The sequence below is a fragment of the Crassostrea angulata genome, chromosome 2, assembly GCF_025612915.1.
Source record: "Crassostrea angulata isolate pt1a10 chromosome 2, ASM2561291v2, whole genome shotgun sequence".
Taxonomy (NCBI): domain Eukaryota; kingdom Metazoa; phylum Mollusca; class Bivalvia; order Ostreida; family Ostreidae; genus Magallana; species Magallana angulata.
In genome coordinates, this window is record NC_069112.1 from 53,228,335 (window position 1) to 53,363,210 (window position 134,876).

Consider the following 134,876-nt stretch of genomic DNA (forward strand, 5'->3'; position numbering starts at 1 on the left):
CTAAATCCCCTACAATTCTACGTCCGTGTATAATATATATATATATATATTCTTTCAGTTATCTCAGTTATCTTTAAGCAGGCACGTAGCATCGGGGGGGGGGGGGGGGGGGCAGGGGGGCCTGGCCCCCCCACTTTTTCTCGCAGCAACAAATTTTTTAAAATTTACATATAAAAAATGAAATTATTATGGAGTTGGCCCCCCCACTTTTTTGGAGTATGTAAAAAATTGATATGAGAATAAGGAAATGAGGAGTGAAATTGAAGTTATATAGTACGCCCCCCCCCCCCCCCCCCCCCCCCCCGGGTTAGGATTTTGAAGATTTTAAAGAACTTAAAATTTCCCTTTTTTTTTTTTTTTTTTGCTTGTCAAGATTTTTTGGATGAGTCTGCCCCCCCCCCCACTTTTAAAAACAATGCTACGTGCCTGTTAAGAGACGTTGTGTTCATATAGTTCACATACATTGCACGCGTACCATAATCATCGGCATTGAACTCTTCAAATAACGGTAGCTTACACACTTTTAAAGCGATTCAGGAACACTTAATTACATGTATATGATTCATAAATAAGCACAACTACAAAAACCAAAGCTATTAGTAATACAAAATATATTATAATGAATTCGGAAATGATGGCGTTCATAAACATATGATTATTTAGATCATTTGAAACAAGAGAGAACAAATAACACTGTGCGGGATAATTATGCCAGTGCCAAGGTGGCATTTTTGCACCCGCTTAATATAAGCTGCATATATCGAAAAATTCAAATATGTCATATGATAGACCATTGCTTAAAGAGTTAACCATCTCCTTTGTTATCATTGCATCGCACCTGTCAGGTGAGATATTTACCTTTCAAAAATAAATTCCTATAGGAAAATAATTTTTCCCAGAGGAAAAACAATATTCCTATAGATATTTTGGAATTTCCTATCGGAGTACAAAACCTTCATATAAAAATTTCAATTCCGATAGGATTTGATTAAATCCGATAGGAAAACTTAATATCCTATAGAAAAACTACATGTCTGAATCAAATTCCTACAGGAAATGCCATCCTCCTAGAGGAAATATAATTCCTTTAGGACTTTTTAAAAATCCTATAGGATTGTCAATATTTCCTGTAGGAGAATCAATTCTCCTATGGGAATTATCATTTTCCGATGGGATATTAATTTTTAAAGGTAAATATCTCACCTGGTGAAACACACTAAACACAAAAGTGGTTATATACTCTCTAGACAATGGTCCATCATTTGGTATACATGGATTTTTCTGAAACTGCATCTTAAGCGGGTGCAAAAATGCCACCTTGGCACTGGCATAATTATCCGGCCCAGTGTTAAATGTAAACATCCTGATTAGTATTGATATGTTTCATTTTTTTTTTATCAACTGTAACGATTGACAATGGACGCAATATTGAGGCTTTTGTACACATTGTGTCAGTAAATTATATTGTGGTTTGTGATGTTTTCCTTTCAGTTAATATATTTGAATAGAATTGACGGACCTAGGTACAATACACGATATATATAGGAATGAATTATGCCGACCAGACAATACCTGTTTATATATCACGTGACATTATTTATCGCCAAATCTTAATCAATGTATAAAACTACATCTTACATATAAAGCATTCTAAAAACAATGCAGTTAAATGGCATATAGTGTCACGTCGAACACGTGAACTAAGCCTTATTTTGATATTAACTATATTAGAAATGCTTGTCCACGACGAGAAATATTAGCGACAATGAAGCAATCGTAGGCCCCGCGAAAATTTCTCGTACGCGAAAAAATGTTTGCTAACAGTATGTTTGGCGGAGACGAGTTTCAATATGAAAGGTTAAAAAGTTTGCACTAGTAAACAACAGCATTATACAATACAAAACACCGATTCGTCTTTGCATTTTTTTTCCAGAAGTTATACGTGAGCATTAAATCACAGTTTTATCATTTTACATAACGATTTATTTTGACAAAAAAATGTAACTAAAAGCACTCGTGAATTTTAAAGGCTTTCAAGTATGCGGCGGGGCTAAATACGTAGAAATTAAATGTAAACAGTGAACTGCGGGCAGAAGGTATATGCTTAATCAAGAGAAAATTCGAAAATTATTTCTCCTGCCAAAATACTCGGGGACATATTTAACATCACCTTTTGGGTGAATAAGAAATATACAAACTTTAAGAGTTAAAAGATATTTTCATTTAGCTAGTATATGAGTGAGATTAAGATTATATTACATTTCAATTAAATTTGCTTTAGGGTGAAAATCATGGAATGAAATTACCGCCATATGTCTACGTTTTGCTTTAATTATTATTCTGCTTACTTCTTTATTCTTCAGTACATTTAGACATGTTTGCCAATTAATTGTTTTTTATATTTATGTTTATTAAATTAAACTTTGATTATGTTTTATTTTTTTTATGTTGTGCATTTTTCTATGATGTATTAATATCTTTGTAGCCGTGTAAATTCTGATCTGAGCATGTACAGGTAGATTAAAAAGAAATACAACTTTGAATAAAAGATAAAGGGTCATGGTATTGTTTCAGTGTAGTTCGTATAAACAGTACATTACGGCATACATCACTATATTAGTGTTTGACAGTCATAAGGATTAAATTGTGTATATTTTTCATTCAACGTCAGAAATTTAATTTCACATTAAATCACGTGATATTTTGCAAGTTTTAAAATCTTTCTTATTTTTCTAAAAGTTTTCAAAATAAAACTAAAGTTCAGTGCTTGTAATTTATATTCTTGCTTTCTGATACAAAACGGCGGAATATAATAATTAAATATAAACGTTGCTAAAATTTAAGAATTTAAAAGATTCTGCAACGTTGCAGATTGAGTTTCACATTACAAAATGGTTAAGATAAATCAGGCTTACAGGATTAAAATACGTTTTTATATCCTTGAGCAAATTAGTTGTAAATCTCAGCTAAACTAAATATTAATAACTAAATGAAAATATTAGTTTTCACTTAGACAGTATATTTTTTCTTCGCACATAGAATTTATTTAATCCAGCCCCAATTGAGTTGGCAAAAAATATATATTGTTGAATGGTTCTATTTAAAATGCATGTACTTTATCTTTCATGTAGCCCCCGCTCTATTATTGTGTCAGTTGTTTAACCAAGGAAAATCAACAACACGAAAGATATAAATCATGACCTGTTTATTTTAGGGATACACTGTGTACAATACTTATCCGTAGAATTTTTTTCTTGGCTCCGCCGGCACATTTGTACGCCATGTGAATACATGAGCGTATTTAGGGACATAAATTTACATAAACTGGTCAATGAATTTTATAAAAATATATTTATATACGAACTGAGGAAAATGAGCCTCATATTTTTTTAAAATATCATTTTCTTTAAAATGGTCAAAAGCATGATAGATTTTCAATACTTCCTTGAAGAAAAGATTTTTTTTTATATTCAGTGATATCATTTTTTTTTCAAATTTATTGAAAGGTATTTAATATCACTTATTACCTGGCTTTTTGTATATTTTACTAAAGCATTTACCAGTTATATAAAAAAATGTTCCTGTTTAGCTTTGAATGTGTTTACGCTAATGTTATTTGCAGACTGTAATATTATGTAATCGGATACGGAAATGAACTACTAGAACTGTGAGAGCACAGCGTTTCTTAAATATAACTGAGGGTTATTTTTTTTTATGCGCAGATCTGAAAGGCCCAAGGGTACATACATCCTAGATCCACCAAGGACAATCAAACTTTTTCAAATACTAATAGTAGATTTCGGATACCGTTCTCAATTGCAAACAAATTTATACAAATAAACTCTCTTATATCCTCCCTTCTCCCCTTGAAAAATGTTCCTTATCTGTGCGTTTACATTTTAAAGCAAAACGTCTCAGTGTTGTGATACTAATAACACCCCCCCCCCCCCCCCAAAAAAAAATTCAATATGTTTGCATAAATATTGAAGTACTGAATCGTTAGTTTAAATACATATTGTTTCATTATTGCAGCGATGTGACCACACAAAGAGTATAAATAGGACGGGCAAATTAGATCGGGCGTGGTTTGATACGTAATTTCTTTAAGAAATTCTTCTTACGTCGGGATATAAATAATTCTGGACAATATTTTTTACCCTAATAGATAAAAAAATGTTCCTGTTTAGCTTTGAATGTGTTTACGCTAATGTTATTTGCAGACTGTAATGGTAAGTGTATTATGTAATCGGATACAGAAAATGAACTACTAGAACTGTGAGAGCACAACGTTTCTTAAATATAACTGAGGGTTACTTTTTTTTATGCGCAGATCTAAAAGGCCCAAGGGTACATACATCCTAGATCCACCAAGGACAATCAAACTTTTTCAAATACTAATAGTAGATTTCGGATACCATTCTCAATTGCAAACAAAATTATACAAATAAACTCTCTTATATCCTCCCTTCTCCCCTTGAAAAATGTTCTTTATCTGTGCATTTACATTTTAGAGCAAAACGTCTCAGTGTTGTGATACTAATAACACCCCCCCCCCCAAAAAAAAAATCAATATGTTTGCATAAATATTGAAGTACTGAATCGTTAGTTTAAATACATATTGTTTCATTATTGCAGTGATGTGACCACACACAGAGTATAAATAGGACGGGCAAATTAGATCGGGCGTGGTTTGATACGTAATTTCTTTAAGAAATTCTTCTTACTTCGGGATATAAATAATTCTGGACAATATTTTTGACCCTAATGAAGTTGTTAACAGTTTTCTTGGCCGGTACCTACTCCTGGACAGTTTCCTTGACCTGCATGCAGTATTGGACAACTGTGGACATGTAGTTCTGTTCTCCTTGAGATATTGTCCATTAAACGACGATGTCTGTTTCAGTTTTCAAAAGCGGTTTTATTCGTGATATCGTATCGTAATTTATTAACTTTGTTTCATTAAAAAGAATTTGATTTTTATCGAAATCTAAAGTCTCTACATCCACATCTTGCATGAGTGTTATGCATTTTTTATATGACACACTGTTTTGAATAGCTCTGTTTCTATGTGATGATCATACGAGATCAAATAATGCTTCTTTCTTAAAGCGGGATTTTATTTCGAAATACAGAAACAGATCTATTGTCAAAACTGTCCATTATAAAGCAGCCGGCGATACAGGTTTTGAGCCTTTTGTCTGGTAATGAGACATGGTTACGTTCCATTTTGGTCAAAGAGAGACATTCATGAGTCTACATGATTTTGAAGGTTATAGAGAGAGATGCAGTATACGTTTTGTGTATGATACCAGAGCTATCGAATTCGGACACTTCATTAAAACTTGTCAACTTAATTCCTTTCTCCTTACTCCATCACCTGGATGTTTAATGTTTAAAACAATTATAATCATCATGCATTAAAATTCGGATGCACAAAATAAAGTAATAGTAGCGTCGTCAGATAGACAAGGGATTTTTTTTTGCCGAGACAATGTCGACAACAGTGTTTTAATAAGGTAAGATTTGCGTGCACAATCTTTTCTTGTCTTTACTCAGTAGCGGGATTCATGTCGACGACTAGGTATTTAACGATACATAGGTGCTCTTATCGTAATCCTCTTGATTCTTTTTGTCATAACTTTAGAGGATAGACTTGAGATACAAAAGTTAATACCAAGAGTTGCATATACTAATAAAGAAACTTATTATATTTTTTATTATTATTTCCCCCAGTTCTCTTTTTTTTCTTGTGTTATACTTCCTTCCAATGCTATTTAAAATATTAACCTATCATAAAATTTAAATGTTCGACAATGAAAATACATTCTGCCTAAAACTATATATCAATAATATACATTGACTATAGAGGAGAACATATATACACATTGCGTCTGCTGTTCAATCCTATATACTTGAAACAAATACTTATTAAATTAAATCAAAGAAAATGACACCATTATTCAATGAAATAGCTATGGCAAACTCTCCAGGCAAGTAATAACATCTTACGTAAGAAACCTCCCAAAGATTCCTTGCTCTGAGCAGCTAAAAACATCATTTAGCGCCAAACTATTTGTTGTACACATTCACTGCAGAGGATCATGTATTGTATTGAACAATAGCTCAATAGTTCGGACGGCTTTTGAATTTTATCAGTATTTTTTTAATGTTTGTAAACAAAAGAGTTATCTGTATAGCCGTAATGAAAGAATGAACGAGTAAGAGTGATCTTTCTTTCACCAGCATTTTCAGTCCTCACTCAAACGAGACGGGTTTTCTTGTGACATTCTACTACATATATAGAAGTAAAATATACGTGTACATGATGTCATTTTTATTTACAAAAATATTATATACCAGTGTTTTGTCATGGTAATTATGAAATTCAACCCATTTCATTTGCTAAGATATATTTCGATACACAAAAACACCAGAATCAGTCAGCATTTTAAACATATACAGTGTCAAACGATGTCTATCTCGGACATTTCATCGACAAGTATATTGAAACTTAATGTATCCATACGTAGCTATACTTTTCAATGGTGTTTTTATTATAACTTTTTTCCGAATTATAAACTGCATTTACAATGTGACTTGGACTGAAATATGATTTGCTGATTGTCCGTGTAAGGGGTTTCGACTCGCGGGCAGGGCCGAACTGGTCATTTAATGTTTGTGTATAAAATACATTACAATAAAAATATCAGGATATCACTTTGAGATTGAATAAAAACAGGCTGTATTTAAAAAAGAATAATGTCCCATATGATGTTTTAAAATGTTTATCTTTACTTCAGCAAATCGTATATAAATGACAATAACATTTGCATTTCTTACCTGAACTCAAATATTGCAGATGTCTACGGCATGAATTAATCCAAAAATAGTCCATGTATCGGATATTTTTCATGTATGTCAACAACGCAAGTTGAATTTGTCCGCCATGTTTACCGACCTTGACCGGTTTTATTTTGGGACAGCCAATGAGAATTCAGGAGCGGATCTTGAACTGAATATTGGAATTCCCCTATTTTAAACATAATTTACGCGGTAAATATGAATTTTCCATTACATGCCACTTCTTTAAATGATGTTTTAGTGATGAAACGAGGTAAGATTGATTATTTACATTGACATTCACGTTATAAAGCTCATCAAAACTCCAAGCGTAAATCCCATAAAATCACACGAGAACTGTAATTGCTGCTGAAAAAGACGACTGGTAAACATGCTGATGTTTTTTTTATGTGGTTTTGATTTATATACGTTGGTTTGTTCAACCTGAATTAAAAAATGATTTTATCTAAAGGAAGTCAAATATAAAATCGATCTTTCAGACCGAAGTCAGCCGCATTAAAAAAATAATTTTGCACCATTACAGAGATTATGTGGAATTGTAGCCCTCTCCAGTAAACATCAGATATAAAAAATCGAAGAGGGCTACTTTATTGAGAGAGAGAGAGAGAGATTGCAGTAACTCTCTAATATATACAGTCTTGTAAATATACCTGCCCATACTGAAGTATTTAGATATATAAAGCACATTGAAATTCACTATATTAGATTATCATTAACAAATGTACCTATTGTCGTCTTATTATCTAAGAAATTCGACTACGTCCATATCGCTTCTATGTCAAATTACATGGGCTTTTACATGGCATGTGTTGATAACGAACAGTGGTCGAAATCAAAAGTTCAAAGGAAAAAACACAAAATAGGGGCAGAGCAAACATGGACCTATAAAAAAGTATAGCTGGGGCCAGGTTGGAGGGGGCAGACACCAGTTCGGGCTGGAAAAAATTAACGTAAGAAAGAGTGAGCATCCTCTGCTGACCGGTCACATCACACCCGCCGTGTGCTCTTTGTCGTAATCGGGATAAAACACGGTCTAGCAATGAAAATACATATTTACAGGCTTTGGGGACATTAGCAGTAAAACAAACGCTAATTATACAAAACCGACAGATAAATATCATTAAACATTGCAATTGCATCGCCTAATCCTATAAATATATACATTAACAGTTGACATCTCCATCAGCCAACGATATTTTGCCGCTGAACGATGAATTGTACCATTAGGCGTGGTAATGCACAGTAGACCTAACGCATTATGAAACAACCAAGTAACTTCAATCTCAACAGATAACGATGTAAACCTTTTTATCATTAAGTGTGTGGGTCACGCACATTGAAAGCAGTGCTTTTTTATGAAATACCGTATATCAGGTTTTTTCTGCGTCATGTTTTTTTCCGCGAATCAGAGCCTAGACGGTACATACAATTTACGCGAAGAAAATTTTCACTATTTCAGAGTCACAGTGAAAATATAATTCGAGTTTAACCCTGTGAAGAGGGAAAAAGTATCTAAAAATGTCACTCTTAATTTATAAAAAATTCGGACAATGAAACCTTTGACACGAATTTCTTAATGTAAAATAATTACAGATAAATATGTTCAGAGACGCAAACAGTCATTTATTAATAGATCATGTACCGAAAAATGTGTAATTTCAAATACCTTTGAATAAAATTGAGATTTTTTGATTTAAACGAAAACGTTTTCACAGAACTACTTATCTGATGTAATATATTTCATGATACGAAAATTTCATGTTACAGCGGGTGAACACATCTGCCATTTAATCATTGAAAATATTTGCTTAAATCAGATAGAAAATTTAAAAAAAAAATGCCAATGGATAGAAAATAAAATCAGAGCCTATAAAACACAACGCCCCGCTTTGTTGATGTTGTTATATAGGGTGCGAGCATGGTACTGGTATTTTGTGTGCACATATTGCTGCCTTAACTGCGTGTGTCTTTATTTCTAACATTCAACGGGAAGGGATTGTTTTTTTTTTTGTAAACTTTATGTAGATTTTACTCTTACATACATCTATTTATGATTTGTAAACCCAATACTTTTAAAACTTAAAGTGAGAAAGAGGAAATATTTTGAGGTTGAATTACGAGGGTTGCTCCAAAAGTAATGTCACAGATGCAATAAAATCGTGATAAATTCCCGTGAAGTGACACAAACTTGTAATTTGAGATAGCGACCTAATTCAATTCAGATATGAAAATTTTAATGCATAATAATAAATATTGTTAAAAGTAACATTTTGTAGAGCGTGAAGGAAGGATAGTCGCCGCACGCTACCTATGTCATTTCTAGATCTTTGGTGTTCTGGTAGAATTTCGTAATTTATTATTCTATAAAAATTAGCCACGATGCTCCTTTTTACTTTTTTTTTCATAAAGTAACTTTTTGTAGTTAATGGGGTAGTATCTTGGACATTATTTAGTGTGCGATCGGTTTGTCGAGATCATTTCAAGAAGTTATGAACGTAGCGTTATGATATAGCTCATGACGTAGGAACCTAGTTTTAACTTTCCTTAAGAGCGTATATCTTCTGTCTATTTAATTTATTTATTAACATGATGTATGCTTCTATCAGACATTGGAACCACGTTAAGGGTACCCTGTTCACTCGCTCTCACTTTAAGATTGGTATGTTGATTCCAGTACATTTTCTAGTGGTTTCTGGAAAGATTCATTCACTGGACTCCTATATACACTTTCATATTTAGATTTCAACATGTTTAGAAACCCTGACGTGCACATGGGCACACGACACACCTGTTGTGTATATCTTGTATATTCTGTGTTAGTTCCACGGGTTTTCTCAAGTTGAAAAAACAATAGACTGTAATTATATATACACAAAGAAATAAAACCATGTCTAGACAAACAAAGCAGCAATATCCCGCCCGGTATAACAGTGGTAGTTGGGAGTCTTTTTATCATTAACATATATCTCGCAGATCAAGAATTTGACTTAGAAATAATTAAAATTGAAAAAATACATATCTTAAACTTATTATTAAATAAAACCATGTATTATTTGCTCATTTTTTGTTTTGTTAGGTCACCTGAGTCTTCTCAAAAACTACAAGGCGAATTGTTGCTATTTTTGGTGTGAGGCATCTCTAAGGTAATAGGAATCAAAATTGTAGTCCTCTACTGAAATTTTAAATTTCATGTCTCCTGGAGTAGGGCAGGACCAAATTGGATGTATAGGTGTTTATGTATATAATGTTTAAAAACTATCTTCTTTACTCCCCCACATCTGAAAGGAAAACTGAATTCATGATTTTGTAGACAAGATCTTTAGGTTTTTCGCCAAAATTATAGGTTTTATTGTTTTTTATAAATATTTCAGGCAGAGAGGTGGTCGTCGTTACAAATTGATATTTCTTCTACTTTAGAATGAAACCCAATTAAATGAATATATCACAGGTGCTTGAGGACAGGATCGATCGCCCCCCCCCCCCCCCCGAAAAATATAGACCTCCGGGACTTTACTTTTTTAAAAATCAAATTATCCTTTTATGACATATTTCTAATCTAATTTATTCATTCATTGCCAAAAATTACCTAAAACAAACATTTAAAAAAAATATTCTGGACCTAAAATTAGAGATAAAGTAATGCTACTGTCAGGATAACTCTTCGTACAGTTTGCAAGATGATATTTTTTTTCTTTTGCAGATTACTTAAACATATTTAGGAAATGTGCATAATCAAGGATTTTGATTTCAAATAGTTAATGCGAAAAAACACCCAGCTTATGAACAAAGTAATTTCATTGCTTAAAATTGTAGAGAGGGTACCCCATTTGTCCAGATTACTATTCCTACAGTTTTCAAAATCTTGGTTTCTTTTTATTTTACAGACCAGTTTTTGCACATATAGACCTTTTCACATAACACATTGTTTCATTCCTCTATGATGATTTTCTGAGCAATGTAATTGTCAATTGAGTTTAAAAGTACTGTCTTTTTAAAAATAAAAAGTTTAAGAGAGATATAACGCTGTCAGTCAATCGAAGATATCGACTGCGACTGAAGCCCAACTCCATAGGCGGGCTATAGGGGGCAATTACTTTGTTATATTTACATCTACCATGTATAATTTCCTCTTTTTCTTACGGAAAAAATATAGTCAATTCACAGCTCTATAGAAACAGCCAGACTGAAATTTACACGCCCCATTTACTGATTTGACGAAATCTACAGCGGCTGAAAGCGACAGGACTGAAATTGATACGCCATGGTTTTCGACTGGTCTGAATCTATAGCGACCTAAGTAAAATCACGGACTGCACGAAATAATGATGAAGCCAGACTCAAAGTCTCACAAGAGACGATTTGGCTGTTTCTTTTAGCTAACGTACTTATGTACATCAACAGTAATTTAGTGAATTTTGCTAACTTTTCATAATCAATTTTATTAAATAGTTAAAGAAAGATGTTAATATAAACAATAAAATGCTTTCTTTGATGATTCATGCGGGTTATGAAGGTAGCGATCATTGCAGGAAAAATTAACATAACCCGCTAACGCGGGAGTTGTATTTTTCCTTTAATGTCGCTACCTTCATATCCCGAATGAATCACCAAAGAAAGCATTTTATTGTTTAAATATTAACAGGTTTGTTAAATGACTACTAATTACGGACCTGTTTATATAGTAAGGAGTAGAGACCAGCCACCGGCGAAAATTTAATTTAGATTTTTCATACATATGCCATTAATCATTTTTTAATTTATAGAAATAAAAAAAAAACAGTTACAGTAATATGTCACTAATGTTTAGCGAAGTAGCAAAAAAGAAAAGGCATTTTTTTAAATAAAAGTTTTACAATTTCGTATTATTAAAAGGTGCAACTACAACGCTTAATAGCTAATAAAAATATGTATCATTAGCAGTTCAGAGTGACGATATTTGCTTGTTTCATTTCGTGTGTGGACTAATGTGCATTTGTGACTCTTAATAATACTATTCTATTATAAAGCAGCGTTATATGTTTTGTGGTTTGCGATGTCAACTGTTAATGATTTAGAGAATAAGGTGCAATTGCAACGCTTACAGATATATCAATAACGATTGTTTTATAGCAAGTTTATTGTCCCCTTCATCAGCAACTTTTCTCAAGGGTAATAAGCGCTGTCTTGCTACTGTCAGTAAATATGTATATTATTATATCACAAAAAAAAAATCATTTGTCCGCAATGCAGATTTTCTGGTTGTGAAGCAAATAAGAGTAAATTGATTTTGAATTCAACGTAACGACTCGGAATACAGCAGAGGCGTTCCGAGTTCAAAAACGAGGGAAAAGGAATCCCACTAATGAATAGTTTACGATGACTATTCACCACGGGCAAATTGCACGGAGACTATTACATGGTTTAATAGAATAGCTTGTTTACTCGTTGTAATTTTTACATTGGAAAAACAGGTTTAATAAATTCAACTGTATATTTAACATCGCTGATTACATTGAAAAATGTGTAATTTCAAATACCTTTGAATACAGTTGAGATGTTTTTAATTTAAACGAAAAAGTTTTCCCAGAACTACTTATCTGATGCAATATATTTCATGATACGAAAAATGTATGTTACAGCGGGTGAACACAACTGCCATTAAATCAATTGAAAATATTTGCTTAAATCTGATAGAAAATTTAAAAAAATGCCCATGGATAGAAAATAAAATCAGAGCCTATAAAACACAACGCCCCGCTTCGCTGATTTAGCTTCTAAGTTATATGAACTAAGAGATGAAAATAACTCTTTACAAAATTGTGTGTTTTCTTTCCTTCTATTTTGGATAAAGCACAATCAATTTTAACATCAAAATTACTATTTGGTGTTAAATGTTGTTATGAAGGGAGCAAGCATAAAACTGGTATTTTGTCTGCACAGATTGCTGCCTAAACTGTCTGTGTCTTTATTTCTAACATTCAACGGGAAGGGGATTTTTAGCCAGCGCGTTGTACTTAATAGTAAATATCCAGGTAATTCTCGTCAGCAACTGCCGATTGATATTAAATTATTTTGATATTAAGAAAGACATCATCAGCTTATATTTCATTGTTTACACTTTGTCACATGAACCAATACTGACCACACTTTGAAAAGTTTTTTTCTCGCGAATTGACTTTTCATCGTAATTTAATAAATCTTTTATTTTCAGAAAATTAAACTCATTATTTTCAGTTTAGAAACTAATCCAAACTTGGTAGTTATTCAGTATTGCTACAATCATCGTGGAAGACTTTTTCTAATACGGTGAACTGTGTCAATAATGTAAAGTACTTCTTTTAACAAAGATGCGTGTCTTAAGTTTTTTTTTTTAACTTTCAGGTCATTAATAAACATACCTTTGACGTTATTGTAGATAACATCTTACACAACAGTGCATTTTAACAAGAAATAAAAAATAAAATATAGGTATCAATGCTCAATTATTGCCTTCAATCAGATAATTGTATAATAAGTACATATTGAACAATAATTTATTTTTGTCGTATTTAAAATGTTGCGGATATTGCGGGGGGAAAATGACAATCGATGAAAATCAGGTAAACATTTCTTGGTAAATGAGATTTTAAAGCAAGAAAACTGATTTCCCTGTACCTATAGATAATTATAAACATATCGAGACAGAACTAAGGAATGTGAATTTTAATGCCTTTTTGGAATGCTTAGATCTACAAGTACTGCGTAAATGACTTGTACACTGTGCAATTTGTCTGTTCTTGTGTGCAACATGTATGCATTCACTATTTGGTAGCTTCTGTGGTCTTAAGCTCCAGTTATGAAAAGTAGGGTTGATGATCCGGCATTTACAGTTCCTTTCGTCAATAAAGTTGAATAAAAGGTGCATAAAAAACCTGTTCAATTTCTTAGTTAAGTGACCCTTACTTTTTTTTTAAGTGACCCTTACTGATTTCTTTACATAAGTTTATTGGAAATAATGAAATGCATTTAGTATGTAGACAATTAAATACCGTCGCTTTCCAAGCTTATGATTTTATCCTAATTACCACAATGACCTCGAAAATGAGATTTTCTAAGGTTTATACTTATATTTTAGTAATAGTAATATTTTCATTGGGAAGTGAGTAATTAAAACTTTTAATATTAATGTGGATTAAAAACATAATTCCAAGACCAACTAATTTACTATTTATTTGAAATTCACTATGTGAGTCTGTGTTATTTATTAAGCGTACGTTTTGATCTATCAAGAAGTATGTACGTAAAACATCACCAAAAGAATAAAGGAGACATAAATGAACTATGTTAAAATATTGGAACATTCATATTTTATTTTTTTTAATCTCCTTCATTGGTAACTTCCGTTAGATGTCGGTAAAGGGGGCGTATCCATTTTCCTGGTTTTCAATTAGCAGTGAATCTGTCTAATCATGGACTACAGAAAATCAAAAGAATGTTTTGAAATGTACAAAGCAATCCTTGCAAAGACCCCGGATAGAGCATGAAATCAGCCGCAGATTTAATAAAACAATAACGTTAAACAGTTTTATTTAGACATTTATTGATTTTACCGAAACCCCACATTGTTTGGTTTTAATTTTTATGCAATTAAACAACAGTTAAAAAACGTACATCCAATACAACTGTTTAATATACAAATAGTTTTAACTATTACATAAAGTCGATTTCCCCCTGTTCAATTCCCAATTTTTCTTTATGAATTACGGAAATTATTTGTGGCATTACGATTCATTATCACTCCTGCAGAGTGTGAAAAAAATGTGTCCATCATAAACGAAAATGTATAGTACACGTATGTGACTTTCTCAATTATCATGCACCTTATAGTGGAGTTTTATGATTGTCATAAATATATTATTTATGGGTACCAAAATTTGACAGCTAAATACCTTAAAGGTACATTGATGAAAATAAAATACGGTATGTCATAGGATAGACCCGCCTTCAGTTGATCAAAGCGTATTTGTTGTCGTCATTTAATTGGTCAAAATTCAAAATATCTGATCATAGAACACAAAAAAGCAGATGACTCCGCTATAAAAAGACAAAATGAAAGAGTGAAAATCAGTTGACTCAAATTCATCAAGAAGATCAACAATGCAGAAGGTGTTATTCTGGCTGACGGTAGTATATTTTTATTTACATTCCTAGGTTTGTTTCCATGTTTACGAGATCAAATGATTTAACGACAGAATATGTTTAAAATCATTTAAGTTCGAGTTAATGTTTATTAGATCAAATAGTTCAAAAGATCATTAATCAATTGGCGCAAAAATAGTTTAAACATATATTTAAAAAACTGCATGAATGGCATCTATATCCTTTAACTCTTTGATAACTTTTATCAATTGAAGAACCTATCGCAAGCATATAATGATAAACAAAAATTAAAAAACTCAGCTTTTTCATATTAGAAAGTGAAAAGAATTTTCCTCACACAAGCCATTACTATAGTGGTTCACATTTATTTATATAAAGATGCTAAATTTTTTAAATTCTAAATTTTAAATTAATATAACATTGAAAGTGTGCCATAAGTTATGCCCAAATAAGTCGTTCTTTGTTTGTTTTTAATTAACTAAATAAAATTAAATTGTTTAAAAAATAGACTTTGTTCCAATATATCCTCACATCAAATTGATTGATTTTTTGATGATTATAAATATTTCGAGCTTTAAACAATGTTCATTAAATACTTTAAAGAAAAAACACCCACATATGCCATCTGAAATACCCTCTGTTTTTTCCCTGTTTCAAATAACAGCTAAAACTAAAATTTCTATGCAGAAAACTTAATGTTATTGCCCAAATGGAAATGTTAGGTGCCTCTGCATTCTTTCAAATAAAGAACTAATTTCAACATTTTCTATAATCAATCTCGTAAAAATGTTCTTGCTCTTGTTAACTTCCATGGGAATTATTGCAATTTTAAAATCTCGAATTTCACAGAAACAGTTACCTTAGTTAGATTTACTTTTGCCCTCCTGTCCTTCATCTTTCAAAACACAGCTGAAACTAAAATTTCTATGGGGAATTTGCAATGCATATACCATGAAAGTACCCGTATGTAAACGTTAAAACTTGTGCAAGGTTCGCCGTTTTGTCAACATTTTCCAACATAAATCTCGGATGAGAATTGTTTTTTTTTATAAGCTTTCCTGAATAAAAATAGACAAAGTGTTAATAAACAAACTTTGGATTTAAAAGAAACAGTAACCTTCGAGAGACTACAAAAAATTATATTTCTCCTCTAGATATCCTGCACATTCGATAATTAAATTACTGGCAATTTTTTGTGGCGTGGTAGTTCACTACGTTATTTTTGAATATAAATAACAGTAAACGTATCTTGAAATCACTGAAAAGTAACATTTAAACTTTCAAATCGATTGTGTAATGTCAAACATTCATGCAACGTTGGTTTTGTTTACAGTTATATACCGCAGTACAATTTACTATCACATTATGCAGTGATCTCTTAAATTCTACATTCAGGTTGCTTTGTTCATATCATTTGCAAGTGCATGGTGGCCGCATAAAGATCGTAAGATCAAACGAAAAGGTAAGATACCTAAGGAACCTAGTTTTAACTTTCCTTAAGAGTTACATCTTATGTCTTTTTAATCTATTTATTAACATGATATGCTTCTATTAAATATTGGAACCACGTTAATAGTACCCTTTTCACTCGCTCTCAATTTTAGATAGGTATGTCAATTCCAATACATTTTCTAGTGATTTCTAGAAACTTTAATTTACTGGACTATTCGTATAAACGTACTTATTAAGTTTTCAACACGTTTAAAAACGCTGACGCGCACCTGGGCACACGACTCACCTGTTGTGTATATCTTGTATATTCTGTTTAAGTTCCAGATGTTTTCTCAAGTTGAAAAAAAACAACTTTATAGACTGTAATTAGATATACACAAAGAAATAAAACCATACAACTCGAAGATCAAGATTTAGACAAAGAAACAAATAAAATTAAAAAAAAATGCATATCTTAAACTGATTATTAATTAAAATCATGTATTATTTGTTCGTTTTTTATTTTGATTAATAACCGACATTTATTTAACCGAATAGTTTATAGTAGGAAACAAACATACTTTACAATAATTTCATGCGCAGATTTAAAGACAGGGATTGCGCTCACCTCTACAAAAATTTTCGAACAAACAAAATTAAATTTTATAACGGCAGCCTGTGTTCATTTGAGCGATGTTGATAGTAGCGATAAGTGTCCAATGGAGCGACTATGTGTTTACCCATGCAACACTTAGGTGTAGATACCAGTTTCTGCAGATGTGTGTTGGCAATTAAAACCGCATGGAAACAACCCCCAACCCCCCCGCCCCCTTGGAAAGTATATTGTCACTCGGATCACCTTTCAACCCCCAACAAAAGAGCTTTTGCATTGTTTAATTTATGAAATTAAGATGAATCTGTTCCGTTTAATCGAAGTTGACTTAAAGGGAACTTAAAGATGGTGTAAAGACGACTTACAGAGAGCGTAAATGACACTTAAAGATGCTTAAAGATGGCTTAAAGGTGACCTGAAGAGGTTTGGGCATTAAAGACCTGAAAGCTCTAGCTTTAAGGTGACTTAATGGTAGCTTAATGATCGTATATCCTTTAAGCCATTGCTTAAAAATAGTTTTTCGCTCTGTTCAAATTTTTAACATTTTTTATTATATTCAATTAAAAAAATTATGTTATTACTGACTTTTTTGACAAAAGCCAAAGCTGTTGTACTCGCAGCCAGCTGTCATCTATGTTTTCTCCGAAAAAAAAAATAAAAAAGCATTGTATTGTTATCCAACCAGTAAGTAATTTTATCTTGTAAGTTTAAGTTTCAATTTATTATAATAGATTAAAAATTTGATTTGATTTGAGAATTTTAGTCAAGAGGTTCAATTTAAAACTAAAATGAAAAGTAACTTTTTCTACAATAAAGAATTTACATTATTCAGATCTTTAGATATTTTTTTTCAAAACTTGATACCATGTAAAACTGAACAAAACAAAGTTGTGATAACGATTCTTTGAAGAAAAAAAAGATACCTCAAAAAAAGTTTGTTCAAATTGATAAATAAATAACGTTAATCTTATCATTTAGGAATATAAATAACTTAAGCAAAAACTATATTAGCGGTAATATTAGGAAATTTTGTTCGGTAAAGTTTGTAAGTATTGGTACGTAACATTTCGTTGTATAAATATGAAGTGTTAAAAAGTAGTCGATTGTTAAACAGATCAATAAGTTTTAAATTTTCGAATGGAAATTAAAAATAAACGTTTCTCCTCCGGTTTTACGTCACTTCGGCAGGATAAGGTTCAAGGAAATCAAAAGAACTTAGCCATTTTACTTTTGTTCCTGATAAATTTGATTCAAAGATAATGAATTTGGTCTTTTTTGAAAAAAAAAAAAACATTCTTAGAATTTTTGGCAAATAAAATGGTAATACATATGATGTTTTGTCACATGAAAACTTTGAAGTATGGTATAAGTGCTTCAATATTTAACAGAGAATACACGTATGCATGTTGTGAAGACGTTGGTTGTACATGTGATGCACTTTCCTTATGCGTGCACTTTCCTAGTTAAAGGTTTACATTCGCTCACAATAAAAGTATTTGAAACTGACACAATATTACAAATTGCGTCTAACATTGTGAGGAGGAAAGACTATGAATATATAAATAAAACATTTTCGATAATAAATAATGAAGTTTTTAGACATTGATTGTATACTCAGAAGTTTTTCATTTCAAAATCTTTCAAAATTTCAGGAAATATTTGTAAAAAATATAACCCGTGTCAGAATGGCGCTACGTGTGGTAACATCTGTAAGGGCTACATCTGTAAGTGTCTTGCTGGTTGGGAAGGTGACAAATGTGACAAAGGTAAGTGTGACTAGTACATAATCTGTGCGCTGTCTGTAAACCTATCAGCAATATTAGGTTTGAATTCTTAGATTAACTTCATTGCAAACAAAATTATACACAATAATAGAAAACGAATTAAGGTGGAATAACACATCATTACAAAATGACTGACAGCTGATCGAAACAATTCGTTTTGTTAGAAGGATTTCATCGACTGCAGCATGCAACTTACTCCATAGCCGAGGGGATAAAGTATCGGCTTGCGATCTGTACATCCAAAGTTCGAATCTCTCAGGGGCTTTTGTTGTTTCTGAAATTGTTTCTACATATTCTTCTTAATCCCCAAACTGCAAATTTTTCGCTAATTTGACATACTTACAGTTTTTTTTAATCATTTTATTATATTTATTATATTTCTTTTATTATAAAAAATGTCCGGTAAATTTAAGTGACTTTTTCCAGGTGTGTCATTCCACCTTAACACAAAAGAATATAGCCATATCTGTAATATAGTCAAATGTTGTCAACTAACTTTTTTTTCATAATGCTAAAATGTATAAATTTTATTTACATGTAATACGGTAAAAAAAAGTCAAGTGAAAAGCTGTCAATGTGACAGCAAACCGGGTTTTCTTTTATGTGAACTGTATCTATAATCCATGTCAACCCGTATCCAGTGAAATGGAGTACCCTATATGCAATATTTTGCCAAAAAAAGACTAAGTTCAAAAGCTGTTTTTTTTTTTTTTTTTTTTTTTTTTTTTTTTTTTTATAAATTATCAGAAATCAAACTCCTAGCAATATGCACACCTCCGATATATGTACAATTGATCTGCTAGAGAATAACTCCGTATCTTGAGAACTGTAGGAGGAGTAATCCGTAAAATGAGGGTACCCTATATGCAATATTTTGCCAAAAATTGACTCAGTTTAAAAGCTGGGTTTTTTTTTCATCAATTATTGGAAATCAAAATCCTAGCAATATCGTTCCTCTGATATATGTACAATTGATCTGCAAAAGAACAACTTCCTATGTTGAAAAAATTGTAGGAGGAGTTATCCGTACAATGAGGGTACCCTATAAATAATATTTTGCCAAAAAATGACTAAGTTCAAAAGCTGGTATTTTTGTCATAAGCTATTGGAAATCAAAATCGTAGCAATATGCACATCTCTTATATGTGTACAATTGATCTGCAAAAGAGCAACTTCCATAACGTATCTCTGTCCGTGAAGGTTGAAAATGTGGTGTGGTTTACCGTGAACAGTTAATGCTCGCATTTGTACTAGTATATTAAATAAATAAGACTCGAATTTTGGCCTTTAAGGTACCTCACTACACCCAGACTTATACTTTTTAAGACACTACGTCACAAGATGGCGATTTAAATGTTTTGTTAAACTGTTTATATCGTTCGATTGGGTTGTGTATCATCGTAGCTCAGTGGCGAAAGTAATGGGCTTATGAACCGCAGATCATGAGTTCGAATCCGCCTGGAGCTTTTGTTCATGCTGACTGAATTAAAACTTTTGAAAATGTAATTTTTCATCCAAAATTGCACATGTTTTGCCTATTTGACTTAAATACTTCTTATCCATTATGATATCTCTCATAATCAGGTAATTTTTTTTTGGCTGATTTGAGAAAATATTTCAAGGTGTAGTGAGCCACCTTATTACCGAGAAATCGGAAGAGTACTGTATTTTGTTATATATATTTTTAACATCAATATTACGTGGAGATAACCAATTCGTTTTTTTGTTTTTTTTTTCTCAATCAGGCTTCGCTAATTATTAATCAACGGAAAATCCTTTATAAAATTCGGCAATCGTCTATATTTTTCGGATTTTACAATCTTGGGCATGGGCATTACATTCACGCTAAACCACAGAATGCTCTTTACTTTATGTTTCCACAATATCACATTTGCATTATTCTGTTCATGAAAGAAATTACAGGAGATAACTAACTCAGTGCGTTTAATATGAAAAATTCCGGGAGTTTTGAATGTCAACATGGTGTGCAAATTTGATGTATCTATTTTGTAAATGTCCGACATAATGTGCAATGCCAACCCTCGCACGCACAGGTCAAAGTCTAGTGTTAATAAAAAAAATAGCATGACAATATTTATATACACTTTATATATTACACTTCAAGACTATTTATGTAATTTGTTTTCTTTCATGCAATTGATGAAAAACAACTGCTAGGTCCAGAATGATATGTATGTTGGGAAGAATACGCAACTGTATGTATGTCGAGAGGAACACGATTTTATTGATTGTATAGGATATCATTGTAGATATAGATGAGTGTGCTAAGTCGCCCTGTGGTCTAGGTACCTGCAAAAACATCGATGGGTCATTTACGTGCATATGTCCACGTGGATTATCGGGAACTTACTGCGAAATAGGTATATTTAGAATATTAAACATTATATAAAACTGAGTAGTGAATGTAAAGTAAATGCTGCAACTTCAAAAGTATTCTTTTCGAAGTACAAAATAATTATGGGTTCCACAGTCATAAAAAGCTTTATATATATTTTGTATTTTTGACTAATTTTTTGTTATCTTTTAATAGTTTATTGTGTAGGTAAACTTTAAAAATGCATACATGAAGTTCAGATCTTAAAATGAAAGAAATTATCATAAATAAACACTCTGAAATATCAATTATTTAAATAAAGATTGTTTTTATGTTTCCCATGATAATCTTTTATTGCATAACCGGCAAAGGATATGCAAACGATATGCTGAATTAAAAAAAAGATCGCAGTAGGTCCAAAATTAAAAACTTGCTTAAATTAATACCGTGTCTTTTTGCAGAGAGTTTGCCATCTACTCAATAGTGCACACTATCAATGAACTTGTCAATAACTACACTAATTTCGATAGAAAAATTAAAAATGATATAAAAATCTCTATACTTTTTAGATATCAACGAGTGCTCTGATAATCCATGTAAAAACGGAGCCGGATGCACGAACACACACGGTTCATTCAATTGTAGTTGCGTACCTGGATGGAAGGGGTCAGAATGTGATCAAGGTAAACTACTGCTACATGTAAATGTGTGATGACCTCATTGTTAACACTTCTTTATATCTTTTGTCGTAAGTTTTAACGACAGTTCAGCATGTTTATTTGTTAAATTCTTTTTTTTTTTAATTTTTAATCCATTTATATATATAAAGAAAAATATTATACTCTAGTTTAGATATGTTTTATAAGGGTATCCTATGGATAATCAATTGATTTATTATTATTGGTTTAGATATACGAACACTGTAAACTTTGAAACTCGTGAATCTACCACTTACGAGTTTGAAATAGTTTACAATAATAAATTCTTATTCTTTCTTAAAAGGTACTAGACAAAATATGCAGTCAATAAATCTATTTGCATACAATGAATATCATCAGGTTTTTGCTAAAAAGCATTCAATATTTATTTTTCAAATCGGAAATACAAATCGGGCGACATTTATTAATAATGTATATGTATGTTTTTAAATTAAACGCTCTTTTCTTTGCTTTGCATTCTTAAATGTTCAGATATCAACGAATGTGACGATAGTTCTGATCTGTGTCAGAACAGAGGGACATGCGTGAACAAACCCGGATCATTCACGTGTACGTGTGCAGAAGGATGGACAGGGAAACATTGTACAGAAGGTTATTAAATCTGTTATTCGTTTATCATCGCTCATTGTAGCATTATTATCTTTCAGATTCTTTCCCCTTTTACAGTAACACAATTAACATCTGATTGAAATACGATCATATGTACAATTTCATCTCTTCTTTTATCAATCATATCGGTCTGTGTAGTTTCTGGAAATCAAGTCTTTCAACAATCTGTTGGAATTCCCATGGGTACCAATTGTGCCCCATTGTATGCAGACCTTTTTTGTATTCTTATGAAGCAGACTTTATTTAAAAACTTATACGTGAAAAAAAATAATCACTCGCTGTGGCCTTCAAATCAATATTCAGATATATCGACCACGTATTATAAATTAACAATTGTTATTTCCATACTTTGTCGACTCAAAATATTTCCAAGTGAACTTGAAAGAAAAGATACCACAGAATGTGAATTATCTATTTCATATTTGGATATTTTACTGGAAATGGACACTGATGGTAACCTAACAACAAAACTTTATGATACATGCGATGACCTCAATTTTGTAAAAGATACCTTCATCACCTGTATATGGTGTTTTTGTCTTAGAATTAATTCGATACGCAAGGGCATGCTCTTCGTATGAACAGTTTCTAAGGCGAGACAAGCTACTGACATACCAGTTGATAATGAATATCAACAGTCTCGTTTGAAGTTACCTTTTCGTAAGTTCAATGGTCGATACAGACCGTGTAATCAAATACAATCTTCAACTGAGTCGCATGCTAATTGACGTTCTTCATACTAATTGTTAGACCATAATTAACACCTAATTTTCTATAAATTTTTCCGTTTTTTCCCCGATTCAAGGGGTGAATCTCTGCCATTCAGTGAACTGAAACGTGACTGATCAGTAACTGAAAGGTGACTGAATGGCATAGCTATGCCATTCAGTCACCTTTCCAGACCATTCAGTTAACATTCAGTTCACTGAATGCAAGAGGTTTATCCTGTGATTACGATAGAGAGCACACAGCGTGTTACAGGTCAACAGAGGACGCTCACTCCTCCTATGCACCCGATCCAAATTCTGAGGTTTTCCAGAGGTCCATGATTGCTGTTCTCTGGACTGTTGTTTGAATACCGAATTGTCCACGAATTTTTCTCAGTTTTCCCCAATCACGATATCTTCCCAAAACTACAACATTTTCCCCGATTAGGACATTATTTCTGATATGAGATTTGGAGCACGGCGAGTGTGACAGGTCAGCAGAGGATGCTTACTCTTCCTAGGCACCTCATCCTACCTCTTTCATTTTGAAGATTTGTTTTGCTCTGTTATGAATTTATATTTCGTTGTATGGATTTTTGTGATGGTTGACAGTTTGTTATTGTCATTTTTTCATTCCAAGATTTTCTTTTATAATACAATAAAAACTTGAGAAAAATAAAAATGCATGATAATGATTTTAATGATATTGTACAATTAGTGACCCTTTGGTAAAGGGTGCATGCCCTAAGGCGGATCCATTATTGGCAAATAGAAAAATGTATACATTTTTGTGATATTTTTTCGTATTTCTAGACGAAGGAAATTAGGTAAATACATTTGTTGTTGTGTCCATAATGCTGTCATCTAAAATTGTGAAATTAAAGTTGAAGGAACAGGGGTTGAGCCTTTTCTTTTATGGGGGTGGGTGGGTTGGGAGATGTAAGAGGGAAGGGGGCAAATAGGGCCACGTAGTAGACACCTATATTAGAATAATTCATGTCATTATAACAACGTATGTCATCGAATGAATCTTAAACTGTCATATTCAATATTTTTTTCTATCTTGATCTAAAATTTCTTAAAAAATAAATAAATATCTGTATTCTTGAAGATATCAACGAGTGTTCGGATTCTCCATGTAAAAACGATGCCACATGCTACAACACACCTGGTTCATTCGACTGTTGTTGTGCAGCTGGATGGACGGGGCCCCAATGTGATATAGGTAAACTACAGCCACATGTTAGTTTGTGACGTTTCACTTTGTATGCTTTAATGTTGACACTTCTTAAAATATTTTGTCGTCAGTTAAAAAGACTGTCAATTTTGATTTTTGGTACATTGTATAAATTGCCAAATCCAAGTCAAAGACAATTTTTGAAAATTTTGATGTTTTAAAGATTGATCAGTAAGTCTTTCTAGTGCTTTTTTTCATAATAATTTTTATAAAGTTATTATTAATGTCTAGTTTTTGTGAATATTTTTTAAATTAAATTATAAATCAAAAAAATCAAACAAATCGATTTTCGAAATTCATAGGCGTTTTCATTATTTGATGCACAGATGCTGGTTTTCAGAAAATGGGCTTTTTATGTAAATTTTTGTTTATGCCCAAAGACAAATATTTAAATGAAATGGGTAAATGAAACAAATTACACGTAAACAAAACTTTTTTTGTAAAAATATAATTTTTTTGAAATAAAAAAAAGTATGCATGTACTCATGTAACACGTATAGGTTTCCGTATTAAAAATTGTTTTATTTCTATTGTCTCAATATTTACATGTTTAGATATTGACGAATGTAAGGCAAATCCTGATCTGTGTCAGAACGGAGGAAAATGCCTGAACAAACAGGGGTCATTCGAATGTACGTGTGCAGAAGGATGGACAGGGTCACTTTGTAGTTAAATCAGTTTTTCGTTCATTGACGCTCACTGTAGCATTGTAATCATTCCGATTCTTACCTTTTTTACAGTAACACAATTACCATCTGTTTGAAATACAATAATATGTACGATTGCATATCTACTTAATCAATCATCTCGGTCTCTGTCGATCTCATTGACTATACATATATGATTACACATTTACTAGTTAACCAGTATTAATTCACTTTCCTGATTCATTCCAAATCATTTTTTACAGATTTATTTCACTAGACTACGTTGATTTAAATTGTTTATTTTTAAGATTAAAGCAACAATGAACTCCAGAAGTCAGATTATTTTGTCGATTGTTTATTAGTTCACCTGAGACACTCTGTTAACCTACGGGATCTGTTTTTTTCTGTCGTCGTTCGTTTATATTTGAGTATTTTCAGCTTCTTTCCAGACTTACTAGATCAAAATTGACTAATTTGGTGTTTAAAATCTAAATGTGGAAGGGAAAAGAAAAATAATTATTAAAATGTGTGACCACTATCCACGAAGGGCGATAGATTTTGAGTCAAGACTGTTAAAATTACCTTTTGTACAAATTATGAAGAAAACATTTTATTACTCCTGGACTTTCAGCAAAGAAACTAAGCACATGCTTACATTTGTATAATGAGCAGGGAGGTCTCTTCTAAAATTGTGATATTCACTGCCCCTTGATAAGCGGTTTAGACCGCGAGGCGAGGTCAATATAGCCATATGGTAACAGCGTATTAAATCTCAGGAAATCTTCTCTTCATCTCCCAAATAAAAATGAAATCAACATTATTTCTGATATGAGATTTGGCGCACGGCGAGTGTGACCGGTCAGCAGATGATGCTTACTCTTTCTAGGCACCTGATCCGACCTATATCATTTTGAAGGTCCGTTTTGCTGTGCTATGAATTTGTATTTCGTTTTATGGATTTTTGTGATGGTTGACAGTTTGTTATTGTCATTTTTTTATTTCAAGATTTTCTTTAATAATATCATAAACACTTTAGAAAAATCTAAATGCAATATAATGATTTTAATGATATTGTACAATCATTCGTCCCTTGGTAAAGGGTTCAGACCCTAAGGCGGGTCAATTATTGCCAAACAGAAAAATGTATACATCTTTGTGATATTTTTAGTATTTCATTGACGAAGGATATTAAGTTAATGCATTTGATGTTGTGTCCATAATGCTGTCATCTAAAATTGTTAAATTAAAGACGATGAAACAGGGGTTCAGGTTTTTTTTTTTAAATACGGGGGGGGGGGTGGGTGGGAGTTGTAAGGGGGGAGGGGCAAATAGGGCCACGTAGAAGACACCTATATTAGAATAATTCATGTCATATTAACAATGTATGTCATCTACTTAATCTTAAACTATCATATTCAGTATTTTTATCTATATTGATCTAAACTTTCTTTAAAAATAAATAAATATCTGTATTCTTGAAGATATCAACGAGTGCTCGGATTCTCCATGCAATTACGATGCCACATGCTACAACACACCTGGTTCATTCGACTGTTGTTGTGCAGCTGGATGGACGGGGCCCCAATGTGATATAGGTAAACTACAGCCACATGTTAGTTTGTGAAGTTTCACTTTGTATGCTTTAATGTTGACACTTCTTAAAATCTTTTGTCGTCAGTTAAAAAGACAGTCAATTTTGATTTTGGGTACATTCTATAAATTGCCTAATCCAAGTCAAAGACAATTTTTGAAAATTTTGATGTATTAAAGATTGATCAGATGCTGGTTTTCAGAAAATGGGCTTTTTATGTAAATTTTTGCTTATGCCCAAAGACAAACATTTAATTGAAATGGGTAAATGAAACAAATTAAACGTAAAAAAAACCTTTTTTTCGTAAAAATATAATTTTTTTGAAATAAAAAAAAGTATGCATGTACTCATGTAACACGTATGTAGGTTTCCGTATTAAAAATTGTTTTATTTCTATTGTCTCAATATTTACATGTTTAGATATCGACGAATGTACGGCAAATCCTTATCTGTGTCAGAACGGAGGAAGTTGCCTGAACAAACAGGGGTCATTCGAGTGTACGTGTGCAGAAGGATGGACAGGGTCACTTTGTACTGAAGGTAGTTAAATCAGTTTTTCTTTCATTGACGCTCACTGTAGCATTGTAATCATTCCGATTCTTACCTTTTTTACAGTAACACAATTACCATCTGTTTGAAATACGATAATATGTACGATTGCATCTCTACTTAATCAATCATCTCGGTCTCTGTCGATCTCATTGACTATACATATATGATTACACATTTACTAGTTAACCAGTATTAATTCACTTTCCTGATTCATTCAAAATAATTTTTTTACAGATTTATTTAATTAGACTACATTGATTTAAATTGTTTATTTTTAAGATTAAAACAACAATGAACTCTAGAAGTCAGCCTATTTTGTCGATTGTTTATTAGGTCCCCCGAGTCACTCTGTTTACCTTCGGGATCTGTTTTTTCTGCCATCGTTCGTTTATATTTGTGTATTTTCAGCTTCTTTCCAGAAACTATTAGATCCAAATTGACTAATTTGGTGTTTAAAATCTAAATGTGGAAGGGAAAAGAAAAATAATTATTAAAATGTGTGACCACTATCCATGAAGGGCGATAGATTTTGAGTCAAGACTGTTAAAATTACCTTTTGTACAAATTATGAAGAAAACATTTTATTACTCCTGGACTTTCAGCAAAGAAACTAAGCACATGCATACATTTGTATAATGAGCAGGGAAGTCTCTTCTAAAATTGTGATATTCACTGCCCCTTGATAAGCGGTTAGACCGCGAGGCGAGGTCAATATAGCCATATGGTAACAGCGTATTAAATCTCAGGAAATCTTCTCTTCATCTCCCAAATAAAAATGAAATCAACATTATTTCTGATATGAGATTTGGCGCACGGCGAGTGTGACCGGTCAGCAGAGGATGCTTACTCTTTCTAGGCACCTGATCCGACCTATATCATTTTGAAGGTCCGTTTTGCTGTGCTATGAATTTGTATTTCGTTGTATGGATTTTTGTGATGGTTGACAGTTTGTTAATGTCATTTTTTCATTTCAAGATTTTCTTTCATAATATCATAAACACTTTAGAAAAATCTAAATGCAATTTAATGATTTTAATGATATTGTTCAATCATTGGTCCCTTGGTAAAGGTTTCAGGCCCTAAGGCGGGTCAATTATTGCCAAACAGAAAAATGTATACATCTTTGTGAGATTTTTTGAGCATTTCAAAGACAAAAGAAATTAAGTAATGCATTTGATGTTGTGTCCATAAAAGCTGTCATCTAAAATTGTTAAATTAAAGACGATGAAACAGGGGTTCAGGTTATTTTTTTAATACGGGGGGGGGGGGGGTGGGAGTTGTAAGGGGGGAGGGGCAAATAGGGCCACGTAGAAGACACCTATATTAGAATAATTCATGTCATAATAACAATATAGGTCATCTACTTAATCTTAAACTATCATATTCAGTATTTTTATCTATATTGATCTAAACTTTCTTTAAAAATAAATAAATATCTGTATTCTTGAAGATATCAACGAGTGCTCGGATTCTCCATGCAATTACGATGCCACATGCTACAACACACCTGGTTCATTCGACTGTTGTTGTGCAGCTGGATGGACGGGGCCACAATGTGATATAGGTAAACTACAGCCACATGTTAGTTTGTGAAGTTTCACTTTGTATGCTTTAATGTTGACACTTCTTAAAATATTTTGTCGTCAGTTAAAAAGACAGTCAATTTTGATTTTGGGTACATTCTATAAATTGCCTAATCCAAGTCAAAGACAATTTTTGAAAATTTTGATGTTTTAAAGATTGATCAGATGCTGGTTTTCAGAAAATGGGCTTTTTATGTAAATTTTTGCTTATGCCCAAAGACAAACATTTAATTGAAATGGGTAAATGAAACAAATTACACGTTAAAAAACCTTTTTTTCGTAAAAATATAATTTTTTTGAAATAAAAAAAAGTATGCATGTACTCATGTAACACGTATGTAGGTTTCCGTATTAAAAATTGTTTTATTTCTATTGTCTCAATATTTACATGTTTAGATATCGACGAATGTACAGCAAATCCTTATCTGTGTCAGAACGGAGGAAGTTGCCTGAACAAACAGGGGTCATTCGAGTGTACGTGTGCAGAAGGATGGACAGGGTCACTTTGTACTGAAGGTAGTTAAATCAGTTTTTCGTTCATTGACGCTCACTGTAGCATTGTAATCATTCCGATTCTTACCTTTTTTACAGTAACACAATTACCATCTGTTTGAAATACGATAATATGTACGATTGCATCTCTACTTAATCAATCATTTCGGTCTCTGTCGATCTCATTGACTATACATATAAGTTTAAACATGAACTATTTAACCAGTATTAATTCACTTTCCTGATTTATTCAAAATGTTTTTTTACAGATTTATTTAACTAGACTACATTGATTTAAATTGTTTTTTTTTTAAGATTAAAACAATGAACTCCAGAACTCGGCCTATTTTGTCGATTGTTTATTAGGTCACCTGAGGCACTCTGTTAAACCACGGGATCTGTTTTTTTTCTGTCGTCGTTCGTCTATATTTGAGTATATTCAGCTTCTTTCCAGACACTACTAGATCAAAATTGACTAATTTGGTGTATAGAATCTAAATGTATAAGGGAAAGGAAAAATAATTAATAAAATGTGTGACCACTATCCACGAAGGGCGATAGATTTTGAGTCAAGACTGTTAAAATTACCTTTTGTACAAATTATGAAGAAAACATTTTATTACTCCTGGACTTTCAGCAAAGAAACTAAGCACATGCATACATTTGTATAATGAGCAGGGAAGTCTCTTCTAAAATTGTGATATTCACGGCCCCTTGATAAGCGGTTTAGACCGCGAGGCGAGGTCAATATAGTCATATGGTAACAGCGTATTAAATCTCAGGAAATCTTCTCTTCATCTTCCAAATAAAAATGACATGAACATTATTTCTGATATGAGATTTGGCGCACTGCGAGTGTGACCGGTCAGCAGAGGAGGCAGTACTTTTATCTATATTGATCTAAACTTTCTTTAAAAATAAATAAATATCTGTATTCTTGAAGATATCAACGAGTGCTCGAATTCTCCATGCAAAAACGATGCCACATGCTACAACACACCTGGTTCATTCGACTGTTGTTGTGCAGCTGGATGGACGGGGCCACAATGTGATATAGGTAAACTGCAGCCACATGTTAGTTTGTGAAGTTTCACTTTGTATGCTTTAATGTTGACACTTCTTAAACTATTTTGTCGTCAGTTAAAAAGACAGTCAATTTTGGTTTTTGGTACATTCTATAAATTGCCTAATCCAAGTCAAAGACAATTTTTGAAAATTTTGATGTTTTAAAGATTGATCAGTAAGTCTTTCTAGTGCTTTTTTTAATAATAATTTTTATAAAGTTATTCATAATGTCTAGTTTTTGTGAATATTTTTTAAATCAAATTATAAATTAAAAAAATCTAACAAATCGATTTTTGAAATTCATAGGCGTTTTATTACTTGATGCACAGATGCTGGTTTTCAGAAAATGGGCTTTTTATGTAAATTTTCGTTTATGCCCAAAGACAAACATTTAAATGAAATGGGTAAATGAAACAAATTACACGTAAACAAAACTTTTTTTGTAAAAATATAATTTTTTTTGAAATAGAAAAAAGTATGCATGTACTCATGTAACACGTATAGGTTTCCGTATTAAAAATTGTTTTATTTCTATTGTCTCAATATTTACATGTTTAGATATTGACGAATGTACGGCAAATCCTTATCTGTGTCAGAACGGAGGAAAATGCCTGAACAAACTGGGGTCATTCGAGTGTACGTGTGCAGAAGGATGGACAGGGTCACTTTGTACTGAAGGTAGTTAAATCAGTTTTTCGTTACAGTAACACAATTACCATCTGTTTGAAATACGATAATGTGTACGATTGCATCTCTACTTTATCAATCATCTCGGTCTCTGTCGATCTCATTGACTATACATATATGATTACACATTTACTTGTTAACCAGTATTAATTCACTTTCCTGATTCATTCAAAATGATTTTTTTACAGATTTTTTTAGCTACACTGAATTGATTTAAAGTGTTTAGTTTAAAGATTTAAACAACAATCAACTCCAAAACTCAGCCTGTTTTGTCGATTGTTTATTAGGTCACCTGAGACACTCTGTTAACCTACGGGATTTGGAGGTTTTGTCCCTCGCCGCTCTCATGCCTACAAATTTTGACGGATTTTCATTAAATTTATACCAAATGTTTATACCACTATTTCCTTGGTCAAGTTCGAAAATCAGCATTGGTCGATACTTTTTGTTGGAGTTATGGGCTTTGACCACATTAATGTCTCCCTTTTATCCAAAAATTGACCTTGTAAGCGCTCTTATGCCTACAAATTTTGACGGATTTACATTAAATTTATACCAAGTTCCTAAATCAGCCTTGGTCGATACAAGTATACTGCTTGACCGGCGGGAGACCCAGGAATTCTATTCTTGTTTTTCTGTCGTCGTTTGTTTTTTAAGGTCTTCCGTTTCCAACGGAAGACCTTATTGTTTTCGTACTGTTTCTAATTATTATTAAGGTCTTCCGTTTCCAGCGGAAGACCTTATTGTTTTCGTACTGTTTTTCATTATAAAGGTCTTCCGTTTCCAACGGAAGACCTTATTGCTTTTCTTAGGTTTCTTTTTCCCTATTATTATTATTATTTTTTTTTTTCTTACCGATTTTGTGCACGCGATTTCTCGGAAACGGCTCAACTGATTTACGTCAAATTTTCAATTCTGATAGGTATTGGTCTGAACCTTGTTGGAAAATTTTTTTGTTGATGACGTCACTTCCTGTCTTGAGATATCGTGGATTTATCAGTTTTTATAGGGGTATTTTGTGCGGAGAACTCCTCTTTTACTATTAAAGATATGATGTTGAACTTTTCAGGGCTGATAGACGAAAGACTGAAATAGTGTCTAATGGTCATTAAACATCTTTATCTCAAAGAGCGCCGAAGCTCGCCCGAGCTTGAAAATTAAGATTAAAAAGGCGTCATGATTTTTCTTGGTTTTCTTTAAATATCTCTTTTCTTGAAAGCATTTTGTTAAATCATGTAGAACAAAAAAACTTAATTAAATCAAGAGCTTTCATTTCAGATCATGAAAAAGGTGCTGGCCCTTAAAATTAGGGGCTGAGGGGGCTCTAAAGTCTTTTAATGATAACTTTTTACCGTGAAATATTTTGTGATGCGTTATAGAAGCAATTATGTTCATTCTAAGGTTATTTACCTATACATGGCAATCATTTACTCCTATGTTACGTAATTAGGGATTTTAAGGGGCCAGAAGTCCAAAACTTTAATGCTTAATATCTCAAAATGAAGAAACATTTGGATAAGCAATATTGAACAAAAGATGCTCAAAATATTGAGCTTAACAATCTGAAACCATAATTTCCTTGTTATGCGGTCCCTAAAAGGAGTTACAGGGTCGGCCCCTACGACGACCCTCTCCAGATATCTCGAGAACGGTACAAAATTTGTAAACACTTTTTGAACAAAATGTGTTTGAATTGACAAGAGCTTTCATTTGAAATCATAAAAAGGGGGCTGTCCCTTAAAATTAGGGACTGAGGGGGCTCTAAAATCTTTTAATGATAACCTTTTACCGTGAAATATTTTTTGATGCGTTATAGAAGCAATTATGTTCATTCTAAGGTTATTTACCTATACATGGCAATCATTTACTCCTATGTTACGTAATTAGGGATTTTAAGGGGCCAGACGTCCAAAACTTTAATGCTTAATATCTCAAAATGAAGAAACATTTGGATAAGCAATATTGAACAAAAGATGCTTAAAATATTGAACTTAACAATAATCAACTATAATTTCTTTGTTATGCGGTCCCTAAAAGGAGTTACAGGGTCGGCCCCTAACATGACCCTCTCAAAATATCTCAAGAACGTACAAAATTTGTAATTACTTGTTGAACAAAAAGTGTTTGAATTGACAAGAGCTTTCATTTGAAATCATGAAAAAGGTGCTGGCCCTTCCAATAAGGGGCTGAGGGGGCTCTAAAGTATTTTAATGATAACGTTTTACTGTTAAATATTTTGTGATACGTTATAGAAGCGATTATGTTCATTCTAATGTAATGTACCTGTACATGGCAATCATTTACTCTTATAATACGTAATTAGGGATTTTAAGGGGCCAGAAGTCTAAGGCTTTAATGCTCAATATCTCAAAATGGAGGAAAACTTTGGAAAGCAATATTTAACAAAAGATGATAAAAATATTGAGCTTAACAATGTACAACAATATATTGTTTTTATCTGGACCCTAAAAGGAGTATAAGGACCGGATATCAAAACAATTTTTCCCAGATATCTCAAAAACGGTAACCAATTTCTAAATACTTATTAGTGGTACACAAAAATACCTTTTGATTAAAATGAATGAATAGGAGCTGATCCCTCAAATAAGGGACACCAAAGGGATAGATAGTCTTTCACCCATTACTCATAGATCCCGCCTCCTTTTCCGGATACGTTTCGCTGATGAAGGTCAAGAGTAAGGTCATTCCATATTCTAAAAATCGGACGGAAGACCTCCTCGTTGCTCGCAACGAGATCGTGTCTAGTTATTATTATTATTTATTATTATTATTATTTTTTCCAAATTTTGTGCACGAGATTTCTCGGAATCTATTCGACCGATCTCAACCATTTTTTCACAGATGTTAGGGCGTGATCTAAACTTCATACATTTTTCGGCCATTTTGTATTTTTTGACGACCCATTTTGTGCAGCTATAAACTCGGAAACCATAAGAGATATGAATATAAAATTTTCAGGATAGGTAGACGATAGTTTGAAGTTGTGCAGCATGTAGTTGTTTAATGCCTGTTGCGCCATTTCTTGGAGCTCGCCTGGGCACGAAAATTGGGTACGAATTTTCATTCAAAATTTTCACACTTTTTGATTTATATCTTTCTATCAGTTGATATTTTGTTAAGATATATATAACAAAAGTGGTAGAGAATCAAAAGTTCTTTCCAACAAAATTAAGAAAAAGGGGCTGGCCCCTTTATTTAGGGGCCAAGGCACTCTTAAACTCTATTACAAATAACTTAAAAACGATAAAGATTTTGTAATGCATTATAGAAGCAAAGTTGTTGATTGTAACAATATCTATCAGGAAAAATTATTGCCACGCCCATTGGTTACGTAATTAGGGATTTTTAGGGGCCAGAGTACTTAAACTTTGACGCAATATATCTAGAGAAGGAGACATATTTTGCTAAGCATCGTAGAAGCGAAAATGCTTGCATTGATAATTCTCATCGATTCCATCAATCAAAATACCAATGTCTGTCCCCATTAAGGATCTAGAGGGCTGGCCCCTTAAATATACAAATATTTGTATCTCAAAAATGATAAACAATTTTAAATAGGTGCAAGAACAAAAAATGTTAAAATTTGTAAGACCTTTCGATTGAATTCAAGAAAAAGGGGCTGGCCCCTTAAATTAGGGGCCAAGAGACTCGTAAACTCTATTACAGATAACTTAAAAATGATAAAGATTTTGTAATGCATTATAGAAGCAAAGTTGTTGATCGTAACAATATCTCTCAGGAAAAATCATTGCCACGCCCATTTGTTACGCAATTAAGGATTTTTAGGGGCCAGAGTACTTAAACTTTGACGCAATATATCTAGAGAAGAAGACATATTTTGTTAAGCATCATAGAAGAGAAAATTCTTGCATTGATGATTCTCATCGATTCCATCATTCAAAATAACAATGTATGTCCCCATTAAGGATCTAGAGGGCTGCCCCTAAAATATTCAAACATTTGTATGTCAAAAATGATAAACAATTTTAAATAGGTGTAAGAACAAAATATGTTAGACTTTGTGAGAACTTTCGATTGAATTCAAGAAAAAGGGGCTGGCCCCTTAAATTAGGGGCCAAGAGACTCGTAAACTCTATCACTGATAACTTAAAAATGATAAAGATTTTGTAATGCATTATAGAAGCAAAGTTGTTGATCGTTACAATATTTATCAGGAAAAATCATTGCCACGCCAATTTGTTACGTAATTAAGGATTTTTAGGGGCCAGAGTACTTAAACTTTGACGCAATATATCTAGAGAAAAAGACATATTTTGTTAAGCATCATAGAAGAGAAAATTCTTGCATTGATGATTCTCATCGATTCCATCATTCAAAATAACAATGTATGTCCCCATTAAGGATCTAGAGGGCTGCCCCTAAAATATTCAAACATTTGTATGTCAAAAATGATAAACAATTTTAAATAGGTGTAAGAACAAAATATGTTAGACTTTGTGAGAACTTTCGATTGAATTCAAGAAAAAGGGGCTGGCCCCTTAAATTAGGGGCCAAGAGACTCGTAAACTCTATCACTGATAACTTAAAAATGATAAAGATTTTGGAATGCATTATAGAAACAAAGTTGTTGGTCGTAATAATATCAGTTTGTAAAACTCATTTCCAAACCAATTGATGACATAATTAGAGATATTAGGGGACTAAAATCTTAAACCTTAAATATGCTGTATGTGAAAAAGCAAAACTCTTTGTTTAGCATTTCAAGGGATATTGACAATGTTATGCATTTTCTGAGAGGGAGTGGTTAAGAGGGGAATTCTAAATTTTCATTGATATTTTAATCTTATCGTTTAAAAATTGAACGGAAGACCTACTCGTTACTCGTAACGAGATCGTATCTAGTTATTATTATTTTTTTCCACAAAATTTGTGCACGCGATATCTCTAAAACTATTCGGCCGATTTCGACCATTTTTTCACAGATGATTGCCAGTGGTCATAATTCTAGAAGTTTTTTGAAATTTTGAAATCGTCACTTCCGGTTCCGATTTACGGCCGATTTTGTAAGTTTTTACGACCCATTTTGTGCAGACATAAACTCAGAGACTATAAGAGATATAAATATGAAATTTTCAGGATAGGTAGACCATAGTTTGAAGATGTGCAGAACGTATTTTTTTTGCGCCAGTGGCGCCATTCCTTTGAGCTCGCCTAGGCTCGAAAATTGGATACGAATTTTGCATCAAAAACTTCATACATTTTGATCTGTATCTTTTCATCAGTTAATATTTTGTTAAGACATATATAACAAAAGTGGTAGATAATCAAAAGTTCTTTCCAACAAATTTAAGAAAAAGGGGCTGGCCCCTTTATTTAGGGGCCAAAACACTTATAAACTCTAATACAAATAACTTAAAAACGATAAAGATTTTGTAATGCATTATAGAAGCAAAGTTGTTGATCGTACCAATATCTATTAGAAAAAATCATTGCCACGCCCATTTAATACGTAATTAGGGATTTTTAGGGGCCAGAGTATTTAAACTTTGACGCAATATAACTAGAAAAGTAAAAATATTTTGTTAGACATCGTAGAAGAGAAAATGTTTGAATTTATTATTTAAATCGATTCCACTTATCACAACACGAATTTCCGTCCCCATTAGGGATCTAGAGGGCTGGCCCCTTAAATATTCAAACATTTGTATCTCAAAAATGATAAACAATTTTTAATAGATGTAAGAACAAAAAATGTTAGAATTTGTAAGACCTTTCGATTGAATTCAAGAAAAAGGGGCTGGCCCCTTAAATTAGGGGCCAAGACACTCGTTAACTCTATTACAGATAACTTAAAAATGATAAAGATTTCGTAATGCATTATAGAAGCAAAGTTGTTGATCGTAACAATATCTATCAGGAAAAATCATTGCCACGCCTATTTATTACGTAATTAGGGATTTTTAGGGGCCAGAGTACTTAAACTTTGACGCAATATATCTAGAGAAGGAGACATATTTTGCTAAGCATCGTAAAAGATAAATGCTTGCGTTGATAATGCTACAGTACCCGCAACGTTATTTTTTACAATCCTATCCTATCGTATCGTGTATCAATCCTATCGTATCGTGCGTGTATACTGTTCTATCGTGCGTTAATCCTATCCTTTCGTGCGTGTATACTGTTCTATCGTGCGTTAATGCTATCCTATCGTGCGTGAATCCTATCAGGTTTATCGTTTAATTTCAACAATTCTTCCGTTTATCCTATCGTGTTAATCGTTTAGTGCCTTTTTATAAGCAAGTACATTTATTACAAAGTCGCAACTCGTTCGATGCGCCGTATACGACTATTTATCGAACAAGAATTGTAAAATCCTATCCAACATTCCGTCAGGATACTAATTTTTAAATTTTTTAGATCAAAATTAACCAATATTATATGTAAATCATATCTGTTAACATTGAAAATGAAAAAGGAAGTTCTTAGGAACAAGGTAACATATTTACCTGTATATCGTATATATTAAATCGTACGCAGAGTGTATACCTGCGTAAACATTAACTTTTATGCAATATAATTTTTATATTTTCATATTTTACAGAAACAAAACTATTTATGATATAATTTATATTTAATTAAAACCCGAGTTGTATTTTAAACCCGTTATTTATTTACCGTGTGATATTTGATTTCAGGCTGAAATTTTCTCGGCAATCAGCTAGGGTGTGTGGTAATGAAAACAATGTTAACAAATCGTACGCGGAATGTGTATCTGCGTAAATATTTATTTAAATTGCCTGTAATAATTCGTTTTTAATGCATCATTTTCTTATACAGAAAGAAATGTACTTACTGTATGATAGATTTTATATTTACTTTATACAAGAGTTGGATTAATATAATTAAACCCGCTATTTTCCGAGTGATTTAATCTCGGGCTGAAATATTCGCGGCGATCGGCTAGGGTGTTCGGTAATGAACACAATACAGAAAATTTATTGATCATTAAAGCTCAAAATTTTAATTCAAAAAAAAAATTAACTTGTCATTTTTATACATTCTATAAATGATGCAGCGATGATTAACAACTCGGCAAATGTTACTGAAAAGAAATTCTACATAAATCTTTATTTGTACGTGTTCTCTCTCAAATTCTGCCATTATCAGTTTGTTCGTAAATATCGTTTAAATCGATCATACGTTTATCATGAACATCGTTTATCCTTTCCTATCATGTATCAATCCTATCATATCGTGCGTGTATACTGTTCTATCGTGCGTTAATCCTATCCTTTCGTGCGTGTATACTGTTCTATCGTGCGTTAATGCTATCCTATCGTGCGTGAATCCTATCCTATCGTTTATCTTGTAAAAAATAACGTTGCGGGTACTGTAATCGATTCCATCAATCAAAACACCAATATCTGTCCCCATTAAGGATCTAGAGGGCTGGCCCCTTAAATATTCAATCATTTGTATCTCAAATATGATCAACAATTTTAGATACGTGTAATAACAAAAAATGTTAGAATTTGTGAGACATTTCGACCGAATTCAAGAAAAAGGGGCTGGACCCTTAAATTAGGGGCCAAGCCACTCGTAAAGTCTTTTTCATATACCTTTAAAACCATAAAGATTTTATTATGCATTACAGAAACAAAGTTGATCATAGCTATATCAGTTTGTAAAACGCATTGCCACACCCATTGATGACGTAATTATTGATTTTAGGGGACTAAACTCTTAAATCTTTAATATGCAAAATGTGAAAAAGCAAAACACTTTGTTATGCATTTTAAAGGATATTGACAATCGTATACATTATCTGAAAGGGAGTGTTTGAGGTGGAATTCAGAAATTTTATTGATATTTTAATCGTATCGTTTAAAAATTGAACGGAAGACCTACTCGTTACTCGTAAAGAGATCGTATCTAGTATTTATATTACATTTTCAGTTTCTTTCCTGGAACTGCTAGATTTTAGCATCTAAATGTGTAAGGAACAGGAAGATAAAATTATTAAATTTGTGATCACTTTGCATGAAGGACGATAGATTTTGAATAAAGACTGTTTAAATTACGATATGTTAAAATTGAGAAGAATTTTTTTTTGTACTTCTGGACATTCAGCAGAGAACATACGCACATGGATATAATGAGCAGGGACGCCTCTTCTCAAATTGTGACATGCACGGCCCTTTGATAAAGGGTTTAAACCGCGAGGCGAGGTCAATATAACTATATTTTAAAAAAGTTTTAAATCTCAGAAAGTATAATTTTTAACTCCCAAATGAAAATGAAATAAACTGAATGCAGGATGTCCTTGAAGACCAGTGCGCAGATTACGCAATTCATGGCTCATAAGTCAGAGGTTTAAGCCCTAGGCAGGGGAAGGGGTGGTCACTATTGTATATATCGGAAAAATATTGATCTTATAAAATATTTTTCTCTACTTCCACAAAAGTGGAAACATATACGATAAATTTGTTATGACGCCTATGAAGATTCCGTTTTTAGTTTTGAAATTCAAAGCTTCTTGGTCAGAGGGTTCAGGCGTTAGGGCGGGTCCTATATGCCCATAAAGTGAAAAAATATTGAATTTTATACTCTGTTGAGGATTACCCCAAGTGATGGGCAAATCTGAAAAAAAAGACCGTGGTACTATGTCAGAGTTTTTTAAAAGCATTCCATGTAAAAATCTTGTATTTAGGATTACTCATTGCAATCAAACTTTTTGTTTCATAATGGTACTCACAGGTTTGGAAAAATCAAAATCCCCTCTCCCCCCCCCCCCCCCATTTTTTTTTTGAGAAGTAAAAAGCGAACTAGAAAGATTGCACAATCAGTATGCACTGGTCCGAGCTGAGAAGGCAAGTAACAACAAAGCAGCCTTTTTGAGCAGGAAATACTTAAAAATCGTAAATCGGTTATAGATATCTTCAATATCCCCAATAAAAAAAATAAATACCTTATTTGTACTGGATTCCTAAGCTTCACAAAAGTCCTTACAAACAGAGATATATAGCAGGTTCCAGTTAATGTTCTACCAAACCTCTCATTTTACTCCTTGCTGACTCCTCACTAAAATTCTCGCAGTAGTGAAAGAGAAACTCTTAGAGTATTGTACAACAATATACTCCAGAAGTGGTGTGAATGAGATGTGGATAATAAAAAATCTAAAGAATTATTAGAAACTTTGAGGTCACAAAATCTTACCAAAATCAAAAGCATCAAAACTTAGACTTTTCAAGGCTTTATACAAACATTCCCCAAATTCAAATCTTAAGCTTTTTGATATTCTCGACAGTTGTTTCTTCAATAAAATTGGAAGTCGTAAAAATGCTTACCTGGTTATTATAAATCTAAAAATAATATTTTGTTAAAAAACCATTCTAATTGCACACACAAGTACTCAGAAGTTACTATTAAAAGATGTTGGAGTTTCTGATAGACAACAGTTAATTCGATAAGCAAGGGCATGCTCTTCGTATGAACAGTTTCTAAGGCGAGACAAGTTACTGACATAGAACTTGATAAAACAGGAAGATCAACTGTCTCGTTTAAAGTCATCTTTTCGTAAGTTCAATGGTCGATACAAAGACCTTGTAATCAAATACTATCTTCAACTGAGTCGCATGCTAATTGACGTTCTTCATCATAATTGTTAACCACAGTTTACACCCAATTTTCTATAGACTTCCGTTTTTTCCCCGAGTACGACAGAGAGCACACAGAGTGTGACCGGTCAACAGAGGACACTCACTCCTCCTATGGACCTGAACCTACCTCTGAAGTTTTCCAGAGGTCCGTGATTGCTGTGCTCTGGACTGTTGTTTGAATACCGAATTGTCCAAGCATTTTTCTCCGTTTTTCCAATCATGATATATTCCCCAAATTACAACATTTTCCCCGATATTGACATTATTTCTGATATGAGATTTGGCGCACGGCGAGTGTGACCGGTCAGTAGAGAATGCTTACTCTGTCTAGGCACCTGTTCCTACCTCATTCATTTTAGAGGACCGTTTTCCTCTGCTATGAATTTGTATTTCGTTTTATGGATTTTTGTGATGGTTGACAGTTTGTTATTGTCATTTTTTAATTTCAAGATTTTCAAGAGATATTTGCTCTGTGTGTATTTTGTTAAAATATGCTAAAGCAAACGTAAATATGATTCTAAAACCTCTCTCTCTCTCTCTCTCTCTCTCTCTTTCTCTCTCTTTCTCGTAATTATGTTCTTGTCTCTATATATTTTATAAAAGACGTCAATATACCTTTGACCTCTCTATTTGTATGAACTGCAAATATGTATAATACAACACTTATAAACGATCATATTCTGAAAGTATTTCAAGAAACATTGATTTATGTAATTGTTATATAATTTACTTTATAAATAACGTTTGAGTAATAAATTATGAAAAATCAATGTCTTTTTTTTTCATAAAGATGAATTATAATTTCAAAGAACGTACAAATCGATACACTATTTCAGATATTGATGAATGTTCGAATGATCCGTGCGATGAACCTTCAAATTGTGTTAACACTCCAGGAAGTTTTGAATGTATATGCTATGGACAACTGATGGAACCTTTCTGTGGAGCAGGTATGGTCAACCAACTTTTATTTATGTGCCTGTTTCGCCTTCCGTTCCATAGGAGAATACATGTCGAGGGATCAATAACTGAAGTTAATTATATCGTATTTTTCTCAAGCCTATGATTTGTCGATTGTTGTCAGGTGACCGTGCTTTAAATTCCGTTATTGACCTTACTATACTAAATCTAGAGATTCATAAAACCTACTATGCTAAAATAGATTTTCATGGCTACATACAGATATTGGCATGTGCGCCTGTATGACGTCACAATAGTGAAATCAACGCCTATACATAATGAACAAAATATTTCACAATTATGGCATTGATTAGTATTATTCTTTTATTTATAGTATCAAAACAATTAAATCCTTTTGATATCGGTCAATTCATGGATTTATAGACTTGCCCGGTATTATAATTTTTCTGCACGACTTGGTGTTTTGTAGGACTGACAATATCCTAAAATAAACATTCAGCGCTAACATTTATATTAATTTTGATGCCTATTAAATTATTTATATGAACGATTTTTGTACCATCGCTTTAAAACCACAATACATGTACATATAAACGTTTTTAAAAAGTAATAGAATATATCGATGGAACAGCCATTAAACATTTCATTAAATTAGTGCATTTCCAGGGCTGAAAAAGTAGTGCCTTGAACTTTTCATAGAAAACTCTCTTTTGAGATCAAACATATTTGATTTCATGATATTTGTTTAAATTTCATATGAAAATGTTTTTGTATTTTTTTCGATCATACAATAATTATTCTATTCAAAACGCGTAGGGACGTTCACTCGAGCTCATACGCCGTGTGTTATTAAAAATTGCCAGTGAATCAGAGCTTGGCAAATTGGTGATGCACACGTGTATTTCTCGCAATGGTAAATTTTTATAACTTCTATTTGTCGACTAGGGTATCTAAATGAATTATGACCAATTTTTATACCACCTATATTTCTATTGACTTTTCATTTTTTGCCCTATACATGTACATATATCGACCTTTTAATAGTCTAAAAACTTTTTAAAAAAATATTTCACTTTTGATTAAATAATGGGAATATTCCGATTTAAAGTGGTGCAAAATGTAATGCAATTACGAATGTATTCAGAAAAGGTATACGTCTCATTCGAAGCTCAGCACTGTCAAGGTTTACTTTGTGGTTGCGCCGACCAGAAAGAACGGGAAATGTTAACTATGACATCATACATAACAACAAGTCGTCAAAATTGCTAATAAAGTAATTTCTAAATGTTATGGTTAAAAAAAAACATTCAAGTACATTGAAAATTACCTATGTGTGCAACGTTGTAGTCAAAAAGTCCAACAACGATAGATATAAATGACTGACTGATCGCGGTGCACTTGTCGATGTGACGTCAAACTGTAAATTTTGACGCATTTTTTTGTATAAAAGGGATCAATCAATTTTTTTTACATGGAAAATGCATTTTATAAATGAACAGAACATGGTCTAAAACAATTGATTTATCATAAAAACCTATTTAGTATGCTTGTTTTGACTCGACATGTGATTTTTTTTAGAGTGTTTGTTATTTCTATTCTAGTGTGTTTAATGTACAGGTCCGATGTGTTTGACATTGGGAAGCCATCTTAATCCGCTTTTTTAAAAGGGCATACACTTAACAGACCATTACGATCTTTTCGATATAAATTAAAGAACATGTTTAATTTATGGAAAATGCTACTGCCTCGATAAAATCTATGGTGTGACGGGGGTCCTCCCTGTTACCAGCACTGATTGATAACTATTGTTTATATTTACAAGTTTATTTACATATTTACAACGAACACAATATATAAGAAACACAGGTTGTATCACAAATGCGTCCTCACTCTTTAACATCAAAACTCATTCTCTCTTGTCTCCCACATGTTCCCTGGGTATGGCCATACCAATTATCTCTCACTCCTCAGACACCCATAACTCAATCGACTGTTCACTTTCATCTGTCAGAACTTAATCATGCACAAAAAAACAAATGACAACTACAGATATTAACTCAGAAATTATAGACTCATGTTTGCTCTCTCTCACTTGCCTAACAAGCTGAAATGATACTGTTGGGAAACAGGGCTACACCGCCTGCGTCGCGCACCTGCAACCTTATCAAACCTTGTATACCACATTTTTTCATCCGAAACTTATTAAAGATAATTTACCCAAGGGGATGGCCCTGTAACAATGGAATGAATTCATAAATACGTAAAATATTAAGCGTAGGTCATATAAGTTTAAACAAGAGCTATTTCTTCGATATTTATTCTAATAAAAGATTAACTCTATGCAAAGCAGCAGCACTTTGTAGAATCTACCAGAAGAGAAGAATTTAATAATTATTTAAATTTTAAATTCAAATAAGGGTATGCCCTTGGAATACTATTTAAATTTGTTTATGACCCTTATTCGGGAGAGTTATCAACACATAACACGTGACTGTCGATTCTGGGGACCACACAAAGTGGTCATACAAAGTAGAATTTTCTATACTATTTCGTTAAAAATCACATTTATATCATGATAATATAATTTTACGTAAATAAGTTGTAATAATAGATGCATCGTTTTATGAACGCTTAAATCCGCTGATATTTTCAAAAGGCAGCCTTAACAGTGCTGCGAGGAAGAAAATACAGATTTTCATAAGGCAGTTCCTTCCAAAAACATTTTTCTATTTATACATGTAGTGCATGTATAAGTTTAATGAATTATGGTAGACTAGAGAAATATCAGGAGTGCTAATGAATGTGGGTCTTTTGTAAAATTAAGTTATGAATTACATTGTTTTCTTTAAAGTGAAAAAGACAGTTATCGTGTGTGAAGGTGGAAAATTGGAATTGCGTTGTCCAGATGGCAAAATAAGCATCCATGAAGCAGTCTTCGGAAGAACAGAAGGTGGAAACGTTTGCCCTCATCCTCAAATCAAGTCAACTGATTGTCAATCTGCTTCATCACTTACAGTAGTAAGAAATAAATGTGAAGGACAAAAAAGCTGTAGTATCACTGTTTCAAACGGTGTTCTCGGTGGAGACCCTTGCCCAGGCACATATAAGTACCTGGAAGTGACGTTTACCTGTGTTGTACAATGAATGTACACGTGACACACGGAATCGTGCATTTGTTCAATATAATTACTAGTAATACAATATACATGTAAGGTATAAAACTTTACATTGTCATTATATTTGAATAAATGCATAAGTGTTTATTGTTATCTTTTATTTTCATTCTAAAACGATACACAATACAACCGTCATTCTTTGTCACTATGTATAGAGCAAACTGTCTTAAACTTTTTGATTTTCATAAAAAAGGTTCTTTAAAATCTCTAGGAAAAGTTTTGTACTAAAATACGAAACCAAAAACATTATATTTCTTACAGATATGGTATGCGTTTGAACTGAAACCCCCCCCCCCAAAAAAAATAACGTTTGGGTTGAAGGGGAAAATAAACTTTAAAAAAACCTCATCACTTGTCACAGTAAGAGCATAATGGGCAACATTCCTCACCTGAACAAAGGTATTTTCTTTTGGGGGGAATTATAAAAATGAAGCTTTAAAACTCTTAGTTATGATTAAACCTACACAAAAATATAAAAAAAAAACGATAGAAAGTAACTGTTCCCTTGATATTAAGAAATGATTATACTTTATATTAATCTCGTAAATTGTGGCTACGTAATTTTTAAGAAAACAAATTTAATTTTTTTTTTATGTTTTTATAATTTAATCCTGGTTGTAACGCAGCAACTGATTGGATAAAAAAGTTTTGTTAAATTTGTATAACCTGGTTTGCACGTCACAGGACACGTCACAACGTCAAAAACGTACTAATCCGCCTGACGTTACCTTTGAATTTTGAACAGGTAAATATCATTTTTAAAAGTAAAATGCACTAAATTTGTATGATAAATAACAAAAAAAATAAAGGAATGAACTCAATATCAACCCAAATTATACTCGTATAACCTGAGCTGGAGCAATTTACGTTTTTTTTAAATCCACTTCGCGGATTAGAAAGCGTTAACTGCCCCAACCTAGGTTATACGAGTATAACTTCTGTAGATATTGAGTTAATTTCTTAAATAATAAACTGTCAATCCCACTTTTGGTCCAAGTATTAGTCTAGGGGTCACAGTTTAGTCAATTTAGAAATTGCCCTATCTAAAAATTGCTTGAATATAAAGTTCACATGATATAGCATTGAAGTTCTTGAGAAGGTTTTTTGCATTTTTTGTATATATCTGAATTCCTATTCTGAACTTTACCACCCCCCCCCCCCCATCGGGCTCAAATACTGGTCCAGAGGATCAAGGTTTTGCCAATCATTATGCTTACAAAGTTATCTCAGAACTGACAAATATTTTGTACTTTAAACTTTGAAACCTTCTAGGGGATTCAGCCTTAGTCAGAGGGTCATAGTTTTAACAGTTTTGAATCTTCACTTTAATTACAAACTTTGTTGCTAACGTTGGCATTTCTTGTCCAGTGGTTATTGACAAGAAGATTATTAAGATCTACAGTCTATGATAACTGCTTTGTGATTATCTCCGGTGAAAAAATGTTTTAGGCCTTAATTCTAGCTACCAAGAATTCCTTTCTCGTAAAGATGATTCGTATCAAGGTTGGTCAAAATCGATCATTAGTTCTATATTGTAGAAAAGAAAACATAAGAAAAATCAGAAAGCGTAAAATATTAACGGACGAACTGACATACAGACAAAGCACTGATCAGAAAAGCTTACCTGAACCTTAGATTTAATAAAACTCAATACAAATCCTTGTTGTATTCAAACTTGGGAGAAACATGTAAGTAAACCGAGGCTATACCAACAAATCTCCACTGTCACATACGAAGATATAGACAATTTTACAATTCGTTATGTTACCTAGTTCCTTAGAACTTCGATAGTTTACATAATTTTTTTTTTTTTATTTTCAATGATTACGGATATGATTTACATGTAATATTGGTTAATTTTGATGTAAACAATTAAGAAATTAGCATCATGATATAATGCTGAATAGGATTTTACAATTCTTGTTCGATAAATTTTCGTAAACGGCGCACTGAACGACTTGCAACTTTGAAAAAAAATTACTTGCTTATGAAAAGGCACGAAACGATTAACACGATAGGATAAACGGAAAAACTGTTAAAATTGAACGATAAGCCTGATAGGATTAACGCACGATAGGATAGGATTGAAGCACGATAGAACAGTATACACGCACGATAGAATAGGATTAACGCACGATAGATCAGTATACACGCACAATACGATAGGATAGATACACGCAAACAAACCTCATAAATATTTATTTCTTGACCTTGAAAATGAAACCGATTCAAAGTTTCATGACAGTTCCTTGGCGAATCATCTTCGTCATTTGACACAAGGCTGATCGATCTTACTTGTACATACCATTCACTGTCGCTCGTTGACTCTGAGCACGACGACAAATTCATCCAAACACAATATGCATTATACACTATATTATAGAATTATGCCAAAACAATTATAGACTTTTAGCCAAACATAGGAAATTCGGACTAAATTTTGCAGATTTTGCTTTCCGCTAAAACATTTTTGGAAGTACTAAAATTTTAAAAGTTAACATTCTATATTTTAGTCTATATAATTTTGCATATTTTCTGTTAGTTTAACCTCATTTAATCATTATAATAACCGTATGGCACGATTTTTAAATATTTTAAAATATGCTTAAAAACGAGAGAAGACGCCATATCTCAAAATATTAATCATTGACCTCATATAAATTATATGCCAACATAATAAGATCAATATAAGTAGTTTTATACTTTGATGTTTTTGTATTATTATCATTCAATTTTTTGTAAAATTGGATCAAGAATTGGTAGGTATTTTAAAAGATATAGAGGAAATTGGGACTGGAATATTTATAAAAATTGTGAACGAAAACTTAATGCTCTGTATGTATTTAGTGTCACTACCATTCATAAATTGTATTTCATTTTCAAAAGTGTTAAGCAATTTGTATTATTTTAACAATGAAGAAAATCTCAATCATAGTGCAACATTTTAAGGGATTTTCCTTTAATTTTCCAAAAATATACAATAGCTATTATCTCAAAAAGTAGGTCATTGACTTACTTTTTTGAAAATGAAAAAATAACACTACAACAAAAGGTCTGTAACACCCAATAGTTGTTTTTTATTATCATCATTGGAATTTTTTTCGAGTAAACGTCTTCCTTAACAAAAAGTTAAAAAGCGTAACAGTACCCCGAAGTTCATTTGTATGTTTGCTACAATAATTCGATCGGCAATAATTTCATGTTTATTAGTATTACTACTAAAAAATCCAAAAATTTTCGCTTCCTTCTATTCGCATCGGCGTCAGCAAAAAGTTTTTCTAGATATTTGACGCAGTTTTTTTTTCTTAGATAACAAAGAATATACCTGTTGTTAGCGTTAATTATTTTTTCCTCGCCAGATAAAACATGCAGTAAAATTTTCAGTACTGAATAAATATTTGCATAGGTGCATTGTAAATCGAATTCATGTACGGACTTGAAGGCAGATGTCGACATAACAAGGACTAATTATTACCTTATTCAAGAAAACATTCATTATCTTAGATCTTGTACAAACCCCTAAAAGAAGAGCAATGTCACACAAATATTTATTCTACTTGTCTCAGCAGATTACTCTGTCTAATAAATGAGGGAACTAACTGCTAATTTGAAGCTGAGAGCGACCAATTATAAACTGGCATTAATCGCACCCCCAAGTGAATTACAATAAATGTATACATCTATATTAAACAATATATAGAACATCATTATATATCAATGCATTGCATTTGTGTTTTGAAAACAATTCGTCATGAATAAAATCTGACAACACGTTTAGTGACCAACTTAACAGATCTTCTTAAGCAACTCTTAAATTTGTGTAGTATGAAGTTATTTCCGCACGATATTCACATTTTGAAAAAAAAAGTTGTGTTTTAAAAAAAATTATCAACAGTTCATGCTATAACGATATCTCTTATGTTTGTTGCTGTCTCTAAACGGCCATTTAGAGTCGGGAAAATGTTGTTGGCCATTACCGTTGACAATTACCATCATGTCGGGTGCATCAACTTGATAAATATCACAGTATGATGAAAACATTGTAAAGACATGTGTATGGTAAAGATAAAAAGATGATAGCATGCGTCCTGAAATTACACAGGGAATGCGTTGTTTTATTCCATTTCCAGAAAGATGGATGTCAGAGATTGCGGAGCGCACTAGAAGCTAAATAAGTTCATTCTCTGGGTAATTGAAATAATGTAAAATTTTATTTCATTTCATCAAAGAGGTTTACAATACAGGGACAAAGAACTTCGCTTGATAAACACCAGTAGTCATCAATTCAATCTTATATATGAGATTAATCATTTCATTTTCTTTTAATTTGATAAGAACATTTAGATCTTTTGTGTTCCATATCACCTCATATCATTTCTATATGATACAAATTAAAAAACTAAAAAATGTTGTATCATTAAGAAGATTGAAAATTACAGCGTTCACAACAACCAAAAACAGCAATATTTTTTGTATTTTTTCACCTTATTTCAAGTTCATTAATTCAAGTAACGTTTCAATAAACGAACAAAATGTTCTAGAAATTGCAATGTTCCATTATACTTCCATATTAAAATAGCAAAAAATAACAAATATGAGTATGAAAACATTTGAATAAAAATATGAAGATCTTTTTATGCCAGGTCTTAAAAATAGTAAGCGCGAATGGTTGGATATCATATGACGCGATTCGCGACGAGACTCTAGATTGACGCATTAGAGGAGATTTTTTCGTTTCGGTTCCTTTTTATGCAACCTCGGGAAAAATCGATCAATTAGATTGTTGTAATTTAATATCATGTAAATTGATAACCTGTTTTTGCTGGACAAAAATAATTAAATGTTTGAGGATTTCAAACCTTTGATAAATTGAATTAACATATCACAAAATAATGAATATAGGCTATGTTTACAGATAATATTCAATACCTGATAGACAGAAGATCCCTGTCCAACCTGCGACACACCCAGAATCACACATACCATTGGCATTGTTACAACCAACACACGTTTCGCTGCATTTCTTGGAACACTCTTTACCAAATGACCCATGTGGGCAAGCTGAAAACAATGAATTCTGCTTTAAAACGAACACAAGTTGCTAGTTATTAAATTATCGCCCGTTAAATAATCACTCTTGGTATTACTTAATGCAGTGGTAATGCATAAGTTGGTTTCAAAGAAATGCTTGCAATATATAATGCCACAAATATATCATAACAATGGTAATGCTATGCATTATTTTATAAAAATCGGGCACTAAAAGGCACACTAAGCTGATCAATAAATACAAATATTTGAGATTTTAATGATATGAAGATAAACTTGTACTTGTACTTTGTTAAAATTATTTTTAAAAAGAACGAAATGATTTTGAGATAGAAATATTTAAATAGTATTATTAAAAGATACAAACAAAATTTCTTTTTTTAAACGATAACCATGTCCAACCCTAGAATCAGTTGCTGACCCTCCTTCTATATTGAAAACAAATAAACACTTAAAAGCTAGCGAAGATTGCCAAACAATGTATTCAGTCTCAGTATCCAATGATACTTTAGAGTATTGATCTAGTATTATAGCAGGATACAGTTAGGAATGAAACTTTTGAACATTTGATGAACATAAATAAAGTGCAATGTACCATCTCAATCTTGAACAGATAATTACATTTGAACTTGGTAGTGTGAACATGAATCAGTAAATATGTTAAAAAGTGTGTTTCATATATCAAAATTTGTAAAAAAAAAATCTATCTATCTATCTATCTATCTATCTATCTATCTATCTATCTATCTATCTATCTATCTATCTATCTATCTATCTGTCATTGTGTTGTTCATTAATCCTATTTTATCAGTTTATCGATGGATCTATTTCCAACGTAATATTCCATTTAGCCATCCAAAAATTGATAATGGTCAAGACCACATATTTACTCACGAGCTTTACACATCTCTCCATGGTATCCATCATTACATCCGGTTAAACATGTTCCATTCGTATGAGAGCATTGACTTCTGTCACGGCAATGTCCACATGCCTCGTTGCAGTCCCGACCGTAATATCCTTTGGGACATGCTGAAATGGTTTTATTAAAACACGTTCTTTTACTTTCTCATTGGGAGGGGGGGGGGGGGGGATTGTGTGGTAAACTTCGCTCTGTGTATTGTCACTTTTTAGAAATTTTTTTTTTTCAATGTGTGCACAACACAGAAAAAAAATTACACGGGTACACAGGTATATCATTATACAAAATTTTAAAAACAGTACTATGGCCATTTTTTGTTGCTTGGAAAATCTGTCTATTCGTTCAAACTAATATTTGTATTTCTTTCTGATAACATTAATCCTTAGTAAAAATATCATGAATAGTATACTTGTTCCCGGCGATGATCTAGTCTGTTTCCTATTTGATATAATGGTGTACTTACGTTCCTGGCAATGATCCAGCCTGTATCCTGGTAGACAACCACTCGCACACGTCCCGTTGACATGGTGACATTGAGTTGGATTATCACAATGTCCACAGTCACTCTGACAACCGTCCCCGTACTTCCCATCCATGCATTCTGTGAAAAGCATATTAACGTATGAATAAGAATGTAATACCCACATTACTCAACTCTGTATATAATTGATTCGCGGTATAGTTTTAAAGTGTTTATTGTCTAGATTTTGATATATGGAATGGTTTACGTACGTTCATTGCATTGTTCAAGTTCGTATCCTGGTAGACAACCACTCGCACACGTCCCGTTGCCATGGTGACACTGAGTCAGATTATCACAATGTCCACAGTCATACTGACACCCGTCACCATACTTTCCATCCATGCATTCTGTAATGAAAAAAAAAGTGTCGTTATTGTCATGCCAAAAATAAGATGGGTTATGTTTGTTGAATGCCATGCTTTATAAATACAACTTTATACGTTGCTGGAATAAATTGAATAAACAGAATATAGTATACTCGATTGACAGAGATCCCCCGTCCAACCAGCGATACATCCAGACTCACACAAACCATTGACATTGTTACATCCAACACACGTATCTTTACATCTCTTAGAACAGTCTTCTCCATAATATCCATGTGGGCAAGCTGATAAAAACAATAACACTTTTAAAAAATATATATTTTTATGACAAAACTAACTTTTGTGTAATTAGCAGTCAATTTTTAACTGTCGTGAAAACCCTATAGAGCTTTTGCATCTTTAATTGTGTTTTGATTTAAAAAGCTTAGGGTTAAATTGCAAGAAAACACTTCTCCGTATTTTTGAGTTTTGGTGGCATATGGAATTTTCTGTTTACACCTGATATTCGTTTTGTGTCAACCATATATACTGTTTTTCCTGAATTAGTTAAGTAGTACAAGTACCCGTCTTTATGTGTAATTAGAAATATATCAAAGTACTGAAGTACCGATGGGAGTTTATTTTATCGTTCATTATTTTAAAATCAACGATATGTTATTTTGCTATGCAAGTAGTTTATAATCTGTATTTGAATTACGCACACTTTTATAATATGAATTTTGGACTTTTCCGACGGAAGTTTCAAGAAACCCCTTATGAATCGTGTTATGCAATATTTAAAGATAGAATTTATTCCATCAAACTATGCATCAGTAATCAAAATATTTCAAAAAATGTATGGATCCAAGCAATAATGAACTCTAGTCTCGTTCAACCAGATGCTCGGCTGTGTCCGTTAATATCCGACAAGCAAGAGATACATGTACGCTCTGCCAATGTTTACACCAGGTCATGTGATAGCTTGATGAAGCGACCTCTAAATATAGACAAAGTCTTTGCTTGTCGGAGATTTACGGAGACAGACGATGGTTGAAAAAGACTTTATTTAACGCTGGCGTAGGAATACATGCGACTGCAAAAAATATCTAAATTGTTCGTACTTTTAAAATCTGACTATTTCAAGGTATTCATAGATAAGTTTCTTAAAATACAATGCTTCAGCATACATTACATCGTATTTATCGATTATCTTCAAGAACTTGTAAGCAGTGATTATTTGTTGTTAGGTCCAAACACAGTTTCAGTTTTGGTTTGACAGAGTAACTGCATAGGGAAGTTGATTAAAATGTACTCCCAAAAATGATTTTTATTTTCAAATATCTTTAGACTGGGTAAATGTTATAGAAAGTTTTTAAAATATTAACATCTTTAAAAGGGGAACTCCTACTTCTAAAAGATATATTGCATTTTAAAATTTAAAAGTTGTCGAGCAACCAACCAAGTGTGACTTGTCACAACATATACTATCAAAATGAGCCATCTTAAAAAAACATAGCGTAAACTGACTTTATAAAAAAAAAACCAAACTAATTGTCATACCTTTTGTAGTAAACGATCTTAATTTGTTAAGCCAAATATTGTTAAGCCTGTTATTTTCTAGATTTTTTGCTACGTATATAAAACTTATTAAATACTTACGTAATTTACATATTTCTCCTTGATAGCCAGCAGTGCAACCAAGTAAACATGCTCCATTGGTATTGACACACTGGTTTTCCTCGCGACAATGTCCACATTGCTCATTGCAGTCAGTGCCATACCAACCTCCATCGCAAGCTACAATATTGCGTTAGAATCTTCAAGAATAGTTTGAACCTCTTTTCGTTTTGTTAAAAGTTGCTTCGTAACATGTAGACGATAAAGTTACACAAAACTACACTTCACCGTTTATTAAAATGTTTATTGGTAAAAAAAAAAAGAGTGCACTATTACATTTAAGTTGTATGCCTAAAATTTTATATTGTAAGATTGATGGTATATTATAATGGTAACACATATCAAACATGTATTACATCCTTCGATTTTGAAGCTAAAACAGAGAATTTTTCATTGCATATTGATTTGAAAGATCGAGGTCAAGCAATGTAGTTTATCTGAGCCAAACGTTCATGTACCGTTTTCTGTATTAAAGAAGTTTGTATATTTTTGTCTCTGTTTTCGTAAAATTGTCACATTTAATATTATATCCACATCATCTTACGTTCCTGACTATGTTAAAGTGTGTATCCTGGTTGACATAGTGAATGGTATATTTACGTTACTGACAATGTTCAAGTCTGCATCCTAGTTGATGCAAGGGTTTACTTACGTTCCTTGCATTGCTCAAGTTTGTATCCTGGTAGACAACCACTCACACACGTCCCGTTGACATGGTGACAGTGAGTCAGATTATCACAATGTCCACAGTCACTCTGACAACCGTCCCCGTACTTCCCATCCATGCATTCTGTGAAAAGCAGAATAACGTATGAATAAGAACGTAATACCCACATTACTTAACTCTGTATATAATTGATTCGCGGTATAGTTTTAAAGTGTTTAAAGCGGCTATCTCTGTAACATCATTATAATTTTTCTTTCGTGTCATTCAGATTCAGTAATTTAAGTGAAAACAATAGTGTGTTTTAAAGAAAATGGTGCATTAATATAATGGTGTATCATTTTTTTAATTAGTTCTAAATTTTAATATATAGTTTTAAATTTCAAACGGGTATTCGATTTATCCTGAATCTTTAACAATACATTTGTTTTCAAGTGTTACAGAATTGTCTTATTCCGTTATTTCAATATGATTAAATATAGGTTAATGCATGCAATAATGATCATGCAAATTTTTTTCGAGTGGATATTTTATTAGTTAGTTATTTAATAAAAATGCATGTATAGTATTTTTTTTTAAATTTCTCAATTTTTGTATTTAATACTAGACGCACAAACTTCAGTCTCCACTGCCTTATCAAAATTTAAAAAGCCTCGTCAGGATTTGAATTTAAAAAATACAATACACCAATAATTGAAATGTAGATAGATAAAGAAACAGAGGTACCGACAAGTCTGACAAAACTGTTTAAATCAGATAATACTTTTTTTTTGAAAACATTCATTCAAATTACATGAAAGATTTGCACCATTATTCTGCATCATTAACATAGCTGGTCTAGGATAGGCAAGATTGGATAAAATGTGTTGCTGCTTCACACACCCTGGGATTTAAATAATCATGATGATAAACATTCATTTAAAAAATTCATTTAAAAAGGTTAACCTTAGGAAACATCTCATAGAGATACATATATTTTGATACACTAGCTGTCCCATTGTGATACGGGAGATTTCAGTAACTATCCTTTCTTGACCTGAGTTTTTTATACGACTATATGTAAAATATGAGTGATAAAAGATGTAAACTATATGATATATCACCTGACTCACAGCGATGACCTTGGTACCCAGGTTTACAACCCAGACAGGTGCCCGTCTCTACGTGACAGTATCGACATGTTACTGGACAAGGAATAGAACAGTTGGGTCCGTAATAACCAGTTGCTGGACAGCCTTGTGAAGGTTATGAAAGCATTTTTTATGCTGGATTCTTTAGTGATACTTGCTTCAAGCGCAATTTAACAAATCCATCTTATTTTAAATATATTTAAATGAGATGAATATAAACTCTAACCATATACTTCCACTTCACAGAGATCGCTCACGACAACCGAAAGATATTCATCAGGATAGACAACTCCTGGTAGTCTCTCATTGTAGTAGACCACATATTGTCCATGTATATGACAGGATATGTTGAAAATTGCAGGTAATGTCCTTTTTGTAAAGATGTCGTCTTTAAAGCATAATGTTCCTTGTAATCGGTTTGTTGTATTTGAGACGTACAGAGAAAAGCCCAAGAGTGCGGTTGATAAATCCCTAAAGGATCCTTAAGACATAAAACAGGTAAAATTAATGTTATTTTACATCTCGTTATAAGAAATATTTAAAAACAATTTTATATGGAGAAACGATTCGCTGATTTTTTCAAAAATAAATAGCGTTTGATTAATCACAATTAAAAAAGGACTTTTGTTCAAATAGTACTCAAATTTTCTTATAATCCTTTGACTAGCGTATTCTTTAAACTTGCTGAAGTATATCACTTATAATTACAAAATCACATGATTGCACCACCACACCTAATTACCCCCATTCCTATTAGCAAAAAAAAAGAGAAGAAAATGAGGAATGGGTAACAACAATTTCTATTAATGACGTAACGATTGATAGTAAGGATATAATTGAAGAAAACTTAACCCAAAAATAAGCTCTCCATCATGAAGTAGATGGTGATGTGATGGATGCTGTGGATGTTGGTCAGGTTTACCCACCATGTTGCAGTCTGTTTGTAGTAGTCTGATACAGCACATTGACCTCCGTCCCAGCTCAAATCTGATCTACGTCCGTCCACTGAGTTTCCGGCTTCAAATAGAGCGTCACCTGGCGAAAGCGGGTAATGTTGGTATGTAGGTTTGTTTAAGGCGATATTCACTGGCAATACAAAACAAAAAACTATGTAGAATCAAACTAAGATATATACAAATCCAAGGGAATATAATGAAAAATTGCAATATTAGAGTTTGAACAAATCCTAGCTCCCTCTTGCGCGGAAAGAAAGTAAGGGTTATTGTAGAATTTTAATGTTTTTTTGGTATACTTTTGTGTCTGCCATGGGTTTCAGAAAAAAGTGTATGGATGTTCTCAATAACTTAATAATAAAATGACACGGACTTACATTCATAATTAGCATTAATGTTGCACAGATGCCTTGAAAATATATAAACGGTCTTTACAAAAATGCACGTAAGCATTTAAAAACTATATTATATTTTTGTGTTGTTACATAGCATTTGTTTTATTTAAGTTTATAAAAACCGAAAAGTGACTACATTGCTGTAAATTATATGTTTTTATTTTTGTGATAATTATTTTACTTTGCATTACTTACCATAAGCACTTAAAATCGCCAGAAATATAGAATATAAACACAAAAAATAAATAGCCATGAGTTCCATATGTTATGAATTCATACAAATGTAACACACATAACTGCATGAAGTGATCGGAAGTGACAATTGCAGAGGAAGATAAATTAAAATATGATATTAAAGATAAATTGAAAATATTAGTACTCTGAGTTATACTTGTAATATTCCATAACTATTAAATACTAAACACATATTTCAATACACAGGGGAATGGAAATGTTCTAACATATATTTCAAAAAGTGCAACTATAGACATTTTTCTCACTAGCAGTCATGTTAAATAAGACTATATAACTGCAACAATGACTGATGTAGCCTAGTTGTGAAGCAATAATACTTTTTTGCATTTAGAAATTGAGATAAAATATAGTTACAATGAAAAAAAAACATAGGTTATTTCTTCCTCAACTCCGTAAAAAGTAACAAAACATGTACATGATGTGAAAACAAATTACAATAATCCATGTGTTCATTCATGTAATATTTATTCATTCGATAAATTCTTTTCCATTCATTTTATTCAAAATAAATGGTTTTACATGCAACAGAATTATCAAATACCACAAAAAAAGATTTATCTAAAGTTATAATTATAGCTATCATTTTTATTTAGCACACGCGACATCAAGAATACATCTAAGATGTTATCTCAGACCATTATAGGACATTCATTGTAATTTGATGATGCAATTGTCGACAAAACTTATGTAATAAGATTAACTTCCCTGTTTGTTACTGTACAAACCGTCAGTAGGTTGTGAGATAACATGAAATGGAGAGGAAGTTATCCAGATCTAAAGCTGAGTTAATTTATTATCGGAGGTAATTTTTTTTAACATTTGAAGTGCATGGTTTTTTTTAATTTTGTTTTTATTCACTGATTGTTTTAATGCCTTCTCTATAAAAGGCCCATATTTCATCCATAAGTTGATATGGATTAAGGCTTTAGAAGCCATTATCAAACACCACATTTTGTATTATTAATGAGAAATTGCTTCATTTACTGGGTCCTTTGATGATTTCTCGTTTGATACAACAAACTTAAATCGCAAATAATATCCAGATCATCATTTAAACAGCGTTACCACACACGAAAGCTTTAAAAATAAAAGCGCCAGCTTTAGAAGAGACACGATCTTATGACGACGGTATCACAGTAACGTCAGCATTACAGAGTCCGTGCTCAAAAAACGGTTATTATACAAAATATAACTTTCTGTTGACATGTAACTATATTTAATACAGCATTGCACACAAAACTAAATGATTTAAAATCCATCGAAATAATTTTTTTTTCATCTTTATTAAGCCCTAATCATTAAAAACAAACAATAACATATACAATTTAATTATCATCGAACACACCATCTTCTGCATTTTATTGTAAAAATACGTATATCATAAGTCTAGATCTCGGAAATTTTTAGACAAAGTTCTGACACACACTTTCTATGTTTACATATACAAACACACGCATGTTAGTTAATTCTACTTATCAACATAAGTTCCTTCAGCTAGGTATATCATTGTAGGATACATATTATAAAGTGAATAAACATTATATATTTACTCAGTAGCACTATTTCATTTTATTTCATAGTTGTATCAAACATCAGAAACTAATGAACAAGTACTGTGGAATCATTTAAATTCGTGGGGGCCAATTTTCGTGGATTGTTGGTTTTTTGCTTATTCATGGGGATGTAATTTCGTGGATGTGTCGGTTTTCAGTTTCAGTAACAAAGATAACTATTTCTAAATTTGCTTTCATTGAGGTTGTAAATTCGTGGGGGAGGGCTACCCACGAATACCACGATAATTGAGCCACCACGAATTTTAATGATTCCACAGTAACACAGCACCGTTTTGCTGTATATTTCTTATTAATTTGGTATTAATAAACAGAACCCCATGACTTGATTTCACTTTCGTAGTAGCATTGAAACATTACTTTAAAGTTTTGCTATTCATTATAAGCATTATATAGATGGTGCTTGTTTTGGAGGGTAACAAATGAAATTGACATCTCTGAGGTTTTTTAGGCGTGACAGTTTTAACTGTTGCCCTCCCAAACAGGTCCTTTCTTTACATTATACTGAATGTCTTAATTTTAAAGAAAACTTAACTGATTGCTGTAGAAATGCCTCGAATTTTTCGGCGAACTGTATTTACACACAGGTAACAGTTTGTAGTGTTACATGGTGCCAGGTGTGTTTCTCACGATGAGGGTAATAAAGCGGATAATGAACTACCAATCAGATTTTAGTATATTCAAGATGACAGTATAAGAACATTATTCATAATTCATCATAATTATAACTATAACTATTTATTATTCATACATAATTATTCATTATAAATCATGTTTAGCGTCTTATCTTCATATTTATGTTGACTACATGTTGTGTGATTTTCATATAGATTATGTTTTCGCAACTTTGCGTTACTATATATCCAATAGTTTTGCCAACCTGATTTTAGATTTGTAAAATCTCGGCGCTTGTTACATATAACAGATAATACCATCATTTTAAATGTTGAGGGGGAAAATAGGACTAAAATATCGCAAAATATACTGTACAAGCACATATATCCGTTTTGGTGAAATTGCATTGTTGTTAAAGCAAATACAATGTCGTTGGTATCTAATTTTGTAATTTCTTAGTCTCTTAACAACGTCACTAATAACTCCGCATCGATAAGTACATGGGTTAAAAATTTGTCATAAATTTCATTTCGTCGATAAATACTGGAAACAAAAATAACAAAACTAAATTTTAAATAAATATGTGTGTTTCTACAGTATTAGCATTCAGATCTAGTGCTCTAAGATAACATTTTCCATTTTTAAGCCTTGAAAATGCTTCACAGTAATGGACACTTTTATTTGATCTAAACATTATGTATTGTTTGACAAACTTCTATGCAGTTTTATTAAATTGATAAAAAAATATTATAAAGGCTGTATACAAGTACTATTTTTTTATTTTATTGTACTAAAAGTCACACTAACAACAGCTTCAAGATTTGATAATATTCATACAATATTAAAATGTTTTATGGTATGACGATTGGGGCGAGCACAAAAGGAACCCCGCATACACGTATCTCTCATCAATGTTAGCTAAACAATCTGCAGACTTGCCCCATCCTAAAACATTGCTCTCTTTTAAATACTTTTACCCCTACCATGAATCCGAAGCTAAAAAATGTATGCTACAAGTGTCCCGCTATTGTACATTAATCAACCTTCATTGGCTCAATTAATTAAATTTTAAAAAAAGATTGTTGAAATTATTTTCATAAATACCAAGTCGTTTGTTTTTGTATGTATCTGTTTGTATTATCATTCCTTTACTTTTTAAAAATATTTTATTTAATAATAATAATAAAAATTTGATATAAAAAATCTCTAAAAAATAAACTGCTTGTCAGTGGAATTTCTCTTTTGTTCCTTGGTGTTATATGAGTTTAAATCATTTTCTTCTGTTTCATTAATTTTGGCATTTAGTTTGGTTCTGTTTTTAAGCGATATATGCGTTGTCGGTGTTTTCCTTTCCCATTTACATTTTAATGTTTAAAGCAACTTTAAACTAGATATTAAAACTGTTGATTGTTCCCTCTTTTTATTCACTACAAACTAATGCTGCTTCATGTAGTTCTAAAGATAATATTTTTTCTTTAAATTGCCTCACCTACCAAACGTATGCAATGTACATTTGGATCAATATCACAGTAAATCAAGCATAGATCTTGCATGCATAGTATTCCCTTAACCAAGTCAATGAATGTCAAAAAAATAATCAGCCGAAGATTCAAGGTTAACTCTGAATTAGCGAGTACTTACTACACGTAATAGGCAGCACAGATGTTTGGACCATTTCTAAAATAGTGGAAAGCATAGTGTAATATCACTGTGACGTCAAACTTAATTTATTTTATGGACTTATATCATCGGTGGTTCTCCTAGGAGTGTGTCGTATAAATTCGGGAGAGGAAATGATGGTTCATCAGCAAAAAGTTCAGGTAGGTACAGTTGTTTTTTGTTGACGAAACGTGTTGCTTACTGTAGTGACTTTAAATCATTTTTTATTGTTACTCGAAGAAAGATTCATTCGATTTACAGGTTTTTAAATTACTTTAAAACTCGTCCTTTTCCACCATGTTGTTATTCAAAGCAAAAGAACACTGGCAATTTAGAACTTTTTTTATGTTAGCCAATACTTTTATGAACATTGTACAGATATCAGCTCAAATTTCCTCTGTTCGAACACGTTGTCGATTGAGATCGTTACGCATAGTTTCTACTGATTTATATGTTGTTTTTTTGTATAAAGATACTGAAAAAATTAAAATATGCTTGAATTGCTATGTAGATAAAGTAATCGTTATTAACACAATATGTGATAGTGTCATTCATTTAGTTGCCAGAATGATTCAGAAAATCAACCCTAAACAAGAGAGATAGACTGATTATTAACCTAAATATACACAACTTAAAAGAAATAGGAAACACTTATAGACTGCTACTCCTCCTCCATTCTTGTTAATAATGCATAAATAATGGATGAACTATTTATTATCAAATTATAAGTACGAACTCAAAGAAAAAAAATGGACAAACTTAATTACAAAAATGTCAATTTCCTTTGATAGTTACAACTCGGCTAAAACGCGACCCATCAGCAGACCTGTAAAATATGAAAAAATAAATACTAAACATAGATTCAAAAATATATGTAATAAAACTCATTTATCTCACCTGAAATTTTTGAGTGAACATCTATGAGCATTAACAGGGCCATAAATGTTTTTCTTTAGCGCTAGTAATCAACAATTTATCTTACCTCGTTCGAAAGTGTACGTCTTCTTTTCCCACAATAATCATGTCTGTCGTCACCACAGACCATGATTGTTCATTATCAAGGCTGAATTCTACATGCATCCTCGGAAACGCCGTATTCACTCTAACAGCTCCATTTATCAACCTAAGTATGCATTACAGTATATGAAATATTATTATACTTCTGTGATAATTTTCTATGTAAAATTACGACAACTAAACATGTATTTTTCTATCTAAAAGTGAAATAGTTCTCGTGCTATCTACCCATGGTGAAATGTCAACGAAACTATTTCCTAGCGGCATTCAATTTTTCTCGTTTTTAACCTTGGAATCCCTTTGACGTAATCCAAGTCGCTTCATTTAATTCAAAGTCAGATAACTCTTATTTCTTTATCATAAAAAATTTGCATCTCCGATAAACAAAGTTTACTTAAATATAGTAAAATACCTATTTACTGGCAAGGAAAATGATAGCAAGTTTATTGTCCCCCTCGACAGCAACTATTCACCTCATCTTTGCCTCGGGAAATAGTTGCTGTGTCAAGGGACAATAAACTTGCTATGGTTCTCATAACAGTTAAGTTAATAAATATGCATTTTAAATGCTTTTAAAGTTATCTACGAATTTAAAGAGTCATGCTTTTCATCTTTGCTTCACATGAATTATTGCAAGCTTTAAGGGAAAAAAGACATTCTTATAGATATTTATGAGCTTTTAATTACGATGCGATTGATAATTCTCAAACTGTACCAATAATGTTTATCATATACACTGTTGAATATACGTACTTGGTCCATTTGTTCTTACACATTTTACAAATACCTTTCAATAATGTATGTGTACGCTATTTGATACCACTATTACCTTGCCCCTGGAGGAGGTAATCTGTACATGACCCCCATTTTGTCCAATCTCATGAACTCTTTTGCCAAAGCCGCTGAAAACGAGGTCCATTCTTCATTAGTTTTGCGGATTCTCTCCACTTTATCTTCTGTTTTTTCCCACAATGCCTCATGCCACGCGCGTTCAGCTACGCCCAGCAGTCTTGGAAAAATCATTTCATGAAGTTCTTCAACGGTCCGCATTGCCTCTGTCCAAACTTGCACTTGCATACCTAAACAAAAACATGCATTTTGAGGGCCTTATTGGTTTTTTTTTTTTTAGATAAAAATACTGTTTAAATAAAACAAAAAATAAAACAAAACAAAGACTTAAATATCATAATGCAATATCAGTGAAATATAACCCGAAAACATGTATAGGTCTAACAAGATAGGAAAAAGTATAAACTGTTCACTTATACGTTAAATACAATTTGAAAATAATGTTTAATCATTTTATTGTTTGAGTTTTTGTTTTTGATTGATTTTTTCTCATATCCAAAATATTATCTCAAATCGATTTAACAAAAGGAAATTCTGAAAACTCGGTATTATGTCAAGCTTGTTCAATTATATTTTTTAAATATCTGTATTTAAATCTAACCGATGATATTTTCTGGTCTCTTTAATGTTGTACATATCCCATTTGATGGACAAATGTCAATTTGTGTGAAAGGTTTGTTATTGGAGTCTTGATCAGGATTGTGGTATATATTTGAAGGTACAAAGCCGAATATTTTCCGAGTGTCTATGTATCGCGATGCCCAGGAGGCACCGCGTTCTTTTGGGTCGGGCTCGTGTGTATGGTCCAGATATAGGTGAGTCGCGTGCCCGATTACGACCTGTAACATATGCTTGATTATGTAAAACAAGTATTAACAGGAAAACAATGGATAAAAAACTTAAAAATGAACTTTAAAAATCAAACTCCCATTGAAAGTATTGACGAAATTGAGTTTTATTGAATACTCTATTTTTATTTAGTGCATTTTGATCATCATAATAGTACGTTATATTAAGGGTTTCAAGAAAACGTAGTTGAAACGTACATTGTAACCTGCATTAGCCAGCTTATAAGCACTCTCTCCGTTGCCCCATTCACATATATTGTTCCAGTTCAGAACCATCACATCTCTTCAGATATTAAAAACAAGATTAAATGTAAGTTAATGAAGAAGAAAAAGGGTTTTGAAAGACAAAAAGTGTAATACTTGACTTTTAATCACTGATAACATTACTTTACATAATATCAAGTTAAAAAGGAGTGAGATACTCAAAACCTTACCTTTTAGGGGATATTTCGGTCACATTCAATAGGGTATTTTCATTACTCAGAACGTCTTCAAAGACAGCCATTCTTAAACCCTCGTCATCTAATATCTTTGAAACTTTAGAGACAAAGTATTGTCGTAAATGGTGGGTGTCATTTACACCATTGACTATCTTTTGGGTTTGACAATCAGATGAGTTGGACCAAACATCAGCCATTCCATCACCTAATATATTCAATCATTGGATAATTTTTATTACATCAGTGTATTTTTAGCTTTATCTTGAACATTCTAATAAGTCTCAGTTTTTTTATTATCTGTCTATGGTTAAAGGTGCATGTATCTATGTCAAAATACTACTTTTGCTTTTATATCTGAATTGAGTGGACTTTTTTTGTGCTATTGCTAACAAATATCTTAATTGAATAGCATTACCTCCTATATGTAGCGTCCGTAAGGGTTGAATGTCGACATGCATATCTTTGATAGATCTAACTACGTGGCGAATAAATTCATATGTTGAATTCATGCATATATTAATGGCGTTATCCTTAAACATCTGCATTGTCAAATACTCTGTTTTATCCTCGAAATCCGTCAAAAGGAACTGATGAGCAGCGGATTTATTCCCATAGTTCATGTACTTTCGGTATTGGAGTTCCATTGCCCTTTTCGCTGCATGTGTATGAATTGGTAGCGATATTTCCGGTATAACGCGAATATGACGATCGTTGGCATATCTGAGGATATCTTTATAATCGTTGATTGTATAATAACCGGAACCATACGCAGTTTTAGACGCCCCTGATCCAAGTTGAGGAACAACGCACTCCTCCTCTTGGGGATCGTGGCATCTTGTTGAACCCACCTAAAGAAAAATTTTCGTTAATGTTAACATTATTTACATTTTATCAGATGTGTTTAATGTGATGTTGTATCAGACAGAATTGACACAATAAGATTATTATTTTGTCTTATAAAAGGATTACATGTAACCTACAACAAAAATACCTCACACGTTAACACAGAACATGATTGAGGTGTGTGGTTCAAATAATCCCCTTTTCTTTAATTAAAAGTTCAAAAAACTCTTTCAAAAATTGTATTATCAATAAAAAAAAAGTGATCTTGAGTATAATTATACCCCTTTTTAAGTAAAATCTGTCTTTAACAGAATCGATACATTAACATATGTGATATGAATACGATGTGTATAACTTTTACCGCTGTCAACTCAGGAATCCCCGGGATCTCAAGGCGCCATCCTTCATCATCCGTCAGGTGAAAGTGAAGTGTGTTCAACTTGTACATAGAAATGACTTCCAAGAGCTTGTAAATTTCTTTTTTCGGTTGAAAATTTCTGCTGACATCGAGATGCAGTCCTCGGTATGGAAATCGAGGCTGGTCTCTTATTGTAAATACTTGAAGATGGTTTGATCCATTGCGGGTTTCTTTTAAAAATGCTAGCGTCTTGTAGGCGTAAAATGCTCCTTTACTTGTTTGGGCTGAAATTGTGATGGCGTGGGGCGATGCATTGATTTCATACGCTTCGTCTCTAGTGCGGTTGTTATCAAGAATATGCACATGCGATAACTTTTGAAGTTCAATATATTTTATCGATGTCTTTCTTAAGCTGGTGCTGATGTTTAATAAATCTGGAAAATGATTTAAATTTGTTATATGAAGCAGCTGAAAAAGTGACTGCAAATTATACTTGTTTAAAGTACTTCAACACCAAATAAAATTGATGTAATTTCAAAAGTAAATGATTTATTATCCATATTAAACTAAAGTATGTTTTGCTACAAACCTGCAATCAACATTGATTCGTTAGGGAAATCAGTCGATACATGCATCACCCACGTGTCATCAATTATTATACTCCTGTTGTTGAAATGTATGTGCACCGGGGTAGGAATGACATGTTTGGGCTCAGTGTCTTTCTTGTTTGTGGCGTCATTAATTTGAAATCTTTCTTCCGGTGTAAATGGAGAAAGGACGTCTCCTTGAAAACGTAGATACTGTTCTGGTTGATTTAAAGGCCCTACAAAAAGCAATGTCTCGTTCCTCGTGAACAAGATTTCTTTGGCTTGCATACCTTCGGCTGCAACGTACCAATTGGGCATGGAGTCACTCCTTGCCACCTGGTAACCCTGTGCTTTTAATGTACATGTTACACCATTTTTATTGGACAAGTGAAATTGCCTTTCTGGTTTTAATTTAAATAAAGATCCGGCTACATGAAACACTTTCATGTCGCAGTTTGGCAGAAGATATCCTTTCGGATAAGGGTAGCTATCAGGTTGAATAAGATGTGTTGAAAAGAAGTATATTTCCCAGTTTCCATAGAAAATGTCTTCCTTCCCTTTGTTTATTATCGTAACGTTCGCCGTAAAAGTTTGGTTTGTTTCTATGTTGCTTACAACGTTGTAACTAATCACAATGTTTTCAGCTAAGTAATCAACCTGATGCTGGACTGATAATGGCACAGGCTCGTCTGAAATTCAAATCAGAACAACACAAAAAAAATATTAATCAAACCTATTGCATTACGAATTAGATTAAATGATCACACGATGTTTGACTTGAAACTTAATTAAATGTTTTAGATTCACCGATTCAAGGAAATAGTGATTATAAAATACATTGTATGTGTTATATGGTGTTTCGAAAACAATCCTTTAAATCATATGTAACGGACCTTTTCGTGGAAGTTGATAATATATTGTATTTTCTTAATTTTTCACGACACATAACAAACCCCCATAAAAAGAAACCTCATTTTAAAACGTATGCGTTGCTGATTCATAAATGTATGATGCTTATAATCTCTTACATTAAGAACTAACATAAATGAGAAGAAAAAAGGAGATGAAAAATTATCACCTTACCCAAATGAAATGGGATTGGCCTGCTGACGCGTTCTCTGTTTTGAGTACTATTTAAACAATAAGAAACAAATCAATATTGATTAGTCTAGCTAACAATAATAATAAATCTTCAAATGCTAAAGATTACAAAACTAGATGTTTAAATAATTCTACAGTGATGTTTACCTGAACATCCTGAACATTTAAGTTAGCAAATTGATTCAGAAACCCAACGTCTCTAAATTAATCGTTATTTAGAAAGGAAGCGTATACATCAAATAGATAAAAAGTGAACCTTGAACGAAGCAAAATCGTATTTCGTTTTGGATGGAATCCGTCAAAAACATCAAACCAAGTTACACCCTCGTCATAACTGTATTGAACAATGTGACCTGGAAACTCTGTGTTGGCATGGAAGGTGCCATTTATCTTTCTACATGTAAGTACAAAAATCAAGGTATTTAAGATAGAAAAAGCAGTTTATGTAACATGTGCAATATGATAAGGGGATTTTTTTTTGATAATGTTATTACATAGCTCCAGGTAGAGGAATTCTGTACTTTATCCCTCAACTCTGAAGTCGATCTAGTTCTTTGTAAGCTATTGTGTTAGCAAATTCTTCCCAGTCTGTGAATGAGGTTTGAGTTCTTTCTGGTGTATCTAAGTCTTCCCATGATGCTTTATGCCAAGCTCTCTCCGCTACAGATAAAATTCTGGGAAACAGCATATAGTCAAAAGTTCCTGACGTCATTATCGTTTCGCTCCATATATGACCTTGTACACCTAAAGAAAAATAGATTTAAAGTAGATGCAATGATTTATATAAAAACATAATATAATTATTATCTTTTAAATGAGTCGAAGCAAGTTACTCAATAAGAAAAAGCGATCTAATTTCAAAATAAAAAACAATGCCTCCGATCTGAGATTTAACAAAAATGGCGGGGTGTTCAATTATGTAAGATATACATTCATACGGAAAAAGTTTGTGATAACTCGTAGATTGATTCCCCGACTCTTTATTATTCTTAGTTTTCACGACAGATCCCGATTTTATTATTTTATGTGTATGCTAGATACCAAGGAAAAGAAATAATAATGTTTAAGGAGATTTGCACCTGAAACGCATATAATGCCAATTATTTGCCAACCATCTAGATAATTGTCATTTTTTCATATAAAGATCGGGATTAATTTTTTTTTCATGTCACATGCCATTTTTTTTTAAAATATGGGACCCAAACAAAAATGATATATTTTCTTGAAATAATTGATCATAGTTTGCATATTAATTGATAATTTAAAGAAATCATCAACATCTATAGTGTGAATTATTGCCTTATAGCGATTTTAATACAGTTTGATGTAGAACACTTGTAATGAACATATTTATTTAGTAATACATTCAAAGTTAAAAAAAAATCTGCCTCTGTGGTGTTGCCAGTATATTGAATACAAAACATATCGTAAGATCGTTAGAAAATGTTGGAGTAATCACACTATAATGCAAATGACAAATTGATAGTAATGTCGTCTTTTCAAAACCTTGCATACAAACTGACATAAATCTATTGTTTCATGTAAAAGTAAAAGAAAAGTTAGTAATTTTAGGACAAAATTAGAGTTGAATTTACCATAACCCAAGTACGCCAAAAGAATTTTTCAAATATGTTTTTGCACAACATAAGGATGTCGTATAAGTAAAAACTCTGAGAAAGTTTGTCTCCACTGACAATTAGGAAGCTAAATGACAGTAGTCTAAATCTTTTTAAAACCCTCTGCAGCAAAATACAATCTTTCACTGAATATGTAATATTTTCTTTAGTATTTTATTCAGTATAGTTTATTTGGTGTTTTTGATAAAAAATAATATATGCGAAGAATTATTATATGATGATAAATTTCTAGACTAGAGGTGATCCAAAATGGTAGTTCAAAACACAAAGGAACGAACCTCCTTTTTAGTATCTCAGTTGTTCTGTCACAGGTATGTTAGATACAAGATTATTAAGCCCTGCCGAAAGGATTAAATGTAAGACAATGACGCTGAAATTTGTCTTAAGTGGACTACCGACGCACAACCGATGGAAACGGAAAAAGAATATATGACCTAGTGATTCTGTTAAATAAGAAACTAAGTCATCAACATTTACTTTTTTCAATTAGAAGTTGGTAGATTACTCACCAATAATGTTGTTTCTCTTTATTAATGCGGGACATTGTTCATTTCTTTGCCCACACACGTCTGTGTTTGTTAGTGGCTCGCCAAACCGATTAGCATCGATGTTTTCATACAACCTATCTGGAAGAAACTGAAATGTTTTCATGGTGTCTATGAACCGTGAGGCCCAATAAAGTCCAGGCTCTTCTGGGTCAGGCTCAGGTGGCGAATCAAAATACAGATGAGTTGCCTGTGACATTACAACCTTTAAAAATAAGAATACATTATACACTGGTTTAATATGCGTTTATGCTACTTACGCAAAGGTACTATTTACACTATATCTTTATTTTAATTTACAATTAATACAAGTAATTAATTAGCTACCTTATAATCATTGTTTGCAAGTATGTATGCCCTCTTTGCACTTCCCCATTCCCAGATATTTTGCCAAGCATTTGTGTATACTTCTTTATTTGGTAAAGACATTCGATTGTAGGGGATTCCTTTTTCATCAACAAATCCATCTTCCCATCCAGCAAGATTAAGTCCCAGGCGATGAGAAATATTTGCGACACGGTGGACATAATATTTTTTCAAATGAACTGATATCGGCTCGGTGAAATTTCTGGAGTAAGCCAAATGGCGACATTTTGTAGAATTTAACCAAACTCCATTGGCTACTTCATCGCCCCCAAAATGAAAGAAAGTCAACCCAACGTGCATCTTTTGGATTTCTGTTATTACTTTTTCATAGAACCAATATGTCGAGTCTATACATGGATTCAAAGCGTTGTCATTAAACATTTGAACAGATGAATACTTGCTTGAGTCACCACTTTCGACTAGTCGGTACTCTTTGGCTGCGGTAATATTTTCCTTTCCATACTTCAAAAACCTCGCTTCCATAGCTTTAATTGCGGCGCGGAAGTGACCAGGTGTGTCTATTTCCGGTATGACTTCAATATGGCGTCTATGAGCTTCCTTTATAATGTCCTTGTAGTCTGACACAGTGTAATATCCTGAACCAGATGTAGATGTATCTGCACCAGAACCAAGTTGCGGCACTAAGCATTTTCTTTCTGTGAGGTCATGACATCTTTTTCCTGAAACCTAGGAACAATGTGTATAAAAATTTATACACTGTTTTGCACAATAGTCCATATTTCATTTTATACTTCGTCAACTTAATGTAATAAAACTCTCTTTGCTTTTATTAAAATTGTTAACTAAAATTACGGCTTAAAGATAACGTTCATGTATATGGAACAGTATATTCACCAGAAGACGAAACATATAACAGTTTTAGCTGCAGGTCTCTGATTCTAAAAAAACCTAAAAGCTTCAGTTCTTCACGAGTAAAATACATTAGATCGAGACCTACAGAGGTGCAGTTACAGCAGATCTAAATCTCAAGAAGATATATTATTTAATAAATCTTGGTAAAAAAAAATGTTATTTTTACTAAAATTTATTTTAATTTTAATTAGATATTGTGTTCTGTTGTTGTGCACATCCCTACTTTAAATGTGTTTTTGTAAGTGCATGACTTAAATAGGCATCGGATGCAAGACAGACGGTCAAAAGTATATGTCAGAGATATGTGAAAGATATTTTGCCAGGTCCTTTAGTTTTGATTTTGACACTGGGTTTGTGGTTACTTGCACGCCTTACTCAATTGATACTCGTCATGAAAAATGGTTGTGGGTAGATGGCTTGCTGTGACATTTAGCCTAGATCTAGATCAAACGTTTCCGACCCCTGTGTACATTGTACATGTAAACTTAAAATTGGTCTGACTTGGTTACAGTCTAAAGTTGTTATAGAATTTTTTTTTCGTGTATATGAGGATTGATTTGATATTTTTCATTTTAATTAATACCAACGACAAATTCCAATAAGTTGTTGCAATATGGTTTTAAGCTTTTTAACCCTGTACATTTTGACAAGATATCTTATCTTTACCAACGAAATATCGCAGAATTTAGTTCACATAAATAGGTATAACAGTATATCAAAGAACCGAAATAAAAGTATCTACTAACACGGTTATAATTAAGAAAAGATAATGCAACACAGAATTTAGCACAACTTAAAGATAAAAAAAAAAGAATCAATGCGAAATATGATATGCATGAATATGAAAACAATAAAATGACATTCAGATGTAGATGTAATTAATGTATTGTGCATTTTTTAAATTTACAAAATTGCGTTTTAATATTTTTTGTAACGGTACTAATCAAAAAAGCCCCAGCGAGATTCGAACTCATAACTTTCAGATTCCTAGTGAACGCTCTAACCAATCTGGGCTGTTAGATAACTAAATTACGGATGGAAAATACTTATGAATATTACATTTGCTGTTATGTTTTTTTAAAAGGATATACGTCACAGTATGGATGTGTAAAACTTAAAACCAACAATTGTTTTCTTGGGGGTGGGGGGTGGGGGGGGGTATTGCACCGGGTCTCTTTCTCAGTAAATATCATTTATACGTACAAATGTAGACAAATTTGTCGAAAATGAAATGTTTAAAAGATTGTTCATCATCTAATCTATGCTAATTATACATTGTAATGCTGTCTGATTTAAATGGATCTTCAAAACAGAAAGCATAAATTAAACATAAGTTTTTGTCTATGATTTTAGAGAGACACATTTATTTAAAGGCTTTCTTTTTCCGTAGAGATGTGTCATGCTGAAAACTGGGTAAATAATTCTTATTTACAGACTTTAGTGGCTATTCTACGAATTAGAACAAATTGACTTTACTTTCAATACACATCTTCCATATTTAGTGCAAATAGGATTGTCATATAAAATCATTTATTTATCTGTAAACATAAATAAAGTTACTAACTTCTGTAAGTTCTGGTAATCCGGGAATTTCAATCCTCCACCCTTCATCATCACTCAGATGTAAATGAAGTTTATTCATTTTGTACATAGCCATTCCGTCCATCAAGCGAATGATATCGGATTTTGGGCGGAAGTTCCGAGCGACATCTACGTGCATTCCTCGAAATTCATAACGAGGTTCGTCTTCAATATACACGTCTGGGACACTAGCATTGTCAGGCGAGCCGGCTACTAAACTAAGCAACGATTGGACGCCATAGTATACTGCTGATGAAGATTGTCCAATGATATTTATTGATTTATTCGAAATCTGTACATCTATATAATAGGCTTCACTTTTGTTGCTAATAGTAGGATTGACCGAGAGTTGTATCGTGTTGTGTCTTCTTTTGGTTGCACTGCCAAGTAATTTAATGTTAAATTCAGTTTTTCTGTAAAGAGATGCATAACAATTAATATACAAGATAAAATGATACGCAGGTATTTAACAATGCTTGTAATTCTAAATTGCTTTTAATATTCAAAATTAAAAAAAGAATGACAAACCTGATAAAAAACTTGCAGTTTCTTTCAACAGGGACTCGTATGAAACAGATAAATTTATGACACTTAGAAAACCATCAGAATTTCGATTCACAAGTTTTGGAGTTGGAATTACTAGTTTTATAGCCTTTTCAAAATCCTGAATAGTGTAACGTCTATAGCGTGCCTGTGCTGTAAATGGATTATAGCGGTCTGCCCTGGTTCTCTTCCACTGTCGCACTGAAGTGAAGTTATCAATAAATTTCTTTCCAAATGCAGTAGATGCAATATTGACGGCTTCGAATGACGGTGCCGCAACGTACCAGTTGGACATCCCATCTGTCTTTGTCACGCTCCAGTATTGGGTAAAAAACTCGGAGTAATGAGACTGGTTATATCTTAAATTCGGAAATCCATTCGTTGGGGTGATACTAAACAGACTTCCCTTTATATGCATCAGTTTTAGATTGTAATGCGGCAAAATGTATTCCTTGGCCTTTGGCAAGTGTTCAGGCTCTATCATTAAAAAGCTATAAAAGTAGATACTCCAATCACCAGGCTTTACTGTTTTTTTTCCTGTGTTCGTCAATACAAGGCTAAGTTTGTGTTTCAATCCATTATGTTTCAGATTATCGACAACTGCAAGGCGAATATCAAGATGTTCCCCAATATAATTAAGATCACTTTGTTGAGTCACTTGTGAATCTTTAAAAAAGAAGAAGGATAAAACAGTTAAATTCATACATGTAGTTAACAGAGGGTGTTAGAAGGAAATTCTCTGTAACATAATCAACCATTTCTACCAAAATGCAGACTGCTTTTATTTAACTTTAATCGAATGTAACTATGCAAACAAACCTCATAAATATATAATGTTTTACCTTTGCAAGAATTATACCGAATCAAAGTTTCATCACAGTTCCTTGGCGAATCATCTTCGTCATTAGACTCAGGAGTGATCGATCTTACTTGTACATACCATTCACTGTCGCTCGTTGACTCTGAGCACGACGACAAATTCATCCAAACACCATATGCACAATCTATATCTATTGTAATTTTAATATTTAACGTTTTAAATGATAACTTATGCATGTAGTAGTTTTCATTTGTTACAGAATGGTTAAATGTGCGCCGAATTAAAAAATTCAGTTTTATTTAGCATAATAATAATATTTATTGAATAAAATTATTATCGTCAATTGATCATTGGTTTTGCTTATAAAGTTACATGTATGAACTGAATTGTACTGAATATGAAATATTACCTGGTCCACAGTATCCGCAGTATTTGGCACAGTTTTGCCTCGCCCATTTTTCATATGGAGGTGCGCATGCTGCTTTGCCGTATTCCTCACAATCACCCAAGTTGTCTATACATGGCTTGCCTATACGTATATCATATTAAAAAAAAATATTTAGAATATATAGCATTTCTTTGTCAGTTATAAAAAAATCGTTTCGACCAGGAATCTTAAAACATTAACACATTATCAGTAAGTTATGCAATAGGTTCAAACAGTCAAGAAGCCTTTTTTTTTTATCTTTACCACTCATGTACCTTGATACCTTGGTACAAGCAAGTAATTATCTGCATTTTGGACAAATGTCAGGAGTAAGCGTTCAGGTTGTTTTAAAACATTTATTTCTATCAAATTTAAAAGTGTACTAAAGTCACATCTCTATACACCACTTTGTACTTACGACAGAATCCACAGGAAGATGGACAGTTCTTGTAAGCCCATTGCACGTATGGAGGTTTGCAGGATCGCGTGGTGTAACTAGCACAGTCTGGTAATTTGTCCACACAGGCCTCCTCACAGGTGGCACATATAATAGACCCTGTCATGTAAAGTATGCTTATTTATGAAAAGCTGACTCCTAAACATTAAAATAGTGTTCTGATTTTTTTTAAAACATGTCTACTGTTATATTATAATTGCGAAATCATTAAAATTCGTGGAACCAATTTTCGCGGATTGTTTTCACAGGTTGTCAGGGGACGTAATTTTATGTAATATGATCTTATACTTACAAAGGGGACTATGACTTTGTAACCCCAATTTATTAATATGGGAGGATGTATATTCGTATATGAGAGGTACCCATGAATTCCACAAAAATTGAACCACCACGAAAATTTATATTTCCAAAGTATGTTTTTGCATGCTTTCAATTAAGTTTAACGATACGCAGTATCTAAATTAAATCTTTTGACATAATTCAATGATGGCAACAAAACAAACCTGAGCAGATGATCAAAATTATGAAGAATTTCATGACAGATGAACAGATCCCAAAATTATCGCTTCCTTCTATTCGCATCGTCGTCAACAAAAATTTATCTAGATATTTGACACAGTTTTTTTTCTGAGATAACAAAGAATGTACTTGTTGTTAGTGTTAATTTTTTCCCCTTGCCTGATAAAACGTGCAGTAAAATTTGCAACACTGGATATCTATTTGCAAATGAGCATTGTTTATCTAATACATGTACATACTTGATGACAGACGTGGACGAGCCTTTACCAGATTCAAACAAGACGCTGGTGAAATGAAACAATTCGTCGGCTCTTGCACAAAGGTGCATCACTGGTAAAAATAAAACCCTCCCCCCTTCCCCCAAAGAATTACATATATATGTTAATGAAATAATGAAACAGCCATTCTGCCATTTTTCTTTAAATTCGACGTTGCAGAAAGTTGGCTTTATTCCCTTAATGCGAAAAGTATAGACATCGCTAAGTAGACAACTATAAAGTCATAACGGATATACTCTTTAAGAAAGCAAAATATAAAAAAAGAATTCCTTGTTTACCTGTTTTATAAAGTTTAATGTAAATATTTCATAGTGTCATACACTACCCGTTTACGGTGCAAACCTGCCTTTTCTTCTACAATAAGTAATAACAATACACAATATTACGAAAATTACTTACATGAATCACAGTTGTTAGTTGTAAAGTCAGGTAACGTTTCTCCGTGAGTTTTGACACAGAGAGAACTGCATAATTATAAAGCCTGCGGTGTGCAACATGAAAAATAGCATTAACTAGTAGTGATGGATGCAGGGTTTGGAAAGGTCAAGAGTTCTTACATAAACCTATATCTTCTTTTTTAAGATATTCGCTGAACTTTACGGACGGTGTATCGGGGCCTACACTTGTTGTGTTATAACTTAAACACTGTCATACTTTTTATCCTCTTATCAACATATTAACTATTATGTCGTTTTAAATTTGCAAAAAGTTTGTCTTGTATTGAGATAAGTTAACATAATTTAAGTCACCTTACTGTAATTGATCAATGTTTTGCTACCAGCTATATCGATTTAACAAAATACGAATTTAAACAAAATACCTTTAGAGTGAGTTTTAGTTATATCGAGAAAGAAATGTTGAGATAGAACAATGTAAATGTATACATTATAGGTATGTAGACATAAATATGTTTTCATTTTTTGGTAACATACGGAAAAATTTCACGGGGGCAGAAGTTCTGAGTCCTACAAGTGTAGGCCCCGATACTTTTCCGTAGAACTAGCATTTCTTTTCAACTACAAGATACGCCAGTTAATGACGTGTTCCGACACTCCTCGAAGACAGATTATTTAACAATAGGTTTTTTTCTGATCATAATAATGAAAAATGTACAAACCTGACCAAATAAAAACAAGAACAATAAACCTCATGTTTGACGACTAAATCCATCTAATCTGCTACGTTTTATGTTGCTATGTAATAGAGATAATTGAGTTACCTAGAAGTTGAACGATTTAACGTCAATGAACACACATTTAAAAGGTATTAATCTAATTTCCTGAACGTTATATATTTTGACCCGGCCAGATGTTATCAATTTTAATACTGAAATAATTAACTTTGTCACTTTGATGAACATTTAAATTTTTCTACAGTTGATGCATTTAGATAACTTCAAATGATTCCTTTTAAAAACCAGATGGTATAATTGAGTGCATGCATTTGCAAATAAAGTAAGTTATGATGTTTTCCCTTTAAAACTTATTCCTTTATGATACGAGATCAGAAAAGAAAAAAACCCAACTTATTACACGAAATAGCAAAGACACGAAAAATATTATATGTATATATATGCATGTATTGTTTAATACCGACATGTGTTTACAAGCTTGATTCATAAACATTGTTTAAAAGTTTTTCTATTGTAGTTTTTATGCAAAACTACTTAAGTTGGCCCCCTTTCTCCATTACTACTTCTGCATTCACTAACATACTAGCATAAGAAATGCTGATAAGTTAGTTTCTATTGCAGTTTTGAAATACAGTACTTATCAACTCATCGGCTAAATGTAAGAAAGAAAAGCTGAAGCGGCTAAATGTGACATTTATTCACAATGAATAATGTTGCGTCAATTTTTGTTCACTTACCAACAAAAGAGTAGAAGTGGTAAAGTAGTAAAAGTTGTAAAGCAATAATGTAAAATGTTTTGTCAGAAAGTCTTGCTTGCTTGTCATAGTTTCATTCAAACAAAGGTTATATTGAAATATGCCTCAAAGATGATAGTATTTCCGACAATATGATGCTTCGCAAAAATGTTTGCTGATTTAGAACAATGAAATAACAGTAATAAAATATGGTCCTCGTATCTGAAATTACACAATCACTTAAATAAAATAATACAAGTGCATATCTCTTACTGCAAAACATGATATAAGAATCTTTAAATAGCAACGTTTTCCAAAATCAATGATAATTTGACCCAAAGAAATTTTTAAAAAGGGACATTTGATACACAAAGATTGAAAAAAAAATGTATACAGATCACATGTGTTTCTGTTGTATTGATGAAAAAAAGTAAAAGATATCAATATGAATTTTGAATGATGTAAATAGACATTTATTTTGCACTGCATGCACATTATAAATTTACCTGAGAGAGGAGTTGCTGTCGGAAGGCACCATTTCTAGACATTTGCAACAAATAACTGGTGAGTAAAACTTTTAAAGGAATGTTCAAATAATGTAAGTCCTGATCTGATTGATAATAAATTAAATATTTTTTTTGTAATTTTTACCCGCTTAAAGCATATAAGTACATATATGTTGTTGGATGTAATTCATTGTCTATAGATTATTACGGATATGGGTTACTTGCTTATTTGAGGGAATTTAATTTCGTTGATGCGTCGGCTTACAGTTTCAGTGAAATAATTAACTCTGTTTTAAAACATTTTCGTCGAGGATTTAACTTCGAAGGGGAATGGTACCTACGAATGCCACGAAAATTGAGCAACCAATTATTCTAATTATCTACTTATAATGAAAAAAATATGCTGCAAAAAATGCGTAACTGTGCAAAAGCTAAAGAAAATGACTTTGAAATACCGACAGTAGATTTAGAAAAATACACATCAATCAAATGAGTACATATTCTGAGATGAGTGTTTTTTGATAAAACATTTTTTTTTTCATTTCTTTTATGTATAGGGTGTCACAGTACAAAATGTACTTTTGTTTTGTTTTACGCCTTTAATTGGTATTCTCAACTCGATTACCTTGTGCATAAAAAATTGTTGTTAGAAAAAAAAATCAAAACACGGATCCAAACTACATACACAGTACCAGTTTTGTTTTCGACAGTTGTATTTGTACATTTATCCGATTTAATTGATAACTAATTTAATTTGATGAAATTTAACTGACTAGTCGCTCTGGGGTCACCCCATGGGGATTCTTGATATTGTGTATCGTAGAGGAGTGGTTTACAAGTGTAATTTGAATGACAGTTTATTCAGCACATCTCAAAAAAAGCTTTGTGTATTCTTTAATTGAATTGTATACGTCAATATTACAACTGAAAGCGTTGTTGATTTTCTTTTCAAAGAAAAAAAGACAAAGTGTGAGGAAGATGCTCTGAATTTTGAAATTAAGGAATTCAGTAGGCTTAATTTGTAAGTGGCCTAGCTAAGAATGCTGGTCTTATTCGAAGTCGTTTAATATTACCAAAAACAAATGCATGTAAGTTCAATGCTTCATTGTATTACAACACTAGTATCAAGACATTTAAATACAGTGTCTTAAAATTTACTACTAATTATGTGTGTGTTATTTAATAATATCTACAATTTGAAATATTTGTTTGCCGTGAAAATTATCAAACGAAAGAATAGTGGTTACCATTGTCATGAAAAGTTGAACTTCCAGGGACATACTATAATTGTTTTAGGATATATGCGCATGAGATATTTTCCAATCTTAAAGACCTTAACAGTCCATGTTTAGCTCTCATTAAAAAAATCCCAGAATATTCACGAGAAAACATTAGTTGGAAATATCCCTAAAAGTTTGATTTTCAACCATCTTGTTTAGGAAAGAAAGTCTGCAAATGGTCATCTAACGACGTTTATTTTATGTGAAATTAAATCAACAGAATTTTTTTTTGAATACATAATCCTCGTTTTCTTTTTCAAGGTCAAAAAATGAAAAGCAGCTCTTTTCTCATCCTCTGTTTTCTATTCCTTATAATGGATGTATCGAGAGATACCCACGCTGCTTACAAAAAATCTTTGAAAAAGGTAAGTATACACTTATTATCTTTTTTATGATGATTAACATATGCAAGTTTGAAAGAAAAAAAAGTCTGTAAAACAAATACATTAATGAATATCTCGTTACACATGTGGATCACTTTTGTATTATACATTTTCGTCTCTATTGATATGACTTTAATATCAAAAATGAAGTGTTGATATTCATTTTTGAATTGGATGAATCGACAGTATTTTTATAAGACACCATGTATTGACAGTGATATATCGAAAGTGAAACTTACCTTATGTACAGTGATTTGATTTGATTGGATCTGTAAAATATCCTTCAAAATACTTAAGACTGACAGTAAAATGTAACACAGGTTAGATTGCAATGACGATAAATGTTATGTTTGTAACTTAATAAAATGCATGCATCACAATGATTTTCTTTATATTTATTTAGAATGATTACAGATCGAAAAGGCTGCCATCTCGTGCTGCTGCTGTGTTACCACCTGCACTTACTTTTTATGATAATAATCGTATTATCAGTTATGAAGACTTAGTAATGAAAGTACTCGGCGAATAAAAGGCAATTTAAAACAGGAACATATTCAATTCATTTATTACCTGACATGATAGAGGTAAACAAATTGAAGGCAGTTCAACTATTAAAAAGTTATTGTTTCAAATATGATACTTTTATAAATCCTAACAGATTTGCCATCCGTGTTTTCTGTTACATATCAATATTACCTTGATCTCGAGATATATTGCTTAAGATAATCAATACATTTTGAATCCCCAGAAGGAAATAAATTCAGACTTTCACAAAAGAAATTAATGATTGAAACTTTAAAACTTGTTCACGTTTCTCAATAACTGCACACTATGCCAAGATGTAAACAGGCTACGAAATTCAAATAAAGATATGACAGGCGACGCGAGTTATATATTAACAGTTTCCTCATTTTAGCGCCCAGACCCATAAAACTGGCTTTAATTAAGGGGGAAAACGCCCATACACAGTATACAGTGTTACAGTAATACATATTTTAAACTCTTTTGCCTTCGTTATCAACGAGCAAAGTTAAAACTGCTCTAACTCATAAAAAAAGAATTAAGATCTTAAATAATTCAAAACAATTTGACAGAAACTGTGGGTGTGGCGGCTTTGATGATTACCGTAACTACAGAAACATGGGGATTGTTGTTCAGGACTTAAGATGAAAATGTGCAAACTCATGCTATTAGGAATTAAAGAAAAAAATCTGTATCGATTGACAGATTTGAGTTACTTATTAACAAGATCAATGAATCTATATATACTGGTAGGCTGATATTTGGTGTAGTTGGAGATTATTAAGGTTTATATTGTTTCTATGACTGTATATTGTTGAGAGATAAGATGTTATATAATAGTGATTAAAACCTTTATAAAGGTGATATATCATTAAAACTATGGTAGTAGTCAATATGTATACACTTAATATTCTGAAGATCACAGTTATTGATTATGGTTAACAGTGATATCCTGAGCTGTTATCACTGCCTCTCTGTCCTACAACCATCAATTCAAAACCTGTGATAATTTTTTTCGATATGTAAATATTGAACTAATCCTATGAAGTTTACATCTTCTCAAATATCTGATTCATCATATTGAAAAGCAGGTTTGTTTTTTACTATTTGTCACTTTAACTAAAAATTATTGACTACCATTTATTATATATCCATGCTATTACATGTATGTAAAGTAATATCATATTTGTCATGCTCAATAGGCGTGAGAGCTCGCTTGGTCCCAAAATAAGGACTTAAAAACCCTTTCATTTGATATCAGAAAAAAAGGAGGCTGGCCCCTCAAATTAGCGGACGAAAAGGGCTCTAAAGTCTGTAGCCCTGTACTGAGGGATATTTTGTGAAAGGTTATAGAAGCAAATATGTTTACCCTAAAGTTATGTATTCAAGCAATGTTATGATTTTAGCATGTGTTACGTAATTGGGGGTTTTTAGGGGCCAAAAGTTTAGCATTTTGATCACCTTATCTCAGAATTGACAACGTTTTTGAAATGCAGTTTAGAAGAAAATTTGCTTAAAACGATGCTCTAGATAATTCGCAATCTTCAAAATGTCGTTAAATGGCCCATTTAAGGAGATCGACCCCTAAAAAGATCTTTCCCAAATATATCATCAACAGAAACGAATTTCTAAACAAATGACCTTCTATTGATATCAAGAAAAAGGGACTGGCACCTCAAACTAGGAGACCAAAGGGCTATAAAGTCTTTCAGCTGTAGCTCTTTACTGAGGGATATTTAATGAAAGGTTATAGAAGCAGGTTTGTTTATCTTAGAGTTATGTATCAAAACAATGTAATGATTTTGTCATTTGTTACGTAATAGGGATTTTTAGGGACCAAAAGTCCAAAATTTTGATCAACCATATCTCAGGAAATACGAATATTTTGAAATTCAGCATAGAAGAAAAACAGCTCAAAATAATTTTCTAAATAATATCCAAGATTTTGCTTATTCACAAAATGTCGTACGTGTGACGTTACGTCAAAAAAAACAGTCGTAAGTTTACGTCTACTACTGGGTTGACGTAAGTCTATAATTGATATGTTTATAGTTGAGTTATGGCAGTTCTAGGGACTACATTAATTTTGTCATAAGCAAAGTTAAGTGAAGAAATTCCTATTTAATAACGCGCTATGGTTTACCATTAAAAGACAGTGCCATATAGCTCCTTTTGTATCTCGTGTTGCAAAACATATAAATGGTGGTTGTAATTTATTTTTTTTAATCTTGTTTGAAGCACAATTATAATCATTCAAGCATACACAAGATAATCACCATTACAAACCCTACACGTATATAGAGGAAAAGAAATATATTGCGCGCCATCAATTCCGGGTATATCGAATCAGTATTAGGTAAAACTACAAAAATTATTTGAAAATATAGGCGTTTTCGTTTATTCCTATAAATGCATTGAAACAGTAAAACGATAGTCATATGCAAACACACTAACTAACTATCAGTATGTAATGTAATCAACGTACTACATATCATGCACGGATCTAGAGGTGGGGGCCTGGGCTCAGTTCTCCCCCTAAAGAACTTAATTATTTAAGGTATACACAGCCTTTAAGAAATCTGTGTTTAACCATTTTTTTAAATTTGAAACAACTTTTAAGACAGCGATTGCAAGGCGTCACGTGACCGATTCATGTGACGTCTAAAACAAGAAGTGTTTACTGTAACAATTTCCGGAAAACGTCGCGCGCATGATCGAGTTAGGAAAGAATGGCAGACGTCAACAAATATCAATCGAAAAGTGTTCAACTTCTGACCAGCCAAGAGTGAAAGGGAAATTTGTTAAAAGGGGTACAGCAAGCAGATCAAACCGTTTAAAATATTTCAATAAAGTTTATTATGACCTGAGTAAAGGCAGAGGAACAGAGCACTTGTATTCACACGGAGCAGACGATTTCTAAAATTAATCACAAACAGCTGGCCATGATGTTTATTACGATGCCAACATCGCGCTCGTGGAGACAGGGGCAGAAGACAGTGATATTTCATGAAGGGACGGCAGGAGGATCGTTGAACTGAAGCATATGGCTGACAAGATGTTTTGCGTTAAGTGTTCTCACCCCCTTCATCTGTCTCATACCGTAGACGAAAAGATCAGTGGCCTAGGAAGCTTCCTATAAATTCAGTGCCCTAGTCCCCAGTGTCTTTATATTAACACCGGAACCACCGGCAAAAGAAACGAGAAGGGTGTATTTGACAAAAATAACAAAGCCACTATAGGTAAGTTCGATAGATTACATTTATCAACATTGATTCTTTGTGGAAATCGATCAATACATGCATCACCCACGTGTTATCAATTATTATACTCTTATTGTTGAAATGGATGTGAACCGGGGTAGAAACGACACGTTTGATTTCGGTGTCTTTTAATTGTGTGGCGCTTTTCATCTGAAATCTCTCCTCCGGTGTAAATGGGTAAAATACATCGCCTCCATATCGTTGAAAAACTGTTCTGGTCGATTAAAGGGCCTGACAAAACGCAATGACTCGTTGTTCGTAGAAATGATATTTCTGGCTTGCATACCATCGGCTGCGACGTACCAGTTGGGCATGGAGTCATTCCTCGCAACCTGATAACCTTGAGCTACATATGTGCATGTTACACTAGCATTTTTGGACAACTGAAATTGCCTTTCAGGTTTAAGCTTAAAAAGAGATCCGGCAACGTGAAACACTTTCATGTCACAATAAGATAGTAAATATCCTTTTGCATACGGGAAATTATCCGGTTGAATAAGATGCGTTGAAAAGAAGTATACTTCCCAATTTCCGTATAAAAGATCCTGATGACCTAGGTTTGCAAAGGTTATATTGGCTGTAAACGTTTCCGTTGTGTCTATGTTGCTTACTACATTGTATATAACTATTATGTTTTCAGATATAGTTAACCACATGCTGGACCGAGATTGGTAAAGGCTCGTCTGAAAATGGAAATATATTGATTCAAAAAACTCGCTAGTTAAATGAAACAATTCATCTGCTCTTGAACAAAGGTGTATGCACTGATTACCCCCCCCCCCCCCCTTAAAAAAACAATACATGTTTATGTTAATGAATTCATGAAACAACAATACCGACATTTTTTTCTAATTTGAAAATTCGACGTTGCAGGAAGGCGGGTTTATTCCCTAAATGCGGAAAGTATAGACACCACTATAGACACCACTATGTAGACAACTGTGAAGTCATAGCAGGTGTACCGTTTAAGAAAGCAAAAAATAAAAAAATAATACATGTTTACCTGTTTTATGAATGTTTAATCTTATTATTAAATAGTGTCAAACACTACTGGCACTGTACCAGTTATCGGCTAAAATTTAACGTTTTCTTTTCGTAATTCCTTATTTCTTGATATTTTTGGATAAAACTTGACATACTTTAAAAAGCGAACTCCTTATTTATCAATCTGTTAGTTTATATCATTATTTAGAACCCAAAACATCTTGTTTTGTGCTTTTAAGCACGCCCCGAATTTGCCGAGTTTTTACGATTTACTGTACCAGCTATCGGCTTCGTGATAATAACATAGTAAAAATCCGTGTTCATGTTGATTTTATACTATGCTAGATGTATAGTTTGAATTATGCCCCTTGTGAGGTCAGACTAAAGTATTCGGGGTCATGATACATTATAAACAAAACTCATAAAATAATTCGTTTATTATCATACGGTAATTCACTAAATTGTATACTATTCAATACATAATTGTGCAATCAGGCGTTCAATTGCGCTACGAAACTCTCGGAAATTCGTGAATTCCTTTTGTTTATACATTTAAATGTATTGATTTTATATGTCAAATCAAAGAAGGGATATAATAACGTATCACAAAGAGGTAATATTCTTTTTTTAACTTATTACGTCACTTCCCCCATTGCTGAAAGTGCAAAGATGTAAAATCAGCGGTAAACAATGATCGTTTAAGCTCATGTATAAAACATATTCAAGAACGTTTTCAAGCAAACTTACTTTTCTTTATTCGAATAAGACGACTGAATTTAAAAATCTTGGATTGTCGCGTGCTATAAACCCAAACTCTCAGTTTAGCCGATAACTGGTCTTAGCCGATAACTGGTACAGTACCAGTACCGTTTACGGTGCAAACCTGCCTTTTCTTTTTCAATAATTAGTAACAATAAACAATATTACGAATATTACTTACTTGAATCAAAGTTGTTAGTGGTAAAGTCTGGTAACGTATCTCCTCGGGCATTGACACAGAGAGAACTGCATATAAAGTCTGCTGTATGCAACAAAAAACAGCATAAGTAGCGGTGGTTGATAACATAAAGTAAACAGGCTTCAAAAAGGTCATGCATTGGTGTAAACTTTCTGGTTTCCATCTTTACAGTCTGATGCCACTCAAACAGTCTGAATGATCAATAAATTAACCACCAAATTACCTTAATTTAAAGATATGATTTGTTTTGATGTATCCTTTTTTTTTTAAATATAAATAAATTTTACGCTTTTAAATAAGGATTTTCCTATATTTTCTTTTAGAGCTCTTCTTCTAAAGAAGATCATATAGTCAGAAATGGTCACGGCCCCTGAGCCTTCTTAATGTCATTTTCAGAAATTCATTTCGGTAATGATTCAACAGACTTAGAGATACCGTAATCATAATCAGAAGTGCAGAACCTAAAATGTTTGAAACAATATCAACTCAAAATTGCATTTGATGTATCTATTAACAAATCAAACTGGCCATTTACTATTTGTTTATCAAGTGATTTTAAACTAATGATGTTTATTTTAGTTAAAAATTTTTACTTGTATATTTTCCAAACGATAATATATATCCAATTATATACTTCAGAGTGTTCTTATGTATATTTATGTATACAAATATACATTCTATATCTGCTTTTTGAAGATCTTCGCTGAACTTATACATTGTCATACTTTTTATCGTCTTATCAACTTAACTATTATGTCGTTTTAAATATGCAAATATTTTGCATTGTATTGAGATAAGTTAACATGATTTAAATCACCTTATTGTAATTAATCAATTGTTTGCCATCTGCTATATCGATTTAACAAAATACGGATTTAAAAAAGATATTTAAAGAGCGAGTTTTAGTTATATCGAGAAAGAAATGTTGACAAAGAACAATGTAAATGTATACATTATACATATATAGACATAAATATGTTTTCATTTTTTGGTAACATACTGAAAAATGTTGTTATGAAATGAATTTCGCGGGGGCTGAAGTTCTGAGTCTTACAAGTGTAGGCCCTGATACGCTTCCGTAGAAATAGCATTTCTTTTCAACTAAAAGATACTCTAGTTAATGACGTGTTCCGACAATCCTGGAAGACAGATTATTTAACAATAGGTTTTTTTTCTGATCATAATAATGAAAAATGTACAAACCTGACCAAATAAAAACAAGACCAATAAACCTCATGTTTGACGACTAAATCCATCTAATCTGCTACGTTTTATTTTGCTATGTAAGGGAGATTATTGAGTTACCTAGAAGTTGAACGATTTGACGCCAATGAACACACATTTAAAAGATATTAATCTAATTTCCTGACCGTTATATATTTTGACCCGGCCAGATGTTATCAATTTTGATACTTCTATAATTAACCTTGTCACTTTGATGAACATTTAAAATTTTCTACAGTTGACGGATTTAGATATCTTCAAATGATTCCTTTCAAAAACCAGATGGTAGAATTGAGTGCATGCATTTGCAAATAAAGTAAGAAATGATGTTTTCCCTGTAAAACTTATTCATTTATGATACGAGATCTGAAAAGAAAAAAAACCCAACTTATTACACGAAATAGCAAAGACACGCAAAATATTATATGTATATGCATGTATTATTAAATACCGACATGTAGTTACAAGCTTGATTCATAAACATTGTTTAAAAACAGTGTTTTTCTATTGTAGCTTTTATGCAAAACTACTTAAGTTGGCCCCCTTTCTCCATTACTACTTCTGCATTCACTAACATACTCCTGAATGCAAATGGTCCCCATAAGAAATGCTGATAAGTTAGTTTCTATTGCAGTTTTGACATACAGTACTTGTCAACTCATCGGCTAAATGTAAGAAAGAAAAGCTAAAGCGGCTAAAGGTGACAGACATTTATTCACACTGAATAATGTTGCGTCAATTTTTGTTCACTTACCAACAAAAGAGTAGAAGTGGTAAAGTAGTAAAAGTTGTAAAGCAATAATTTAAAATGTTTTGTCAGAAATTCTTGCTTGCTTGTCGTAGTTTCATTCAAACAAAGGTTATATTTAAATATGCCTCAAAGATGATAGTATTTCCGACAATATGATGCTTCGCAAAAATGTTTGCTGATTTAGAACAATGAAATTACAGTAATAAAATATGGTCCTCGTATCTGAAATTACACAATCACTAAAATATAATAATACAAGTGCATATCTCTTACTGCAAAACATGATATAAGAATCTTTAAATAGCAACGTTTTCCAAAATCAATGATAATTTGACTCAAAGAAATTTTTAAAAAGTGACATATGATACACAAAGATTGAAAACAAATGTATACAGATCACATGTGTCTCTGTTGTATTGATGGAAAAAAGTAAACGATATCAACATAAAATTTGAATGATGTAAAAAAGACATTTATTTTGCACTGCATGCACATTCTAAATTTACCTGAGAGAGGAGTTGCTGTCGGAAGGCACCATTTCTAGAAATTTGCAACAAATAACTGGTGAGTAAAATTTTTAAAGGAATGTTCTAATAATGTAAGTGCTGATCTGATCGATAATAAAATAAATATTTTTTGTCATTTTTACCCGCTTTAAGCATATAAGTACATATATTTTGGATGTAAATTATTGTCTATCGATTTTTATGGATATGGGTTATTTGTTTATTTGAGGGAATTTAATTTCGTTGATGCGTCGGCTTACAGTTTCGTGAAAAAATTAACTCTGTTTTAAAACATTTTCGTCGAGGATTTAACTTCGAAGGGGAATGGTACCTACAAATGCCACGAAAATTGAGCAACCAATTATTCTAATTATCTACTTATATTGAAAAAAAAACATGCTGCAAAAAATGCGTTACTGTGCAAAAGCTAAAGAAAATGACTTTGAAATACCGACAGTAGATTTAGAAAAATACACATCAATCAAATGAGTACATATTCTGAGATCAGTGTTTTTTGATAAAACATTTTTTTTTTCATTTCTTCTATGTATAGAGTGTCACAGTACAAAATGTACTTTTGTTTTGTTTTACGCCTTTAATTGGTATTCTCAACTCGATTACCTTGTGCATTAAAATTCGTTGTTAGAAAAAATCAAAACACGGATCCGAACTACATACACGTAAGTACCAGTTTTGTTTTCGACAGTTCTATTTGTACATTTATTCGATTTAATTGATAACTAATTTAATTTAATGAAATTTAGCTCAAAAGTCGCTCTTGGGTCACCCCATGGGGATTCTTGATATTGTGTCTCGTAGAGAAGTGGTTTACAAGTGTAATTTGAATGACAGTTTATTCAGCATATCTCGAAAAAAGCTTCAGTTGGCATAATTTGTAAGCATCCTAGCTAAGAATGTTGGTCTTATTCGAAGTCGTTTAATATTACCAAAAACAAATGCATGTAAGCTCAATGCCTCATTGTATAACAACACTAGTATCGAGACATTTAAATACAGTGTCTTAAACTTTACTACTAATTATGTATGTGTTATTTAATAATATCTACAATATGAAATAATTTTTTGGCGTGAAAATTATCAAACGAAAAAATATTGGTTACCATTGTTATGAAAAGTTGAACTATAAGGGACATACTATAATTGTTTTAGGATATATGCGCATGAGATATTTTTCAATCTTAAAGACCTATAAAGTCCATGTTTAGCTCTCATTGAAAAATATCCCAGAATATTTACGAGAAAACATTAGTTGGAAATATCCCTTAAAGTTTGATTTTCATCCATCTTGTTTAGGAAAGAAACTCTGCAAATGGTCATCTAACGACGTTTATTTTATGAGAAATTAAATCATCAGAATTTTTTTTTTGGAATTCATAATCCTCGTTTTATTTATCAAGGTCAAAAAAATGAAAAGCAGCTCTTTTCTCATCCTCTGTTTTCTCTTCCTTTTAATGGATGTATCGAGAGATACCCACGCTGCTTACAAAAAATCTTTTAAAAAGGTAAGTATACACTTATTATCTTTTTTATGATGATTAATATATGCAAGTTTGAAAGAAAAAAAAGTCTGTAAAACAAATACATTAATGAATAACTTGTTACACATGTAGATCACTTTTGTATAATACATTTTCGTCTCTAATGATATGACTTTAATATCAAAAATGAAGTGTTGATATTCATTTTTGAATTGGATGAATCGACAGTATTTTTATAAGACACCATGTATTGACAGTGATATATCGAAAGTGAAACTTACCTTATGTACAGTGATTTGATTTAATTGGATCTGTAAAATATCCTTCAAAATACTTAAGACTGACAGTAAAATGTAACACAGGTTAAATTGCAATGAAGATAAATGTTATGTTTGTAATTTAATAAAATGCATGCATCACAACGATTTTCTTTATATTTATTTAGAATGATTACAGATCAAAAAGGCTGTCATCTCGTGCCGCTGCTGTGTTACCACCTGCACTTACTTTTTATGATAATAATCGTATTATCAGTTATGAAGACTTAGTAATGAAAGTACTCGGCAATGCTGCTTCTGTTCGTAAATGAGCGAATAAAAGGCAATTTAAAACAAGAACATATTCAATTCATTTATTACCTGACATGCTTTTAGATAGAGGTGAACAAATTGAAGGCAGTTCAACTATTAAAAAGTTTATTGTCTCAAATATCATGCTTTTATAAATCCTAACAGCTTTGCCATCCGTGTTTTCTGTTACATATCAATATTACCTTGATCTCGAGATATATTGCTTAAGATAATCAATACATTTTGAATCCCCAGAAGGAAATAAATTCAGACTTTCACGAAAGAATTTAATGCTTGAAACTTTAAAACTTGTTCACGTTTCTCAATGACTGCACAAGATGCCAAGATGTAAACAGGCTACGAAATTCAAATAAAGATATGACAGGCGACGCGAGTTATATATTAACAGTTTCCTCATTTTAGCGCCCAGACCCAGAAAACTGGCTTTAATTAAGGGGGGAAACGCCCATACACAGTATACAGTGCACAGTAATATATATTTTAAACTCTTTTGCCCTCGTTATCAACGAGCAAAGTTAAAACTGCTCTAACTCATAAAAAAAGAATTAAGATCTTAAATAATTCAAAACAATTTGACAGAAACTGTGGGTGTGGCGGCTTTGATGATTACCGTAACTACAGAAACATGGGGATTGTTGTTCAGGACTTAAGATGAAAATGTGCAAACTCATGTTATTAGGAATTAAAGAAAAAAATATGTATCGATTGACAGATTTGGGTTACTTATTAACAAGATCAATGAATCTATATATACTGGTAGGCAGATAGTTGGTGTAGTTTGAGATTATTAAGGTTTATATTGTTTCTATGACTGTATATTGTTGACAGATAAGATGTTATATAATAGTGATTAAAACCTTTATAAAGGTGATTCATCATTAAAATTATGGTAGTAGTCAATATGTATACGCTTAATATTCTGAAGATCACAGTTATTGATTATGGTTGACAGTGATATCCTGAGCTGTTATCACTGCCTCTCTGTCCTACAACCATCAATTCAAAACCTGTGATAATTTTTTTCGATATGTAAATATTGAACTAATCCTATGAAGTTTACATCTTCTCAAATATCTGATTTATCATATTGAAAAGCGGGTTTGTTTTTTACTATTTGTCACTTTAACTAAAAATTATAGACTACCATTTATTATATATCCATGCTATTACATGTATGTAAAGTAATATCATATTTGTCATGCTCAATATGCGTGAGAGCTCGCTTGGTCCCAAAATAAGGACTAAAAACCCTTTCATTTGATATCAGAAAAAAGGGGGCTGGCCCCTCAAATTAGTGGACGAAAAGGGCTCTAAAGTCTGTAGCCCTGTACTGAGGGATATTTTGTGAAAGGTTATAGAAGCAAATATGTTTACCCTAAAGTTATGTATTCAAGCAATGTTATGATTTTAGCATGTGTTACGTAATTGGGGGTTTTTAGGGGCCAAAAGTTTAGCATTTTGATCACCTTATCTCAGAATGGACAACGTTTTTGAAATGCAGTTTAGAAGAAAATTTGCTTAAAACGATGCTCTAGATAATTCGCAATCTTCAAAATGTCGTTAAATGACCCATTTAAGGAGATCGACCCCTAAAAAGATCTTTCCCAAATATATCATCAACAGAAACGAATTTCTAAACAAATGACCTTTATTGATATCAAGAAAAAGGGACTGGCACCTCAAACTAGGGGACCAAAGGGCTATAAAGTCTTTCAGCTGTAGCTCTTTACTGAGGGATATTTAATGAAAGGTTATAGAAGCAGGTTTGTTTATCTTAGAGTTACGTATCAAAACAATGTAATGATGTTGTCATTTGTTATGTAATAGGGATTTTTAGGGACCAAAAGTCCAAAATTTTGATCAACCATATCTCAGGAAATACGAATATTTTGAAATTCAGCATAGAAGAAAAAAAACAACTCAAAATAATTTTTTAAATAATATCCAATCTTCAAAATTTCGTAAAACGGTCCCTAAAACGAAATATAGGATCGGCCCCTAAACGTTCTTTGGCATATATCGTATATAAACGGAATCGAATTTCTAAACACTTGTTGGATACAATGTGTTGAAATTTAGTGACCTTTCATTTGATATCAAGAAAAATGAGGCTGGTCCTTCAAATTAGGGGACAAAGGGATCTATTCATAAAAAATCGTACGTTTAATCGTAGACAAAAGATTATTGCGTAAGATTTTGCTTATTCACAAAATGTCGTACGTGTGACGTTACGTCAAAAAAACAGTCGTAAGTTTACGTCTACTACTGGGTTGACGTAAGTCTATAATTGATATGTTTATAGTTGAGTTATGGCAGTTCTAGGGACTACATTAATTTTGTCATAAGCAAAATTAAGTGAAGAAATTCCTATTTAATAACGCGCTATGGTTTATCATTAAAAGACAGTGCCATATAGCTCCTTTTGTATCTCGTGTTGCAAAACATATAAATGGTGGTTGTAATTTTTTTTTTTTTTAATCTTGTTTGAAGCACAATTATAATCATTCAAGCAGACAAAATATAATCACCATTACAAACCCTACACATATATAGAGGAATAGAAATATATTGCGCGCCATCAATTCCGGGTATATCGAATCAGTATTAGGTAAAACTACAAAAATTATTTGATAATATAGGCGTTTTCTTTTATTCCTATAAATGCATTGAAACAGTAAAACGATAGTCATATGCAAACACACTAACTAACTATCAGTATGTAATGTAATCAACGTACTGCATATCATGCACGGATCTAGAGGTGGGGGACTGGGCTCAGTCTGGTCCCCCTAAAGAACTTAATGATTTAAGGTATACACAGACTTTAAGAAATCTGTGTTTAACCATTTTTTTTTATTTGAAACAACTTTTAAGAAAGCGATTGCAAGGCGTCACGTGACCGATTCATGTGACGTCTAAAACAAGACGTGTTTACAGTAACAGTTTCTGAAAAACGTCGCGCGCATGATCGAGTTAAGAAAGAATGGCAGACGTCAACAAATATCAATCGAAAAGTGTTCAACTTCTGACCAGCCAAGAGTGAAAGGGGAATTTGTTAAAAAGGGTACAGCAAGCAGATCAAACCGTTTAAAATATTTCAATAAAGTTAATTATGACCTGAGTAAAGGCAGAGGAACAGAGCACTTGTATTCACGCGGAGCAGACGATTGCTAAAATTAATCACAAACAGCTGGCCATGATGTTTATTACGATGCGAACATCGCGCTCGTGGAGACAGGGGCAGAACACAGTGATATTTCATGAAGGGACGGCAGGAGGATAGTTGAACTGAAGCATATGGCTGACCAGATGTTGTGCGTTAGGTGTTCTCACCCCCTTCATCTGTCTCATATCGTAGACGAAAAGATCAGTGGCCTAGGAAATATAAAATTAATACTAGAGACGAGCTCGTTGCAAAGCAACGAGTAGGTCTTCCGCCGGAGCTGGGTCGTTAAAATGCGCATCAATGTAGAGAAATACGGCTTGAAAACGATATTTTGTAGATCAACCATTTAATATCTTGTCCGGGAGTTTTTCTTAAAATCTGAATGACATATACTGCCAACAATGTTAAACATTATATTTGTTGCATTTTTGTGACGTCAAATGTGCATTGTTATCACGTGTGGATACCGGTATTATCCTTACATTGCAATTTTTCGAATTATATCGCAGCCGGGCAGGTGATTGATGAAAATAAGTCATAAATATTTTTAATAGATATTCTTTTTTTGTCATATTTTTTGAGGCTCTTGCTTGGGCTTGACATAGAATTTTCTTATTTTAAAGATATTGTTAAAACATGTCATGAAATCAATAAATTAAGGTGCATTTTTACATACTAGTATTAATAGCAATTTAGATATAATTTAATTGGGGTATACTCGTCGGTATCGCAAGCATGATATATTCGTTGACAATTTTACGTAAATATTTGAAAATCTTGTTGATCTTTCACCTGTGCCAAGTGTTTTAAAATTTCTTCATAATTTTTTTACATTAGCTGGGAGAGTCTCCAACGACTGATTTATGAATTAAAGTTTTTTTTAACTTGAAGCGAAGCTTTAAATCAGTCTATTAATCGATATTGATTATTGATGTGAATAAAAGCATTAGCGTCAGCATCTATCTGATGGAAATAAGCGGTGTTAGTACTGTTTCAATATGATTTTCTTTTAAAGTTGTGATACGTTCCCTGAGATGTATCGAATGGAATGCAGATCGTGACGTCAAAAGAGATTTAAGGTTTCGCGTTGATGAGGTTTTTCGGTTAATTCTTCCTTCGATACGATGATCATTAGAAGAATTATTATATTCATTTTTACCATTTAATGAATCATTTTTTTCAAAATTAAAATGTTATATTTCATTGATCAAAGATGTTTCTTGCTTAAATGAAGTGGCGCACATGAATTCAAGAGCAGCAAAGATATTCAAAATGGATGCGCCTTCAACTGATGCAGAGGTATTGAGCTGAATTTTGTAGATGAAAGACATAGGAAAAGTTGAAATCGGAACCGGCTGAATTAAACACAAAAGGGATATACATGCGATTATTTTTGAATTTATTATTTGTGTGGCAAGATTCGTTAAAACTGGCTTTTTTAGAGTAAGATTGTTGGAATATGCAACTCTGCATACCGTGTAAGGAGGCGCGATCGTGGACGAAAATAGTTTATCTGTCAACAAAGGATAGTATGTATGTGCGAGTTTTGCAAATTTTGTTGATAGCGAGTGAGGTACATATCGATAAGTGATATATCTGAAGCTGGGAATACGCAGAGCGAGGTGATGCATTACTCATAGGTTTGTTTTGCGATGCTTATTCTTATGACCGATCAAGTGCCTGCGTTAAGTTGAAAATAACCGTTACCAAATTTGCACAGCAGTGTTTCTGTGATTGGAGTGAAAGCGTATGGGTTTATATGAACAGCGAGCTTCGACGTAAATGTTGATCGTTGGTTTCGAGCAGACGAAATCGTGAAGAGACGCCTAAGTATTATTTTACTAAATTGGATAATGTGTTTTGTTCATTTTAAAGGTATAACTTTCAATTTTTCATCTTTATAATGTTGTATTTTGTTTGCTGACAAATAAATAGGTACAATTTTACATTTTGTTGACCATGTTTATTTGGAATATTCCCGTTCTATAAATAGTGTTAAATCAGAACAGTTGAGAAAAGTAGATGACTGGTAGAAATTTTATTGATACAGGGATGAAAGAAATTTTTCGACAAATCGGAAGCGCCAATATGTTATCAAACTGATTAATATTAATTGGTTATGATGACATGTTCTATGAGGAGCAGGGGTAGCTTTAATATAGCAGCGTGAGGTAATTCTATATTATTAACTGAAAACCCATTTCAAAATCAGCAATACAGAAACAAGTTTCTGTTTTGAGGTGTGGAAGTTTATAAACAGATTAATTTCATGGTTCAAAAGTTGTTGATTTTGGTTTGTTGATTTCTGTCTATTGATTTGTTCTGGGGGTTTACATCATTTGAGACCCATACTTCTACCTTTGATCTTTTTTGCGATTTAGTTTTTGTTATTGCTTTATGTGTTTGAACGTTCAAAACGATTTCTTTATAAGCCATTTATCGTCGTAATCAATATGAGGTGCATGTATCAACTTTATGCAAAAAATGAAGATTAATAAATGCAGATGACATTATGTTTAAGGACGATTTTCTCTGAGTAAATTTGAGCTGAAATAGGTTTAGTTTGAAACTCATTTGTGTCTTAATTTTGTAAATCTATTGAATGTTAGTGATGTATAGAGATATATTTTGATTTGAAATTATTTTTCTTTTCTTCTGATGTTGTCATTGATAGCATTAAGAGGTAATTTTGAAGCCTATAGCCGAATGATTTCATAAAAGATGAGCGACATGAAATGGGCGTGTCTTATATGCAATCGGAGAAATCGGTATTGGTTGCTCTGCGTTGTAATTCATATCAAGTGGTACATGAAAGGAAAAAGTGGTTGTAAATTTTTTTTGATATTTATTTATTTTAAAAATAAAATGAATATGAGTAATAAGATATCATTCTTTGAATATATGAGGTGATGATTGCGATCGGGGCGTGGTCAAATCTAATTTATTGGATTTGACAACGATCCGACCGATATGGTTAGTGATATTTTTGTGGTGAAATCTGTGTCCGCTTTTTTTTTCACGGTGCTTGGTAATTCGTCTGGAACTGCATCCGCGGTGTGCAGTACGAATAGGGTGAGGGAATGTTGGCGGAAACTCATACAAAGTATGAGTCGTATGCGCGCTGTAGACCATATGGTAAAACAAGCATTACCGATTGTCCGCCAGTATACAGTTCCAGAGTTATGTTCTTATTCACCAGTTCAATCGAAGATTAAAGCTATACATTCTATAATTTTCGTCAATTTTGAATAATGGAGGAATGTATGTGTTTAATTACTAATGAAAGTAACCTTTATGCCGTTAATTATAATGCTCAATTCGATCACGTAACAAATATATCAAATATTAAACAATTAAAAATATTTATTTTCCTGCCAGGAAAGTAATGCCTCCTCGTGAATATCAATTTATCACGTGATATCGACAGCTAAATTTAGTCTATCATACCAAAACTGGTGAAAGGTCAACATCTTCATAATTGTGATAGGTTCACAAAGGAATGGATATTTCCAGTAAAGCATAAATTTGTCCGATAAACGAGTACAAACAAAAGAAAAAAATACAAGCCTGTGAGTAGATATAAATACTTCCTTTAAAAAAATGACGTAGACCTGTGTGTTTCCCCTATGTACTATATATAGATCCTATGACTGTTAATGGAGAAGTAAGGGTATCGTGAATGACAAACGTATTTTACTCATTATACTTGTATGTATTTCAGATAAACAACTGTTAAGCATATTAAAAAGAAGTTGGATATTTAATTAGGCAAACAATAACGACCACCTAGTTGTCCGCGGACATGCGCAATGAGGTCGGTTTCTCTCTTCCTTCATCAATATTCATGAAAAGGAGGAAAATAAACAATTATTAATCTATATCTTTGTAACGAGATGGAATTCACCATTGTAATTTACAGATTATGGATAACTTTTATAAGTAGACAAACACATGCGTTATTACTGTCATTCAAAATTGACGTAAATTATAGCGTGTATAGCTTTAATTATTTATAAAATAAAACACAAACACATAATTTATAGGATAAGCTCGCATGTGCGAATGCAACAGACTTTAATAATCAAAATACATGTATGATATGATTATAAAGGAAACGGCTCTCAGTCTCTTTACTTTCATAAACAAGTACAAGCATAGTCATTCTTCAAGAGAAGAAAAAATCATGTAGAAACGAAAAACTGACAGAAATTTAATGTTATCATTTGGGAGGGGTGGGTGGGGATAGCCTGTTGTAAAGAGGAATCGATCGAACTTCCAATAACTTTTTAAAAAAACCAAATTGTGCTTTATATGTATACAAGTCATGCGTAGCACGGAATAATTCACCCTATTCACCCGTAAACAGCCAAATGAATCAATATGTAATATCGACACGTTCACTTAATTCAAAACAAACACACGTGTTTTCTGTAACTGTCATAAAGATATATATATATATATATATATATATATATATATATATATATATATATATATGTAATTGATGAGGATTCCACATTTATTGGACGAGACTGAACGAATATAACTTTATAACAATTCAGCCGACAGAGTTGTTACAAACGAGTTGGATATAACCAGTATTGGCCTCCGGACTCAATACTCTGTGTGGGTCGGACGTGGTCGAGGCTGGCCGCCTTATTCCCTACTGCCGATTTGACAATTGTACATAACTATATATAAGAATCTGATCAATGAGTATGAATTGATTGGTGATGACGTTTGGAAGCTGAGTGAAAGGTACACAGATATTAAGTTCTTAAATAAACTCAGTGGGTATTTGATGTCCAAGATATGAAAAACTGATGATTGTACAAGGTTTTTTTTAAAGAGATTAGCAGCCGGATACCTTAAGACATGGGACTCTGTCTTATTGAAATCACACGTAGAGTCCAAAAAGTGTTTATCACTACTGAAATGTTCATCTGTTACAAAAGAGATGTTGAAGTTTAATGATGAAGTCCAAAATAAAGTTAATATTCGATAGTTATCTTCTAAAACATAATATTCAGGAGTTGTTACAAAACAAATGTCAAAGAGTTATTTTTCCCATTCCCTATGGATCTATGCTGATGGATGAGCTCATTTAAACCATCAGTCATTGCGCGGAAGCAGGACTTCGCGCCATAATTTGTCCCATTCGTAATTTTTGCGCGCCGATGAGTGGACGAGTCCAAATTGGAATCATGAGAAATCCTGTGTTATAATCACAGACACGTAACCTAGGGATGGGGCGCTTCTTCCATCACCTATTTTTTCAGTAAACACTTACAGATGCGGATTTAGCAATTTGGAGAGTTGTGGTCCATTTTTTGAAAATCGATATGTGCAAACATCATTATTTGTCAATAAACCAGAACTTTTTGAACGTTTTTCGTGTGTATACAACTGTATTTTATAAACATTTATCTGATCACTATCTATTTTACATCTATTTTAACTTCAGAGTGCAGTGCATTATTGAGCGTTTTGCCGTTTTGGTTTAGGTAGGGAAGGTTTGCATAATGTCTAGCATCCAGAAACCCATGTTTCCAGGCATGAGAGAGTAATGTAAAAGAAAAAAAGAGAGTCTATGTAAAATGCCATAGTTTTTGCATTCATATATAACAGGAACAATTTTAAAATTTGACTGAGTATCTTCAATTGTCAAGCTTATATACTGTTATGTGATATTGGTACATGTTCATTTCAAAATTATTTGAAATTATGAATAATTTAATTACAGTCATATGATATACATGTACATGCATGTACTTAGATCGAAAGGGACGACTGAAGATTTTTTTTGAGATATGCACGGTTCATCTATAAATTTATGATTAGCGTCGAAAATTTAAATTCATTTATTATGTAATATCCCAATTGATACATGCATGCTTCCATTGATTTTTATTTTTATTGATGCATGTGTTTTGGAAAGCTATTACTTGTAAGGCTTTTACTGGTTATTCTTTGTCTGAGTTTAAGCACGTGATTATGTCTTTTATTTTGATTGGCTGTTGGTATACAGTGGGTAGGAATTTGAGGTTACGTAATAGTCCAAAGGGCGTCTGGGTGATGGGTGTAATTACATAACTTGCACCTGACACCTGCAAGACTCCGTGGGAATCTTGACCGTGAATGTGGAAATGATAAGCAATTGAATATATATATATATATATATATATATATATGAATACACACATAGATTTTAATTACATAAATTCTATTTTTTTATAATGTTTTTAAGCAATATTTATTTAAGTTTTGATTTCATTTCAAAATTGATTTTAGTCAGCCTGTATGTACGAGTATACACCGTTGTAGAGCTGCTCCCATATTTTAAGATTAGATTCAAAGTGTGATTATTCATTAGATATATGCAAATTGAGAAGGCGACTCTCTTTGAAAGAGCGAGCTTTGTATTAAGGTATTGAATTCACTCAGAACGCATTAAATAAGGGGTTAGTGCATTAGTTTGCCAAAGCCAAAGTTACCCATGCATGAGTGCCCCAATTTTTACTTTGGAGAGCTCCATTTCTTTTCACAAGCGCACCAGATATCTTTCTAACGCGTTTCAAGTTGGAATTGTCCTTACATTAACTTTTAATTTTCACGTTCGCATCAAATTTGGATTGCTCTGATTTGAATTATCGTTGCTCTTTTTGAACGCGTTATAGCAGTTAGTATCCAAGTTTTGATTATTTTCACGAGTGTCCCAAAATGGGCACACAATATTAGTGTTGAAATTAATTGGCGATGGTATCTCAATTAACTTATACTTGGGATATTATCCTTAACACAGGTGCTTGATGACAGGATCGACCCCCCCCCCCCCCCGTCCATTACCCAAGATTATAGACCCCCGGGACTTTATTATTATTTTTTACATTAAATTATCCTTTTATGACATTTTTTAATCTGATTTATACATTCATTGCTCCAAATTACTTAAAACAAATATTTTTCTTAGAAATCAGAACCTCTACATATAATACAAGTATATGTACAGAGGGACTGATTTTTTTCAAAAATGTTTGTTTTATATTATTTTGGGCAATGGATGAATAAATTAGTTTAGAAATATGTGATAAAAGGATAATTTAATAAAAAAGAGAAATTGAGTCCCGGGGGTCTATATATTGGGGCGGGGGGGGGGGGGGTCGATGTCGATTCTGTCCTCAAGCACCTGTGAGTCTTAAGCGTACTAAAATGCTCTAATTCGATTTTGTTTTACACAGCTAATCACTGTTAAAAGTTTCACGATCGATCGTACCTAAGTTTAATTTGGATATTCGTTGACCCGATTTATTATATTCTAAATCTATTAACCATCGCCCGAAAGTTTTGATCTTTTCACTTTATTTTTTTTTATTTTCAAGAATTGAGTGCCCACGATTTGTAAAATCTACTTTTGATTATGACTTTATCGTAAAATTTGTATCTTTAATTTTTACGATTGTCCGAACATAAGTTTACCTAAGTTGCTCTCAAATCAGCAAAACGTTGCTGCAAATTTTGAATAAGACTATTTGAGTTATTTTGATTTTTGATTTGTAAACGTAAATTTTCAAATCCCAAGGTGATAATGTGATATTTTGAGAATTGATAATTAGTTTTGAATCACATCTTTAATTAATGAACCTATGGTATCATGTATTCTAAGAGTTTCAACACCTTTAGGGATTTTGATGTACACCTGGGCATATGAGACATGTCTTGTGTATATCTTGTGTATTCTGTGTTAGTTCCAGGGTTTTTCTCAAGATGAACAGACAATAGAAGTTTATAAGATATACACAAGCGATCATAACCATGTCTAGACATACAAAGCAGGAATATCCCGGCCGATATTTCAATGGCAATGGGAACTCGATAAAGATAGAAATTAAAATTACTAACTTTTAACTATCGTAAGTAATACAGAAATATTCAGAAGCGTCCAAGGTGTTCCTTAATTACGAACAAGAAGATATTAAGTGTAAATTCTAGCTCGTGATTTTATTAATCATTACATAGTGTTAATAGTGATTTTATGGTTCAGAGGGGCGGCAGTTTGATCTATATGTACATGATAGATAGACAAATAAAATGTTTCATTCAAACTTCCAGTTTTAAGGATAATGTTGTTTTAATTTTATTAGGAATTTTGCAGAGGTTTTTTTTAATTGTTGGGAATCTTTGATGATTAATGTTATTGTTTTCCCAGCATTTGTTATTAACTTTTTAATTTCCTTTTGAGTTGAACTGATGAGTGGGTAATGAAAGCTATTATTAGCCACTCTGTTGGATTAGGGGTGGAAATTTAACAGTTTAAGGGTGATGATTTACTGTTTTATTATATTTTTGCGGGAATGTTACTACTGAGGGTGAATTTTATAATCCAAATCATTTATAGATTGATTCATTACATTTTTGTCCTTATATCTTTGCAAAGTTTATAAAATGTAGATGACGAGTCCAATTTTGTGCGACCCCGTGAAAACATGGGAATATTTGCCGACTGCGCTACCTGGCGGAGTATTCTCGCAGACGTAAAGGGGGGGGGGGGGGGTCGTGCGGATATTTATTGATCTATCGGCATTGATTTTTGATATGCATGATATAAATACGTTATTTTTATGTAATATCTTGTATTTCAATGCCATTTTTTCTGTGTGTTGAAAGCAAGGTGATGATTCAAATCAAAGTTAACCTGGATTACGTTACCTGTTTGTGTATTCCGTTCTTTTTATAGAACACGTCGTAATTTCCGGTATGAGTTTGAAAACGCGGTTTTACAAATATTCTGAAATGTTCATGGATTGAGGAAATTGTATTCAGACTCGGTATGTTGTGGTGCAAAACATATATGCTACATATTTGGTTTTGTCTTTGTGTTTGTTACATCTTGGATTTTGTGTTCAAAATATTCTGTTATCGTCGAATTTCAACAAATATTCATGTTTACCATATTTCTTTCGGATGTACCATGATCTTGGAAGTGTTTGAACTTGACCATTAATGCGTCTTTCAAAGAAATGGTTTGAAAATGGAGGATGAGATACTGATGAACGGGTAGGTTTTTGTTAGAATATCCTCGATTTTTTTTTCATGTATATCATTTTGTTGTACCGTTTATTATATTTGAAGAGTAATTTTTATTCCGGTTGTAATGATATATAGTTTGTATGTGTTATTTCATTAATTAACGGTATATTTTGAGGTGAAACTACGGCAAGAAACACAAAACCGCAACGGGTAGCCATTGTCGATATTTTTGGGGGGGTGTTTTCAACGACGTCCGCGTCGATTCCTATATAAGGCGATGCCCACAGGTCAGTTCCCCGCTGACCGTTGTTGAGAGTACTTGCATCACAGTGAAACTTGGATTGTGCATTGGATTTCGTTATGGCTACATCTTCAAAGCGACTGAAGACTGATGAGGTAGGTTATTTTCTTTAACTTTTATAAAAAAGAATTAATTTAATTTAATTTGTGTTTGACATTGTGGTGTATGTTTGCTTTTCATTGATGAAGGTAGGGGTTGGTGGATAAGTATTTTTAGCAGTAATGTTTTATTTTTTTTATTTTGTGCATTCATGAATATTGGATATAGACTTTGGTTATGTTATTTTTGTTTCATTAGGTGGATTTTTTATTTGCTTTTAATGAATTTAAAGTAGATTTGATTTATGTATTAAAGTTCAATCTGGATGGGTGTAAGGGAAGGTCTGGGTGGATGGGTACTGATACTTCATACATGTTGTTTGCTTCAGAATATTATTTAGGGTAGTGGAATTAAATTTTGACATGCAAAAATTGAAAGTTTGTTATAGTGGGAAGGCCTTTATAAATAATTTTTTGTGCATTTAGTGTGAGAGTAATGTTGGAGAAGTATAGTTGGGTGTTTCCCTGAAGGTTAAAATTTGATGGAAGGGTGATGTGAACTAAATAAGGTGTCGTTTGAAATATAAGTTGTTTTACAAGGTAATGGGGACGAAATGCATCTAAATGAAAATTGGAGATTTCTGTTTTTGGTCTTGAAAGAACTGGGATTAGCGCTTTTGTATTTTCAAGATATATCAATGATGTATTTTGTTTGTGTTTAGTCTTATTTTTTATTTATCATTTGAAGAAATTTTATGGGTTTTTTTTTTTTATCAGACCTGGTAGATGATAAGTTTAATTCATGGTAAGATTTGTGTGAGTTGTAACAGAAGAATGATTTTCTTGAATGATTGCTAGGGGTGTGAGTTCTTGGTTAGGGCAGATTTGGTCATGATAATATGATAGAGTGAATGTAATCTTTGCAAATCTGTATTTTAGAGAGCGACAGATGGAAGTTATTGAATGCATGGTTATATATGATTTCTCTGAAGCTTTTTGACGGGATTTGGACACCATTTGAGTTCAAATTTTACTATTTTTCATTCCTAGGATTGTTGATATGGGTATTACTTATTGTTTCATCAAAATTTAGATGCCACAAACTAGTTACAAGCAATGTTCATAGTTTATCTTGGTTGTCACAAGGAATTTTGTCAGAGAAATGATAATGTCTTTAATTTACTTTACATTATTGTAAACAAATATAAGACTCAAGCTTTGTTTACATAACGATGATTTGACACCTGTATTCCTCTTATAACTTATTTGACTTCTTACATTCAAACTTTGGACAATCATTTAAGATGCGCATGTGAACGACTTAATATAAGTAAAAATGAAAATAAAATTTTGATCTCATATTGTGTCCAAGTCCCTTTAAAAAATTTTTAAAGACTAAATTTATAAATTAGAATGGTTGGGATGTTCAGAAATGGGATGTAGGTATGACGTATTCACTTTGATCCAATTTATTAAAGATGGGGCCTTAAAGAAGAAAGTTGTGTGTTTTGGTTAACCCGACCTAATCTACAAAAATGTCCTAATCCTACCATTTGTAGATTTCTGTTTTTATCTGATTGTGAATTTTATGTTATTTCTAATAAGAAATCTGTTTTAAATATAACACAAACTAACATTTTTAGGATTCATGCAGGAAAAAATTATATAATATTAATGAAAAATCCCTAACTACCTAACTTAATTTTTCATCGTTGTTACCCTAAACACTCAATTTTGTTTATAAGGCTAGGTTGGATTGAAGAGCTTTGACCAACCCATTTAAAATGAGTTTGCTAAGTCTGACTTTTTTGTTATTACGGTATGAAAAATTATTATATACAAACCATTTATCTTAAGAAGTTATGGACTTTCTCCAAGTTTTGCTGAAAGATTTGAGATCCTTAAGAAATGCATATTCAAAGTAAATATAAATTATTTCTTTAAGCTAATCGGATGAAAAAAGAAACCGAAATGCATCATGGTAATGTTTACAAAACAGAATTGTTTGATTTCATCATCCGAAGGATTGGGGTTAATTATTCATCTTTCATGCTCTGCATTTTTGAAAAGAATGGAAACTTCAGAAATGTTGGAGAACAAAATTGATTGCACACAAGTTTATTTGTAATAGGCCTTAACGTTATAACCTTTATTTTTGTGATGTCGAAGTCATATCAATACAACAGTTATTGTCTCGGCATCAGTGGCAGACTTTAACATGAGAATTATCAATAAAAAATCTTGATACGTTTTTATGACAATTAATTGTTTTATTAACAGATGTTGTACATTTTTCATTGAAATTTGGCTTAATTGACTGGAAAAACTACTGCAATGTCTATTATTATAGATATATACTCAGCATAACCATCGTTTAAAAGTGGGCACAAAATTTGATATAAAATTGGAACAAGCAGCTTAAAATTAATTTAAATTTATTGGAAATATATTGCATGTCTGTAATATGATGAAAACTCATATAATGATGAAGAAAATTTGTATATGTTATGTGAATAGCTGAATTTGTAAAGATTTCTTTTAATATAGAGTTGTGGAAATAAATAGTTTGTTTTTCAAATTTACTTTGTGCTAGAACATTTAATGAAAAACATGCTTCTAATTCATAGACTCATTGAAAATTGGGTCAAGGTCAGTTCAGTTTATAAATTGTTATTCATTGCTGGCTTATTTTTTTGAATATAAAGATTAATTAAACTGATTGCAGATTGTGGGGTTTACATGAGTATAAATATATAATTAGAAATCATTGTTTTATCTGATTACCGGTAAATGAAGTTTTAATTTACTTGTTATAAATTTGTGAGATGTTTTAATTTACTTGTCTTTAACTATTAATTTGTTGAAAAACAATTCCTCTCTGAAATGTACATATCAATACACATGCATGCATAAAATTAGATTTAATGAAATGAATCTAATTCAAATTAATTAATGGAATTTAATGATTTTTATTCTACAGTGATATATTTTTATATTGTAAACTAACTTCATTGTGAATATCTGTGGGCTCGGTAAAATTATTGTGGGTTTGTATTGGTTGAAGAGTTGGGAACTCACATGGCCTCTGGGTTTCAAAATGTTATTTGCAACTCAGCATAAGAAATTATGTTTTTGATCCTGTGAAGTTGTTAGCGTGAAGAATGATAATTGTTCAATAAAAATATCTTGGATATATTTCTTTTATCGATTAATTTCAACTGTTTTTCTTTCACAGGTATGTTTATTTTTATTAAAAATCATCAATATAAGCTAGCTAGACTATAATTCGTATTGTTTATTGTTTTGGTAGGGACCGTCACCACTGACACTGTTCATTATGGAAGATTTGTTAGTGAGGAGATATGCCAATGGTGGGATGTTTGGAACTGGTTTTGCCCTGTCATCTGCGTCTTCGTTCAAGACCGTCATTTCAATAGTGGTAAATGAGAAGCATTTGCAAACCATTAGGGAAGGGATGAGCTTCATTTTGTTGAAGTTCGCCACGCTGCAAGATGGTACAGTAAAGATCGGGCAAAACACTGTGGTGAGTAGATTTTTCTTTCAATGTGGTATACTTAATATGGGGTGTATTTGAATTTTTATATCTTTGTGTGGGTTTATTCCTTTACATGAAGATTGAAGTTTTATTGTAAATTTTAAGTTGGTTGGTTAAAAAATGGATAGTGTATATGTTGTATTTTAATATTGTGACATTGTATTGTTGCTTTTAGAATTCAAATTTCATAATGGGAGTGTCATATGTGAGGGTTATGAAAGGCATTTTTGTGGTTAGTTTTTATTCAATACTGGTTTTCAAAAATTTACTGATCTGTTTGGTATGAAATACTGGTACTTTCTGTATATTCGTTTGGGAGGTCAGGAAATAACATAAATATTGCCATTTTTACAGGGATATTGTAGGAATTAAAGGAAATTTATGGTGTTTTTCATCATCGTAATGGTTAATGAAAAATGCTGTTTTCAAACATGAGGGAGATTTTAGTGTCTTATATTGAAAAAAAAATTTCTGGGATGTTGAACTGTGATTAATAGCTTTAGATAGTGAAATTTTGGAACAAAATTAACCTTTCATATTCCATTTTTTTTTTCATGTTAGAGGTAATGGGAGCTTCCTGTTGAATTGTTTGTGTTGTTTTGTGAGCTAATGTTTGAAGCTGTATTGATTACATTCTTAAAATTGTGCAGCTATATGCATTTCTTATAGCTAAGCACATGAATGCACGCTGATATATCTTTTTTAGATTCCAAATTGTTCTTGGAGTGAATGTCGCAGATTTTTTAGTAAATCAAAGTTGTTGTTTGTGTAGCAAACATATATGTTATTAAATATCAATGTTAAATCATGATATTGTGGAATCATATTTCACTCTATTCATGGGTAGCCGAAATGTTCAGGTTCGTACGTTGGGATTGAATTTCATTGGTAACAATATTTTATGTCTTGGCTGATGGTTTTGTGTGGTTTCATGTGAGATGAATTTTTAATTGAGTGTAGCAGGTCAGTGCCGTATAGGTTTTTATCAGTACTTCGCGTTGTGTTTATTTTTGTTTTGAGACTGAATTTGACATCTACATTAAGAATTAAACTTTACTATATTATAAATAAGGTATGAAAACGACTTAATCTCAATATAGATAAACCAGATATAATTAACCAAAACTCAAAAGTGAATGAAAACCAAGATTAGCAACCCTTTATAAATTTATTATAACGAAATAAGAACACAAGTCAATAGCAGGTACTTAAAATCCCCTGTGCAACCCTAAAACTGAACTTTAACAGGGACCTCAAATAGACAGACAAGAGAAACCAGCCGTCTCCCTTGTCAAATAAGGACTTACATGGGTTTATATACGGAAAAGAGAACAGACAACTGTCATTAATGTTATTGGCTATTGTATAAAGTAGGCGTTACCAAACTAATAGATTAAATCACATCGGGATCGAAATGCTAATAATAATAAATATTAACGAACCCCCGATCTACGACATGAGGTTGTCAATGGAGCTATATTTTTAGCATATTTTTACTGATTTTGACAATTCTCTTTGTGTTAATTTCAGGTTATGCACACTAAGAGACCCTCTACCATGGACGAAAATGTTGTGAGGAAGTTTACAAATCCACCAATGGTGGATGAGCTGGGGAGGATTGCGTCACTGGACAACAAAATGAGGGTGTCAGTGAAAGGAGAAGTGTCTAATGTAAGTTGTTATGATATTTTGAGAGATTAGAATCTTACATATTGTGGAAGTGATTGATGTCTTCTGTAAAAACTAAAAAGTGATAGCCACACTGAGGTTTTTGCATCGACCAGAGTCTTGAAATATTCTGATGACTTATAGTGGGCTTGATGTTGAAGACCTAATTTAATGTATTGATTTGATTGTTGAGTGAAGCTGATATAGACATATATAGAGAAATACCTTTATGTTTGGATAGGTTGTTGTATCTACTAGTATATGAATTGTTGAAAGATAGGATTTGAAAGCTCTATCTATTTTCTGCAAACTTAATGGTTACCGGTAATTTGTGCATTGGCTTTATTATTCCCCTTATTGATATGACATGAAGTATTACACAAGGACGTTGATTTTACGATGCCGATATGATGTTTGAAAGCAAATACTTAAATTACCACAATTTTTGCTTTCTTAATGGATTTAGATGTGCTTTTCTTTTAATTTCGTTTTTGATTTAGGCTTCAATTATTATGTCATTTATCGGCATATTGAACTAAAGTTATTTATATTTTGATGAATTAGTTTGTAAATTTGTTACCTGAAATGTTTTCTTCCAACTGGTATAGGGGTAATGAAATGCATTTAATCATATTTGTCACCTTGATGGTATTTGTCACAGCACCTTTGTTTGGTGTATTGAATGCAAATGTTTGGTGCATGTGCATTTTTATTTTTCTTATTGGTGTGTTTAAGGTATCGGGCATCATTGAGACAAATGAAACAAAAAGAAAGATTGTCACTCTATCTGACGGTAATGCAACAGTGGACGTTAAATTATGGGGAGAGCTGGCATCCTTAAGGATTTTCAGTGGTTCCGTTGTTGAGATCTCCTGCGTGCACGTGGATTTATACCAGGGCAGGAGATCATTAAACTCATCTGCGAGCACAAAAGTTAAGGTAATATTGGTTATTTTTATTGATGATGTCGAGTCATATTTGACAGATGACAATGTTTGATGGGAGTTGATCTTATCATTCAACAGTTTTAAAAGTGCATGGTTTTAGTATTTGTAGATTTATGTATGGAATAAGTATTTAGTTTTATATAAATCGCATACTATTTACTCTCATATTTTGCATTTAGACCAGAATAGCACTTTATTAAGATTTAGATCAAGGTCAAACTGTTAGGTGTGTTATTTTCAATTTCTTTCTCTAATGGGTATCATAGAGTGTAGCTTTGAAAGTGAAAATCATTTTGTCGTGAATTAATAAGTTTTGGAATTATAATCGTTAAACTAAATTGTTCTTGTCCAAGACTGTGGTCAAAGATTTCTTAAATTTCAATTAAACTGAAAAGTTTAAATTTATGAAAGGTCAATTCTACCTGTTCTAAATTGAAATTGCATGTACTTGAATGAAAGATTTTCAATGTTTTAAATGTGTTGTTTGTTAATGGTAGTAACTACTAGGATATTTATTTATAGATTTTATATTTAAATCATCTTGTATTGTAGAACATTGACGTTGAAGATGAGTTTTCCGGAGTCATTGATGGTGTTTCTTTTGACGAGTAAGTTGTAGAAATATCAAATTTGATCATGCACCATTACAATTAACTGCAAATTGAGTTTATTGTTATGGTCAAGATGAAAGATATATTCAGCCATTGTTAAAGCTCGTGTGGAATTGCAAAGCTTAATTCTTTTTCGTCTGTGATGTTTAATATATTGACATGTCTTTTAATTGATGTAATCATGGGAAGTGGCTTCTTTTTGGTTCGATGTAGAACACATGCTTGAAAACTTGATATTCAGTCGACTTTGAAAAGCATTTGTGTCCCTTTTATTCAAAGTGTGGTACTTAATTCAAACCTGACAAAATTGTTGATAACAGTGACTTTCAAAATGGCTATCTATCAAAACAAGGAATGTATTTTGTTGAAAAGTGGTAGATTTTTATAAAACCGGAAGGCGGGATACAAAGCTGAAAAGGAGTAGAGTTTTGCAGTGATTGATTGAGTTAAATTAACTTGTATGTGATTGCACAATTATGTATTAGGTAGTCTATGATTTTGTATCTTAGCATTTGAATAATTCTATGACTTTAGATCATGTATCAAAATATTACCATATGTTAGCATTTGAATAATTCTATGATTTTTGGTCATGTATCAAAATTTGAATGACCTTAAGTCAGACCCCACAGGGGGTGTAAACTTAAGTTACAGTTTGTTGAGTATTATCTTAACATCTAGAGGGATTTCACGATGTTTTTTTTCCATGAAGCTGATAAATGGTACAAATTTTGTAATTTGGTAATGTATGGGCAAGCTGAAATCACAAATCAAAATGTTTCGGGTTATAAATTTGATATTATGTAACAGATGGATATATAAGTTGTTCAGTTTAAAGTGTTAAGTTTTATCTGAAAGTATCAAGAAATATGGGAAAAGAAAACTAAAAGTTTAAATTTTTGGCAATAAGCTGTACTGTTCCAGCGTATGTATAAAGAAAAGTACAATAGGGCCTTGGTATTTCCCATAAGGAAATGTGGATAAATATTAGCTAATTTTTAAAGATTTATGCAAGATTCATCATGGCATCTGTTCCTTATTGTCTAGATATATTGATTTTGTTTCTGTAATGCTGATTTGATCAGAGTTATAGCTGTTGTAAATGAGGTGAGCGATGTGGTCACTGGGTCTCTTGTTAAATGTTTTGAATTTATGTCAGTTATACTCATATCTTTGTTTTTAATTTAGGTCAAACACATCAATTTTGATAAATGACGAGATGCTTTCCTGCTCAACGGAGCAGCTGAGTGACATTTTCCCAGGTGGAGTTTTTGCCGAAAACAAACATGTGAAGGGAAGGAAGAGGAGGAGTGTAATTACAGTTCTGTAAGTATAAGTTATATTTTGATTTATGTTTTATGAATGTGTTGTGGTTCTAATTTCTTTAGCATTTATGTGTGTATGTAAGTGATAACATTTGTAAATTGCTGAGCTGGATGGAAAGAAGCATTCTTTTTGCTGTTGTTGTTATTGTCAATGATGCAAACACTTCATTTGATAGATGGTGAATAAGAGAATCATTGTTGTAATAGAGTTTTCTAGAGTTAATTTTGAAAGAATGTTATGTTACAAATGTGTTTATTCTGTGGTGAGTCTCATGATTCAGATGAATGCTGAGTTATTCACATATTTCCTTTTTTGCCAATTAATTGGTTTGCTAGCAAGTACATTAGTCTTTTTACTGGGCTACAATATATGCTTTCCTTCGCAGCGGGGCATTCTGGGTTTATTTCTGTAAATACAGTGTATTGTGTCAACTTCATTTTATCATCTACATATGAGCTGAAGTTTTGTGGTCATTTTTTGTTCAACCTGTACTTGAATGCAAAAAGTTAACAGTATAGCATATGTCTTTGACTGTTGGATTGATGAGTAATTTCTAAAATACAAATAGCTATTTTTATTATGAACAACCTTCCGGGCCCTTTCTGTTGAGTTTGGAAAACAGTTTCAGATTTGTTTTTCTAGCTTGGTTGAGAAAAACGACTATATATAGCTACTAAACAGAGCCATTATTTCTAATTGTGCATGATCTCTTTCTCACATCAAAATTGAAGTTACAGTTTATACAGGAATGATATATAAGTACAGTTGTTCAGTATTGTGTGTTTGGATGTAAAGCACACACAGATTTACCATTCTGAAATGACAAAATCATATCCGAATATAAATTTTGTGAACTCATGAAAATTATTTATTGTTTGAGATATTTAATGTAATGGGTTTGAAATCTACTTCTGTGTGTTTATGATGGCTACAGTAAGTGTTAGCTCACCCTTTTGTTAAAAAGATGAATTTATTTCAATCTCAGCCCGTGCATTGATTTTATTGGCATGAATATTATGACCAGTTTCATATATATAGATGCAGTCTGAAAATCTTATCTGAACTGACAATCTGTGGATTTATTGTTTAGCTGCAGTGAAGTCCAAGTCCAAGCACCTTTAAGGATTGTTTTTTTACAGGAGTTGATATATGCATGGTTATTGTTTTGCTGAAGGATATTTAGGTGATGATTGTGGTGCATGTATTACCTGGTACTTAGTTTTTTATTTTTAGAGTTTTGAAGCAAAAGCAGCATCATTAATGGAAAATGAAGATGAATATATATATATGATAATTGTTTTAATGATTTTTGGTTGGTTTTTCTAGGGGAAGATATGACAACTATGAAAACTTTTGCATTGAAGTTGTATTTATTTTGTTATTAATTTTAGGGAAGAAGATGTCGTAGCCATGGTAGCTGAAGATGTTGATAAGATGGTAGCAGTTGTTGGTGAAGACAAATTACCAGAGGATGAGTTACTTGGTGAGGATAAGGAAGAGAAAGACATTGATAATGAAGCAGAGGTAGTTACTGAGGACATTGACAATTTACTTTTCAAATAAACATTGTTTCGATGGGTCGGCTATTGTTTGAATGGGATGCTTTTTTATGAACATGTCAAATCTGTTTTCTTTAAAATGGATTTAGGAGTCTCTCCTGTTTTGATTTGAACATGTATGTCATTGTAGATACTTTTCGAGATTTTGCTCAAAGACAAATTTCTCCTTGAAAGGAAATGTTTAAAGTTGATTCTAATTACACTGTAGTATTTTGTTTTGATCTTTGTATTTTTTCCATTTCTGTCTCAGGAAAAGCTCTTCAAAATTGAATCTGTTTGATGTTCATTTATTTTATTGGGTGGGTTTTTTTTGCAGTTTGGGGTAAGCTTTATTTTAAAAGGTGTTTATTTAGGGTTGATTATTTAGCTGTTGGTTTCCTTTGAATGTTGTTCTAAAATATGAAGTTGTAATCTTTAAAATTATAAGTTCTGAAATGATTATATATAAGCTCTTCCATGGTGTTGACACTAGAACTTACCTTTTTACTGTAATCATGTTAGATTGAATTTTGAGATGATATTTTTTTGTTTGTTACTGTATTTAGAGATTTACTTTTTCTGGGATCTCATGTTGGATTGATTTTGTAAATCAATAAACTGAAGTTTTGGTTTGTGTATGTAAGGCTTCATTGGCTTCAGGAGATTTTTTTCATTTTTGTTTGTTAGAATTTAGAGTTTTACTTATGAACAGTGATCTGTTAGTGCCATTTTCAAGATTTAACTCATATTCATGTTATTTGACTGGTCCCTTGTTTGAGAAAGTTTATTTGTGTGTAATGGAAGTGGTCCCTTGTTTGAGAATGTTTATTTGTGTGAAATGGAAGTGGTCCGTTGTTTGAGAAAGTTTATTTGTGTGAAATGGAAGGGTTAAGGAGTGGTTCTTCATTACTTTGTGTTGAAATCGTTTGAGAGAAGTAAATGTTTTATTGTTTGCTTTTTTAGTCTCAATGAAAAGTTAGCTGTTTTGTTGTAATTTGCAGATTCTTTTTATTTACTGTAAAGGGACATTACTTTGTGTTTTTCTTGATGAAATCGTTGAGAGTGGTAAATGTCGTATTGTTTGCTTTTTTGGTCACAATGAAAATTTAGCTTTTTTGTCGTAATTTGTAGATTCTTTAACTTCCAATGAAGATACATTAACATTTTAATTTTGTTTTTGTCTTGAGAAGTTTTGTGATTGTCATTTGATATGGGGTTTATTTAAAGGAAAGAATGTGAGATGTGGGAAGATTGGTTTGATTGTTAATGGATGTATTTTGGATAGGTTGGAAAGTCTGCTTGAGCTGAATTGTATTCCATAGACTAAGATAGATGTGTAGTGTAATATTTGTGTTTGTTAATGCAGAATATGTTGGACAGTTGAATGTTTTCTATCTATGTGGAGTATGCTTGTTTTAGTTTGAGACAATGATTTTGGAAATGGTCGAAATTTTAAAACTCCAGTTCCAGTGGGTAATATTTTGGATTTTTGTAACATGTTTATAATGTATTCTTTTTATGAAAATGAGATTATAATTGAATTGAAAAGCTTAAGGGGAGAAGACGTATGTTATTTTTGACAATTTTTTTTAAAAATATGAACACTGCTTCACCTATGTTTAAGGTGACTGAAGGATTGAAGGTGTTGTAAATATTAGTAGTGCTGTTTTTTTTAGTATAGTTTTGTTTTTGGACATTTATTTATTATTTTAATTTTTGTTTGTAAGAGTTATTATAGATGGTTTTTGAAATGTTATTGTTTTGATTGTTATATGTCAAGAGTTTAACATATGAAGAATTGTGGGAAAGTGTCTGGAAAATCTGGGTATACCGTTAAATATGGATCCGGGGTTTAAATTTGTTCAATTGAACCTAAAACTGGTGCTTGTGCTGATGTGATAAATTTTAAGCTTTATTGAATCTATTATAAAGTTTAAGTATTTGCCTGTATACTTGATGGGAGGGTAAACTATGAAAATGTTTAAATATCTTATTTGGTTTTGATAAATGTAAATTATGCTGTTAATGGTGGTTTCCAATTTGTGAAATGCAGGTTCTTAGCAGACTAGGCAATTCTTATGATATTCATGATTTACTGTTGAAATAAACTTTGTTTTTATTTCTGATGACTTGTTTTCTCTTTTATGTACCGGTATTTACATGGACAGTTATTGGGAAATGTTCACAAATGGTCATACCTTAAAGCTTATAAATATTTTCATTTACAATGAGATATCCTCATACAATGGTTAATCCATAAATAGGGAGACTTTTGTCATAACTGGACAACCAAATGTAAATTGATTTGGAAATTACATAATTAAGCAAGAGTATCAAACAATTTACAAGAGAATCTAATACCAAAAAAATGTCCCCACTTTGCACGGGCAAAATTTGTGTCATGTCAACAATGAAGCAATATAAAGATGAAGGCTTATCTTTAGGATTTGGGCTTAAACCCATATAATATTGAAACCTCAAATTAAGTACAGTCATATGGTATTCTATTTACCAAATTATGACGGGATATGTTCTTTGAAGAACGAACATTAGTAATTAAGACTGATATTTCCCTTTAAAGTTGACTAAAAACAGTGACGTCCCTGGGTGTTTTGGAGCAGCGAGAGTGGTTTTATCTTGGTTAAAGGTTAATTCAAACTGTGGGAATGATCAATGGTACAAAATGCAAGTTGACAATTATTGCAAGTTCGTGTTTAACTGAAATGCATTTTGTGGGGGTGGTACTAATTGTATTTTGAAATTCAAATAGTTCAGAGGAAAGTATAATGTTTGTGAATATTTGGTTAAAATTTAAGTAATGTCAGCTGACATTCAGGCTTATTCTTATTGTTAACCAAGATACACACGGTTGGAAAGGGAAACTTTGAAGAGCTAACTTATGATTTTGGAACGAATGTGTGTAAATTAGCTAGATGTTAAATGGTACAGTGCCTTTTTAAATTGTAAGGTGAAAGCTAGAAGAGTCTAAGCGTTATATGAAGATAGGGTATATCTATAAATTGTTCCTGTTTTCTCTTGACGTCATGTTTTTAACGTTACTGTGCACCTTAGAAACAAAACATGTTGTTTTAAACGGCGGTAACAAAAATATTTTACAAAAAGGGGCTAAAACCTTGTATATCGATAAATTAGGTGTTGGTGCACATATTGATCTGTTAGCTATGACTGTCATGAAAAATATATAATGGAGAGTGACATTGTTTTCATATTTTTGGATTGACCTTAGTATGAAGATGAAAATGTTATGTAATTAGAATGTTTATTTAAAGAAAGGTATTATTGCAACTCAAATTTGAAAGAAAACACTTCAGCCAAAATGGTGGTGCCTAAAGTGACAATACTATTTGAAGTAACAGGTTGCAAATTTGTAATTAAAATGGCTGATTTAGTAGCCGCTGACTCTTATGAAGTATACATATTGATTTGCTAATCCTGACCTTATGAGGGCCAGAATGAGATTTCTGTGTCTGGAAAGAACTCAGTAATTTGAGTGCAAAACCTATGAATTACTGGAATAATGAACCTGGACTTTAGAAAAGAATAGCTCTATCTTTATTAATTTCTTTAGGCAGAGGGGTGGCAATATATGGTAATGAAAACACATTGTTTAAAAAGATTCTCCAGTTCATTTTTCAACTTGATGCTTCAACAACATATTCAATCATTTTGAATCGATCAATTTCATTTGAGGCTTTTTTTTTATATACTTGGTGCTTAATGCAAATTTCCAATGGAATGATATCAGATACTGAGAATAAATAGTACATAAATTGCAATTAATGGAAGTCCAATAGATCCATTTTATTAGTAAGGGATTATCAGATCCCAATTCAAATCTAGCCTGTTGTGAATGAAGTATTCTTTTAATGCTATTAAAGTTGTGAATGATATTGCAAACCACATTTCAGAATTTGAGAGATATTGCTTTTGATTTTTCTTAAATTTGCATTACAAAATCTATCATGACGAATTATTTAATTATTTTTCTCAAGAAATAAATAAAGTACAGATTTCATTCGTTCGGTATTTTTGCCAATGGGTTTGAGGACATGGAAGTGTTTTAAATTGCAGTGAACAAATGTTAAGTTATGTGCTCTGTCCATGCTGTTTTGGGACAACAGTCATATTTGTCAGAAACCAGAATTAATGAATCTTTTAAGCATTATCTTTTGATTTAACTTTCAGTAAGATATTGGGATATCAATATTTTAGTTCATATGCGGTCAATTATGTGATATATAGATCCTTGCCCTATCGAAAGCTATGCATCTATTATTTTTAACCCACATTTTATTCCAATTTTCTATAGAAGACCACAAAACATATACTTATCAAATATTAAAATGATGATAGGGGTAGTAAAGGTATTTTTAAAGAATTTTTTAATTTTTTTGTGTTTTTGTAAAATAATTTTTTAAAAGTTAACTACCGGTATTAACAAATTGAGAGAAATTTTCTTGTCACATGATGGATAGTTCCTTCGGACACCTAAAAATAAATATAATACTTCTTAACAATCAGAAATTTTATTATTGCAATTTTGTTAGTTTTCCCCCAAAACATTAATTTTCATATTTTCTTACTCTGTTGACATATCATCTTGAAAAGCTGTTAGAAGTTATAAGAAAATGTTTTTCAATAACTGTGACATAAAAAATTTGAATGAAAATGATGGCAAACAAACACAAAAAAATTTTTTATCAAATTTTATTTGGTATGAAAGTTCCTCAGGTTAGAGTTATTGTTCCTAATTTTAAGTCCCAATTAGGCCCAAACATCTTGGGGACTTTCCATTTCTGAGTTGAAGGGAATTTCCTTAATATCACGATTGAATGATATATACACACATATTTCATTATGTACCTATATGTGTGAATTTATTTGCTTTAATGCAAAACTAAGTCAAATAAATAAAGGGGAAATTTAACTACGATGATAGGATTTATGTATCCCAACCTGAGAGAAATTCAAAGCCAACCTCCCATCCCCTTATAATGGTTGAGAACATCTGTCAATATTAATGTTGATTAAAGTATATTATAATTTAAATCCTTTCACAGGTTTAGAGTTCTTTTTCATAGTATTCAACCAAAAAATACGTTTTAGAAAATTTTGGAAAGTTATTAATTTAATTGTCCTCTGTGGGATTCAAACTCATGACCTACAAGTTTGAAGCAAACCTACTAACCCACTGCGCTACGCTGTGAGATGTCAAATATCGGGAAGAAACTATTTGAAAATTTTACTTTATTTTATTATTTCGATAAATAATTTGACACAACGTGAAGGTGTCACCTTACTTGTAAGTAATGATTTTTCCAATTAACAAATTAAATCTAAGACTATTCATTTAACAATTTTTTTAAAAGAGCGGTCCCCATACAACGCGCCTCACTTTAAATCAGCCAGTACTAGAATTTCATGCTTCCAGATTTACTTTTTTGCATACTGCGTTATCAAAAAGTGGTGTATAGAGCCACCTTAACAGAGTTGACTGTATCTTAAACCATGACATTGACAGATAATTTATTCAGTGTTTCAGCTGTGCATCTTTGGCTAATGTTAATGTTATAGCCTCGTGATAACTGAAGTATGTTGGTAATGGAAGAATTTGAAGTTGTGTTAATGGGATGTTGGTATATACATGATCTATGAGTGTCCCGTTTTCTGTTGTGGGAAAGGTGACTAACTGATGGTAACCATTCTCTTCCATGAGCTTTGGTGTTGATTTGGTTGTGGATAGGAGGTTTTCATTGAAATCTCCCATAATTATTTTATGTCCAGTCATTTTGAGCAAGACTTTCAGGAGCATATCCAAGTTTTGATGGAATTTATTCAGGGGGTAAACATTTGGCCTGTATATCACAATGATTGAAACATTGGTTTGTTCATCTTTCATTAACATTCCCTCTATGTTGTCTACTGGAACCCTATGAATTGAAATGTTCCTATACCCCTTATTGTATATTGCAACTCCACCCCCCTTTGAGGCTTTTAACATTCGAAACAAATCATCTGTGTCTTTGTATGCTTCTTTCCTTGTAACATGGTGTAAAGTATAGTCTTCAAAGTCATATTTGTTCACAGGCACTGACTCAGTCAACCATGTCTCAGTCAAACATATGATATCTGCTTTTTTAAATCTGGAGTCATTGGTCATTTCAGCAAAGTTTTTAGATAAACTTTGTATGTTTAGCAAAATGATCGTTAAGGATGACTCTGTTAAGTCTTGGTCATTATGTAAGAAGAGTGGCATCTCCATTAGTGCTTCAGACACTTCCTTGTCTGCGTATATTTTTTTCTTGATTGTTGCTTCTGTACATGCTGAAATGCTAAGACCTTGCTCTGATGTTACTCTACTTAAAGCAACATATGCTTGTCCAGCGGAGAATATCTTATTCAAGTCAACAACAATTTCATCAGTTGTCATGCCTTGCACTTTATGAGCTGTGCATGCCCAAGCTAGTCTAATTGGAAATTGGTGTCTCACAAAATTTTTATTTGACAATGTTCTCATTTCTTCTTCACATCTACGTATCTGGACAAGATTGCCATTTTTTGTTTTAATTCCTGATTTCACTCCGATTGATTTGTTTTGAAAACACACTTCTATTGACTTCATATCAAGGTTGTCTTCAATTATTTTTGTTACTGTTCCTATGACACCATTGACAAGACCATCTGACACATCGATATTGCGGATTATCATGACCTTCGCATTTTCACATAACAGTATTGAACTGGGAATTCCGTCGGATTTGTGACGCACAAATGGTGTTTCCCGTAATACCATTTTTCCACTTGTTCTTTCTCTTTCAAAATCCTTTGCGATAGCCTCTTTGAGATCTTTTCCTATTTGTTTAACCATTTTCAGGTTATACTGATTGACTTCATCATTTGTTGCAAAAACATGCAAGGCTGAATCATTACCATCTCGATTGCAACGATTCAGCATTTGAAGAACATCATTTGGTAAATTTTGATCAGCAGTTCTAGTGCGTAATGAATTGAGACTTTGAGCAAACACTAAGTCTTCTTTTTGTCGCATTACTTCATTTAATTCTACAAGTTTAAAGTTTTCGTTCCATAGATCAAATGGATATGTGGTATTTTCCTTATACAGTCTTTCATTGTGCTTTTGTTTGACTGGTGGTAGTTGAAAGAAATCTCCAACCGCCAAAATTGAAACTCCACCAAAAGGCTCATCTTTGTTTTGTTTAATCTGAACTAGTCTTTCATGGATATAATAGAGCAATTTCTTATAGACCATTGACACCTCATCTATTACAAGAATGTTCAGATTTTCCAGTTCAGCACGAATTGGACTTAGACTGTGCTCTTTCAATGGTTCATACGGGATTGGCATGTACTTGTTCAGACAGAAAGCATGATGAATTGTGGAACCTCCAATGTTGAAAGCTGCTGTTCCTGTGAAGGCTGTCAACAGCACTGTTGTCTTGTTTGGTTCTGTGCTTTCCTTTTCCAAGATTCTTGAAGCTTCGTAATGAACAGCTTTTATCAGATGACTCTTGCCTGTTCCTGCTCCACCAGTGACAAATATGTGAAATGGTTTAGGTTTTTTTCCAGACACTTTTTTCAAACACCAATCTCTCAACCAATAAAATATTTCGCTCTGTTTTTTGTTCATAGATCTCAACAATGGGTAAATTTCTGCCTTCTTTGCATTATCATTTGTAATTGTGTATGGAACATCAAGTGCATGTTTTGGCATTTCTAGGTCTGGTATGTTTTCATCTTGTTCAATTGGACATTTGCTTTGCTTTTTTAACATTTCATCCAGGTCTCTTTCCAACTCAGCTTCAGGTGTTAATGATGCCCAAGCATCCTCAACATCTCCTAATGTTTCAAACATTTCTTGAGCGTGATCCAATTGTTCTTCATTCAATGAAAACTTAGCATGATTCATGTCAACAATTTGTTTAACAGGCTTTAATGTTGTTGTTCCATCAAGGGTCACATAACCAGATTCATAAAATGTTTGATAAAGGTCAAATGTTGGTGGCTTCAATTGACACATATTTCTGTATGGCAGAAATAACTGCAACAGGGATTGATAGTGTTTTTCTGGGTTTTTTTCAGAACTAAATCTAGGATAACGAATGATAGCTGGATCAGATTTGGATCTGACTTTAATGAAACCCTTGCCATTCTTCAGTTCATAAACTCCATTTTGTTGTTCTTTTGGTATCTGCGATTTGGATAATACCCTGTACTGTGAACAAAATGTTCCCAAACACATTGATGGAAATGGTTGACAATCTGGTCTCTGCTGATATCTGTCAACAATACTGATCATCCACATATCATCTTCATCTTCTTCTGTGTCTAAGTTTTCATCAATGACATCTGGAAGATGGTGTTTTTTATTAGCAGTTAGCACAGAGATGGGTTTGCTTAATCGTGTGGGATTTTCCCCAATGGGAATGAAAATCACTTTTCGTGAGCATTCTCTCATTCGTAAATTACAAATACGATAAACAGCCTCTTGTGCACTGACTTCACGATGGTGCAAATATGCTGATCCAATTTTCCTCATTGTTTGCTTTGCATCCATATTTCCTTCCGCTGCTTCAATCTTTGTTTGTTTCAGCAGCATTCCCATCTCTCTTTCAGCTTTAGATATGTAAGACACAACATAAACAATGCAACTGAAAGGATCAAGCACAAACTGTATATCCATATTTGCATTCCAGCATTCCAAGAGGAAAGGGTTATAGTGATTAATCCATAATTCATTCGGATTTCTCTTTAGTACAACACTTTGCTTTGAACTCATTAGTTGCATTGCTTTTTCATATATCTCTTGAGAGATATTAACACTGGCTAATATTTCTGATGTTGTAGTGTCTGAATCAAATTCTTCAGATTGAAGTTTGTCCCAAATTGAGAGTAAGATATTTTTTGCTTCTGATTTTTGAAGTTTTGCTCTTTCCTCCAATTGATCATATGATTCTTCTGGCTTTTCATCTTCACATGGAGATGTTATGAATGTTTTACAAGATGGGGGTTTTGGGAAGTTGAATCGACATTCCTTGCCACCTTTTCTACATGATTTGGAGTGTTTTTTGCTGTGTTGTTGCACATTGACAACAGTGTCATGTAGCTCACTATGTTCACTTGTGTTTGGAATGGAACAAGTTACGTACTTGTCTATGAAGTCACAAACTCTCTGTTTCCCATCTTCAATTAATTTTGGGGAGTTTTCAACCCAGAATAAACAATGGACATGTGGAGAACCCCTTTGTTGAAATTCGACTCTGAAGAAATAATCCTTAATTTTTCCAATTGGTTCAGCTGCACTTAATATAACCTCATGAAGGAAAATGTGAAATCTGTGTTCAAACATTCGTGCGACAGTTACAGGGTTTGACCTTAGTATGTTACTCTTTTCATTCCAGTTTAAGTCGCAGGCTTCTCTACAGTCAGCCTGTTGATGCATGATAGCATTTAAAATTTCATTCCAGCGAAACTCAGCCGATGAAAAGGAGCAAAACCATGTTGGTATCCCAATTTGCCGAAGCATTGCGAACAAGTCTTTTTGAACACCTTGCCAGAATGATGGTGTGCCTCTAATTGGTTGTAGAAATCGGAAAGCATCATCATTTTTTATCACATGCTTAAGGGTTTCTGGATTTTGCAGCATCTCTGCTGTAACTTTTGAACCAGTGTGAGTTTTAGCACATGACTTCCTGATGGAAATTTGTGTTTTATCAATAACTTGTTTGAGTTCTGATAAGTATTGACTGAAAAAAATGTAATCAATGTCTCTAGAAAACCGATCATCTGCGTTCATTAAGCGATTATTAAAGTACCTTGAGAGAGTTATTTTCACATTTCGGTCCTCTGTCCATGTGTTTTCTCCATAGGGAAATAAATGCGGAAAGCACTTAGCTTCATTGCCTTTCTCTTGTAGCATTTTGACTGGGTTTTTACCTTCAGCTGGTGCTATATTGTATATGTCGTTAAAGAAATGGTCCAAAACTTCTTGACCAATGTCTGCAGGTTGAAGGCAAGTGTCATATTGTATTCCTGTCACAGTTTGTTCATCGGGGTCTGTACATTCTTCGAAAAGCTCTTCATTTCCATTCAAGTGAGCTTCTATTTCTGAATTTTCAGCTTCTTCAGTTTGACTACATTCTTTATTGATAATTTGAATATCTGTATAATACTTGTTGTTCTCCTTCAAAAAATCCAAAGCCTTTTGGACATGAGATGGATGAACAAACTGGTACTCATAATGTCCTTTAAATTCCAGTTTTCGTTTCAGCTTAACCCTTATCAGCATTTCATCATCTACATTTCTGGGCAATGCCATGACTTTATGAGTATCAGTTGGAACACAAATAACAGGCCCATATATAGCATTTTGTCCACCCCTTGGCAAACAAGCCACCTTCATAAATGGTATGTGCAAAGCTATCAAGTGTTTCTCCAATGAGTTCAAATCTTTCAGTGCATTTGGGATGTCTTTTAAATCCATATTGTTTATGGCAGATTCAGCCGGAATCTGACCACGCATTAATTTTGCATAACAAGTTTTACACAACCATTGAGAAGAATATAAGCAACCTTTTGGGCACGTCTCTGAGCACTGATGTGAGTACTTGTTTGTTACACACACCTTGGCAATTTGGCATATTGATTCAGATTTCTTCTTGAAATTTTCGAAATGATACTCTAAAACTTGATTCTTAAATAAAATTCTGTGGCAACAAGAGCATGGATAACATGGTTGCTCTTTTGTCTTTTTTTTGAAATTTTCCATAACAAAGTTGTGTTTATCTTGCTTTTCATGCTTGAGATTGGCTTTCTCTTTGTTTTCTTTTCTTTCCTTTTGCGTCTTTGGATTCTCTAAGCTAGTCTCTATGGTGGATTTCCTTAACTGGTTCTGTGAGATTCCACCAATTGTTCCTTTCTTTTCTTTTGTATCCCTTTCCATAAGATCTCTTTCATGTGCATTCATTTTCTTTGTTTGTTTCACTTTCACTGCTTCTTCATGGTTGTTCAATTTGCTTTTCTCCCTTGATATTTCCCTCTTTCCTTGGAATTGTGTGTTGTCTTTGCACATGTTCTGCAAGTGCTCTTTTGTTCTCCCTCTGTGATTTGTTTTCGTGTGGTTTTGTTTACTGTCATTTATTTTTTTCACTTTCAACTGTTTGTCAGATTTGTATTTCAATCTGTTTTCTACTTTAATTTTTTCTCTAAACAACATGTTTCTGTTGTATTTTGTTTTGCTGTATTCCTTTACTTTCATCTTGAACAAATCATCATTATGATATTTAGCCTGACTGCGTTTCTGCACCATGCCTTTGTACTTTGTATTTGTTTGATAACGGTATTTACATGAAGCTTTGATATGTGCTTTAATTTTCTCATTTTGTCTGTATTTGTTTCTCATCTCATTCTGCAATTTTTGCCTGAACTGTTTATTTTTAGAATACTTCACTTTCAGTTGTTGAAGTTTGGTTGATCTGGATTTGGTATATGCTGACTTTCTCTGCTGCAGCAATTTTGCTCTGAATTGCTTGTTCTTGTGATATTGCTTTTGACTCCATTGTCGTTTCCTCTTTCTGTTTTGTTCAACTTTTGATTGAATGTTATCTTGAATTTGGTAAATAGGTTCTCTCTCTGTATTAAAACTTGTCATTGAAACTACTACATTGTAATGATTTTCATTTTCATTATCAAGGTATATAGCTTCTTCTATTGGAACCCAATATTTGTCGACTAGTCTACCAGAAAACTTTTTCCATATGCCATCACTAAATGTGAAAATTTCAACATGTAACATGTGAGACATAGCAATAATTTCAAACTCTGTTGCCCAAGTTCCAGGAATGCACATCCTGTTTATGTAACCCTGAAGGGATTCAATGTTTGATCTGAGAAGATTTCCAAATATTAAATGATTTTCTCTGACATGTTCACACATTTTTGTGCGCATGATATCATGTGCATCTTCTGAACCAGACATGCAACAAGAGATGGCCCTAAAAAAGCAATTACCGTCTCCTAAAACTCTTTGGTACCGAAATGGAGATGGAACAAGACTTTTGTCAATAGCAACAAAGTTTCGATCATCATATAATGGTATTTGATATGTATTACAAAACCTCTTTTTGGTGTTTGCAGATATCATACGAAAATCAGTTGCAATGTTCTGTTCTTGACCAAGGTATACAACATCTTCAGAAAATCTTTTGATATTGTTTTCTGGACTAGCAGCATTTTGGGAAATGCAAGAGATATTGCTGGAGACACCAGTTATTTCACACTCAACATCTTCAGACACACCTTTGATATTATTTCCTTGACTAGGATCATTTTGGGATATGCAACCAAAATTGCTGGAGACACCAGTTACTTCACACTCAACAGTTGTTGTAAATCCCATGGATTGTGCCAGTTCATTGACATGCATGTATATGTCTTGAATACTTTGAACAATTCTGCAGAGACTTTTGCCGTTTTCTGATAACTTGCCACATGGTGACCGTGAATGAGAGTCAAATATGAAATATTCTTGGTTGACTTTTCCAACTAACATAGTATTTCCATTAAAGCATATAAAGCATCCATCAGTGTTTGATAAGCTACAACACAGTGCTTCTTTCAAAGGCTTTGCATTGAATGGTCTCAGGTCTGGAATCTGTTCATCAAGAGGTAATGGTATTAGAGAACCGATGGAGTCAGATAAGGAGATTGAAAACAGTTCGGCATGAATATCAAGGTTTCTTGGGAGGTCTGATATCAAGAGATATTGATGAGGTATTGATGTGTATCTCTGTAAGGTATCATAAAGCTCATTTCCAGTTATAAGTATTTTGTCCATATCAAAGGCTGTCCATTCAGTAGCTGATAACAACTTGTTATATGTTAAAGCTGATAAACAGTTAGGTACACACTGTAGCCCAGCATTTGATCCAAACCTTGCATTTGCTTGGTGGAAGTTTCCCTGAATGAAAGGGACACAATGATTTTCTGTGTTTACATGTCTAATGCTTTTGCACATATGATCATAATGATGGCTGTTTGCAAAAATGTCTTTCTTACTTTGTTTATGCAAAGGTAATTGAACTGAAGGTTTCCCTGAACTGAGAGGGTAGACAGAAGATGATGCCTTATCATTTAGCTTTGAATCTGAAGTACATGTATTTGAAATTGTTGTTACATTGATATTTGCATTGGTGAAACAGTTCTGATTCGTTACCAGGTTAGTTCGTTCTATTTCAGATACCAAGTTAGACTGTGCTTTTGTGTTAACCAAGTCAGACATATGAGCATCTATTTTCATAACCATTCCATCTTGCAAAGACGGAAATGTTTGCGTCTGATCTGCAAGGCATGGCATCTTGCCATCATTTTGCCAGGGTACACTCATAGGAGTACAGACTGAATCAGAGACAGATACTCCTTCTGGAGTATTCAATGATTCAGAATCAGAGATCGGTGTCGTACACACGTATATGGTACTCAGACTTCCCTGGGGAGATGCAACACCCAAGGCATTAGGTAGATTCATTTTCTCATTTTGAGAAGCCTGAATCCTGGCTGTGGGTTTCTGTGCTGCACTGGCTAGTTCTCTAGATGATTTGTCTTCATACTCTTCTGAACAGGTATCAGCCGCAATGGCTTCTTTCGAGTCTGGAGTTCGTCTCTCTTTTCTCTTTCGAAACTTATCTCTGTGCCTCTGAGCACGCTCATTTTGTTTTCGTTTTGGCATCTGAAAGTCAATACACATGTATTTAAATGTCATAGAACTAGTGACATGGAATGAATACATAAGTATATTGTAAACATAAATCTGATATTAATATTCAATATTTTCATTTTCAAATGTCTTTGTCTGTGATAACAATACAAATCAATTTTGAATCCTATAGCTCAAAACTGTAAACCAATTTTTATTCACTGCGACTTTATTTCACAAAAATTTACATCTACCAAGTATGATTTCCTCTATTTCTCACAGAAAGTTATAGTTAATTCATATCATAGCTCTATATAAGCAGCCTGACTGTAATTTACACGCCCCATTTATCGATTGGTCAAAATCTACAGCAGCTGAAACTGACAAGAAAATGACAGGACAAATATCAACAATCCCTGTTTATTGATTGGTCCAAACCTATAGCGACCTAGTTAAAATTACGGACTGCACGAAATAATCAAGACGATGTCAGATTCACAGAAGATGATTTGGCTGTTTCTTTTAGCTACCTTACTTACGTACATTAACAGTAATTTAGTGAATTTTACTTACTTTTCCTGATCAATATATTAATTAGCTTTAAAAAAGATGTTAATATAAACAATGAAATACTTTCTTGTGTGATTCATGCGGGTAATGAAGATAGTGATCACTGCAGGGAAAAAGTTTCATAACCCGCAAACGCGAAAATTTCTTGTACGCGAATAAAAGTTGGTTTACAGTAACATCATCAGATATGATCGACCAAAATGGATATGTCTTATAGCTATATAGCTGCGCCACTTAGTAATGCATGACATGTGTTCAGGAGAAATAATGGTTTAAGGGTATTGTTTTAAACTGTTCAAATATCGATTTAATGACTACTTCCTCACATCCATTGCACATATGCGTAAAATTAATTATCGTAGATAGTTAAGGAAAATGGAATCATTCTTTCAGTATTATGAGGTGATAATATCGGTTGGTGCAAGGTCAAATTCAATAAAGCCCAAAGGCCTTTCTGATATATTTGCATGAGATATGGTGGATGCTCTCTAGTTTGGCAGTATTCAGTAGCAAGGAGCATAGTTGTAGAGGTGTAAACTGTCAGGAAAAATCATAGCAATCACAATATAAATATCATCTTGTTCGAGATTGAAGATCATTTATAGTAAATATTCTGTCAAATATAATGTGAAATCAGATAACATGGATGATATTACAACACATGTCAAGCAGACTTGCATACCACCCCTCCCCCCATCAGTGATATTGAAGTTGAATAATGTTATGCTCTGCATTATCTGTTTAAAAGAACAAAGGAAAGTGAAGTTTAATTTATCAATATATTATTATTTAAAATTTGTCGTGAAATGTTTTCTCCATACAAAAACAAAATTATAGTTATCACCAGGCCTGTAATTTTGGATGCTATATACATTGTTCCCCAACCCCTACAATTTTGAATTCCTATGTGTGATATGTAATTTGAACTTACCATTGAGTATATCGGTAACTGTATGCTTAAGCAACATACTGTATAATTATATACATTTACAAATATGTATCCGTTTTTGAATCGGTATCGAATGGTGAAAATGTGAAAATCTGTATATTTACTTTATGAGATATGTTTGCATGCATGAGGCCACAATATAATTATTGTTTGATGAGAAAATTTTGACTCCCGACTAATGGGATATTCTCCTGCTAATAAGATGTTGTTAGTAAAAAAATAATGGATCTTTTCCTTTTAGATGGTTTTTTTTGTTTTACCTGCTTTTAATAACTTAAATAGAAAAAATGAAAATAATTGAAAAAAAAATCTGCCCCTTCCTCCTGGGTGTTGGAATGTCCAGGCGGCAATTTCAATCATACATTTCTTTATGCATTGACTGAACCTATAGAATAGAGTAAATGTTCAAATCTGTATGAACTGTATCATGACGTCACAATGACCAAACCACACGCTTGTCAGTTGGTTTATAGTAAGCATAAAACACAGTTATTTGAGTAATCCTGAGCAACTGTCATTTTCAAATTGAAATATATAAATATTAAACAGCAATGTAAATATGTTCACTGGAATATGAACTTAGATGGTACAGGATAAAATTTTCTGAGAAGCCTTTCTGGGTTCACAGGATTTGATCACATGACCAACCAAGTACATATCTTGCTAAACTTTTTAACTTGTTGTTTACTTCATATGTGAACTTTTGAAAGAAGTGACAAGGATTACATGAAGCACTAATAGCTTGACGGATGCATTAATGTAAACATTAAAAGACAGTCATTTAAATAATTGTGAACAGCTTGCCCTTTTAAATCATACCGGTATATTTAAGTAATTAACAGCAATTTTAAAATGTTCACATGGGTAGAAGCTGGCTGTTTCAATTCCAAATAATTATAATGAACATTATAGGCCTATACACTTTCACGGTAATACTGCTGTTCAAATTTGTTAACGATGAGTTTTAAATTAACACACATACATGATCTGAGTGGCATAAGCATCATAAAGCAAAAGTATGAGAAGTAGTGCATCAACTCCTTTGGCGCATTTCAAGCTTCATTTCAATAAGGTACTTCACTGACTATCTCTAGTTACCACAACATTTACAGAAGTTGCAAATATATACCCGGTACTATAATTTCTAAACATATCAACTATTTTCATCCACGATCGCATATCCTTGCATGGATATATATGCCCTGTTTCATATTCAACCAATCTAACTCGCATTAAATCCAGTTTTATGATTTAAAAATGTTTAATTAAATGATAACAAATGAATTTAACAATTTATCTATTGATCGACGTATGAAAGAAAAAATTGACTGCAAAATTTCATAAATGCGCTTAGCTACGCAAATTTATGAAGTGTTACGGTAAATTTTTCCTTTAATACGTTGATCAATAGAAAAATTATTATATTTATTTCTTAAGTCTAAATTCTTTAAAGTTATTTGCTATCTCACAATATACCTCCATCAGCATCAAATGTAAAAAAAAAAAAGCAACAAAAACAATTGCAAAGTTTGAGCCATTGTTGAATGAAATTAGTACACATTGTGATAGATAAAGTTGTTATTTATAATGATATATTATGAACTGTAAATCTTAAGAACTGGTCAAACAAATTTTCAGAGTATATTTTCTTGTGAAATGTTTATTGGGTAAACTTGCAGCAGTCTTATTTGATTCATACAAAAAGATATCCTACCATATGACACACCCAAGCAAAGGGTCAATGATAATTTCAAACATCTGAGATTGAGAGATAGGGAGGAAATGTTAGAGGAGTTTGTTATACAAACAGACATGCAAATACAATACTGTAAATGTACTACATTTGGCTGTGTATCTTATTTCGCGCTTTTGGTGGAATGTGACTTCCACTAAATCAAGTATATAGCCAAATACCATGCATGTATGTATAGGAATAATCACATTCAAGAATACGCTAATTCAAATCTATGCCAATTAACTTGTTCAAAAAGCAATATCTGCAAAATATCATATACACCAAAAATGATAGGTCTACAAAACCTACCGGCAAACAAGGGTAAAACCCTTAACCCTTGTCCTTGAGAACATGGGGTAATAATAAAATGATCTAATTTTGATATCACCAAGTGGGCATTTGATGATATTCACCCTCCATAAATGGAACACCATGCATCTCAAGTTAACTCTCAGCAAAATCTGACCCAATTACAGCTAGGTGGACAGAGACAATGTAGATACAGCGCTTGCCTAAGTGCACGCGCAACACACAACATCAAATCATAGCTCGAAGAACAGTTTAAGAATAGATTAACTCTTAGTTTCATACATGTAAGGAAGTTTTAACTATGAAAGGTAGGCTATATTACTTTTTAAACATTATGTTTAGATCATTTTCATTAACAAACGCAATACATGTATTAACTTAGTACTTATATTCATTTGCAAGATATCAAGAAAAAAAGATTAGGTCAGACTATGTGTGTTATTTCTTTTTTAATAATATTCAGTGAGGAATATTTGATATTATGATTATATAAATACAATATTTACCTATAAGCTAAATAAATCATTTTATTGAAATGATACACAATAGAGTACGGATTGAAGTTTTGAGGGCTTCAGGGATTGTTCTTCAGAAGAAAACTTAAATCCATCAGGATTCCTTATGAGGAATGGAATAACACATTTTAACATTGTTATTGTAATGTGTTGAAATAACTGAAATTTTTAATAAGGAGTATCTCTGATCCAGTATCTTCTTTGATTTTGAACTCTGAAAAGTTATGGACATTTGTTTTATTAATTAAGTTTCAACACACTTTACAAAGAACTATAGATTTTGTGAAAATTTTAAAATAGTATCTTAGAGTCCTTAAACATCTTTTAGAATTTTTCACAAGAAGAAAACTTTCATAAATCCCTTACCGATTATTTTTGAGTTTCGATATGTGATTTACAGTCACAAAAGCTGAAAACTCATAACACAAGAGGAAGATGAAGAAAAAATTGTGGTGTGTAAACAGGAACATTTATCAAAAAAATTAAGATGTAACAGTTAATCAAAAAATCACAATTCATCATTTATTGGAATGTCAGGAACGTAGCATCGTTTTTGAAAGGGGGGGGGGGTGGGGGGCGCCAGACTCATTCAAAAAATTTGACAAGCCAAAAAAAAAAAGGGGAGAAATTTAAACTTTCACAAAATCTTCTAAATCCTAATTCGGGTGGTGGTGGTGGTGGGGGGGGGGGCGTAGTATATAACATCACTTTCACTCCTCATTTCCTTATCATTTTTTTACATACTCCCAAAAAAGTGGGGGGGGGGGGGGACTCCATGATAATTCAGGTTTTTTATATGTAAATTTTAAAAAATTTGTTGCTGCGAGGAAAACCTAACCCCCCCCCTTGATGCTACATGCCTGAATGTTCATGAAAATATCATCACCCATTACAATATATAGGCATGTAACTATTATGTAATATTATTCAATATGAAGTTTGTTGTATGTTTGAGAAACTTCCACTTGATTTTCTATTTTTGATCTAAATATCTTTAGATAAATTTTGAGAAGTTTGAAAACTTGGATTCAAGCCTCTGACGTATACAACTCACACACCACACTTCATTTAGTTTATTTTGCAAATGTGGGAATCACACCTTGGGAATTTGACATACATTGGGGAGGGGGTTTAACCCCACACCCCCCCCCCCCCCAAAAAAAAAATTCCTCGTAGAACTTCGTCTGCAAATTTACATCTATTGGATATCATTGAGTTGAAATTCCCACGCCCTTTTTTGTTAAGAGTAAAAATAAAAATGAAAATGACATTGAAATTGAAGTTCACAATATAAATTTTTACGTCCGCCTCCGACCCCCCTCCCGAATAAGGATTTCCATGATTTTTGTAGATTGTTCGGATGAATCTTTCTTAAAGGATGATGTATTATTTTGTATGCTTAAACAATCTGAATTTATATATATATAGAATGAGTCATGCATTCGCTCAAATCAACGAGAAATACCAAAATTGGAAGCTACACAGTCTTTCCTATAGGTATAGTAGAAGTTATCGATATTTGGCTTTATAAAGAGCAAAAGATTGATATAAAACGAAACAGGAGTTCTCACTGCTGAACGGCCCAAAAACTAACACAGAATGGGTTCTGGACGGAAGGACATTCCTGAGCATGCGCATCAAATAACCGCTATATGGACGAGTCCAATTTTTAGGGAAGTGTCACATAACAATAGGTTAGTTATAAAAGCTTATGAAATGAAGCTTTGAACGTAGTATCTACATGTAAATAATACTTAATTCTTTAAAATTCTTTGTTCACCGGTAAATCAGATACGTCCATGTTTATTAATATATGATTATCATTACAATAATCAGTGGTGTGAAGAAACATGACAAAGATTATACATCCTCACCAGAAGACAAATGGAAACGCACTCAAATATACACACTTACGTTTCAATAGCATGAAACTCGCAGCTAACAACCCAGGGCTTTATAGTCTTCATGCAGTTTAATTTGTCTCAAGTTCTAACCACAATCACTGTTATTGGTGCTGCCGATCTAATCGTTAGTCAGGAACGTAGGTCTCTGCATTCATCAAAGCGCATGCGTAAAAATTTAGGCGTGTTCAGCAGAGAGAGCGACCGCGAGCGCTCGCCAAAATTTGTGTTGCGGGTATAGGGAATTTTGGCGAGCGCTTGCGAGCACGCGCTCTGTTGAACAGGCCTCTGGAGAGCGCGCACCCTTTGAGATCAACGACTCGTGAGTTTCATGAGAACAAGAGGTTTTTCTTTTTCAATGAAAAACCCGAAATAGCACAAGTATCTCCAAATACTGGTCACTTTTTTTAGTATTAATTTAAGGGTGTTATAAAATTTGTTTTAAAGTTTACGACACAACTCCTCATTGCTTTATCTCAAACGTTGCATGAAAAAAGAAGATTCACATCGCATTCTTATTAAATACAAAAGACAAGCACAGTATGAGCTTCCATTTAAAGCTCACAAAAACCACAAAGAGATTTGGAGAACAACAGTTAATTTCGTTTTTTATAAATATCAAAAGAAATGCCATTAAAAATCATTCGATATTTTTTGTTCTATTTATGCGATAATGAAACGACAATGATCAACAAAGGGTTCTATATCGTGCAAGTGCCTATACCTGATACATTTTAATTAGTATGGGACTTTAGACTTATGTTTTGACGCTTGTTCTTTCTCCCTCCTTTTTGCAGTTTTCCATTCTATTTAGTATTATTTAGTATACCATCTGGGTCCTAGGTCGTCCATCCGATTCTTTTTCAGACTAAGAGCTACAGAACTGCACTTAGAGAATATCAAACTGATTATGTTTATTTATTTTGTCTCAAAGAATCAGTTTTTTAAATAAAGTTTAATCTTAAAAAAAAAGAAATCGGGCACAATTTTCAATGTTAGCATTTTACAATTTAAAGGTCTAATCAAATTTTGAATGAAGTTTCAAGATACTACTCTTCGTTGTTTTAGACGAAATATTGCGTGGAAAAAAGATTTACATCGCATATATATTATAGAACTAATTTCTTCTCTTTTTTATTTACATCAAAATAAATCCAAGAAAAAATCTAAATATTTTTTTTTCCTTTATATGTGTTAATGAAAACGTTGATCAGCAAGGGCCGGTTCTATGTCGTGCAAGCACCTACTTAATAGATTGTTACACGGATCTACCACGATGAAAAATATCGAAAAGGCAATATTGTGAGTGAAGGATGAAAGTGTAGTTTGTTTTTTAGGTTTATTTTTGATAATTTATTTATCTGGATCAATTTGGTCTGTTGGTTTGTTTTGTTTATTGAAAAGGGGAATAAAGAAAATGAGTAATTTCCGATATGAAGTCAAGCATATATTTTCATATTATCATTGACTTAAAACATGTTGGAAAAAAGAAATATTGCATCAAGCAATTAGTTATTATGCGCAGATTATGCATTCCTCTATGGTTTTCACAATTGCATGTATCAGTTACTACACGTATTTGCTTACGGAGAAATAAATCTCCAAAGAGATGATATAGTTATCAGTTAAGTTCCAGATTGTCTTCTGCACATGCAAGCACGTGTGTAATCCTGATTTAAAAATGGGTATAATGTCCGGGGAGGGGGGGGGGGTCATCGCAACAAAACTGTGTATAAGCGTACTAGAGTGTACATTGTTAATTAATAATTGATGTTGAATTGTTATTAACAAACAAAATCATAAATTTATAATAACAAACACTAAAATGCCAGGGAGTTCTGCTGGACGCAATTTCATTTGTCTTCAATTAATAGGGTGTAGGGATGCCCGCCTACTTAATACATATGCTCACGCGTCAACAGATTAAAAATGACTGTATTTTGGATTTATAAATCGCTCTAAAACATTCGATCTGATATATCGTTGTTAACAATTCAAAACTTTGAACGATTAAATTTGTTTTTATACCTAGTACCCCGACCCTCACGAAAAAATCCATTCAGATCAATGGAAATTTCATTTACAAGACTCTGCGCCAGAATCAGGATGTCTCATTCATTAATTTTTTCGTAGTTATAGTGGACGAGTCCAAAATAGGAATTTTGAGACACATCATACAATGTGAACATATGCCATGAATGCAGTTTACTTTGCGTCTATTTTCTTATTTTGAGAGTCCTTTTTATCATGTTTATCATGGCTTGAAAATGACGGAAGGCCCTTGAATGTTGTTATCTTTATGCAGGCACGTAGCATCCTTTTTGAAAGTGGGGGGGGGGGGGGGGGGGGGGCAGACTCATCCAAAAAATCTTGACACGCAAAAAAAAAAAAAAAAACACCTCCCAATTTCAATCCTAATTTCCTTATTTTTATATAAATTTTGTACATCCTTGATAATTCAATTTTTTATAAGCAAATTTTAAAAAAATTAGTTGCTGTGAGAAAAAGTGGGGGGGGGGGGACCCACAAGCTTGAATTAATAATTGCCTGAGGATGCATCTTTAATGTGTCAACATTTATATTCATAATTGATGAAAACGTTATATAGGATGTAATAAGCACAATGAGCAAGAGTGTTCAATTAAAAGGGCATTTCACATTGCACGTGTGTAATCCTGATTTAAAAATAGATTGCCATATTTGAAAGGTCAAAAAAAAAGAGGGAGGTGTCATCGCAAGGTGATACACATTGTCTAAGTAGTACAATGTAAGTAATAGTTGGTGTTGGATTATCATCATTAACAAAGAATCATCAGTTTGGATTAATTAAAACAAATATAAATTCATATAATTGGAATATTTACTGGAGGGGCTACGTACAAGTAATTCGCCGAAGTGGGGTACGTGTGACCCGATTTTCGATCAATTGGGCGATTTCATTCATCTGGAAAAGGGTTTCACTCGCGTGTACAAATGTAAATGTACATCTAACAATTGCTAGTCAATTAAGTGTGTATGTTAATTCGATAGATTTCTTCTAAAACATTCAATCCAAAGTATAATATATGTAGTTATTAGTTGACACCCTCCCAGTGGATCTATGCCGATGGATCTATCTGAGGTCTCAGCTGTTGCGTGAATGGTAAAGAAAGACTTCGCGCCATAATACGTCTCATTCATAATTTTGGCTCGCCGATTAGTGGGCGAGTCCAAGTTAGGCCAGAGCACATGATGTGTAGATGGTCTTACCCACTCTATTTTCTTAACTGGTCATATAATAAATAGAGATATCATGGATCTTCCACTTTTGTCGGAGCATGTAATAAATGGAACCAAAAAATAAAGTAATTCTAATTGAATTAAATTGAAGTTAAAATGTAAATACCCCCTCCCACCTACGGATTAGGATTTTCAAAATTCCCCATTTTTTAAATTCCTTGTCAAGATTATTTTTTGATGAAGCTGCCCACCTAAACCCCCCCCCCCCCCCCCCCACACACACACACTTTCAAATAACGATGCTACATGTACGTGTTTGAATATCCTTTCCTATATGGTTAGAAATAACAAAATGTCTTTGATTTTGCATCTAATATATAACAAATTCAATTTTCAATTTGGCTGTTTGAGATTATTCGATACATGTACATTCCTAAAATGATTTAAAATAATGAAATGATTTAGTTTCCAGTGATATACAGGTACATGCACTCGATCGAAGAAAAAGATTGAAATTGCTTCTAAACTCTGCACGTTCAGTTTAATAATTTATGATCCGCAGCGAAAATTAAATTTCATTTCTTATAAAATAACACCCTAATACTTCGCATTTCATTCGCTGTTTGTAGAACAAGCAGAACCAGTATCAGTTCGATCCCTATCGTATGTACATTGTTCGAATTTAATAGCCCTTGCATTGGATTGCTTTGCATGTACGAAATATCTTTTAAAAATCCAACACTGAAAGTGTTTATCTATATGGCTATTAATCTATATGTACATGTACACATAGCGTACACATGTGATTCAAAATACCCCAAACGGAAAAATTAACTTATTGAGTCTACATTTTATAGAATTTG

General features: G+C 32.5%; 6 protein-coding genes and 2 long non-coding RNA genes across 9 annotated transcripts; 5 read left to right on the top strand and 3 right to left on the bottom strand.

Annotated features, from left to right (window-relative positions):
- The first annotated feature begins 17,211 nt into the window (after nucleotides 1-17,211).
- LOC128174487 (fibropellin-3-like) lies at nucleotides 17,212-25,087 on the top strand. The gene is made up of 5 exons (XM_052840032.1): nucleotides 17,212-17,248; nucleotides 18,676-18,789; nucleotides 21,078-21,188; nucleotides 21,712-21,825; nucleotides 24,969-25,087. Exons 1-5 carry the CDS (start codon nucleotides 17,212-17,214, stop codon nucleotides 25,085-25,087), a joined length of 495 nt encoding a protein of 164 aa, XP_052695992.1.
- A 294-nt stretch (nucleotides 25,088-25,381) lies between these two features.
- Nucleotides 25,382-44,856, top strand: LOC128174488 (fibropellin-1-like). The gene is made up of 9 exons (XM_052840033.1): nucleotides 25,382-25,394; nucleotides 26,543-26,656; nucleotides 27,073-27,192; nucleotides 28,655-28,768; nucleotides 29,184-29,303; nucleotides 30,223-30,336; nucleotides 30,903-31,022; nucleotides 41,509-41,622; nucleotides 44,445-44,856. The coding sequence occupies exons 1-9, from the start codon at nucleotides 25,382-25,384 to the stop codon at nucleotides 44,735-44,737; spliced, it is 1,122 nt and encodes a 373-aa protein (XP_052695993.1). The 3' UTR covers nucleotides 44,738-44,856.
- A 3,808-nt stretch (nucleotides 44,857-48,664) lies between these two features.
- Nucleotides 48,665-56,051, bottom strand: LOC128170566 (multiple epidermal growth factor-like domains protein 11). The gene is made up of 10 exons (XM_052836351.1): nucleotides 55,892-56,051; nucleotides 55,266-55,520; nucleotides 55,013-55,144; nucleotides 53,898-54,035; nucleotides 53,228-53,365; nucleotides 51,742-51,873; nucleotides 51,473-51,610; nucleotides 51,204-51,341; nucleotides 50,713-50,850; nucleotides 48,665-49,830 (listed from the first exon to the last, which is right to left on the bottom strand). Exons 1-10 carry the CDS (start codon nucleotides 55,911-55,913, stop codon nucleotides 49,679-49,681), a joined length of 1,383 nt encoding a protein of 460 aa, XP_052692311.1. The 5' UTR covers nucleotides 55,914-56,051; the 3' UTR covers nucleotides 48,665-49,678.
- Nucleotides 56,052-60,761: 4,710 nt separating this feature from the next.
- On the bottom strand, nucleotides 60,762-75,560 carry LOC128170488 (uncharacterized). The gene is given in 21 exon segments (XM_052836258.1): nucleotides 60,762-61,313; nucleotides 61,470-61,610; nucleotides 62,334-62,583; nucleotides 62,955-63,192; nucleotides 63,400-63,484; nucleotides 63,636-63,846; nucleotides 64,057-64,489; nucleotides 64,846-65,276; nucleotides 65,432-66,118; nucleotides 66,513-66,559; nucleotides 66,787-66,924; nucleotides 67,025-67,274; nucleotides 68,677-68,917; nucleotides 69,040-69,765; nucleotides 71,516-71,925; nucleotides 71,928-71,945; nucleotides 72,061-72,741; nucleotides 72,918-73,085; nucleotides 73,305-73,424; nucleotides 73,741-73,878; nucleotides 74,283-75,560. Coding segments are annotated over 21 exon segments (5,544 nt in total). The 5' UTR covers nucleotides 74,362-75,560; the 3' UTR covers nucleotides 60,762-61,261.
- A 1,382-nt stretch (nucleotides 75,561-76,942) lies between these two features.
- On the top strand, nucleotides 76,943-79,146 carry LOC128170575 (uncharacterized). The gene is made up of 3 exons (XR_008241861.1): nucleotides 76,943-77,006; nucleotides 78,490-78,593; nucleotides 79,015-79,146. It is a non-coding gene; the product is annotated as an uncharacterized LOC128170575 (long non-coding RNA).
- Nucleotides 79,147-86,624: 7,478 nt separating this feature from the next.
- LOC128170574 (uncharacterized) lies at nucleotides 86,625-88,952 on the top strand. 2 transcript variants are annotated; one of them, XR_008241860.1, is made up of 4 exons: nucleotides 86,625-86,874; nucleotides 87,463-87,496; nucleotides 88,235-88,339; nucleotides 88,761-88,952. It is a non-coding gene; the product is annotated as an uncharacterized LOC128170574 (long non-coding RNA). The 2 variants fall into 2 exon arrangements; XR_008241859.1 differs by lacking the exon at nucleotides 87,463-87,496.
- Nucleotides 88,953-100,674: 11,722 nt separating this feature from the next.
- On the top strand, nucleotides 100,675-113,171 carry LOC128170538 (uncharacterized). The gene is made up of 7 exons (XM_052836321.1): nucleotides 100,675-101,494; nucleotides 104,748-104,981; nucleotides 106,524-106,664; nucleotides 107,397-107,600; nucleotides 108,161-108,216; nucleotides 109,408-109,545; nucleotides 110,937-113,171. Exons 1-7 carry the CDS (start codon nucleotides 101,459-101,461, stop codon nucleotides 111,106-111,108), a joined length of 981 nt encoding a protein of 326 aa, XP_052692281.1. The 5' UTR covers nucleotides 100,675-101,458; the 3' UTR covers nucleotides 111,109-113,171.
- Nucleotides 113,172-116,634: 3,463 nt separating this feature from the next.
- Nucleotides 116,635-124,848, bottom strand: LOC128174489 (uncharacterized). The gene is made up of 2 exons (XM_052840034.1): nucleotides 124,336-124,848; nucleotides 116,635-124,080 (listed from the first exon to the last, which is right to left on the bottom strand). Exons 1-2 carry the CDS (start codon nucleotides 124,846-124,848, stop codon nucleotides 116,635-116,637), a joined length of 7,959 nt encoding a protein of 2,652 aa, XP_052695994.1.
- Nucleotides 124,849-134,876: the final 10,028 nt, after the last annotated feature.

What these genes read in the sequence shown, in the direction of transcription:
- LOC128170538 (XM_052836321.1), top strand. Translation starts at nt 101,459, where the DNA reads ATGGCTACATCTTCAAAGCGACTGAAGACTGATGAG. An exon ending in AGATCGGGCAAAACACTGTG is followed by an intron (nt 104,982 to 106,523) that starts GTGAGTAGATTT and finishes TGTTAATTTCAG; the next exon opens with GTTATGCACACTAAGAGACC. An exon ending in CTGCGAGCACAAAAGTTAAG is followed by an intron (nt 107,601 to 108,160) that starts GTAATATTGGTT and finishes CTTGTATTGTAG; the next exon opens with AACATTGACGTTGAAGATGA.
- LOC128170566 (XM_052836351.1), bottom strand. Translation starts at nt 55,913, where the DNA reads ATGATGGAGAGCTTATTTTTGG. An exon ending in GCTGGATCATTGCCAGGAAC is followed by an intron (nt 50,851 to 51,203) that starts GTAAGTACACCA and finishes AAACCATTTCAG; the next exon opens with CATGTCCCAAAGGATATTAC. An exon ending in TGGAGAGATGTGTAAAGCTC is followed by an intron (nt 49,831 to 50,712) that starts GTGAGTAAATAT and finishes CATTGTTTTCAG; the next exon opens with CTTGCCCACATGGGTCATTT.
- LOC128174489 (XM_052840034.1), bottom strand. Translation starts at nt 124,848, where the DNA reads ATGCCAAAACGAAAACAAAATGAGCGTGCTCAGAGGCACAGAGATAAG. An exon ending in AAATAGAACGAACTAACCTG is followed by an intron (nt 124,081 to 124,335) that starts GTAACGAATCAG and finishes CCTTTCATTCAG; the next exon opens with GGAAACTTCCACCAAGCAAA.
- LOC128174487 (XM_052840032.1), top strand. Translation starts at nt 17,212, where the DNA reads ATGGAAACAACCCCCAACCCCCCCGCCCCCTTGGAAA. An exon ending in AGGTGACAAATGTGACAAAG is followed by an intron (nt 18,790 to 21,077) that starts GTAAGTGTGACT and finishes ATATCATTGTAG; the next exon opens with ATATAGATGAGTGTGCTAAG. An exon ending in GGGAACTTACTGCGAAATAG is followed by an intron (nt 21,189 to 21,711) that starts GTATATTTAGAA and finishes TATACTTTTTAG; the next exon opens with ATATCAACGAGTGCTCTGAT.
- LOC128174488 (XM_052840033.1), top strand. An exon ending in GGGGCCCCAATGTGATATAG is followed by an intron (nt 26,657 to 27,072) that starts GTAAACTACAGC and finishes TTACATGTTTAG; the next exon opens with ATATCGACGAATGTACGGCA. An exon ending in AGGGTCACTTTGTACTGAAG is followed by an intron (nt 31,023 to 41,508) that starts GTAGTTAAATCA and finishes ACACTATTTCAG; the next exon opens with ATATTGATGAATGTTCGAAT.